The 144179-nt window shown below is 30.5% G+C and overlaps 15 protein-coding genes and 3 non-coding genes across 28 annotated transcripts in view; 8 read left to right on the top strand and 10 right to left on the bottom strand.

Annotated features, from left to right (window-relative positions):
* Positions 1-4126: 4126 nt before the first annotated feature.
* LOC130946290 (galactinol--sucrose galactosyltransferase-like) lies at positions 4127-10637 on the bottom strand. The gene is made up of 6 exons (XM_057874966.1): positions 10177-10637; positions 8915-9258; positions 7731-8329; positions 6517-6694; positions 5779-6146; positions 4127-4817 (listed from the first exon to the last, which is right to left on the bottom strand). Exons 1-6 carry the CDS (start codon positions 10500-10502, stop codon positions 4203-4205), a joined length of 2430 nt encoding a protein of 809 aa, XP_057730949.1. The 5' UTR covers positions 10503-10637; the 3' UTR covers positions 4127-4202.
* Positions 10638-14589: 3952 nt separating this feature from the next.
* Positions 14590-21027, bottom strand: LOC130944718 (pentatricopeptide repeat-containing protein At4g21065-like). Of its 6 annotated transcripts, XM_057873200.1 has the most exons (5): positions 19111-21027; positions 18147-18351; positions 17463-17717; positions 15989-16532; positions 14590-15007 (listed from the first exon to the last, which is right to left on the bottom strand). In XM_057873200.1, the coding sequence occupies exon 1, from the start codon at positions 20961-20963 to the stop codon at positions 19236-19238; it is 1728 nt and encodes a 575-aa protein (XP_057729183.1). In that variant the 5' UTR covers positions 20964-21027; the 3' UTR covers positions 14590-15007; positions 15989-16532; positions 17463-17717; positions 18147-18351; positions 19111-19235. The 6 variants fall into 6 exon arrangements, with proteins under 6 accessions (XP_057729183.1, XP_057729180.1, XP_057729178.1 ...); XM_057873197.1 differs by having other exon boundaries at positions 14590-16285; XM_057873195.1 differs by having other exon boundaries at positions 14590-16532.
* Positions 21028-43955: 22928 nt separating this feature from the next.
* Positions 43956-47842, top strand: LOC130944732 (uncharacterized). The gene is made up of 10 exons (XM_057873224.1): positions 43956-44156; positions 44632-44737; positions 44843-44996; positions 45290-45350; positions 45437-45543; positions 45650-45826; positions 46217-46489; positions 46699-46919; positions 47009-47230; positions 47611-47842. Exons 1-10 carry the CDS (start codon positions 44074-44076, stop codon positions 47710-47712), a joined length of 1506 nt encoding a protein of 501 aa, XP_057729207.1. The 5' UTR covers positions 43956-44073; the 3' UTR covers positions 47713-47842.
* Positions 47843-47847: 5 nt separating this feature from the next.
* LOC130944733 (FKBP12-interacting protein of 37 kDa-like) lies at positions 47848-52866 on the bottom strand. The gene is made up of 14 exons (XM_057873226.1): positions 52677-52866; positions 52556-52595; positions 52382-52449; positions 51695-51762; positions 51544-51580; positions 51147-51234; positions 50936-51000; positions 50756-50833; positions 50056-50103; positions 49734-49787; positions 49034-49195; positions 48770-48839; positions 48393-48448; positions 47848-48121 (listed from the first exon to the last, which is right to left on the bottom strand). Exons 1-14 carry the CDS (start codon positions 52701-52703, stop codon positions 47957-47959), a joined length of 1026 nt encoding a protein of 341 aa, XP_057729209.1. The 5' UTR covers positions 52704-52866; the 3' UTR covers positions 47848-47956.
* Positions 52867-54435: 1569 nt separating this feature from the next.
* Positions 54436-54519, bottom strand: LOC130947153 (small nucleolar RNA snoR77Y). The gene has a single exon (XR_009072562.1). It is a non-coding gene; the product is annotated as a small nucleolar RNA snoR77Y (small nucleolar RNA).
* Positions 54520-54573: 54 nt separating this feature from the next.
* LOC130947155 (small nucleolar RNA snoR2/U65) lies at positions 54574-54725 on the bottom strand. Its single transcript, XR_009072563.1, has one exon. It is a non-coding gene; the product is annotated as a small nucleolar RNA snoR2/U65 (small nucleolar RNA).
* Positions 54726-54777: 52 nt separating this feature from the next.
* LOC130947149 (small nucleolar RNA Z112) lies at positions 54778-55008 on the bottom strand. Its single transcript, XR_009072558.1, has one exon. It is a non-coding gene; the product is annotated as a small nucleolar RNA Z112 (small nucleolar RNA).
* A 2098-nt stretch (positions 55009-57106) lies between these two features.
* On the top strand, positions 57107-64002 carry LOC130946336 (protein POLLEN DEFECTIVE IN GUIDANCE 1-like). 3 transcript variants are annotated; one of them, XM_057875033.1, is made up of 11 exons: positions 57107-58015; positions 58640-58791; positions 59052-59155; positions 59672-59760; positions 59876-59949; positions 60545-60649; positions 60896-61034; positions 61870-61967; positions 62076-62198; positions 62936-63004; positions 63090-63995. In XM_057875033.1, the coding sequence occupies exons 1-11, from the start codon at positions 57385-57387 to the stop codon at positions 63288-63290; spliced, it is 1785 nt and encodes a 594-aa protein (XP_057731016.1). In that variant the 5' UTR covers positions 57107-57384; the 3' UTR covers positions 63291-63995. The 3 variants fall into 3 exon arrangements, with proteins under 3 accessions (XP_057731016.1, XP_057731014.1, XP_057731015.1); XM_057875031.1 differs by having other exon boundaries at positions 60545-60695; positions 60867-61034; positions 63090-63994; XM_057875032.1 differs by lacking the exon at positions 62936-63004 and having other exon boundaries at positions 60545-60695; positions 60867-61034; positions 63090-64002.
* Positions 64003-65149: 1147 nt separating this feature from the next.
* On the top strand, positions 65150-68561 carry LOC130943336 (uncharacterized). Its single transcript, XM_057871179.1, has 9 exons — positions 65150-65361; positions 65457-65578; positions 65852-65903; positions 66420-66690; positions 66775-66836; positions 67052-67250; positions 67344-67440; positions 67676-67758; positions 67980-68561. Exons 3-9 carry the CDS (start codon positions 65856-65858, stop codon positions 67985-67987), a joined length of 768 nt encoding a protein of 255 aa, XP_057727162.1. The 5' UTR covers positions 65150-65361; positions 65457-65578; positions 65852-65855; the 3' UTR covers positions 67988-68561.
* A 3380-nt stretch (positions 68562-71941) lies between these two features.
* Positions 71942-76042, top strand: LOC130943335 (short-chain dehydrogenase TIC 32 B, chloroplastic-like). 2 transcript variants are annotated; one of them, XM_057871176.1, is made up of 8 exons: positions 71942-72119; positions 73024-73255; positions 73901-73983; positions 74205-74361; positions 74494-74572; positions 75252-75339; positions 75443-75489; positions 75750-76042. In XM_057871176.1, the coding sequence occupies exons 1-8, from the start codon at positions 71981-71983 to the stop codon at positions 75915-75917; spliced, it is 993 nt and encodes a 330-aa protein (XP_057727159.1). In that variant the 5' UTR covers positions 71942-71980; the 3' UTR covers positions 75918-76042. The 2 variants fall into 2 exon arrangements, with proteins under 2 accessions (XP_057727159.1, XP_057727160.1); XM_057871177.1 differs by having other exon boundaries at positions 73904-73983.
* A 269-nt stretch (positions 76043-76311) lies between these two features.
* LOC130944966 (cell division cycle protein 48 homolog) lies at positions 76312-81247 on the bottom strand. The gene is made up of 9 exons (XM_057873584.1): positions 81064-81247; positions 80612-80777; positions 80300-80528; positions 79364-80130; positions 78971-79192; positions 78599-78670; positions 78202-78483; positions 77485-77841; positions 76312-77070 (listed from the first exon to the last, which is right to left on the bottom strand). Exons 1-9 carry the CDS (start codon positions 81093-81095, stop codon positions 76765-76767), a joined length of 2433 nt encoding a protein of 810 aa, XP_057729567.1. The 5' UTR covers positions 81096-81247; the 3' UTR covers positions 76312-76764.
* A 3193-nt stretch (positions 81248-84440) lies between these two features.
* LOC130946238 (uncharacterized) lies at positions 84441-84821 on the bottom strand. Its single transcript, XM_057874910.1, has one exon. It carries the CDS (start codon positions 84819-84821, stop codon positions 84441-84443), a length of 381 nt encoding a protein of 126 aa, XP_057730893.1.
* A 2050-nt stretch (positions 84822-86871) lies between these two features.
* On the bottom strand, positions 86872-88892 carry LOC130946822 (F-box/kelch-repeat protein At3g23880-like). The gene is made up of 2 exons (XM_057875680.1): positions 88759-88892; positions 86872-88688 (listed from the first exon to the last, which is right to left on the bottom strand). The coding sequence occupies exon 2, from the start codon at positions 88683-88685 to the stop codon at positions 87357-87359; it is 1329 nt and encodes a 442-aa protein (XP_057731663.1). The 5' UTR covers positions 88686-88688; positions 88759-88892; the 3' UTR covers positions 86872-87356.
* Positions 88893-95664: 6772 nt separating this feature from the next.
* LOC130945198 (arginine-specific demethylase JMJ20) lies at positions 95665-99853 on the top strand. Of its 2 annotated transcripts, none has more exons than XM_057873916.1 (9): positions 95665-95954; positions 96501-96659; positions 97363-97525; positions 97613-97730; positions 97886-97955; positions 98044-98124; positions 98615-98671; positions 98772-98883; positions 99023-99853. In XM_057873916.1, exons 1-9 carry the CDS (start codon positions 95742-95744, stop codon positions 99487-99489), a joined length of 1440 nt encoding a protein of 479 aa, XP_057729899.1. In that variant the 5' UTR covers positions 95665-95741; the 3' UTR covers positions 99490-99853. The 2 variants fall into 2 exon arrangements, with proteins under 2 accessions (XP_057729899.1, XP_057729900.1); XM_057873917.1 differs by having other exon boundaries at positions 95715-95954; positions 96496-96659.
* A 3045-nt stretch (positions 99854-102898) lies between these two features.
* On the bottom strand, positions 102899-109279 carry LOC130945199 (uncharacterized). The gene is made up of 7 exons (XM_057873918.1): positions 108730-109279; positions 108539-108625; positions 107961-108173; positions 106851-107015; positions 106169-106222; positions 105896-106042; positions 102899-103630 (listed from the first exon to the last, which is right to left on the bottom strand). The coding sequence occupies exons 1-7, from the start codon at positions 109033-109035 to the stop codon at positions 103253-103255; spliced, it is 1350 nt and encodes a 449-aa protein (XP_057729901.1). The 5' UTR covers positions 109036-109279; the 3' UTR covers positions 102899-103252.
* Positions 109280-119724: 10445 nt separating this feature from the next.
* On the top strand, positions 119725-124010 carry LOC130943687 (uncharacterized). 2 transcript variants are annotated; one of them, XM_057871680.1, is made up of 6 exons: positions 119725-120104; positions 121039-121105; positions 121585-121989; positions 122588-122931; positions 123271-123488; positions 123774-124010. In XM_057871680.1, the coding sequence occupies exons 1-5, from the start codon at positions 120003-120005 to the stop codon at positions 123484-123486; spliced, it is 1134 nt and encodes a 377-aa protein (XP_057727663.1). In that variant the 5' UTR covers positions 119725-120002; the 3' UTR covers positions 123487-123488; positions 123774-124010. The 2 variants fall into 2 exon arrangements, with proteins under 2 accessions (XP_057727663.1, XP_057727662.1); XM_057871679.1 differs by having other exon boundaries at positions 123271-123989.
* Positions 124011-128082: 4072 nt separating this feature from the next.
* LOC130946453 (LRR receptor-like serine/threonine-protein kinase GSO1) lies at positions 128083-132108 on the top strand. The gene is made up of 2 exons (XM_057875210.1): positions 128083-130446; positions 131496-132108. The coding sequence occupies exons 1-2, from the start codon at positions 128136-128138 to the stop codon at positions 132083-132085; spliced, it is 2901 nt and encodes a 966-aa protein (XP_057731193.1). The 5' UTR covers positions 128083-128135; the 3' UTR covers positions 132086-132108.
* A 5715-nt stretch (positions 132109-137823) lies between these two features.
* Positions 137824-144179, top strand: part of LOC130946280 (F-box/kelch-repeat protein At3g23880-like) — a gene marked incomplete at its 5' end in the record, with an annotated part of 6499 nt that continues 143 nt past the window's right edge. Inside the window, 2 exons of the mRNA XM_057874957.1 lie at positions 137824-137851; positions 143060-144179. The exon at positions 143060-144179 is cut by the window's right edge and continues 143 nt beyond it. Of these exons, the coding sequence (XP_057730940.1) occupies positions 137824-137851; positions 143060-144179 (1148 nt within the window). The remainder of the gene's footprint in view (positions 137852-143059) is intronic.

Here is a 144179-nt window from a genome sequence, read left to right on the forward strand (position 1 = left end):
TCACCCGTTATTATCTTCTTATCGAATTAAGGTTTTTTTTAAGTTGAATATAATTATTAAGACAATTATAAAGTCTTATTAAATATTTACAAATTAAAAAAAAAAACAAAAAATACATTCACTACTTTAAAAAATTACTTTTTATGGTTATTTATTTTATTTTTAATGACAATAAAAATACACGTTACTATATTTACCAATAATTAGACATTAGTCGTCTTATATTTTGTCGTTAAAAGGTTTTAGTGACAATAATTATACAATTGTCAATAAATACATTTTCAATAATTGTAAAAAGTGTATAATTGTCATTATAATATATAATAATAACGATAAATATACAACTTCCGTAAAAATATAAGTTAAATAAGACATATAATGATTATATGTTATTGCCACTAAAAATAATGTTTGTTGTATATTTTTATTATTTACAATATTTTAAAAATATCAACCAATATTTTAAAAATTACTTTTTATTAAATATTAGCTAGCATTGCAAAAAAAAATTTTATCTTAAATTCTAAATCGTAATTTTACAATAAAAATTAATCAACTAATATTTACTAATTTAAAAATCGATTCATATATTTATTCTTTTGAATTATGCAAGTCCCTAAGAAACTAACAAACATATAAGATCAAAAGGGAAGGGTCATAAGCTAAGTTGATGAAAATGAAAGAATAGATATAGAGTTGAACAAGCGGTTGACATTTCATCACAAAAACAGTACAAAGAAGCAATCATATGGTTCCAATGGCCATAGTTGGGTGTATTATTGTGGTGCTTAATTCAATTGCTAAACCTCACGTGTCATGGATATAGCATTACGAATTTAGCATAACCATTTTTAAACTAAGTTAGATTAGTTGAGTAATTAGTTCATTCGTCTACTTAAATATTTATTAAAATTTAAATTTTATTTTATGTATATAGTAATAACTATTAGTAATGACAGATCTGATATGAGACAATTTAATTTTTAACTGATTCAAATTAAAAAATACCGTAAAAAATGTTCATATTTAGTTTTTATAATGAAATCCATTTCTAAAGTTAAAAAATAAACATGCTTGAGCAAACGTATTTCGTATAAGACACACAAAAAAAATTATTTTGTATTTTTTTATTCTTTTGAAAAAATGGAGAATACTTAAATAAAAAAAATCTTAAACATTGTATGCGTTCACAAGTTGAACACTTTAAGCATATTTATATATTAAGGTAGATTTTTAATTTTTCTATTTTCCTTTAATATAAATAAATGCAAATAGTGTTTGTAGTAATGATTAGAATGTGTATGGAGGTTAAAATAAATGTTTGCCTAATTAATGGGGACACACGGTATGATGAGTTTGAGATCCCAGCACTTAGGAATATGATTATAAATTGATAGACCATATTATATATACTCTAATTCTCCAGAACATGCTCAAATGATAGTTGTTTAATTTGTTGAATGCAAGAGAAATTAAATGTTAGTGTTTTATGATATTATTCCTCTTCATGAGTAAAGAAAAGAAATAAACCATTAAGCTATTAATTAGTTTAATTTGTATTCACTTAATAATTATTATGTTGGTAATGCTCTTGAAATGAAAGCAAAGAAATTAAAGAAAGTAGGTCCAATTATTTCTTTATTTGATATTTTGATTGCAATACTGCGATCAGTGTTGGTAGCTTTTGTAACGAGAATATAGAATTGAACAAGAAATTTTGATACAGATTTTGAAATACAAATATTAGTAGTTTGCTTTGTATTTTTATTTATAATGTTTTTAGCTTTTAAAATCTTATTAAAAAAATTAAAAATAGCGAGAATAAGTTTTTATTTTTATTTGTTCAATTCATAGAATCTTAAATAAAAATATTAAAAATAAAAATATAAATTAAAACGATTTTAATATTTTTTAAATATTCACAAATCCTATAATTACTTCAATATAACTAAACATATTTATATTTCTGCATATTAAAAATATAATTATTCATTATGTCTCATTATTTTATTCATCTAAATTTTAGAAATAACTAAACATAATCTTTTGTCACGGTTTAGCATAGAAAATCTCTTTGAGAAGAATAGAATTGGATGAAGAATGAAGATCTTATTAAATTTAAATAAACATGTATATTACACATGCATAATAATTTTTGTAATAAAAAATATAATCTTCACTTTTTACTAAAATTTGATGAGATAATATTCAATTTGTTTTCTAAATTTATATGTGAACCTTAATTTAGTTTCTATAATTTTAATTGCTTTTATTTAGTCTCTAAATTTTGCGAAGATAACTGATGTTAGTCTTTAAAACAATTTTTAATATACAGAATTATAGACGTTAACGGAATGTTATCCTACGTAGATAGCCAAATGGCATATTAGAATTCTGTAAAATGATGTCGTTTTAATTTTGACATTTAAATAACTCAAAAATAATATTATAAGTGATATTTATTAAAACTTTACCTAACAAGTGATACAACTTTGTTTGTAGACTATTTACTATTTAAATGCCAAAACTAAAACTGTATTATTTTACAAATTTTAGCATGACATCTAATTATCCATATAAACATTCCATTAACGTTTTTATACTAAAAAAAGTAAAAATCTTTCCAGGGACTAATATATGTGAGTCACGTTTACAAAATTTAAGGATACAATTGAAATTTTAAAAACTACATTAAAACTCGCGTACAAATTTAAAGACTAAATTAAATACGGAATCAAATTTTATTCTTCATTGTAGCATTATTCTATGAATATGTCTCATGTCTACCTTTTATGGCGGTTTGACATATATACATAAACATGTCTCGTGTCTCAACACGAAGCAAACCGGTCGAACACCTGTTGGAAGCAAGAACGAACACCTGTCGGAAGTAAGAACGTATATAGAATAGTCAAAGTCATTTCGGTGACTACGACATTCCATGTGATGATCAACTCCAAACTAAGGTTTTTAATTTGGTCAAAGTTTTTCGTATTGAAAACTTCAATTTCTTGATTTCATAATGCTTATTTATTTCCCATCACTCCTCCTATCCTTTTAAATTGTAAGTGAGATGTGTTAAATTTTGTAATATTGGCATGTGATATAAGATTTACCAAAATATTAAGATTTGTTAGTGAATTCGTTATTAAGAAGTAGTTCCTTAGAAAAGAAAAATCGTTAGTAACGAATTTCAGTTAACTACTTCACCCTTCAAAGAGATTGTTAATAGTAATTTAACCCAATACTAATGTATTACACTATTTTCCCATGTTAAAATTAATTTGTGGGGTATGTTTAGTATAATTTAAATCAATTTTTAGATCACTTAATACTATTTATAAAAATAAAATTGAGTGTACAATAGAATTATAATATACTTCTGTTATTATGTCAATATTATTAGAATATCATAATTAGAAAATAAAATCAGACAAATATCAAAGAAAATTAGAAAAAAAATCAATATAATTTATTAAGATATTATTCTATAACGAGCGTACTATTAGTGTACTCTTAGTCTATATAAGAACCTTATAATCACAAATAAAAAAATATGAATAATAAAATAATACTTTTCTAAATAATTATTCATTTATTTCCTAAACTCTTTGTACTATGATAACAAATATACTACGATAATATTAAGGGAATTGATATTACACTCTTGGTATAAAAACTATTTCAAATAGATTTCATGTTATATTTGATAATAAAGAAGATTGAATTGAAGTGCAAGAGTTTTGTGAAGACAATTAATTATGCATTATTACATTAATACAAATAATTAATTTTAAAACTTATTATTTAAAAAAGCCATTCACATAAATCCAAATTAATCGTAACTATAATCTAAATGAATGACTATATAAATTAACAACCATCACATATTAAAAACAAAAACCCCATGTAAAATAAATCTTTTGGTATTAATATTTAAAATAAAATAATACAAAGAAAATTATCTCTTTTTTTTCATTTGATAAAGAGAATAAAAGATAAACAAACTTTTATTTATTTAAACTTCAGCGTTACTTGATACTGAAAATTCTGGTGCAGTTAACTTACGTGAAGTTGATAACTAAGAGCCATTAGATGAAAATTTAATCAAATTATTTAACGACTCTCAACTATCAACGACTGCACCTGAATTTTCACCTTAATTAATACATCAAAGGATCCCCAATTGAATCTTATAAGGATCAAAACAAATACTCAAGCATTGACAATTTTGGTTCATGAGGAGGCCATGGAACATGAACCCTAACCATGTTATCCTCATAATCAAATTCCACATCCACCCCATTAATCTTACAAACAATAGGTTGCTTTGATGCAAACACTCTCATTTCCCCACAACCCTTTATTCCAATTTTGACCCTGCTTTGTTTATCATCAAACACAAGTGACTCAATTGCACCACCGGAGTTAAGCATGTTCACTAACCCAATTGGTGCAAATTGAATTAACCTCTCATTATTATCATTATAATTATAAGATGATAACACCCTAACTGGTGAAACTGTCATTAGTTCAAAGCTGAATGGTTCAAGTGAAACTTGTAATTTGTCTGAATTCTTCATTAGCTTCAATTTGTTTTCCTTGAAGAGATAAACTGCAAAAATTTCCACACCATTGATGGAAATTGGTTTTTTATTATTAGCATTAGAATTATTATTACCATTGTTCCATTCAATGTCTTTGGGGCTTGCAAAGCATGTCACTGTGTTTGAGAATTCACAGGCACTCTTGTTTCTTCTTGTCACAGGGCACCAACCTCCTCCTTGGCAATTGAATAGTCCCAACACTCCAGTGTACTACAATTAAACAAATTAAAACCAAAGTTATGTCATATAATTGATATTAGAAATTAAATGGGTGCGAGTCACTATAACAATTAGCTTAAGAAATAGGTTTAATTATTCTGTCAATCCCTATAATTTTACTGAATTTTTAATAAAATTTCTATATTTTTTTCAATTGAGTCCCTATATCATATCAGATTTTATAACTAAGTCCTTATCGTGACAAAAACGTTGAAATTAATCGTATTTTGTTAAACTATACAAATATTTAGTCAAGTGTTAGGCATATTTGTTTTGTTTAATAGAATATTTTGTTAATTCCAACATTTTTATCATGGTAAGAATTTAGTTACAAAACCTAATATGTTACAAGGATCTAATTGAAAAAATAAGAGAAAAATTAGACACCTAATTAAAAATTCAGTAAAATTATAGGAATCGAAAGAATGATTAAACGTAAGAAATAAGAATTGCTTTCATTTTTAAATAATATATGACTTTATATAGTCATGACGCTTAGGACTACACAATGACTTAAAGCATGAATCTTGACGACAATTTAGACTTGTGTGTAGTAAGAGGGCGAGCCGATAATAATTTTTAAAGTTTACCCATCTTGTGTGATTAGGACACATGTTAAAATTACAAAATTAAAAAAGTTTTTAATGTATTTATTTTGTATTTATTAAATAAAAATATTTAAAACGTCACACTAATAATAAGCTTATCATATATCCTAAGAGCACATGTTAACTAAACTCTAATTTTTAACCTAGTTCATTAAATAGACCTAATTCAGTCCGAAAGTTAACTTGAGAAGCAAGATTTGTCTAACACTCTTTTATAGTTATTATGAATAGACCTAATTTTTAACCTAAGTACAAATATTATTTCTCTTTTATAGTTATTATAAATCGACTCGACCAGATTAAGTAACACAGTAGATAATTAAAGCAGATGATTTTGTGATCACCTTGTTGAGGTTCCAAATCTTGAGCATTGTTTTGCCATCATGCAATGGATCCATAAACAAGCAATCTCTAGTAGGAAGTGCATAATGTTGGCACCTCAAGATAGAGCCGTTAGGCAAAACAAGAGTCTTAAGCAACTTGAAGTTATGGTTGGAAACACAATCACTAACATAAATTGGTCCACCAGAGATGGCTCTTGAGGCAGCATGGAACTCAGCACAAGGGTGAGTGGATTGGAACATGTCCCAATCTGGCTGAATGAAATTCCCCATCCATAAGCTGTTGTAGGCACAGTGTACCATGTGACAACCTTGTAGCCAGTATGTGCCGTTCGGGTCGCCCGTCGGATCCGTACACCAAAAATCATCACCTAAACAAATTATGACAAAAACAAGTATAGTAAACGAATTTTTAATTAGACAAAATTAATTCTTCATTATGGAATGGTAGAAATTCAGGTACAGTCGACTTCATGTGAAGTTGATAATTGAAAATCATTAGATGATTTGACTAATTTGACTAAATTTTCATCTAACGGTTCTCATCTATCATCTTTACGTGAATTCGACTGCAGCTGAATTTTCACCTTATGAAATATTTAAGATATATGGTTAGAATTTAGAATTTATGATAAAAAAAAAATAATTGAGTGATTGACTTCTTAGCTAAACTCTTATAATAAGAATGACGATAACGATAAATTCGACAAAATTTTATGTTGATTATAGAAAGTTGCTTACCGACTCGGCCTAGCGAAATGGCTTGGGTGCCCAAAAGGAAGAAGTCATTGCAATGCTCCATGCTAGCAATGACTCCATTGCCTTTGAAATGCTTCTTCACAGAATCTGTAAGTGCTTTGTAATAAGCTTTTGCAAGATCCACACGACCACCGTATTCCTCGCATAGCATCTCAAGCAACTGCATTCAAATAAACACAATAAAACATCATCCTCTATCATGCCTCAAATCTAATTAACTAATTTCTCTTTCTATTTTTCCAACAATTTTTAAAAAATAATTTTTTTTTTGGGATGGTAAGAACACTCTTTTTATGTGGCTCAAATTTTGGAGGCCCAATTCAGACTATGAATATTTCTTAGTATAATTTGTGGACTTCATCATCATTTTTTTTATCCAAATACCTTCTGAAATTTAGCACTTTTCATACCATAATTTGAAAAAATGTATTATTTTATCAATAAGATTCCATTTTTATTTAGTATATACAGATAAAAATACGAATGAATATAATATTATTGTAGATTTAATATGGAAAAAGTCTAAGGAGCCAACAACTTTTGTGTTTTTTGGCCCGCACTTAACTATCAAAACAAAAGTAAATAATCTCCTACCATTAGATGTAATCTCACACCATTAAAAACATTATTGATGGCCAATTGATGGTTACAAAACACTAAAATTGCTGACCCCTAGCATTCCTCTTTAATATGTACACGCAACATTCTTTAATTCGACAAGTTCCTCGTATACTCACCAGCCGGATGCTATATTAGGAAGGAGACACACACATTTAAACAACCCAATTAGTACTTGAGTTGAGAAAATAGTGGCTCCCGTCAATTTTCAACCCTGCAATTAAAAGTTTACAACCACCGTAATTGGCTATGGTTCTTCCTAATTACACTAATTAATGCATGATTGCCAAGAGAATAATACTATTATGCTTATTTCCCCTAACAAGCTATTATTAATTTCATATGCAACTATAATAATAACATATCCTAACTAACCATCTAATATTTTTCACAAGACACAATATACTATGATCATTGAATCTTATATTAGAATCTTAAAGATTTTTATAAGGTGTCTATTATCCTTATAATGTGCGTGGTTAATTAAAAACAACATTTAAATTAAAGCATGGATGATATATAATAAAACAAAGAAAGATCACCAAAAAAAAAAAGAAAGAATATTGGAGAACACTTACATGTATAACATCAACCTTAACCCCATCAATCCCCACAGATTCCAAATGAGAGTGAAGTCCCTCATACAATTGATGCACCAAATGAGGTGGTACCAACCCAACACCATTATTCACAATTTTATCCACAGCAAGATCCTCCATTGTCATTTGCAAACTTTGTGACATCTTAGGACCAACAACCTTAGACATAGGCATTCCCTTCACATTGGGCCTTATCCCACCCCAATACCCACAAAGCGCATGCCACACGTAAACATGTTCCACGCTCTTGAATTCTTCCTTTAGGTCCCTAACAAACGCACCCATCCCTTTCTGGTCGGGGTCTACAATTCCTTTGTAGTCCCTGAATTTAGAATTCTCTACGAATTTAATCAGCCGACATGGCATTTGTTCGCCGGCCGATGTTCGGTTCATGCCTTCTTGTTCGTCTGTGATTGGATCGTCGTCGTGACAAATTGATTGCCATCCGTCGTCGATTAAGACCATACCCGGAGGGCACCCTCCCTCTACAAGGCCTTTCACACCTTCCCATACCCCTTTAGGGTGTACCTTCAAGTAGAAGGCATCCCATGTACACCAACCAAACTTGTCCACAATACCTTAAATATGTAACCATTTAAAAGTATAATGTCAGAAATTCAGTTATGTATTATTGTAAAAAGGTTTAACTTCGTGTAGCAAATATGCCAAAAGTTGTTGTAAAGAGAAATATACAATTAATTTGTGTAATACAATGTTATACCATAAACTAGTAGAATTTTAAAGACTACAGACAATAATCATGTTAGCTAGGTACATATTCAAAATTAATTATTAAATAAATTATTTATATAAAATAATATGTATTAAAATATAAAATAAATATTAAAAATAAATAAATAATATATGTTTTTTATATACTTTTTATAATTGATTTGATTTTTTATGTGCAGATCACATTTATTTAGAAAATTACATTATGTTTTGATTACATATTTAGGCATGATTTGATAATATTTTAAAAATTTGATTAGTTGGCATTTTAATTTATAGAATCATTAGTTTCCAATAGATTGTGACTTTGGTGAAAAAGAATTTAATAATCCCAAGCTAAGCAACTCAATTTGAAAGACATTTAAATTAAATTAAAACCCAAATGAAAAATTGAAAGAAAAAAAAAGTTAGTTAAATTTACAGAAAAGTACCTGGTGGAGTTTTTTCTTTAAGGAGCTTGAAAGTTCCCCAGTGAAGGCGTATGATCTTGATGGCTTCTTTGACCAAACGGAAAGGGTCATGAGAAGCATGAATATACAAACACCTTCTGAAGGTGGATCCACTGACACGTGTCGATCCACTCTCAACGCACATGTCCACGTAATCATCCAAACCCGGTTGAAGTGAGGCTCGGAAGGAACCTTCTAGAATGGGGAGCAGGAGAACATAGGGTCTACCATAGTGGTCATTCTTGTCCAACATTAACAACTGAGTTTCATGCTCCACTTCGTGTCCATTGCTTCCAACCCAATGTGTTGTCCACCATACCTTAAACCTGGCCGGGTTTGCGCACATGAATCAGTACATATTTTTCAGATTTTGCACACATAATTTTAAATCAGCATTTTGACCACAATAATTTATATCCACATTTACATGAAAAAATATATAATTTACATTCATATTTATTAAAATTTACATACATAAATTAATATAATTTGTATTTATATTTTTTAAAATTTACACGATAACAATTTAGTATTTATAATGACTAAATAATAGCTAAAATCATTAAAAAAAATATGAGCTCCTAGAGTTTCTCTTTAAATATTTAGGTTACACATTTTATATGTAAATAATCTAAAAGGTGATAGTTTATTAAAATAAAACTCATGTATATGCAAGATCACTTTGAAACATAAACTTAATTAATTGTCATTAAAAACTAATTTACCCTCGTGGTTGCTCGTGATAAGGTAACGACTAGCGAGAGTTCGAGATGAAATTTTAAAAATTTTAAAGAGAGAAAATAAAAAAGTTTAGGTTTCATATTTAATATCAATATATGTATTTTAACTTTATTTAAGACACTGATACACATGTATCGAGTTAGCGTGTCGTGTTTCTAAAATTTATATCTCACGCACTATGCAAACAATAGACATATGTCACTGTATCGACCAAAAATGATTACATTTTTAATACTTTTCTTATATAAGAGGTCTTTTATAAATTTGTGTGAATTTTTTCATAATTTTTTTTAAAAATATTTTATGTGAAACTTATTTTTAGCGAACACAATTTTTATGAATATACAAGAGGTCTTTTTTAGTTTTTGTTTTTTTGCTGAAATTATTTTTTTAAATAATAAATTTTAAACTTTTAGATTCTGAAAATTAAACAAAAAAAAGATTATATTTATACCAAAATTCATGTAAATATAATAAAATTAAAATATAAAATAAGTAATGACCTGAATATGCTCATGAACCTAATGTCTTTGAGCTTGCCAAGTGGAGCCACGTGGCGGCACCTGGATTCGGTGGCATCAAAGCCCACGAAGCAACCAACGACGTTGTTGTTGTTTGCATCCGACGATGAATATGGCGACCGTGTTGCTACTATGTTGGATGGAACCTCCCTCAGAAAAGGTTCTCCATTTGCAACAAAGTTTGATCCTTCTAACTTTACACACAAAGCTTCTTTTTCATTCTTACTACTATCACTTCCACCACCATCCACAACCTCTCCTATTTCTTCTAATGCACCATTATTTTTGGTTAAGTATGGTGGAGCCATGTTCAATAGAGTTATTGAAGAGGGTAATTATGTAATTTAGGTAAAGGGTTAAGGTGATAATGAAATGTTTAAGCTAATAAGGTTTGGACTTGTGAAGAATTTGAGAGGATCAAGAGTGATGAAGTATAATTGTTATGAGACTTGCGATTGATAGTAATGGATAGATAGTGTGGGAAGATTTATATAGAGAAACCATGGTTTTTATTTTTTAATAAATTAGATCAAACCAGACAATTCAACTGGATTAATTAAAAATTAATTTTTAAATTGATATAATTTAAATAAAAAATTAATTAATAATAAATCAATTAAAAAACTGAAAAATCAATTAATTGATTCAATTTATATATATAAATATATTATTTTATATATCTATTTTAATTTCAGTTGAATTTTTGTTAAACTCCAAAATTTTTTAATTTTTTTATTATTCAACTTTTAGAAGCTCGAAAAAAGTGTTTTCTACTTTACATATAGTGGGTGGAACTGTGGAAGACAATCATATTAAAACGATATCATCATCTAATACGCTTTCCTCTTCATTTTTTTAGATGTCTATCACTAAAGATAATAATTAATTAATTTTATATATTCAAATAATTTATTATGTATATTTCTTAATTATTATATTTATACTGTAAGAAAAAAAATTAAATATTTTTAAAATATTAATATTTTAATAATTTTATTAATTAATTTTAATTATAAAATATATATGATATATTAATTAAAATCATTAAAATATTAATATTTTAAAATTAAAATTACTGAAATACTAAAATTTTAAGCATATATACAAATTTTCCCCATACTATATAAATCGTGAACTCTAGTTGATGGTGGCAGTAATAACATTAACATGCGCTCGAAAAATTGAGAACAAAATATTGAAGACAAAAAATAATGGACACTTCTGGAACGATCTGAGGGTTAGTAATAAGGTGGGTTCTACAAGAGGGTCTACCTGCATTGGATAAAATATTTAAAGTACTATTGGTTAAATCTTTTATACTTAATTAATTAATTCAGGTTACCAATTCTAGCTCGTTCCATCAAGAACTCTCGTTTCTTTTCTAGATGTTTCTATATTTAGCTTCATTAGTGTTAGTATAATAAGTATAATTATGATATTAATATTTTTAAGGAATTTTTCATTTATTTAATTTATTGGGCATGAACGTGAGTCTCCTTGTCCGCGAATCATCAAGCTTCAGATTCTTCATCATCTTCATTCGTTGTTTTATTCATTTTTGTAATGTATATTTATTATTTGATTAATTAGTTAGTTAACTTTTATAAATTGCTAATTACTTGGCATGTGAAATTTCGGATCCAACTTTCCCCGTGAAATGTACTATTGGTTCATACTGCTAATTGCGGCGTCTCATGGGAAACTAGAAATTTCCAGTGAAATCTAATTTGCCGAGAAAAAAAAAACCGGTATAATAATATAAAAATATTATTTCTATATAAAAATTAAGTATTAAAATTAATTATTATGTATTTATATATAAATTATATAATTTAACTTATTTTTAATATATATTTTATATTAGTAATTAATTTTAATAGATGATAATAATAATAATAATAATAATAATTTACATTTAATTAATTAAATAACTATTACAAATTTATATATAAATTATTATTAAAAAATATTTTAGTCAAATAAACTAAAATATATATTATTTAACTTTTGTATAAAAAAAAGTATATTAGAAATAAAAGGGAGAGTATCATTAAAAGAAATGTTATTTTTTATTATTATTATTATTATTATTATTATTATTATTATTATTATTATTATTATTATTATTATTATTATTATTATTATTATTATTATTATTATGGAATAGTTTAAGAAATAAAGTAGACTAAAATATCTTAAGATATACATACTTATTTATCATAGTTATAGAAGTAATTAATTGTATGCAAATTGGTTCTTTAAGTATATTACATTTTGACATATATAATTAAGCATGGATATTTAACTAAGTTGGGTTGGTCTAATGATTAACTTGCTAGTCCGCTTAAGTAGGTGTTTGGGATTTGAATTTCGCCTTGTACATGCAACAATGTATTGGCTAGTAGCAAACCCTTAAATAAAGTTTAATACCACAGTAGATTAATCTTTAACCTGTCGAATTAGAAAATACTGTGAGAACTAAAAAAAATTAAGCATGGACATTTACAAGGGTATGCAGGTAAAAGAAATACCTCATACATACTTGATAAGATCGTGGGTATAATTCCTTAATCTCTTATTCAATGTAGTTATTGTTACAACTTACAAATACCAAGTTAATTAAGTAGTAAACAAATGCAATTTGCCAAAAGGAAACACTATTTACATGAACAAAAAGTAATCATATTCTTTTGTAAAGTTATTAAGATAGATATGAAGGATAGTACATATAAAATGTTGATCATTCGGTTGGGTTGAGGCTTGGCTGAAAAGGATCCCATGATCAGTGTACTATTTTGTGTGTTGTGTCACTTGCAACATGGAACATCTATTAGGTTATATTATGGGATACAAGGGGTTACTGCCGAGTGCCACATTACGTTACACCTGCACTTCATAAGAATCTTTCTGAACTACGTGCATGTGAGTTTTGTGTTTGTTTAGTTTAACTTGTTTTTGGGACAAGTAAGGTTTGGTTAGTACACATATACAGATGCACGCAAAGTCTTGGTGATTATTTGTCTTACAATAGCATTTAGGTTCGAAATTTGACTGAGACTAAGGTAGTGAATAAAACTCTTAAAGCATTACACGTGTGAGTGTCGTGTAGGTGAATTTTTAATGTTTAAAGTTACGAGCTATCCCATCCATTTGAAAAAAAAAAAATAATTGGGTTGCCTACGATATCTTTCAGCATGACAAGTTAATCACTAATCCATTATAGATCTAACTCTATTTTAAAATCTACCCTTAGCTAATAAGTTGCTGCTACATACAAAAGACGAAAACCAGTTCCAAACTCTGTTATTTGTTTCATATATATATATATTTTTGGGTAAAATGTTTCATATTGTTATTTGTTCCAAACTCAGCATGAAGATCAACCGGTTCTACTAGTCCTTTTTTTTTGACAGGGAACCAGTTCTACTAGTCTGAATGAACCCATTCTGTTTAAAAATGGGCCTGTAATATTTGGGCTAGGCCCAAGAACCGTGATGAGCCTAGAGCTTACAACTTAAAAAGGCCCAATAACTTCGACCAAATGACTCCCATACTAAACTATGCAGCAGACAGCGGAAGCCTAGACCAAGTGGCAATATGATTGATTGCCTTTTAAACAAGCTGCACCAAGTTCGAACCCCAGCTGAGACTGGAATGAGGTTTGATAAAACCTCAATGTGTGGGTGCGTGTGTTGTGATATCTAGAATTGAGAGTTGTCTAATCCACTTGACAAAAAAAAAAAAAACTATGCAGCAAGATAGGTCAACAAATTTACCATCAAGTCCAAAAAAAAAAGAAAAAGTTTTACCATGCTTTGGTTGATTATTGGGTCTACAAAGCGTGGAATATGCTCACTAAAAAACACTGCAATTGACAGCGTTTTTATGAAGTAAAATTCCTGATCACTGGCCAACAGAATTGAATAATAATGCAGGAATTAAACCTCAAATTAAGTAAGTTGTTTCAACTATCTCAAAATGTACATAAAACAACAACTGTATTTTTAATGTGCAACAAATCCTACAAACTACATCTTCCTTTGGAATATCAGTTGTAGCATATCGAAGAAGAAAAGTGAGCATGCATTAGCAAGAGATTAAAACATGAAACGAAGCTAAAATTAAATACTTATCTTTTTTTTTTTATCATCATCAAAACAAATACTCATTAAAATTGAATTATATGCTTCATCAGTTCAATTGGTAAATAGTGCCTCAATATAAAAGCAGCATTCCATGTGAGATCCATGTCTATCTATCAAATTTCTTCGCTTTAAAATTCATAATTTGATAAATACTCAAAATTTAAATAATTGTGTGCAGGCTTATGTGCTTTTTTGAATTTCATAAATTCATCTAGTGAAAGTAAGGTCTTATCTCAAAATCAATGGGAGAATATTAACTCAAACATGATGCCCAAAGTTTCAGACCTTGAGTCTTGTATTGATTCAAGAATACTAAAAATTAGAATCTAATTCACAGCTAAAAGATTTGCTATCTTAGTTACAGAAATCACAATACATTTGCATAGCAGCATTGCAAGTGGAAAGCATCAAAAGTTTGCAAAATGCTATCAACCATAGGTCCTAGCTCATAGCTATACATGGAATGCAAGAATGGTCATAATTAACAGATGTAACTAAATGTCAACAATTGGCATTTTAATCAAAAGGAATAAATTAGATTTAAAAGAAACCCAAAACCCACGAAAAGCCTCAGTAAGCATACCATGCATCAGTCCCAAAGCCTCAACTTCATCACCAAATTTTATGATTCCTTACTCAACATGGCCAGTGGCAACTGTTCCTCGCCCCTTGAACAAAAACAAGTTATAAGGAAGTTGAGGTAACATTCTGGAAAATATACCTTAAATCAATAGGTGACCTTACAATATTCAAGAGCAATCCAGAACAGATTTTCATGAGCACTAAACAAAGTTGATAAAAAATATATAAGTAAATTTTGCAGCTGATTGATAAAGGAGGGGAAAAAGCAAGAGTGACTATCGTCGTGCAATAATTTTATAATAAATAACGAGTCACTAATAATTCAGCTCAATAGTATGCTTAAGGAGCGAGCAGGATCAGTTGAGACCACCGTAGTGGGGTGCCCATGATTTACAAATCTCACTGAAAGGGCGGCAACACAACTTGTTTTAACCACAATCCTTTCTGACTAAGCATGTCATACTTCCTCTCCTTCCCTGCCGCCATCTCCTATTTTAATAGAGGGCTTTCTTGCTTCTAAGGTCTACCCAATTAAGGCTACATATGATCGGCATAAAGGGATCTCTCTATCCTCTTTCATATGTATAATAACTTTCTTTTCGTATTATTAATATTTCCTCTTATAAAAAAATTCCTTCATTACTGCAGTTATTAGAAACTTAACCACTCCTTAAGAGTTCTTAGTGATTTTCTACATAAAATCTCATCAAAATTTCAAATTAACAGCAATAAAGAATAAAGCAGTTATTTCCTAAATCGATTGAGGTCAAACAAATTAGTTGATTGACAAAAAGAGATGCAAGAATGCTACCTTTAAAAGTGTTATGCATAACAAAAGTGATTAAATACTCACATTCAGCATCAGCATTAGTTTTTAAAAAATAAATCAACCAAATCAGTAGAAAATTATCTATCCAATTAGTGGAAATGGAAGTTATTGGAACCAGTTATTGGCAATTGATATTCATCACAAGATGCAACATGACCAATTTGCCTATGAATAAAGCATTTCGGCATCATCAAGATAACAACCACAATCAGTCAATATCAAGAAATTATGGACAAACCTGGATGATGTTGGTCCACTGGAAAATAAGGAATCAAAATTATTTTCTCCACCAGATAAATTGACTTCACGAAGAGGTGGGTTTATAACATCACAGGGGGAAAAATAACAAAGATTTGCATAACTTTGAAATAAATCAAAGTAACTATAATGAAACTAAGATGAATGATTCGATTCACAACCAAAACAATAATTAGAGCTAACATTTAATCACTAAGTATGCTGTCCAGAGAGCCCCAATGTAAAGCATATAGTCCCTTACATGCCCCCTACTTGAACCCAATGCCTCGTTCACTACCTGAACACACTCACAAAGAAACAAAGTCACAAACACTTTGTGAGCAAAATGCAAAAAGATAAAAGTTGCCAATTTTGCGGATAACCAACACCATAAAAAGGAGAACCGGAACCAAATTAATACAAATTAGAAAGAAATGAAGGATCGGGCATTGATAAAATATGGTTGTACTGATTGCTTGAGTTGGAGAGCTTAAGCTTGAAGTTTGGTGATGACAAAATAATACAATCACTGAAACTTTAGATACCTAGATAATAAATTCAAAAGTTTATATAAAACAAAAAGGCAATCTTATATTATAATAATATAATTAAAAGACAACAATAATTTATTTCAATTTTAGCTATTGAAGTTTAGTGGTTTAAGTTATAAGATTTCGATATTTGAACAAATAATAAAAAAAATGGAAACCTTGAACAAATAATCCTAAATATGAAAACCTAACTATAACATAATCTTTGCATGATTAATTGTAAAAAAGAAACATCAAATATATCAAGTTTGGTGCAATAGGAAAGAAAAAATTTACCAAAAATGTATGCAAAATGACAATTCCATCAATTTAATCATGCCAAACATACACAAAGCTTCAGCTATCATCAATTCACAAAATGAGAGAACTTCAACCTCCATCAGCCATCCACATCCCCAAAAAATTACATCTTGCATTAGAAAAGTGGAAAGTTTCTATAGAAACAGCATTTATTAGTTATTACAGTTGTAATTATTTTAAAATGATAATACCGATGACATAACAATGGCCACAATGTGAAAAAGATTAAAAACAAAAGCCAGAGTGCAAAAAGCTCCATGAAGAAAATAAAAGTAAGCCACATAGCCACAAATTCTATTATACCACAAAGCCAGCCAGCTAGTGAAACTTGAAAGGCAAAAGCACATGAATGATGAATCAAAGAAAAATATCCCCCAACCATAAAAATTGTAAACTCTTGAACAAAACCAAGTTATTTTGAAACTTAATGCAAAAAAAAAAAAATCTGTTGCGGCAGAATCTGAAAAATTTTAAATGAGCTGCATAATTTGTTACAGTAAAGATGGGAAGACAGTTGGATAAAAATCGAAAAGCATCAGATCCAAATCAAACACCAAAGACAAGAAGCAATAAGAACAAAATGGCAAAAAAATAGAAGCAAACAATGGATGAATCATGAATTACCCCTATACTCGTCACTGAATCAATTTGGAAGGCATTACGGATGGCCTCAGTGGAAGCTGTGTGGCCACCACCAGTGTCACGCATGAGGATCAAGACGTTTTGGTCTTTTCAGCTCAAATCTCTATGAATAACATTCCACCATCAGCTCCATGATCATCGTGACGGGACGAAGAAATCTCATAGTTCAAACTCTTATTGCTTCCGAACACCTTATCAGCCAATGTCTTCTTCGCAGCAACCATCCACAACCTCCATCTGAGAAAGAACAACACAAACCAAAGAGGGGAAAAAACCCATCATAAAATAGGGAAGGAATAACTCAACTACTTCCAACAATCCAGACAGAAATCAAGACAAAAATTTTCACATGTCAACCAAGAAAGCAAAAAAAAGAGGGAAAAGAACGAATGATTCACATCAACTGAAAACACAGCATAACACAACACCCAAATCATTTTATATATATAATGTGTGAATTCTCCCTAGTTGAAAAAAACATCACAACAAATTGCAACAATTCAGGAGGCTAATCGAATACCAAGTTTTCACACACCAACCAAGAAACAAAATACGATCAAAAAGACATAAAAGTTCACAAAAGATACCAGTTTACCTGGAATCCGACCTCAATGTTGAAGATAAAAAATAATACAATAAGAAATTCAAAGATGTAGAAAAACCAACCTGGTTGGACGTCATAGCTAACACGAGGAAGACCGGACACGAACTCGAGATGGTACAGATTCGAATATCGACAACGCCTTCTCCGGTGGAACCACCAGCGTGACAACAATGAGAAATCGATCCCCCAAAGCGAGGAATATGAGGGGAAAAAAAATCAGGACGCATGCAAGAACCAATGGATGGAATGATTCAAATGATTTGTTCCCTTGTACCCCATTCATATACAGAACCAATATAAAAAGGCAGTTAGCGATTGAAAACTCAGAAGATAATCAAAAGAATGAGAAACGAACAAAAAAAAAATTCAAATACCAATGCAATGGAAACCAAACAAAACAAATTAAAATAATTGATGGAAACCATGGGAAGCATATCTGTAAAACAATCATCCAAGAGTTGCTTCAATCATGAAAATTTTGGAGTTTTAAAAAAAACTGGAATCGCAACTGAATATCCCAAACAAAGATCAACAAACATATATCTCAATAACATATCTTAATGGAACCAAAAAGCAATCCAAACAAAGATCAAGGATAAGGCAGCAACACCCACACAGAGTTTTTGGATTTGGAGGGAAAAGCTATCTGAACAAAAAAGTGGAGAGATTCGTAATCTGATTTTTTTTTGGCACTGAACTAACACCTCTGGCATTGATTCATTAAATTCAATAAAGGAAAATAGCGATCAACAACACATGTATTGACTAATAAGCACAGATCAGAATTCAAGTCAAGGTATCATTACTATGTACAATAAACACATGTATTGACTAATAAGCACAGATCAGAATTCAACAACACATGACTGTACTGTACCAAGTACAATAAATAATCGAGTGAACAAATACCTCAAAAAATAAACGTGGTCCCCCCCCCCCCCCCCTTTCATATCCCTTTACTCAAACCGTTAACTTCATACAACCAATCTATTTATCCATGACCAATATAATCAGTTTACTTCATACATTCATGTATCTGATCAGAACGGTGCCATAGCTGATTAATGAGTTTCACTCATGATCTTCAATCATGTCCACATCGTCACTGAACATTAATTCGAATGTTTCCATGGCCAAAGCAGATACCATAGCTACCAGTGATCCTTGCAAGAGCAGTCACCATTTTTGAAATGATGGAAACGTATCCTGTCCCTTACTATGATCTCTCTTTGGTATATCTTAGACACTAGTTTCATAAACTCATGACAGTCCTCACAAGACCTTAGATTCTTCACAATCCGGATTTTGGAACCCTGCCTATTCCTGATTAGTCCATAAGCAAGAGCTAGCTTCTCACTATGATGAAGTAACTGAATGGCCTTATCCTCATCATCCATCTCAAGCAATACCTCTGATACTCTCGGATTATACCCTTCCTTTCTAATTTCATCTACAATCTGATCCAATTTGTCATATATTTTCTCTGCTTCAGGGTGATTATAATCTCCCATAGAAAATTCACATACAGTGCCATCAACTTCAGTCCTACTACACCCTGGAGGCTTAGTTAATCCCCTTCTGTTCATCAACTCTCTCACCTCTGCTTTGTTACACCACTTCCCTGCAGACGCATAAACATTGCTAGCGAGTATGTAACTCCCACTATCATCATCAGCAGTTCTCCTTCGCAGTTTGAGGTGTTTCACGAGACGCCCTGCTCTGTCGGTATCCCCATGAAGTTTGCAGGCCCATATCAGGGTCCTCCAAAGAACTGCATCAGGCTTGATAGGCATTGTATTAATGAAATCCTCGGCTTCCTTCAAACGCCCTGCTCTCGCGAGGAGGTCCACCAGACAGCCAAAATGCTGAATTGTAGGCTCTATACCATAACGTTTTGGCACATCATTCAAAAACACATAAGCTTCATTAACCAAGCCTGAATTCCTACACGCTGAGAGAACCGCTGTCATTGTCCTCTCATCAGGTTCTATCCTACAGGTTTCCATCTCAGCAAACATCCCAATAGCTTCCTGGCACATTCCATGGCTAGCAAGGGCAGAGATCATTGCGGTCCAAACAAAAACATCCTTGTCCACAACATTGTCAAACACGTTCCGTGCACTCTCCAAGCACCCGCTTTTAGCATACATATCAACAAGGGCAGTGCCAACATTCGCCTTAGAATCAATCCTCTTCTCCTTCACAATCATGTGCACCTTCTTCCCCACACTCAAAGCTCCGGTTTCAGCACAGGCCCTCAAAACAGACATCACCGTGGCATCATTGACCTCTATCCCAGCCTTCAGCGTGCTATCAAACAAGGCCAAGGCGTCGACGTGGCGGTCAGCGTTGACAAGGCCATCAATCATTGAAGTCCAAGAAACCACATCCCTAAGAGGCATTCTATCAAACACCTCGCGAGCAAACCCCAACTCGCCAAATTCAGAATACATATGGATCAAGGCGTTCTGGATATACTGATCCGACCCAAAACCCGTCTTAGTGATGAGAGCATGGATCTGTTTACCTTGTGGGGTGAGTTTCAAGCGGGCGAGACACTTGAGGAGGAAGGGGTAAGTGAAGTTATCGGGTTGGGGTGGTTGGTGGTGGAGCATGGAGAGGAAGAGAGAGAGGGCGTGGAAGTGGTGGGTGGGGTCGGGGCTGCGGGAATAGGCGCGGATGATCGTGTTGTAGTAATAGGAGTTGGGGCGGGGGATGGAGCGGAGGAGGAGGCGAGCATAGGAGAGGTCGCCGCCGGGAGAGAGGGCGGCGAAAGTGAAGAGCTTGGAGACGTTGCGCGCTGCGTCGTCGTTTTGGGTGCCCCCTTTCAGGAGTTGCGCGTGGAATTGGAGCGCGTCGGACATGCTTCTCAGCTCCATCACAACACCACCCACTCATGGTCACTAGGCACCCACTCATGAGTCGGACATCTCTTCGTTTGGAATTACCAAGGTTCTCCAAGTACTGATTTACTGATTTATTACTTTAATCGGTTAAATTGTACTTAAACTGAAAAAATTATTTTATAATAAAATAATAAATAAATTATAAATAAACATCTCAAATATAATTATAGTCAAATATAAATTTTAAAATATTTTTTAAATTTAAAATATTATATCAATTAAAATTTAATATAATTTTTAATTTTATTAATTATTATTTATTATTTATTAATTATTATATTATTATTGAACTCATTAAGATAGTAAAAAAACAAAAAAAAATATTAAATTAATCAAACCAATAACAAATATTTTTTTATCTATTTATTTAGTTAATTCAATTAATTTAATTCATTTATTTCTTTATTAAAAATAAATATGATAAATTTATTTTTTTTTCTAATAAAACACTAATCATAATGAATAAATAAAAACTCTACCAAATTTTTAACAAAATTTTTAACACAATTTTAATAAAAATTAACAAGATTTTCAGCGAATCACAATTTTAGCAAAATTTTAGCATAATTTTAATAAAAATTAATAATTTTTTTTCAAAAATCAATAAAAAAAATATAATATGGTTATAGAACTGCATATTGAAAGTTTAGGCTTAAGAAATTCAATTGAGCACTGAGCACCAATCTTTATCCACCGAGCATACTCACACATATTATATGGGTATATACTATAAATTTTTAAATAATATTCAACTTTAATTAGGACTTAAATTCGGATACAGTTTGCAAGAGGCATATAAATATATTATCTGAGATAGGCTTTCTGTCACGGTTATAGACACACTCTAACGTTATCGTATCGATATTCGAACTTACTCAATCTCTTGAGTTAATACTAAATCAGCCTAATCTTCAATAGTTAACAAGAAAGCTAGGAATAAGAGAAAAGAAGTTTTGGTGAAAGAACACTTTATTACTGAAGAGAAAATAGTACATTTATTTTGGCTGAAAAATAGATTTATGAAAAATCTACAATTCACTACTATTAGTTGAAAGAAAACCCAATTTTAATATATTAAGTAGATATAAGTATAACAAAAATCAAGAAAAAGTGAATAGCAATAAATAAGGTTAGTACAAGTTAATTTAGTCACAACTCATAGGATAAATATTCTGTAGTTACTGCTACTACTAAAAAAAAATTGCAGCTAATAATCTTAATTTGCTAATGAATCCAACCGTAATAATTTCATTTTAAATGAGAAGTTAGGAGAAAATTTTTTATTTTGTAGCTAATATATAACGTATTTTTTTTATTTTTGTGTGAGCATTTTCCGTGCGATTCCAGTACGATCCCCATACATCGCACAGGTCATTCATTAGTGTTCACACTAGAGTAGATATTATATTATTTCACATTATAGGGATATCAAGCATAGGATAAATAAATATTTCTTTGATCAAAAGTCATTTTTTGGATCGAATTCTATAGTCAAAGTTCATATCCCCACACAAAAAATTACTATTTATTATAAGTAATTATTTTATTTATTATTTTAAAATTTGATTTATTGCTTAAATAATTTATGATAAATATTTATTACTTCATATTTTGAACATAAAATATTTATTAAATAATAATAATAATATATGAATAATATAAAAATATATAACAAATTGAATATGTTATAAGTATAATTATAAATATAATAACAAAATAATAATATTATAGCACATTGTGCGGTTTAGATTGGATTTGATAGGTTATGAAAACTAGATCCGAAATTCGATCCAATCCAACGGTTTGTAGAAAATAGAATTCAATCAAATCTAAATTAGTGCGATTTTAATCGGTTTTTAGTTTTGATTAGATTAGATAAGCGGTTTAATTTGGATCGGTTTAGATTTGAACACTCCTATACATACGTACATCTTTTTATCTAATTCAGTTATTCTAAATTTTTTTTAAGGGTGATTCTGGAATCACTTATTATAGTATTTAAAATATAATTTAATTCGATTATGAAATTATGTTGTTTATATATAATGTATTTATTTTATTTTCGTGTGAGCACTCTCGTGCGATCTCAGTATGATCCCGTGCATCGCACGAGTCATTCACTAGTGTTCACACTATAGTAGAGTACCTGAATTTGGAAGAAACTAAATTTTGGGGGATTTTTTAGCGAGTTGGTTGAGGCAATTTAAAAATCTAGAGTCTCTCAATTTGATATCAGATTCATTCTCGGCTCCCATTCTTTTTTCTGTTGAGAATTTAACAAATTTGACAGAATTAAATATTGGAGGTAACATTTTCAATGATTCAATATCCCACAGTCTTACAAAACTTATGGATCTACAGAGTCTGTCATTTTTCCTCTAATTATTTTGGTAGTGTTATTCCTCAAAGTCTTGGTCAACTTAAAAATCTGGAATAGCTTTTTCTTTCTTCTAAATTCTAACTACTTACAAGACACAATAAATGGATTAACAAATTAGTGGTCCTAGCTCATGAGCCTTGTTAGAATATAATTAGGATCAATTAGGATCAATTAGCATATTTGGATATTTATTATAGGATATTATGTCTTTATTATTACGATTCTCATAGCACCTATAAATACCCTTCTATATTGTATTGTTCTATACAACTTGAACACACTCAATAATACACATATCCTTCCTCCAGTTCAGTCTCTTGTTTCTAACATGGTATCAGAGCCATGGTATCCTCCTTGAAGAGGATAAGTTATTTTCCTTGCGGTGAAATCACCGAGTTTTTTTTCCATCGTTCTCTCGTGGCAGTTCTGTCTGCATTCTCTCGTGGCAGTTCCGTCTGCCTTCTCTCGTGGCAGTTCCGTCTGCGTTCTCTCGTGGCAGTTTCGTCAGTGTTTTCTCGTGGCAGTTCCGTCTGCCTTCTCTCGTGGCAGTTTCGTCTGTGTTTTCTTGTGGCAGTTTCGTCTGTGTTTCTTTCCGGCAGTTTCGTCTGCGTTTTCCTCAGATAGCGGCAGTTTCATCTGCGCTTCCTTCAGACAAGCGGCAGTTCCATCTGCGCTTCCTTCAGACTAGCGACAGTTCCGTCTGCGCTTCCTTCAGACAAGCGGCAGTTCCATCTGCGCTTTCTTCCGGCAGTTCGTCTGCACCCGTTTTCTCAATTTATGCAGTTTGTTTCTCTTTATTTCGTTATTTTAAATAAGTTTCAAACTCAAGTTGTCACTTGAGTTTGAGGGGGGATGTTAGAATATAATTAGGATCAATTAGGATCAATTAGCATATTTGGATATTTATTATAGGATATTATGTCTTTATTATTACGATTCTCATAGCACCTATAAATACCCTTCTATATTGTATTGTTCTATACAACTTGAACACACTCAATAATACACATATCCTTCCTCCAGTTCAGTCTCTTGTTTCTAACAAGCCTCGTATACTTGGATCTCTCGCTTTATCAAATAAATGGATCATTGCCAAGTTCACTGGGCAAACTTGAATTCTTGGCAAAATTTCAAGTACAATTTGAATCTTTCATCATTGATGTGGCTACATTTGAATAATAACAGATTTCAAGGAAAACTTTCTTCGTCCTTGTCAAACATGAAAAACTTGACATTATTAGATGTTGGGAAGAATCAACAATCAGGTTTCATACCTTCTTATGTTGAGTTTGGAAAACTTTAAATGTAATGATGATCAAATATTATTAATTAAAAAATAGTTAATTTAATTTTAGCTTCCAATTGTTTGTTTAATGATTTTGTTTAGTGTGCAGATTTTGTTAGTGGGCCAAAAGTCACAGAAGCGCAATGTGATGAGAAAGTATTCAGTTCTTGTGCAAAAATAATTTCAAACTATATGGCTGAATCATTTAAATGGACATCAAAGCTATTTGGGTCAAGTATCATGAGAATAACCCAAATTAATTTCTTGTTGAGAGACCAACAAGCCTTGGTCCGAAATCGAAAGAAGAAAGAAAGTAGTAGAGCATGCTTTCCTCCGTTGCCTACCTTAATGGGTTATGGAATTCAAACTTTGATTAAATTAAATTAATGCCTTGGTAACTGAAAAGGAAAATTAAAAGTGATTTGATTGTATTAAATGACTCCACACATTTCTTTATGCATAGGGGAACGGAAATAGAAATTAATTTGTTTTAATATCATTTATTGCTTCCTTTGAAAGTTTTCCTCTCTCTTCTCTCTCCTCTCTCTTTCTCTCTCTTTCTCTCTCTTTGGGTTATGTCAAACAGGAAAGAAGAAGATAGAAGTCAGAAAAGCAATGAGGCTATGAAGAAGCAAAAGGCTAGGTTGATGATAGCCTTTGCAAAAGAAAGATATAAAGCATGGTGTGGCTAAGATTTTTGCCACTAAAGATAAGATGTGAAAAAGAAGCTTCAAAATCTTCATACCAAGAATAGAAGCAATCGGCCTTGGTCAGAGAAGAAGATCTCAGTGGCAAAGTTCTTTTCCATTTTTGTTCATTCAAGATAGAATGTAGCTACTGGAGCTACGTGGAGGAAGAATCAAATATGGAAAGAAAGGAGCTTTCAAGGATCAAGGATTCATCAAGGGTCAGAATTCATTCTTGGGGCCAAAGTCAAGATGAAAAGCTCAGATTGATGAAGCTTGATGAGAAGGGATAAGAGAGAGGTACATGCATGTTGATTTGCTTTCGGTTCTCCCTCTCTCTTCTCTGTCTGAACCGGTTATGTATTGGAGAAGAAAATGGTGGCTTGGTTGAACCGGTTTCAACCTTGGAAGTTTTCCCTTCTATAATAAGAGTGAACGGCCAAGGGTTGAAACAAAGAGAGAAAGCACTGAGTTCTCATAGCTACCCTAAGCTAACAGAATTTTTCTCCTTCAATGGGTTTTATTTTGTATTCTTTTCTTTAGTTGTGTCTGTCTGAGTCTCATGGTAAAAGACAAATAGAGTGAGGCTTGTAAGAAAAAGCCAATGAGAGGAAAAAGGCAGAGAGAGCAAAATTAAAGAAAAAGCCATAGTTGTCTAAGAGTTCCTTTGTACATCTGTGTTGTGTTTCATGATCTTGTGAGAATTCCCTTGCAAGTTGGGTTAGTACTTTGCAGTTGAAAGATTGGTAGGTGACCAAGTCAAGTTCAGTTTTGGGGATAGAATTTGGACTTGTCCCAAATAGAAATGGGTAGTTCCTAGGGAAGAATTGGTGTATGTAATCAGTTGATTACAATGAAATTCCGTCACTGTTGTGATGGAGACTGGATGTAGGCTGCATTGCACTTAGCAGCTAAACCAAGATACTTCTGGGTGTGATTCTCTCTTTCTCTCTTGCTCTATTTCTGTTTCTGTTGCGTAGGAGACAAAACTAAAAATATCTCCTAACTGGTTATGAGACAAGGAAAATGTCTCTTGACTTGTTATGAGACAAAAAGGAGAAATATCTCCTGAAACTATATTAAAAAGCAGGAAGTAATACTCAACAAAAAAATGGCTAAGATTCAACCCCATTCTCTTAGCCACTGATTACCATCATCTTAGAATGGCAGTGAACTTCCATACTTTCAAATTCTTAGGACGAGAAGAAATTGGTTATATGGTGGCATTTCTTCAAGTCTCTGTCAATTTGATGCATTGCTAATCTTGGGTCTTGTTAAAAATAAATTAGTAGGCCCAATTCCTCATTCCATTGCCAATATTATAGGAATAACTGCAGCATATAATCCATCATCTTCAGCGGAATGATATTTTGAAGATGTGAATCAAGTCATCAAAGAAAGAGAACTTGATTACATTAGTAATTTAATATATGTAGGCCAACTTTTTATAGAATTTACAAGAAGAAAACCACATAAGGGTTTCAAGTAATTCCATACATAACAGCACTCTTCAGTTCAACACTTTGGATTTATTATGCAATATTTGTGAAGGATGCAACATTTGTCATCACCATAAACACCTTTGAAATTGTTATTGAATCAATATACCTTGCTATATTCCTAATCTATTCCCCCAAGAAAGCCAGAATATTCATATAACTGACTCTTGTCTCCCATATTTCTAAATTATTATAAAGTTGATAATTAATTTTATTTTTAATGTGAAAGCTTTTTACAATCAAGATTATTCTGTTGTTGAATGTGTTTGAATTTGGAGCTATAGTTCTATCAACCTTATACCTTACAAAAGGAGACAAACGTGTTACAGTTATAGGATGGTTTAACCTCATTTTAAACATTTGTGTATTTGCTTCCCCTCTTGGCAGCTTGGTAAGAATTAATTAATTAATTAATACTTATATAATTAAAAAATATTTTTTATATTTCAAAAAGAATTAGTAGTATATTTGCTTTGGATATGTGGAGAAGGTTGCTGATAGGATCTATGTTTCTTGAAAATAATCAAATTGAAGAAAATGATGCAAAGGAAGTAGTCATGTTTGTAAGCTTGAAGATTGATTTCCACATCCTCATCCATGTAGCAATTTTTAATGTTAAATAAGATTGTTGTGCTTCTAAATCATTAGAGTTGTGTTTTCATTGAGATATGTTTAAATAATTTTTTTTTTTTTTGTATCAATTACTACTCGCATTTATGTTAAAATTGCAAGTTGCTTTTATGTTTTTAGTGCTAAAATATTTAAAGAAGTTGATCCATATTATAAATGCATAATATGAAAGTGAGGTAAATTTAAAAAATAACAACAATTTACTATGATTAGTATCATGAGGAGGATTTTAACTTAACTAAGAAATACACTATATATATAAGTATAACAAGAATCAAGAGAAAGTGAACGACAATAGATAAAGTTAGTACAAGTTAATTTAGTCCCAACTCATAGGATAAACATTCTATTATTATTGTTATTACTAAAATAAAAATAAAAATTGTAGCTAATAATCTTAATTTGCTAATGAATCCAACCGTCATAATTTTATTTTAAATAAAAAGTTGTGAGAAAATTTTTTTAATTTTGCATCTGATATATAACGTATTTTTTTAATTTTCGTATGAACATTCTCCGTGTGATCCCAGTATGACTCTCGTACATCACACGGGTCATTCATGTCAACACGGTTTGTCTAATATAGTCTTCATTACATAAAGTATATATGTTGTTGGTTATTATTTATTAGTAGTTATTACATACCATGATGAAGAGAGGCGCAGCGAAAACACTAATGTTGAAAACGAGTCAAATCCATCCAATGATAGCAAGACGCCTGGAGCATAAAATAAGAAAATAAGAAGGTACGCCATTTCTGCAACAACTCCAAAGGTGCTAGTGATGATTATTAGAAGAGCACAATTTTTCTTCAGCAATGCATAGTAAATCCAAAGCATTGCATTAAAGAGTGTAACCACATATGGATTGATTAAAATCCCTGACTGGTTTTGTTTTTACAGATTTGGTAAAAAGTTGGTCTGCATACACATACACAAATATTAATTAATATATATATATATATATATATATATATATATATATATATACATGTTCTTGCTGAGTTTGGCCGGTGTATAGCTCGTCCGTCGATGAATGTCTTCAAGCTTCTCGTCGGGATGAGTTATACGTCGGCAAGGAGAGAACAAGGAGGTGGGTACCTGCAAAAGACACTCCGACGCTCAAGTCAGTAAGTGTTTAAGAGGTATATAATAATTCTATGAATATAGAATGTAAGACATGAAATGAAAGTTATCATGTGTTATGTTGTGTTTATAATAATTCTATGAATATAGAATGTATTATTGAGATTAGATATAGAAGGTTCTTTTTTATAGGCATAAAATTGATGAATAGAAATGATGTTATAACCGTTTGGTCATTAAGATAGAAATGATGGTCATTAAGTCGGTAATGAAGGTGTTAGTTACAAGCAAAAGAATGAATGATAGTTAACGCCGAGTTATAACTCATAATGCATAATAAAGACTGAGTTATTATGTCGGCACTTATTCAAAAAATAATTGAGTGATAAGAGTCGTTCAATCAAGATAGTTGTGTGGGGGATACTTTTCCGCTTAAGAACAATTTTAGCATTTGATTGTATATGAACTGAAAAGTTCAGAGATAGATATCCATTGACGGAATCGATTGTATGATCCGAGGATATAATGGTTAATTGTCTTGGAAATTTTTCTAGCCCACAACAACTTATTGATAAATTTCTCGCTCAAAGCAATTAGTTATTGAATATTTACAATTTATAGTAAAGGTTTGACATGAATAAGATAAATTGAGAAAATGAATAGGTATAAAGTCGCAACATATATTGAATAATATATATTGTAAAAGTAAAATAGTTTAAAGTAAAAAAATATATATATACCTTGAAAGTTGATAATTGTAGAGAAGAAGACGACATATATGAATGTCATACATGCCAAATGTGAATATCTGAATTTTGTTTTGTAGGACATGCTTTAATTTGATAATAAAGCAGTAAGATAACAGTTATTGATGAATTATACATTTAGTATAATGTTTCTAGCAGTTACAGTATGACGAGGGATATTCCTCGTGTAATAATAGTAAATTGCCTGTTTAATTTTCTACATTAAACAAATAGTAACATAAATTTAATAGCATAAAGTGAATAGTGTAACAGTTATATACAATTGATATATAATTAATTTTTTGATAGAATCCAATTTTAAGATTTAAACTCATCATTATTGTCATTTAATTGTATAAATGAAATTATTAAGCAATAGAATATAATACATAATGAAATAAAAATGCAATTGACATGGTTGTTATATGTCATTATTGTATAGAACATATATTGAGGTTTGAATATAACTAATAAATCAATAAGTATTAGTTACTCAAAATATAAATGTAAAAGTATGTTGAATAAAATATATAATTTTACTTGTGTAAATAGAGAACTTTGAAAAAAATAAGCAAATTTGATAAGTGAATTTGTGCTCGGATTGATTGAAAACCAAGTTTTTTTCGAATTGATTGAAAGCTGAGTTTATTCTCGGATTGGTTCATTAATCGATTATGAGATGTGGAATATTATGATACGTAAAAATGAAGCAATTTGAATGTATAAAGTATATACTTTATAAAAAGTTACGATAGATTAAAATTTGATAAGAGGTATTAAAATCTTAAATAAGATTGTTGAGATTGGTTCAAAAATTTGAATGTAAATCAAGTTTTATGAACCTAAGGGGAGTGGGAATGATTTTACTCGTCCCCACAGACGGCGCCAATTGTTCTTGCTGAGTTTGGCCGGTGTATAGCTCGTCCGTCGATGAATGTCTTCAAGCTTCTCGTCGGGATGAGTTATACGTCGGCAAGGAGAGAACAAGGAGGTGGGTACCTGCAAAAGACACTCCGACGCTCAAGTCAGTAAGTGTTTAAGAGGTATATAATAATTCTATGAATATAGAATGTAAGACATGAAATGAAAGTTATCATGTGTTATGTTGTGTTTATAATAATTCTATGAATATAGAATGTATTATTGAGATTATATATAGAAGGTTCTTTTTATAGGCATAAAATTGATGAATAGAATTGATGTTATAATCGTTTGGTCATTAAGATAGAAATGATGGTCATTAAGTCGGTAATGAAGGTGTCAGTTACAAGCAAAAGAATGAATGATAGTTAACGCCAAATTATAACTCATAATGCATAATAAAGACTGAGTTATAAGGTGACGGATCAATATATATATATATATATATAATAATTCTAGAAAGAAAAAAAAGAAGGATTATCCGGAAGCCACACTACAAGGAAGTCACACTACATTTTTACATTGGAGCAAGGAACACTCCAAAGGAAGTTACACTGCCTATGATGCCAAACCAAAAAGCTCAAGATTCAGCCATCTCTGAATTAGCTTTGAATGAATTATACTGTATTTTCTTCTCTGTGAGACTCACCCTCAGCTCAAAGCTTATGTCTCTCTTTCTCTCTCTCTCAGAACGGATATGCTTCATGTCTCTCTTTCTTTCTCTCTCAAAGCTTGTGTCACTCTTTCTCTCTCTCAGAATTCCTAGTTACATTTTAAAAGAAATTAAGAGGATGTATTTAGTTTTATAGTGTAAAAATAATAAGAGCCATTGTATATGATGGCATAAGAGATAGAAGCTAGTATATTCTTCTTTTAACATGGACAAAAACAGCATCACAAAAGGGTAAGTTATATATCTAATATCTAAAACAAATCAACCGGAAACCTCATCGACCAACAAAAGATACTATCATGTCTAGCTACTTGTGGAACTGTCTAGCTACTATCATGTCTAGCGTCTTTCATGTTAAAGAAACCCAAAAAAAAAGAAAAATTAAAATGAACATGTACCCTAACCTTCTTTGGGGCATAAAACAGGAAGATAGCAAAGTAAACAGTTTCTACAACAATTTCAAAGGTGTTAACGGTGATAAGAAGAAGAGTAGCATCTTTCTTAGCCAATGCTTAGTAAATTCAAAGCATTGCGAACAGTGCAACCACATATGGAAGTGACTGAAATCCCTCGCTCGTTTTCTTCTTATATATTTGGTAAAAGGTCGGTCTGTGTGCACATAGCCACATACACAAGTATTAATTAATATATATAGTGCTTGTTTGGGTGTCATTATTTTGATAAAAAAATATTTTTTTATTGAAAAAAGATCTTTTTTTATTTTTTTAGCGTGTTTAACAAATTTTTAGTAGTAAAAGTAAAAGCACAAAAAAAATAAAAAAAAAAACATCTTTTTTGAGAGGCTGTAATTTACATCTTTTTTTAAAAGATCTTTTTTCCTTTAAAAAAAGATATTTTTCATATAATAAATAAACAAAAAAGTACTTTTATATTGTTATGCCCAAACATAATTGATAGATAAAAGGATCTTTTTGGATGAGATACCCAAACATAAAATTACTTTTACTTTTACATAAGATCTTTTAAAAAAAGATAACTCAAAAAAATATTTTTTCTTAAAAGCTCACCCAAACAAACCCATCTTGCTTGTAAATTAAAAGAAAGAAAGAAAGAAGGATTATCATTGCTTGTAAATAGATGAATTCACCAAACCGTGTTGACATGAATGATCTGTGCGATGCACGAAAATCGTACTGGGATCGCACAGAGAATGCTCACACAAAAATTAAAAAAATACGTTATAATTAGATGCAAAATTAAAAAAATTTTCTCACAACTTTTTATTTAAAATAAAATTATGACGGTTGGATTCATTAGCAAATTAAGATTATTAGCTACAATTTTTATTTTTATTTTAGTAGTAGCAATAACAACAGAATGTTTATCCTATGAGTTTGGGCTAAATTAACTTGTACTAACTTTATCTTATATATTGCCATTCACTTTCTCTTGATTCTTGTTATATTTATATCTATCTACTTAATATACTAAAACTAAGTTTTTTCCCAACTAATAGAAAGGAGGTGCCGATTCCTCATGAATCCATTTTTCCGTCAAAATAAATGCATTATTTTCTCTTCTAAGTTCATTTTCTAAAAATATCTTTATTATACTTATATTATAATTAGAATTTAAGTAATAATGCATAATTATATTAATTTAAAAAAATATCTTTATTATAGTTATATAAAATTAATATTTAATGCATTATTAAATTACTTATCAATTATCAATTAAAAATATTTTTAATCATTTTAATAATAATAATAATAATAATAATAATAATAATAATAATAATAATAATAATAATAATATAATATGATAATTATATGATAAAGATATCTGTTATTAATAACCAATTTATATTTCTTTAAATAAATTTATTTTAAAAAATATCTTTATTATAATTATATTACAATATTACAATTAATACTTCTGTAAATGAATTCCACACTTTTTGTCTTTACCACACATCTTTGCATGCATCAATTCGAATATTTAATTAGTTCCTTTGGATTAAAAATAATAATTAACCTGTGAAATAAACGAACTATGGAAAAAAATTATTTTATATTAATAACAAAATCTAATTATAAGTATATATAAAAAATATGTTTCTAAACATTATAAAAGTTAATTGTATGTTTTTTATTACACTAGTTTGTACAAAAAATATTTTTTAATTATATAAGTATTAATTAATTAATTAATTCTTACCAAGTTGTCAAGAGAGGAAGTAAATATACAAATGTTTAAGATGAGGTTAAACCATTCTATAAGTGTAACACGTTTGTCTCCTTTTGTAAGGTATAAAGTTGATAGAACTATAGCTTCAAATCCAAACACATTCAACAACAGAATAATCTTGATTGTAGAAAGCTGTCACATTAAAAATAAAATTAATTATTAACTTTATAATAATTTAAAAATAATAATAATAATAATAATAAATATGGGAGACATACAATAGTTAGTTATATGAATATTCATACCATGGCTTTCTTGGGGGAATAGATTAGGAATATGACAATATATATTGATTCAATAACAATTCCAAAGGTATTTATGGTGATGAGAAATGTTGCATCCTTCACAAATATTTCATAATAAATCCAATGTGTTAAACCGAAGAGTGCTGTTATGTATGGAATTGCTTGAAACCCTTCCGTGGTTTTCTTCTTGTAAATTCTATAAAAAGTTGACCTGCATCAAAAGATAATATAATATTATTTAATTAATTAATATTTTTAATAATTAATTAATTGTTAGAAAATATTTGTTATTAAAGCAAAAAATATAGTATATCAATATAATATAGAAACAAAAATCATACTTCCAATCAGTACTAGTAGTAAATCTGTGCACTTGCACGGCTTTAAAACGAATCTTTTTTTTCAATTTAAAGAATAACTATAGTATTATTGTAATCAATTTATACTTTGTATGTAACAAATCTAATTAATGTGCAAATAGCATTATTCCAATTCACTTTTTTTTTTTTTATAAAAATTAGTTAAATCAAATTAGAGGTATTTAACCGTTGCAATTTAAGGAGGAGGAGGAATTCATCTTTTGCATATATATTATTATATTTGAGTAAAATATTTCTCACATAATAAAAACAACAATATAATTAAACTTATTTAAACTATTGTACTTTTTTAAGATAACTTTAATCCTTTTTATTATTTCAAAGTATTTAAAGAGATTAAAAAAAACATAGAAGTTTTGAAACGGGAGAATAAATTTCTTAATATTTTTACACAATAATTTGATTGTTTCTAAAAACATACATAATTGTTTACAGTGAAGACTATGATGAGACATTCGCACCGGTAGAAAAGATTAATACCTTTCGAATACTGCTCCCCCTAGCTGTGAATTGAAGCTGGCCTCTAATGCAGCCAGATGTTCTGAATGCTTTTCTCAACGGAGACCTGGAGAAGGAAGTGTATATGGATCTGCCACCTGGAGCTGGATATGAATCCATGAGTGGAAATCTAGTTTGTAAGCTGCGAAAGTCATTGTACGGGCTGAAGCAATCTCTACGTGTCTGGTTTGGCAAGCTGACAGCAACAATGAAGCTGTTTGGTTATAAACAATTCCAACGGCGGTGATTGTTCATAAAAAGAAGAAATGAATAAGAATCCACCAAGGGAGAGAGAAAGTTAGTGAGAGAAGCTCTCGAGTGCCTCTGAAACCAACGACCACTCCTATGAAAGAACAGAGTACGGTGAATGAGGAGAATACAAGTGAGAACAGTCAAGAGAAAACTCAGGCAGCAGAACATAAAGCCCTATGAGAAGGGTAAGCCAACGCAAATCTCATATCGTGCTTCACTTCTGGGGCATGAACCAATGGAAGTTGACAAAGACTTCAACTGGTTGGAAGAAGAGAAGGCTATGGCTCCAGTATATACAGAGAAACAAAAGAAAAGAATAGAGAAGCAGCCCAGAATTGATATTCCAGATGAAAGATGGAAGCAAATATGCCTAGGATGCCATTGTCATTAAACCACTAGGTAGACGATTCTATCTTTATGAGCTGAAAGATAGACGATTATGGCTTTGGGGTGCACCAGATTTCGAGCTTATGGATCTTCCTTTAAACTACTATGTTATTATGTTATTAGAACAGAGGAAAAACAACTGCGTCAAAAGATACTTAACGATGGTCCATGGGTTGTTGCTGGGCACTGTATTGCTACTCAGAGATGGAGTCCAAATTGGAATCCCTACAATAACAAGCTCACGAAGATTGCCCTTGGGATTAGAGTACCCATACTTCCAATGCATTGCTACACTACACCACACCGTAGATTTTCTGATGGAAGTGGGTAACTTGATAGGTTTCTGTCTCACTCTTAGTACTCATTCAGTACTTCATATAAGGTTTATTGTTCGGTAACTGTCTTATCTCATTCTGTATCCTTGCTTGTTCACTGCACTCTCCTAAGGGTTTAATTAAGACAGTTTTATCCTTCCGTTCGTGCGCCCTCCCTGTCTGAATGAGCTCACTTCACTCTAAAAAAAAATAAAATGTATAATGTAAGCAGGTCTGCAACTTTCTTTTCTTTTTTGCCGGAAATAGAAATGGGTCGAACCCTCATTGCTGTACCATCTTGTCTAGTGAGAAGCAATTTCGAGCGCCTACATAACCTACCACTCCAACTCAACAAGAAGATAGGTATCAGACCATATGTAGTTCATCCGGACATTTTTACCCAAGTTAATCAAGAAAGAGCGCACCGACTGCCCACCACTGGAACTTGGATTAAGAAGTTCAAGAGGCATCCTCCATTCATATCGATTTATGGAAAACCATATCATTCATCAAGAAAGAAAGATTTTTCCAAGAGGGTCCCCTATGAGATAGGGGTCTTGATTCCCATTAGTCGGGTCCTCACTCCTCCTCTAAAGCCCTGCCCCCTCCCTTAAGGAACCCCCCCAAAAAAAATATTCTATTTGAAAGGAAATCTGTGGATGTTGGTGTTATAAAGGCTTCCCAATCCTCTCAGAATTGTAGAAAGATAGGGGATGGGGGTTCCATAGGAAGAAAGTGTGGGAGTAGGCTTTGGTAGGCATATCTTTAACTATTACACATTGTAAGTTGTTTTTTACTAAATTAAATTATAATTATTGTCTTTCATATACTTTAAACATTTTTAAACATGATACGGTCAATAAAAGTTAGATATTAAGCACTACATTTATCCATATGCTCATCCAAAATACTATTCAAATATTTCCTAAAAGCAAGTTGTAACTCCCGTCTAATTGTCAATGGGCTAATATGTTATGCAACAGGCGTAAGCTATATGAACACTTGATATTCTTATAAACAACATCCTGCATAACGTGAAAAAAAAATTATGTATTCAATACAATGAAACTAACATCCACACAATGGATCTAAGCAAGATTCTAAATATAAATTAATATAATATCTTTTATTGATTACACAATTTTATATGGATTACGTTGAACTCTGAATCTTTCATACATGTAGTATGAATTCTTGAACTACTAATAGAATCCTGTACTTTTTTCAAGAAAAAAAAATTAAATAACATTAATATAGTTACACAATATAAATAATACACATTAAAAGAATTCAAAATCTCAAACCATACAAACAACAAATATATTAAGATTTTTATATAAAAAAGCAAAATAGGAAAGCTTTATTTTAATTAATATACCCAATGATTTGATCTGAAAATAGACTGAAAAACATTCAACTTGTTAAAATTCACATAAAATAATTAAAAGTAAAACAAACTCACTTGCATTAATGAAAGTTTTTCAAATAACAGCAGATTCACCAATAATCATGCCAGTCCCATGATCTAACAAAATTCTCTCTCCAATTTTTGCAGCAAATAAATGTGTAAATGTAAGTTTAAGAATCAAAGAGCTTACACTATCCTAAATGGAAGGCAAACATCCTTTAAGATAAAAACTCAAGAATTTTTTTGCTAAAAGCAAAAAGTGAGGATATCAATTTTGTATATGGTTCCAAGAATTAAAGAATAATATCCATCTGTCTAAAAGCCTCTCCACTTACGGACCAAACAGATCTCTTCACTTTAAGAAATTCAAGATAAAGTTAACCCCATTCTTTCGACATTCTTGTTCAACATACTTATTTTTCTCGTAAGATAGTAACTTGGAAACAAAATAATAAGATTGATGGAATATAAAATTATAGGAATATAATTACACACACAAATAAAATACCGAAACATCCCTAATATCATATCTCACAAATTATGTCTCTTTTTTCATTGCACTAATACTGGATGCACTTTTTGTGTTTACACTGCACAAAATCAAATAACAACAGATTAATTTTTTTTACAGGATGAACTACAATTTTCTTTTGCACTATGATAGTTATGTTCCGATTCAAAATAGCTTGTAAGTAAAATTGAGTATTAAAAGGGATGAAAATGTATCATACATATGTTTTTATTTTTTTCATTTTATTTTTCATCTATTTTCCTTATTTGAGGCACTCAACATTTGGACAAACTAACTTGATAATGTCAATGAATTTGAACGAATATTTAATTGTTTACAATGAAATTATTAGAAATTTCTCATTGCAATTTGCATGGAAAAATTAAAATAAGACGTGAAGCATTGGCCAAACTCATAAGAATGGTATTTTTTCATTTTACAACATAATGACGATATGATTATATCGTACTACTCTATAGCAATCTAATATATGATGCAATGAATACAGAATTTAGAACTTCATCTGTTACAACATCAAGGCTTCGAAGTTAGAGACTTAATCTTTCAAGAATCATCCTCTCTCATGGGATCTCCCAGCTTCCAAGAAAAATTTAATGGATTCTAATATATTTCAGCCCTTAGTATCTGCGTGTTTTTCTTTTTGGGATGACTTTTTTTATATAATTAAAATCATCAAGTTCTCAAACAGCATACAATCTCATGTTCTGCATCATAGTATAATCTCTAACCACTTTTTAAAACAAAACTATCCAAATCAAAACAAACAAAAACAACAACATACATAACAATAAAATCAATAACAAATAAGCTATATTATAGGATTCCATCTATCTCTTCCACCCCATTTGCTCGGATTTCTCTTTCCTTTTCTCATGTATCTCGCTAATATAACACCTCATTCTTCATCTCATCAAAGTTTAAAGTCTTATTTTGAAAAATAATGCTATTTCTTGTTCTTGATATAGTCCATATTGTTACAAAAATAGAGACTCTCATACATTTTTCACTCTTTGCTATACCCGCCACTGGCCAAGCTTCAAAGCATTGTTTAGTTGTTCCTGGCCATATTCAAATTTGTCTCTAAGCTCCAATAATGCAGTCCATAAATTCCACGCTAACCTGCAAGAAAAGAAAAAGCGATGCATGTTCTCTATCTCTCCCCTTGGATCATTTGAATCCCTCTCTACTCTCTTTTTCACTAAGTATCTATCCTCAAGTCATTGCATCCTTATTTCGTGTCTACCTCTCCTTTTCCCATAATTGGCTCCACTGTTTTATTTCTCATATCAGCTCCTCAAATTTTATATTTTTTCCCCTAAATATCATGTTATTGTTGTTGTTAAGAGACAACCTCCTATGAAATAATTGATATTACCCACAAGCAATAAAAGTATAGAACCTTTCAAATTTCAACCATCAAGTGTTAGAAAAGAGTCCGTACATCCTTTAGGGGTGAGCTATGTATGGATTCAAGATTTTTGTGCACATAGATCTAGATAATTTTTCTCTCCATTTTAACTACATACCAAACTCATCCTAAAGATAGCAATAAGATTAATGGTACCACATATAGAATGAAAGTTATACCAAAGAGTCTTTGATTGTCTCCACAAGTAAAGCTTGAAAAGAAGTGATTGCATCCTTTCTTTAAATTTTCACCTGTACCCTTTCCATTTCCAGCTCCTTTCTTTCCTTCCTTTTCCGAAGCTCCCGTTCTCTCTCCCTCAATATTTTGAATATAATTAACATGTCAAAAAAGCTATTCAAAATAAACTGCTGAGTGAACGCCAGGATATGACTAAAGCAATAAATCAACACAAATAATAAATGCAGAGAATGAACTACGTTATAAAAAAAAGTCATCTCTGAGATGTATCACAAAAGTGCTATACCAGCCGCTCCTCCCTTTTGGTTTTGTTCTCTCATTCTGCAGCATGTTCAGCAGCTTTTAATTCAGATATATACTTATTGAACAAAATCTTCCTATCCTTGTGTCTCACATATTTATATCTTGGGTCATCCCTTAAACAACAGATTTTTCTTTCAGACTAAAAATGCTGTAATCACCGCTGCACTACAACAAAACCTAGGGTTCCTATTTCCTAATCCTCAAAATGGGTTATGATTTCGTTTTCAGTTAGGTTCTGGCTTAAACTGCTTCCTTGGAGGTGAACTTGTGATTCCAGTAATTTTGCATATTCCTTGAGCAATTTTACACAAACGAACAACACTCCTCAAAAGGAAGGCAAAAGTGGATGAACATAATGTGCGCATTCAATAGTTCAAAAGGTTTACACTTGATATACTGAGACCTAATATTCTTATTTTTCAGCTTGATATATTGATTAAAAAGATCAAAAGTAGAAGAAAACTTTTTTAATTTAATAGGAACACATAACCTAAGCTCCATCACTATCAATATCACTATGGTTCTTCTACCATTACTATCATCACCATTCACCAATTTTACTGTGATGTCTTTTACTGTCACCTTTTCTTAATCATATAATCTCAATGTTAAAATTTAAAACTATATTATAATAACAATGATATTTATCACTATTAGATTAACAAAAATAAATTTTGATTGTATTAAGGACATAAGGCTCTATATTCTAAATCAATTATAAAAATAAGAATGAACACTATAAGATAAGTCATATGAACAACTAATTTGAATCACCATAATCATTAATTTGAGTATAGAACCATCCAAATAAGAGCAGATTTATTACTGCTATCATGCAGATTTAAATATTCATCAAACAAGAATAGAAATACCAAAGTGTGTAAAAGTGAAAAAGTTTATAAACAAACATGAGCATAGAACCATAATAGGAAGGTATAAGTGAAAAATGTAGAGTGTATATCCTTTTGCTATATAAAATAATTCTCACACTAAATGAAATGAAGCAAGAGATGACGACATCAACAACAACATAAAGACAAAAGAACAAAACTTGCATTACACGTTTTGCATAAAGTGTAGTCTTTTTCCTTTTTTTCTTTTTAATTCGTGTCATAGTTGTCGACTTGGTCACTATTTAAAACATGGTATTTTGAGCTTTGACCTGAATCTATGGTTTTGAATGTATAGAAGTAGGAAATTACTGATTTGACATCTATCTATTGACAGTTGATTTTTATGTATCTTGTCTAAATCTAACTTCATTTTCTTATACTTGTTTATTAAGGTTGCCAATAACTTAGTAACTATTGATAACTATTTTTGGTATAGAGAAGAGTGAAAAAGAAAGTGAAAGAGAAAGTGGAGTAAGCCACAAGTAAAATAAGTTCATCACCTAGTTCGTTGACTCATATGCACTCATTGACTCACTTATTCTCCTTGACTAAAATTTCTTGATATTTTCTCACACCAATGACGTAAACAATAATAAAATTCAGCAAACAGTGTACCTAACCAATGACATCAAGTTAACAATTTTCAAGTTTAACTTCTATTAGAATCAATGTCGCATCTATAAGAAATAACTAACTATGTCAGCTTTAGGCAGAATAACAATGATGCACAATATCCAACACAAGTTAAGCATAAGATGGTGATGAAAAGCTTACAAAATTAAAGTAACATTAATAATTGGGTGAAGCGAAAAAGATTGACCCATTAGAAGATGACATTGTTTCCCACTAATCTACAAATATACTCAGCTGCTGACTTGTCAAAGTCATCTTCCAAAGCCATATTGCATAAAAAAAATGTCTAAGTAAAATACATTTACACTCACCTACATTAGAATTGTCCCACCAAATGGAAATGATTTTGTAAATCAAACAGTACAGGATATTTTAAATCATACTGATACATATACATCTTTTTTTTTCTCTTTTCTTGTAATATTTTAAGTTCCTGATAAGCATATTAATTTCAACAACAAACAATGCCCAGATATAAAGCACAATCACAAAAACTATAAAAATTCAAAGGTTATCTTCTTCTACTTACAAATTACAATGGATTAACAAAAACTCTTAGTTGCTAGAAACTTTGCCATGACTTCCATTCTTATTGTTCAAAAGGAATGAAAAAATATATAAAAATGCCACAAATCTGAACTAACTCAAAAAAAAAAGAACATAAAAGAGATTGTTGTAATAAATAAATTTCTATTTTACAACCCTCTAAAATTGCAAAGATATTTTATACCATTTTCATGGGCTAGCATCAATGTCCACACTCAAATTATAATAAAATTTACCATTACTTTCTTAAAATTCACCCGCAATAAATTTTATTGATTTAGGACATACAACTAATCTAGTCAAGTGAACCCAAGAGCACAAAAGTCCCTTGAAAGTGCACATTATGAAAATTAAAAGTTTCCACCACAAAAACAATGATATAGTGAAGAAGAAACATAAAAGAAAAAAGAGCACCACATATGTTAATTCTTAACTCAGTATCTAACCAAAACTAACTAAAAAAATATTAAATTCCATCAAACTTAGGCAACCCAAATCGCTTTGCCTTGTAAATTGTAATTGTACTTTTTGTATCATGCTCCCTTTTTCAGCTAGTAAAATTATGAAAGCAACATATTTTTTCACAAAAAACACACCGAAAACCATGAATTAGCAAAAATATCATACCTTTTAACAATAAGTTGAAACTCTTGATTCTGGCCTAGTTATTGAAACCCCTCACAAGTATCACCAACACTTTTAACAAATATTGATAATTGGAAAATCTAATCACTGAAGTTAACCTTTGCCATAGTTGGAGGGGCACAATGAAAAAAATAAACAAAATAACAAAATTTTGAAGAAAATCAAGGATCATAGAAGTAAGAAATCAACTCAAAGTTGAATAACGTATGAAATTGGCGGTATCATAAGCAAGGCCAAGATGGGTTCAATTCCTCTACCTTCACGCCGCGCCAAGATGGGTTCGATTCCTCACTACAATTGCGTCCCGCCCAAGATGGTTCGACTCCTCTCTCCTATTGCGTTGCCCAGATGGGTTCCTTTCTCTTTTGTTTAGTGCTGCCAAAGTTAGAAAAGTGAATTGGAGTTGGTTGCGATGAAATTTGATGGAGGCAAAAGAAAATGTTAAAGAAGCAGGAGATGCTGTTATAGCTGACTTGTGCAGATTCTTCCGCTGATGAACATATTCATCATTTGAATGGATTGATTCCTCTTGCAGAAACTCAAAATCCGAGGAAGGGCATTTGAGTTTTTCAATAAAAATAGAAGAAGAAAGAAAGGGTAAGAAAGTAACAGAAATAGAAAAAGGAGTAAAGTAGAGAGCAAGTTTTTACCAACTCCTTTTGACTATTCTCACCAAATTACTTACCTTTTGAATTTTTAAAGTAAAATTCATTTAAAAAAATTCAAAATGCTAAGAAAATGACATGTCAGCACTAACTCTTCTAAGTTTACTAGTATAAAAGATATCAATATTACTAAAAGAATATAGTAATTAATAATCTGCCAATACGCGTGTGCACCAAATTAATATATAAACAAAAATCATATTTCCAATCAGTATATCAATATTAATATAAATAAAAGAATATAGTAATTAATAACCTGTCAATACGCGTGTGCACCAAATTAATATAGAAACAAAATCATACTGCACACACTTCTCACACTAACTCTCACCTCCTATTTATAGTCATCCACTTCCTTAATGGATGGTTAGGATTAAATCTAATCAACGGTCCAGATTAATTATCTAAAACCTTCATTACAAATATCTATCCCACTACAACTTTCTAAATACTTCTAGATTCTTTCACACTACTCTTCATACTCCTATATACATCCACACTTTTTTAGAATACTCTATGACTTTCTAGAGTCTTCTAGAACCTTCTAGAGTATTCTGGGACCTTCTAGGACATTCTAGAACATTCCGGAACCATCTAGAGCATTTTTAAATACTTCAGAAAATTATACAAATATTGTTAAATCTAACATTCTAAAATTTACCGTGACACTCCGCTAAGATGAATTCTGTTTAAGAATATAGAAGCTGTAATATTTGGAATTAGATGCCAAAAGTAGGGGTATACATGGCCCGGCCCGACCCGAAGACCTGGCCCGATCCCGAACACTTTAGGGAGCTAATTTAGTATGATTTCATTAGGTCTAGGGTCGGGTAAGGGTCTCAAAAATAGAACTTGTCACTATTCCAGGTTGGGTTCGGACCTAGCTCGGGTCACCTGAACTCAGCCTGATGGCCCGGTCATCATACACAATTAATATTTTGTGTAATTAGTGATGGATGATGGCTATTCTTATGTGGAATTTAAATATTGTAAACCTTAATATTTTGTGTTATTAGTCATTATAAGATTATAAGTTAATATTTTATGTTTAAAATGTATAAGACTTTAGACTAATGCATAATATTGTGTTATTTGTATTGATTTAAATATTTGGTGTTATTAGACAATATTAGTATTGATTATGGTTATGCTTCAATTTTAAAGAATGGTTGATTCTTGTTATATTTTTTTAAGTGAATTTTACTATGTGAATTGTGAAATAGTGGTTGGAGATTAGGTGATTTTTACATGCTAAAGACTCGGTTTTCACCTGATTTTTACTCGGTTTTCACCCGGCCTGAAGGTGCGTAGGTTTCATCGGATTTAGAATTGAGTTAGGGTCTAAAAATTAAGTCCGGTCTATATTTTGAGTCGAGTCTGGATTAAGCCAAACCCGATGTAGCCGGCCCATGTACACCCCTAGCCGAAAGAACCAATTCTGTTTAAGAATGGACCTGTAATATTTGGGCTAGGCCCAATAAGCGTGATGAGCCTGGAACTTAACTTAAAACAGCCCAATAACAACCAAAAACAGAGCCCAACAATAATCAATCAATCGAGAGAGAGAGAGAGAGAGAGAGAGAGAGAGAGAGAGCAAAACCCGACAAATTCAGGAGCCGCAGAAGAAGAAGAAGAAGAAGAAGAATAAGAAGAAAGAGGAGTTATGGATTGGGACCCTCAAAATTCGGAAAAAAGCGATTCTGTTTTTGTTTGGGATGAAAATTCACAGCTATACTTTCATGCAAGGTTTCCTTTCTTATTATTCTCTAAATTTCAAACAATTCATGTGATTAGTGGTTACTCCATACGTTCTTAATCCTACTTTTTTCTTCCATCATGATCACACGTTCATATCTTAATTACACAGATTGCGTTGCAGTTGATTTTCTGCATGTGGAATGATTTGCATTTTCCTTTCGTCAAATCGTAATTTTTATCTTTTTTTTTCGTCAGAATGAGGATTCGTTCACTAATTTAGATGATGATGAGCTTAATGTGTTTACAATATGTTGTGATAAACGCTTGGTACAGCAGAAATTTAGGGTTTAGATAGGAGGTACCTAAAATCCTAATTTAACTTCCTGTAACAGATTGAAATGGTTGTTAAAAGGCTTAAAGCTCATAGTATATTGAATTATTATTGCTGAGGCTAAGCTAGTTAGAATCTACAGACTCGTATCAAGTTCTGGTTCTTACTCTAATGTAGATTAATTTCTTGCAGTAGTGGATTTTACCATGACCCCAGTGCTGGTTGGTACTATAGTAGCAGAGATGGTCATTATTATAAATTTGAGGATGGGAATTATGTGCTTTTAGATTCCAATAAGGTAACAGGTTCTCGATTAATCTACATTTGGTTTCTTAAGAACTAAACCCTTTGATCATTGTCGTGTCAAGTTGACGATTTACATTCCTTTTGCATGTTGTCTCAGGATGATGGTGAAGAAACATATCCGTGTGAGGAAGCTGCTCCAGAAAGCACAGAACAAGTATATGGTAACAACAATGAGGAATACCCTTCCTTCCTCGAAAGTGAATTCAAAGCTTACCAGCAGACAGAAACCTTGTCTAATGATCCAGACTATGGTATGTAGTGTCAGCTTAAGTGTCAAATTTGATTAATTCTTGATAATCATAGTATCTGAGCTGAGGTATGCTCTGGAAACAATATTACAGTATGATGATGGTCGAAAGCAGGTTCTGCAGTAGCCAACAACAAGGGGTTACTGCCGTGTGCCACATTACATTTGCACTTCAGTTATTTTAACCAATTGACAATTGATTTCTAGTACTCTTTGAGCATCGACGTTACGTGTTTCAAGCATGTAGTGGTAATGAATGAGTGACGACAGTTAACTAAGTAGATGTATTTGTAATAGATCTCTTGAATTCTGTGAGCACTCCGACTATTGAAAACCCTCCTCCGCCACCATCAGAATGGTATGTACCTTCAAGAAACTTATTCCATTGAAATGATTATATATTCAAAATTATCCCTTGGACTTATTCATCTTGCTAATGTACAGGTTAGAGGACACGCTTATTGATCTTTACTTGTCTGGCTACAAGACAGGGAATAGCACAGCTGATACAATGACAGTGCCTTTGGAAACAGATGATGGATCTGCTGATGGTTTGTCATATACCCCTTGACGTTTTTATCTTAGAAAAATGTAGAACTACCCTGCTTCTAAATGATCTGTTTCCTGAATGTATGGTTAATGACAATACTTGTGAAGTGGGTGACAAGTGGATCCCAGGGCCAGTAGATGCAAATGGCATAGTTGATAAAACTACTGTTGATGAAGGTATAGCTTACAGCGATACTTATGAACTGGAAGAGGGTGAGTGGATCCCAGATGCCGAGGACTTAAATCAGTTAAATGGCACAGCTGATGCAAGTACCACAGATGAAGGTATGTTACAGATGTGTGCTTGTAAGCTTAATATTAGATTGACAGAGTTCAACAACATATATCGTATTTTATGATATAGCAATTTACTAGGTTTGATATTTCATCTATTCTCTTTACCCCTAGAAGTAATTTGTAGAAAGATCATTATGTTGTGCACTGAGTATACTGTAAGTCAGTAACTATCAATTGCTTATTTCCGTGAAAAATCAAATAACCTAACATTAGCTTGTTCCCTTGTTTTGTTTTCAGCAAATCTAGTTTGCTTTGAGTGTTCTATCAAGTGTTTTTCATTCTCTGCATGAATTCATAGTTGAATTTTTATCACGTGGTTGGAACTTGGAATTACTTGCCTCTTTTTGTTCATATGCCTCATGCTGAATGCTGTTATAGGTATCCTATCAGACGAAGAGAAATGGCGAGCTCAATATGGTCAAGTCATTGAATCAGAAACAGATCTGGCTTCGGAGTTTCCAGTTGTGGACATGTGGGATTGGGAAATGGTTAAAGGATCCAAAAAGGATGGAAAAGATAAGGCGGCTAGGTTGGTTGGAAGAATTGTAAAGCATTCTGCAAAGAGGCATCCATCTATCCCTTCTGGGGGAGGGAAATTTCGATCTGCCCCTATCAATGAAGTACATCTCGATCTGGTACGAGTCAAAACAGGTTTGCATTTTTCACTTTTATTTGTTATTACTTAGCTTTCTGCATATCATGAAGACATGAACTATTATGAAAATACACGAGATGTAATGTTATCATATATTTCATTTGGACTTGACATATAAATTTCACTTTAATGGAGCAATTTCAGTAAAATGATAGTGCCATATGTAATTGTTACAACTGAATATGGCTGCTTGTTCTTTTAACAGGACAAGTGTACAGATTGCGAAATCCTAGTGCCAGATATGTGGCTTCTCTATCAACTTATGACTCTACTAATCCAACAGAAGATTGGGATTTTCCTAAATTATCATCTAAGAGAAAGATCTGCCGTCCTTCAAAGTCTGGGGAAGGAATTGCTTCGGCTTCAGGTGAAATTCTCATAGAGAAGGATTTGTCGATGTTGCCAAGTTCTGTCCCTGCATCCGAGGTTTGTAGTCTGATTTTGAAATCTAACAATTAGTTCTTGTGATATTGATGGCTAAGGGTATTAATGTCTATCTATAAAAACTATGGCAGCAAATGAAATGTAAATACAGAGATAGGGCTGCTGAAAGAAGAAACTTGCATGGCGGTTTTGGTGTGGGCTATGGACAGAAGAATTCCAAGGGCAGTTATATTGATACGCCATCGTCACCCGGTGCTAGCTGTACACAAGAAGCTGCATCAGAGGCCTTGGAGATGTCATTTGGATCTGGAAGTTATGCCAGAAAACTACTAAAAAACATGGGTTGGAAGGAGGTATGTTCTTACCGTCTACAAATGTTTTTAACTTGCTGAAACATTCGAGAATTTCTATTTCATTGATAATTGTTTTGTTCTGCGGTTTGAAACTACCAATGTTGCAAAGCTTCTACATCAATAGTTCAATACCACTAGACGGCATTTATTTGTTATGGCTTAAGCCATTCACGATTTATCTAACATGCGCAACATTATTTCATTTGTTATACTTACATTAAACAAGTTAGTTTTGTGTTTGCAAGACTAATCAGTATCACATTTTAAAAAAATAGTGGTGTGGGTTATCATATAATCTCTTTAGAATTAAGGGTTTGAGATTTGTCTTTTATATTAACTGAAGTAACGTTATATGGTTACTACATCTAATAATGATGCAGGGGGAAGGGCTGGGCAGTTCGACCAAGGGACTTCTGGAACCTATTCAACCAGTTGGAAACATTGGAAGTGCAGGCTTAGGATGGCCTCGGCGAAACCGATAAAGATATTGCTCACTTGCACCATCATTCTACTTATCATTCCATAGCTAATTTTTGTAGTTTTTTATTTTGTTTAAGTTAGATCTGCGCTCCCTCCCTCCCGTGTAACTAGCAACTATTGTATATCGCAAAGAGTAATAAATAAATAGAAATGTTATAATGCGTCATATAAAATTTACAATCATCAGCAAAACTTAATAGCGGGAAAAAAAAATGAACGTCTGCTGTAAAATTGGTGATAGATATACTAGTTGGCAGCTTCCTTAGGTACTTCCGGCTTATCACTCTCGATAAAATTTTCTGCTGCATCCGATCTTCCATCTTCCATCATCAAGTTCTTTTGTTGGAGCTTTTGTTTCAGTTTTTGGATCTCCTGATCCTTATCTTGTAATTTTTCCTGCAATATTACAACCTGAGCAAAACAAATCCACTTAGTCTCCGACTAAAATATCCTGGAACTAGTAATTTAAAACAATCAACCATGGAAGAAACTTGTGTCTATCTCTCGACATAACATGAATACACGATCATGTTCAAAACAAAAATCAGAACCTCCAAGACCCTCATGAACAATAATTTTCACCAATTTTGACAAATAAGATGAAACATTAAGCATTTTATAACTGAGCATGCATAGCAATCTTAAAAAATAACAACAAAAAAGGAGGGAGGGAGAAGTTAACCGTTTGATTGGATCTTTCCACGTCATTTGTCAGTCCTTGCATATGTTTCTGCAACCCTGTAGTCAGTGTGAAGGATTAACGCTACGTTAATTTCCAGTGTGAGATTATATATATAAGTAATCGAATACATAAATATTTTTCTCTCAGAAGATCCATTTTTTTAGACGAGGAACGTAAGGCAACATCTTCCATCCGCAACATATTTCTAGCATAGATATATTTTATATGATTAATTCTGCCGTCACACATATCATTGTTGATTCCATATCTCGATATGTTAAGGAAACTAAGATTACCAATGTACCTAGAAAAGCTAATACATGAGTCAAAGGATCCAAAAGCCAAAATATAATGAAATGAAATATCATTCAACAAACCTTCAAACTGGCTTCTGATTTGTGCATTCTGGGACTTCTGCAATGCAACTTTCATGGCTAATTCATGAATCTGCACAAGAAGAAAACAGAAGGGGAAAAGATGATAACATGACCATCAATTCATCAAAACAAAGAATACCGTTTACCAAGTTTTATATTTATGTGAATACATGCAAGTGTAACATTAGTTCTAGTGCTAACACAGTACATCTATGGAGAGAAAATGGTGACAACAATTTGCATAAAGCGGTGAGAGAGCAGCACCTTTCCCTCAGAAGCATGATTCCCAACCTCCTCATTTTCTTCCTGCAGAGTTCTACATTTAGCCATCAGCATCTTCCCCATCTTGCTTTGAGTAGTAAAGCTTACTGCATTTATGTTATCTTGCAACTCCTTCACTTTTTTCTCCTTTTCCTCTACTAAATTCTATCATCAGATGAGAACAGTTGAGAACATGTTAGGTAAAAAAAAAAAAAAAATATGTAACCACTAATTGACATTATTACAAGAAGATATACATATAATTGGAATTGAGGACATGTGACGACTATGAATACACTAAAAAATATTAGAAGACTCTTGCCTATTCTAATATGCCACCTTAAAATCTTATTTTTATACTTTAAATCCATCCTCAACAAAAGACTATTCACATACCCAAAATACAACACCTGTCTATATTCTTCCATCTCAATTTTTCAAAAGTCTCTTAATAAGTTCTCTAGTGAAAAAGGGACGCAATATCTGCTAACCATTAACACTGTTAATCATGGAGATAATATGTTTTTTTCACTAAATCCTCTTGGCGCAACACAAGGTGTGACATACATTTTGACCACCTCCATGTGCAAGTCTCCAACAAAGTAAATGATAGACCAAAGTTTATTCAATACAAGTCAGCATCGAGCTGCATATAGCCAAACTTCATTATACAGTAGTCAATATCTAATTAAAAATAACAAACCTTTAAACGCGTGAACTCTTCATGAATAGCTGGATCTAGTAACAACCTCCTTGCCTGAAAATTATATTCACAAGATATCAAGGCACAAAGGACAAGCTTGCACAGGTTTAGTTTAGTGAAGTAATATCCTAAAATCTTAACCTAGGCAAGTCATTGAGTTAAGGCCAAGGTACATGTCACTATTCAAGTAAATGAATCAAAGAAAAGCTGAAAAACAGCACACTAGTGTATTCCAGTTTTTTTAAGGAGCAACACTGCTTGTTTGCACAGGAAAAAGTGTATATCTAGAGTGTCACACTTAACATCCATGTTATAACCATACCTGCATTGAAGGTGGCTTGAGTTGTGCTTTTAGATCCCGCACAGCAGACTGAGTTTATAAACAGCAATAAAATAGTTAATTTGATCATGATAACAATAAGAGGAATAAATAAATAATAATAGAATAAAAAGCGGCTTTTTTATCACAAGGTGTTGTAAGATTATACGATTCACAGGGCATCGTGATATTTTCATCTTCATATCAATAACAATTATTAATCAAGTGAATGGCACTTTCTTAAAAACTACTAAATGAAAACCCCACACTAAAGATAATTTATTGGGTGTACCCTATCTAGTACTTAACTAATGAAGAGAATAAAATGGAAAGTTCCAATAGGAAAATCCAATGTTAAGGATAAATTATACCACCCTACCTTGTGGTTAAAATATACTAGCCACAATATCTAAAAGAATACACTAACTTCTCTGAAATTAGGTAATTTGACAATTCACATCCCTATATTTTGTAAAATGCCACTCTTTCAAACTACTTTCATATTTAGCATTTGTAAAATAGCTAACCATACTCACATTAAAAGAAATACAACTTGACTAGCATTGAAGAGTGAGTAAATTTGTTAGTATTCTTAAAAAGGGTGGAAATAAATTTTACCAAGTGGTCAAAGTTGATTTCAGAAAGAAATGTAATTGCACATATACAGCCATGCTATAGAAAAAACTTATTTTGAGCATGATACCTTCAACTCTGCTATCTCTTGTTCTCGTTTTGCAAATGTTACAATGAACGCAGCTTCCTTTTTCTTTGCCTTTTCAAGCTGATAATAATAGATATATGTCAATGGTCAATGATAATTGATAATTAATGAATGGATAGTGAACTACATCAACAGAAAAAAAGGGCAGATTTGATTCTAAACCTGCTCTCTTAAAGACTCTTCTGAGGATTTCAGGGCCTGAAGATAATCAAGCAACATTTTGGGCTCTGGAAAGAACAAAGGTTAACTAATAGTTCATGGATAAATTTATAACAAAAAAATAAAGCAATTGTGTACAAAGAACTAAGACTTGAACAATTAAAATACAGGTGTATATCACAATTAACATGCCAAAGACAAGGAGCAAACTAACCAGGAGTGGCACCAGCAGGTACACAAGGCTCATTTTGAATTGAAGAATGCCAACTTTGAATCTCGGATTTAGCAGCCTCAAGTTCATTCTGGAAAATTCACTGATCAAGTCAATGATTTTTTTTAAATAATTAACTATGAAGAGTAGGCTGCAACAATACTTTGTCCACATGGTTACAATACAATAGTTATAAATGCAGCCTTGCCATTTAGAACCAATCATGACTTCATCTCTTAAATTACATGAATTGTAAATAAAGTCCACTTTTAACATGATGACAGATAGTAAACAGATAAATAGTAAAAAAACAGAATAATAAATATTTAGACAATAATGTGTGCACAAGAAAGATAATGGTACCAGAAGGGACAAATTCCAATAATGGAAGAAAACGTACTTGGCACGTTGCAAGTGTATCCTTACAGTTCTGAAGGCTGTCAAGAACAAGAGTCGAAAGAATGAAAGGAAAAAGAAGGGTTAGGCACAAATAATTTACTGCAATCCTAGCAGTGTACAATGTCTAACACAAGCTGTATACTATGAGCTACCTCTCACGAAGTGACAAGATCATTCCTGTTGTTACACCAGAAGCAACCTCATCGGTTTTTGATTTGGTCTGCATTACAATTTGCAGTTAGAATTTGTGTTTTAGTATTTTTCATTTGCAAGTAAGCATATAACTAGTGAGCCATCTTAAACACATCAACACACTTTACCTATGTTAACTTCCCTTACCAATCAATACAATAGCAAATAAAAATCACAATCATCCCCATAACACTATACTACCCCGATTTTCATTGCGAAAAAACACAGCAATGCTTCTCAAAGCTACCTCATTCCTCAAAGCCAACACTTATTCCACAACTATAATTCAGCGCTGCAAAAGAGAAAAACAACAACCAGTCCTACCCCCGTTAGCTGGGGTCATACTTCATGAACCAAGCAATACCATTGTATAGAGTCATGGACTACATATATCTCACACAAGCCCTAAAAATCTAAGCTCCTTCTCAATAGTTTTATTCATCCATAAATTTCCTACGTCTTCCTCTATTACTATGGCCTATTAGCATACCCTCATTTCGATTCCATAAGCTTAATTAATTCTAATAAACTATAAGGAAATAACACTGCACCATAGCTATCTATCACCTCTAGCTTTTAGCCTAGTGGTAAATGCTTGCATTGCAAAACAAATTCAATTCATGGATACAGTGTGAAAGTTAGAGTACCTTCTTAGGCGCAAAAGGATCATTATCATAATCTTCATCGTCGTAATCCGGCGAAGGCCTCTTATTACCTATATTACACAAACGACGATAAAAATCCACCAAACGCATCTCAAAATTTCGATAACGAACAGCGTTAACTAAACCGAAAACAAAACTAAACAAACAAAAAGAAACCTGAATGCCTTGCAGGGAATCCGCCTCCGAAATCAAAATCCTGTGGAATTCGGAAGAATTGAGAGCGATTGAAAGGAAAACGCAACAGAGAGAGAGAGAGAGAGAGAGAGAGAAGACTCACATCGTCAAAATGCGCAGGAGAAGCCATAACTGCAGAAACAAAACCCTATAAATTACGATTCTGAGAGAAATTGATGCTCCAGCTGAGCTGAAAGGAGCTGAATTTAGTTATACTGAGTGTTTTCACTTTTACTACCGAGTACGGAGTACCGATCACCTCCGATTCGAGTATGCGATTTTCTGGTGTAGCATCTTTCTCTTCCTCTTCGATTCTTCGCTTTTTTTTTTGTTTCCGGAATTCTATTTTGGGCCTATTGGGCCATACCATATACACAATGGTAAATCATCTCGCATTGGTGTAAGCCCAAATTAGTTACTAAGTTATAATTATTTTTTGCTTAAACAATTTTTTAACTGAAGGCTTAGGCCTAACGTATTTTTAACCATTAAAATATTTCAACACCACTCAACCAAAAACAATATATATTTCAAGACAAAAAGAAAAATTAAAATATATATATTTTTTGGTTTTAGTTCCTACCAAAAACATGTTTTGATCTAGCAAACATTAAATTGCAGCTAACTGTTTTTGTTAATCAACTAGATAGTAAATCCACTAAACTATTAGTCTATTACATCAGAGTTTATTTGATCTTCGTGGTCATCAATAGTGTGATGTAGTATTGTAATGTAGTATAAAGCTCTCAAAAGCCGTGTTAGATTTTGTTAATCAGAAGTGTAAGTTTAGTTTAAATTTAGTATCCTTGATAAAGTAAATATTCAAACTCAAGATCAATCATATTTTATTTTATAATGTCACTCAAATTGATATTGTGTTGGTTTTATTGCCTTAAGCTAGTTTTAACTTAGGAAAATAGAAATGATTAATATTGATGTTGTAATAGGGCTCAATATTTGTTGTAGTATTTGATTTATAAAAATATCTATTTTACAAACTTAATATAAATAGACACTTGATTAGAGTATTCAACTAGAAAATGATCAAGATAACAATTTGATGTGCACCAAAAACATTAATGCATTACATTAATTTTCCATTTTTTTCCTTTTCCTTTTCTCCTAAGTGACCAATTCCAATTTTCTTCATGTTGTCAAAAAACAATCCAAGTTCAGATTGATCCATTTCTGCGTGTTCTTTGCTCAGCAGTCTCTCTTCAAAAGCACAACCTTCTTCCCCCTTAAGCCTGTAAATCATTAGAGAAGCTTGGATGCGATAACAGTTTTCAAATTTGTCAGGTCACTTATTAAAAATTAATTTAAATAATTGGGTAAACAATGATAAATGTTTGATCTTAACGAGCATTAGTAAGACTTAATTCTAAGGCAGCCAAACTTTATTTGAGTGAAAAAACAAGTGTTGCTTTTAATTTTGGGTTTGTCAGCAAATCCCTATGATAAAAATTAAAAACATTAATCCGTCTTGTTATGTCAATTTTAATAAAAAAAAAATTGATTAAAATATAAAACCAATGAATTTATCCAGAAATTTGTATCTTGAAACAAAGGATTATAATTTCAAGGATCTTCATCTGGTGATTTGATTTTGGCTCTAAGCGGCAGTCAAGTAACTATGAAATAAGCCCCTGCTGTTGACTCTATTATAGAGCCTTTATCCCTTTTAATCAATAATTATATATATTTTAAATCTAATTCAAGATATTAATTCATGTCAAGATATTGTTACTATAACTCCCAATTGATGTTTATACTTTGCCAGGTTTCCATTCTACACACTAATCAAATTCTTTAGTTTAATAACCCCACTTAATCTGATTAGAACTTTGTAAATCACCAATGAACGGAAGCCTCAGTAAGCCAGAATTTGACATCAAGATAATAATTTTCAGCCGGTAATTCCAATTCAAGTTAGTCCTCATTGGCTTCCATTCAAATACACAAAATACTTCAAAGATTGATAAATTGTATATAAAAAGAGAGAATGTAATCGCAGAAAACGGCTCCACAGATCATAGAATATTGAAATCCGCAGGTTCCTATCAAGATGCGAAACAAGTGAAACTCTTGTTATTGGTCCAATCATAGCATCGCTGGTCAAAGCAAATAGCTATCAGCGACGTGGCATTGAACCTAAACCCTAAATTAAAAGAAAATTAAAATTGATTTACACTTTTTAAGTATTAAACCCTCAGAGACCCGTTTCAAATCACACACACAGCGTGGGACAAACCAACCTGCGCCGCAAAAGCAGTGAATTTTTCTCGACCAACGGCAGAATTAGGGTTTTGCCATCGGTGGATGAGAAAAAAGCGTTGCTTTCGTGACATTGCTGGTTGGTAATGAACACGACGCTGCTGTTTGGAGTGTCATACGGCACTTCCTATCAATTTTTGGGAGATCTTCCTCACAGGGAAAAATTGGATAAGATAAAACCTAGATAGTAGAAATTGAACCAAGCTACACATAGCAGAATGAAAAGTTGAAGATTTATAGAAACTAATAATAGAAGAACAACATGACTTACACCTTAGCTATTAGCTAAAAGCTGTGCTGAGAAGGGGATGGGTGAAATGAAAAAAGAGAATGAGGAATTAGGGTTTTGGAGAGTGCACATTTATAGGACACATGTTGGGCCGTTACATCAGGCTAACAAATTAGCTAGGGTTATGGAATTAGTCAACAAACCTCAATCTGTGTATTTGGGTAGAAGAACTATGAGATTTTTGTTTTTGGTAAAAAGAAATATGAGCTTTTTGTTGCAAAAGAACTATGCGTTTTTTATATGAATTTTTTTTTTACAAAAAATATGTATGGGCTTATTATGACCATATAAAAAATAGAACAAAAGTGGGTCAAACCCACAAACTTATAGAAGTTCTAATTCAATTATACAACCCATATGAATCCAAATACATCTAAGATAAGTGTCAGCTATACCAAAAAGAGAACATAAGGTGTAATTATGGTTATTCTAAACCTTGCATTAAAATTCTTTATTTATTGGGCTCTTGTCCCGTTTAGTACACCAACAAAAAAAATTTCAGGTATTGATTAACTTTTTGATGATATTTCCATGCAATATTTTTAGCATTAATGATGCGCTACCAAATCAAGTCAAAGAATTATCTTTTTCTTGGTTTTTTTTTTCAAAATTTTAAATTGTTGGGATTTTAAATTATTATTCTTTAGTTCTTGATATTTTAACCATGTGTTACTAAGAAAGAGATATACATATGTCTAAAGTTGGCAATAGATGGGATATAATAGGATAAGTTAAGGTTTCAATCCAACTTTAATCCTATTTGTGGATTAAATTTGTTACTAAAACTCAATTCTATTTTACTTGCGAGTTGAGAACGATCCAACTTTAACTCTACTTGCAGTTAATCTGCAAGTATCCGACTCTACTCACGAATTTTTACAAATATAATTGATAATAATATCCGATCGGATTTGGTAGAGTTGAATATCCGTATCTTTTTTTATAAAATTATTAAATTTTTAACTTTTTAGATTATGTCCCAAAAATAAAGGTTATAAATTACTTTAAATTTAGTTGAATTGAAGTTGGGTTTGGGTTTAGTATTCATGATTTTTTTAAACTGCATAGTCAAATTTTTTAAACAAATCTATTTACAGTGATAAAAATGGTTTGAACGAACATGGAAAATTTTTTTAAATAGTTCTATTGATGAATAATTTGGATAAGAGATATTAATTAGATGTGCTAGTTTATCATATATGAATTTAGAATAATGTTTGATAATAAGAAAAAAATAGTCAAAAACAGTTAGAATGTATCTTATTTAATATTTATTAATTGTTATAATAATTAATAAATATTAAATAAAATAAATTTTGACCCTTTTTTTTTTCTAGCATCACTAATGTATTCATATCGTGAATTAAAAGTGTCACCATTGTAAGGGCCATGTACCTTTATTCCTTCATAGAAGTAGTATAATCAAGATAGGATGAAAGGCACAATGTTGAGTATTGATTTATTCTGCCACCAGACCTGTAGCATATTTTGGTCAAGCATGTAATATGGACAGATAATGCCTCTAAACAATTGATTAAGGAAAAAAAAACAGTTGATTAAGCAACTGCATAAATCTAAATGTTGTTCAAGTAGAAGCAACCATATATTATTATAACGAAGCATTATTTACTTATTTCAGTTGTAATGAAAATTGATCGTGAAAATTGTATGATTAAACTCATTTTATTCGTTTTGTGCATCGTACCGGTTTATTCAGTAGCATAACTAGATGATCTAGCTTGCATTATAAGTAGATCAAAATAATTTATAATATTAATTCAACAATAAGAGTAAATCAAAATTAATCAATAAACTATAATTTAAATGGTATAATTTTTTTATGCTCATCTAAAAGATTGTAGGTTCGAATTTCACTCTTAATTTTAAAAAAAAAAAGAAAAAGAAAAAGAGTAAACCAATCAACTAGAGAGTAAAGAACTTTGGTGAGGACCAAAAAACGCACACACACAATTAGCAGCAGAGGAATGAGGAAGCGCGAATGAAACGAGTCCTGCTGGACTCTGCTTTGGAAGAAAGGAACAAAACAGGTGAACAAACGAAAAACAGAGCGTCTCTGTTTCCTTCACACCAATCAAATCATCATATCATAATTCATAAACTATCACACACGCTTCCAACGCGATTCTTCTTCCCAAACCACATGCAAATTACAAAATTCAATTCACATGCAAATTACAAAATTCCTAATTTACCCCCATTCATTCACCAACGCTCGTCGTAGATTCCGATGGCGTTGAGAACCGCTGGCAGAAAACTCTCCTTCGATGTTCTCCGCCACCGTGACGGCGACCACGACGCTGCTGTTCCGATCAACAGAGCAGAATCAGACCCGACGCAAACGGCGACGATGCGCAAGAGCCGCAAGCAGAGAAGGAATAAGAAGAAGAAGGACCAGAAGCTTCTAGAATCTTCTTCTGTAACGGGAGCTGATCCGTGTTCCTCCGTTGAGGATTCCAGAGCTCTTAATTCAGATTCCGTTACATCCGATCCGCATTTTCCGCTTCAGAATGGAAGCGCTTGCAACGGATTCGAGCTCGGGGCTCGGAAGTTTTACTCCACCGGTAGCGTAACGTTGGTGGAGGAAGAGGAGAGTGCGGCGAGCGTTTGTACTGGTCCGGCGACCGGGTTTAATTTTGGTGAGCTGAGGCAGAGAGCTGTGAACAGTGGTAGCTCTGAGGATTTGGCGAATTCAGCTGCTGTGGCGGTTGACGGCGGAGGGAAGGATGATGGCGGTGCGAAGGCGAGTCCGATTGAGAATCCAAAGCTGACGAATGAGAATGATGGGAACGGTGGTGTTGCGAAGTTGGAGACTGTGGAATCGTTGGATTGGAGGCGTGTCATGGCAGAAGATCCGAATTGTGAGTGAGATTGTTGCTTGATCTTCTGCATGCATTGTCGCATCTGTTATATTTCATGATATGGATTGAATTTTCAATTGGAAGGAAGTGAGGACGATGAAACTGTATTTTCAATGAAACAGGGTTTAAAAAACTTTTGCATGCATGATTATAATATGAGGTGTTAACCAGATGAAAAATCGAAAATGCTAGATGACAAATTTCATGCAGCTTCAATTATGGTGGAGCTCAAACTGTATCCAAACCAATGTATAATATTACATGTCTGAATCAATTTCATTTGTGATTTTTGTTACAATACAACTACACTTTGCATTGGCTTCCAAAGGGTATATATAGTTGATCAATGGAATCGCTAATGCAGTGCAGCCATTTGAGCGTTGACTGATATCTGTGTATGAGAGTGAATTATTTTGACATTCATGAATATTTTTATGCCTGTTCTATTGTTATACTTTAGCTGGTTATTTGTGTATTGAAACTAGTCTGGCAGTTTGTCTGATACTTCTTAATGTGAAGCAATATCTGCTTGCCTTTGCTGAATACTGTCTGTCTTCTCTTTGGCTTAATTAATTGACATGTGGTGATATTTTGTTTTTAAAATTTTTAATTTTGTTATGTCAGATGTATTTTTGGTGGATAAATCTCCTCTAGCATACTTCTTGGAAGAAATGCACAATGGAAATTCTTTACGGAGTACAACAACACTTGGAAATGAAAAAGAACGAGAGAGAGTCTATGACACTATCTTTCGCTTGCCATGGAGATGTGAATTGGTACACTTCCTTTTCTTGATTGAAAATGGGAAGATAATTTGAAATTTGAAATGACTCTAGTTATAGTTTTGTGTTGTCGTTTATGGATATATGTTCCTGGTTTAGCTGCCTATATTACCTTCAAATATTTGGAATAAACTCAGAAGTTTCAGGGAAAAATGAAAAACATTAAACCTTCCCTTACCCTTGCTAACATATAGTAGCATATTCTACTAGTGCATTTTCTGCTGTGGCAACTCAAACACAGAATGTAATTGCAGCTTATTGATGTTGGCTGCTTTGTCTGCTTCGATTCATTTCTTTCATTATTAACTATCATGCCAACAAGAATCATGATGACCATTTGGAAGCTTCTAAAGACAAGGTTTGTCACCTTTACTAAATTTTCTTCCCTCGAAATAAAATGTTAGTTGGGCATGCATGTGGGATTTTAAGTTATAGAAAATTCAAAATTCTGCAGCATTTTTTTCTTCAATTTGAGTTAGTGATTTAGGCAGTGTCCATCTGTTGCAATCATCTTTTTTTGGATAGAGTCAATCTATTACAATCTTACTAATGCCTTATAAATATCTGTAGATCTTTGAATGATGAGTACGAAATGAATGTGTGAACCATGTCATCCTAGATTAAGCAGTTGGTCCAAATCCAGTTAGACATTGGATATGGTATTGGCCCTGAATTTTTGAACTTTATCTAGACTGTATTAGTCGCTGACTCTTTCAGCTGAATATAAGACCAATCTCTGTTACTACAAAATCAACTTGTTCTTGTACTTTGATTAGTATCCTCTTGTTCATCCCAATTCTTGTGTTCAGTTTTAAAACTTGTTGTAGTCCATCAATTTTAGTATTATAATTTGACCTTATCATGCTTGTGGCAGGCAGTTCAAGAGGTTGTCTGCTATGGAATTATCAGATTTTGGCTGCTTTCTTATTATGAGTTGTGGAGTCATTCTTCTGCAGCAGACAGGTCTTCTGATTCTCTGCTCCTATGATCATATTTATATCATTAATTTTTGTGTTGATCAGCTATAATGCTATATACTGAATTTGTTTTATTCATCCTTAAAATCATGCTGCCTCAGATATCAGCTTAATATATCATATGATCCGTGGTCAAGGAACAATCAAATTATATGTGGTCTACAATGTTTTAGAGGTGAGCATTTTCGTAATACATAAATCTCAGTTATAGGGAATAAGTAGTTCTCCATATGTCGATCCGTATTGTCAATTTTCAATCAAGATGAATGTTCATGTGAGAAAGATCTTGGCTTGACAATGGAAGGGAACTAATTCAAGTCAGAAATCAGTGTCAATATGCTATGCTATCTCCATGTTTTTATTTTTCATAGACACAAATTTGAGTGGCAGTATCCCTGCTCTTCCAAAGAAGTACATACACCATTGTTTTGTAGCAAACCTGAATTAGTGACAATTGGCAGGAAACTCAGAATTTATATGCAAGAAGGGATGTGGAAAAATAATAGTGTTGCCTCAACTTAGGTCCAATTTGGGCTATGCCAATTGAAAATGTAACTGAAAAGAGCAGGATGTATGTTCAATGATGGAATACACAAGTAATAGTTATAACATGGATTGGTGGCCTTTGGTCATTTAACCATCCAGTCAAAAGCTACTGAAATTATAATCAAATCTGCTACTGCTTTTTCTTTATGTTGATTGATTAAATGCTGTAAATCAATGTGATTCACTCTGAAACTTATACTGGAAGTTTGTGACTGATCTTGCAGATTTTTGATAAATTATGTCAAAGTTTTAATGGGGATGTACTGCAAACATTCTTTCATTCAGCTGAAGGACTTGCAAGTTGTCCACCAGAAAGTACGAGATTCTGGGTATGGAGATTTATTGCCGATGAATCTTTAGCTATTGCTGCTTCAAATATCCTTCCTCTTTGGAATTACTTTTATGTTTTCTTAGATTTTTTGGTTCCCCCCCCCCCCCCCCCCAAAAAAAAAAAAAAGGGGGGGGGGGGGGGGGGGATGTTAACTATCTTATTCTTTGTAAGCAAAAGTAAGAAACAGAGGTTGTTGGTTCCTTGACTAGTCTTACTTGTTCATTCTTTTATCTTATTAGCTCAGGCAATCACTCTATCAACCTGTATAGTTGCTCACAACAATGCATTGTTCGCTTTGCTGGTGTCAAATAATTTTGCTGAGATAAAAAGCAATGTGTTTAAGCGATACAGCAGGGACAATGTACACAGTTTGGTTTACTTTGGTAAGTTATTGTGCCTACTAGAGTTTCTTTTCCTTTGATTTCTGCTTATTTGGTATATTGATGATTAGTTCCTATGCTACATAGAAATTATGCAAACCGTTTTACAATATGATGAATAAAACTCACTTTTTAAGCAAAATGAAAGTTAGTTCTGGTGTTGAAGTCCATGATTAGTGCATCCCTTTGATTTAAATTCTAATTTTGTTAGGACTTAATGGGTTGCATACTTGCATTGGTCAAACACTAATAAATATTTTATGTATGGGTTTTGATCTTTTAATGAAATATGATATGAATATGATAAGGGTATTATGGGGAATTAGGAGGTAATTAGTTAGTGAGTGAAAATTGTGGGAATATGAGTATAAATAAGGGACTATCAATATTTTAACAATAGAAATCTAGAAATGGTGTATGGTGTATTGTGTTGATTGTCAGAATCTGAAATTCCTTATCCTTCCAGTCCTAGGAGATAGACTCCACAATAAACCAGGTTCACTCAATTCTATTTTTCACTTGTGTATTACAATAGTGATAGTCCCTTATTTATTCCCATAGTCCAATAACTCCCACTCACTAAATAACTACCTCCTAATTCCCCATAATACCCTTATGACATTTGTAGCAAAATAATTTTTGCAAGAATGGCAATAACATGAACTTATTGTGTATAGTAAATTAGTAATAGACTGAAATCATTTCAAATATTAACTGTTTATATTTGACTAGGATTTGTTCTGGATTTGACATTCATACTACGACCATTTTTTCTCTTTAGATTTTATATTTATTTTTCTGATCTTCTCTTTTCCCTTTTACTTGTGGTGATGAGCAGATTCTATAGAGAGATTCCATATTTCAGCATTTATCTTATTTGTTTTGGCTCAAAATATTCTGGAGGCAGAGGGTCCTTGGTTTGAGAGTTTTCTTAGTGTAAGCTTTCAAAGTATTTTAGCTCATGATATTTATTAAGTTCGTCATATGGGAATCAGTTTTCTTTCTTGACCGAGACTTGCTCCTAACACATTTTGGATGGTGCAGAATGTTCTATTGGTTTATGTATGCGAAATGATAATTGATATCATCAAGCATTCATTCATTGCTAAATTCAATGACATCAAACCCATTACATACTCTGAGTTCCTTGAAGACCTCTGTAAACAGGTATTTTCATCTGATTTTATGTCCATATCATCCATGCACTATTAGTGGTTGTTTATTCTGATTAAAAAGGCATTAAACAGCTGGCTGTGCATGGTTAATTTGCATATGTTTCAAATCCCTCACGGGGTGGAGAATTTGAGTGGCTTTATGAGCAATAATACATTGAAAGTACCACAGCCTTCCATAATTCAATTTCCAAATTCCTTTTGTGATTATCTGTTGTAAACTTGTAATATGTTTTCCTTTACTGCGATATTGAATCCAATATGGTTTTATATGCCTTTTGTATTCCTTTCTAGCAATATGGTTCAATCTCTCTAAATAACCTGGTCATTTTTCTTCTCACTTGATTTTGTCCCTTTGATTTCTTTTATTATTGTTTCTTTGATTTATAGTTTAATTCCAGTGAGTTCAGTTTATAAGTGAACACTTTTACCATATTTCACCAAAAGTAATAAAAGAAAAAGAGAATGAGAATACTTTTACCATATGGAAGGGTTTTTTTTTTTTAATATAAATAGGCATTTGCACATGGTGTTTCCTGTTGGAAAGCAAGAATATGCTATTTAGTTGACACTTGAGAAAGCCAACTATTACTGCATAAAGAATGATGTATAATTCTGTAACTTTAAGTTGGTTTATACTTTTTTTGATAATTATATTGCTTTAGCTGACTCTATGATGGAAAATTACCTAAGAATACAAGCCTGACACTGGACTCTTTTTCGTATCTGTAGACTTTAAATATGCAAACTGAGGGTGTGAAGAAAAACCTTACTTTTGTCCCCCTTGCTCCAGCATCTGTGGTAATCATATAAATGTTTTAAATGCTGCATTTCCTATATGCTAATTTGCTATTTGTTGCTAATTTAATGTATTACTTGTTCTCAGGTTATTCGAGTGCTGACTCCAGTTTTTGCCGTAAACATCCCTCCCAATCCCCTTCGCTGGAGGCTTTTCTGGATTCTGCTTTTTACAGCAATGACCTATGTTATGCTTACAAGCCTTAAGGTCCTTGTTGGCTTGGGACTACAGAAACACGCCACTTGGTATGTTAACCGGAGGAGGAAGCACCATCTTCATGCAGATTAGGTTAAAAGGGAAAAAGTTTCTGTCTCAAGTCAAGGTGCTTCGCCATGAAGGCCTCCATGCATGTGCCGGCAGATCATCAACAAGATGACCACAGGCAGATGATTTGAGCAGTCGATTCTCAAATCATCATTGATAACTAGCACATACCGGAGAAAATTCTTGTTCAATCTCTTGGTTTTTTGAACTTAAGATGAGCCTATAAATGGTTTCACCTTGCAGCAATTTTGATACCAGGATGAGGCATAGTTTGATGACTACAGAATAACGATACAAGGTTGTATAGGCTGCATGAATCCCATACCTTTAACTTGCAGCAGAGTTTCTAACTTTCTATAGTTCTATACCCCTCCAATTCATACATCGCCATATTGGACCATACCAATTGCATTAAAAGAAAAGTTAGTTTCACACCCCTTATTTTGGCCTCTTTCCATATGCTAGATATACAAAGAAGCAACATACATGCAGTGCTATTTGTTCTTATAAAATGTAAAAATTTCTACTTTCATTATGCTTATTATAGGCGCAATTAAAATCCCCAGGTGGGTTCATAAGAAGCCTTGAATTTTTGTGCTTCGTGCATCTAGTGTGGTTGTGATAGTAATGTTTACCAATTACCATGGAAGTTGGCCTTGAAGAAGATGCATTTAACTGATAGTGATCATGGTGTCCTTTTAGTTTTTGAAAGTCAAAGTACTGAATTTCGTTAAACAAATACATGGACACAAATACACAAAGAGATATTTACAAAGATACATAATTTTTTATTGTATTTGGTGATACTGGACAAGATACACAAGTATAAATTAAATATCAATTTTTTCCCTATATTATCACCAATGGAATAAGGATAAGAGTAAATTACTAAGGATAAAAGAGTAAATATTTGTATCTTATTCAATGTGTCGCAGTGTCTTATCTTTTTTGAAGAATACCGAATACATGTATTTTATGTACATTTGTGTGTCATCGTGTCCTTCAAAAAATTTGTGTCTCAACAAACAAACAGTAAATATGTATGTCTCAACAAACAAACAGTAAATGTGTATCACTGTATTTACGTATTAGTGTCCGTGTCTCATTAAACAAATGCAGCATAAGGTACAAGGAGGCAATAGGATAACCATAGTGGAAAAAATAAGTTTATTACATGCAAATTTGAAAGTTAGGAAGGTTATCAGGTGTACCGGGAATATCGGTGTTCTAGTTGTTTTAACCGTTGATCTAAATTATAAAAAATATATATAATATATATTAATTAAAATCAACGGTTAAAATAACTGGAACACCGATGTTCCTAGATACACCTGATAACTTTCCTGAAAGTTATCACAAATAAGGGAGAAACCAAGAATCTTACACATCAAATAATCCTAAATGGGAGAAATTGGAAATCTTGTCCTTTGAAATCAAGTAGGTTGTTTCCAAATCACTCACGAAGAAATTCTTCAAGATTTTCCATAACTCGGGTCCCTTTGAATTCCTCGTACATTAAAAAATGGTAATTTTTTTTCAATTTTATCTAATCTAAAATAACATATAACTTGTCTTCTATAATGTGTCCATTTTTAATTAAATATTATCTTAATCTGATAACTAATTATATTTGCGACTTTGAGTATTTCAATTTAATTAGAGTTCATTTCTAAAAATCCAAACTTCTTTTAACAAAAATATTATTTGCACATTAAAATTAGCCATTAAAATTAACTAATATATATTTGTATATAAATATATGTATAATTTAATTCTATTATACTTTAATAACTGATTTTGGTGTAAACAAGTTTAAAAATATTTAGGGCAAATTAAAGTATAATAATATATAAATAGTTAAGAAAGTGGAAGATTTGGAGATTTATTTGAAAGAAAAGGCGAAGGAAGCTGTTGTTAGCATACTCATACAAACGGCCAAGGCTGGAGAAGACAAGAAGAGCGACTTCAGCATCACAAAGCACAGACAGTTCATACGCTTTCTTCAGCAATCCGTTCCGCCTCTTACAGAACGTCACCTGCCGATTCGTCGTGTTCTCGAATCATTCACGTTCACGTTTCCTGTTTATCCTTCTTGGTTTGGATTCTCCATTCTTATTTAGTTATTTCTTTTCCCTTTCTTTTCTCTCTTCATTGTTCATTGCACGTTGCTGATGGTTACCGATTCAACAGGTTAAAATAGTGTGACAATAAGAAGTGCTCGTTGCTCATGGTTCCCGGTGTAACCGGTTAGAATAATGTAACAATTATAAGCGCCATTTTCGCGTTTATTGCATCGCATACAGCGTGACAAGGTAATGCTACTTTCTCACCCACCTTTTTCTGTTTTTCCTCTTTTAATTATCTTCTTTGATTTCAATTTCAATCCTCTTTCTTCCCCTTCGTATTCGTTTCATTACTCTTCATCTTCCTTTCTCAGATTCATCAAACCCGCACCTGAATTCGTCTCTATTGACCTTCCTAATTTCGATTCAAAATACTCATATTATTGTTTAGTGTTACTGCTGAGTGAATGCCATAATATGTTCTTTGGAATTTGATGGACTTTATGTTTTGCATACTGTTAGGATCATGGATTTGAAATATCCAGCTCGCAAGTTGTCTCGTTCCGTTCTCACTGTGAGTGTTCAATTTTCATGATTTATTACAAATTAGAGTAAAAAGACAAGGGGGAAATGTGTATAATACATGTTTGGAACTGGCAATAATATAGTTACTGATTAAGTAAATGATGTAGCTAAAAAATTTCCCGGGGAACTTGTTAAGAAGATAATAATGGAAATTTTTGAGGTTTTTGACTTATTCAATGCACTGAAAGTATCAAAAACTTATCTTTCAATTAAACTTTTACTTTTACGGTGTTTTTAGTTTAGGAAGATCAATGGGTCATGACGATGCCATATTTCATAGAAATCATGCAATATTCCAATCTAAATGCATCATACTATTCCCTCTTTGATTTGTCCTATTATTTTTTAACTGGATTTTTTGTCCAGTTTATTGCTGAACATAATAGCATTTGGCATAAGTTTAAGTGGTTACTTGGTCTAGGCACAGCAACTGAGCGCATGCTTTTCCATTCAAATCGAAAATGGTAAAAAAGTGTATTCATTGTGGGTTTTAAGGCTTTTACAGATGGGCAATGTTGGGCTTCAACTCCTTTGGTACTTCCTACACATACTTCTCAGCATTTGGCATTCCATACTAGCAATCCGTTGTTTCATTGAAAGTTGTTTCATCACTTGTGGAGTATTGGAGAAATACAAGTCTCTTAATATAGCAAAGCTTCGGTACCTTGCCATTGTCATAGAAAGTGAAGATGCTCACCAAACATCAAAAGTTGTCAAGCTCTTGCAGTGGCTGGATTCTATTGGGGTAAAGAATGTTTGCCTCTATGACATGAATGGTATGAAGCTTGGAGAAGCAGTAATGATAAACATTTTGTGATTCAGGCCATATATAAATAGTTTCCTTGAATTCTGCATTTTAGGAGTGCTGAAGAAGTCTAAAGAAGCCATATTTGGAAAATTGAAGAATGCAAAACCAATAGAGGTACTATATGCATTTTTTGGTTAGTTAGTATGCTTCTTTCATAACATGTTAATGAACTTATGATATTTGCAAAAAACAAGAAATATATCTTATATGTTGCCCATGGTAATCATTATCGAGATTGAAACCATGTGCTGGTGGGAAAGTATGGATTGGATAGATATTCAATGGAAATCACTGTCAATGAGTTCTGATCTAGCATTAACTCAGTGCAGGAAGTTAATGAAGCTGTTACACTCCACGTTCCAGAGCACATGACTTTGGAATTTGTTTCTTACGCAGATGGAAAGGAGGCCATGGTAAAAGCAGCCAATTTTATTTTTGTAGAGAATTTGAAACGACAAAACTTTGGTGGAGAAATTGATGGTCAAGTGATATCAGAACCTCTCCTGAATGAGGCACTGAAAGTTGTTGGTTTGTTTGCTTTCTGAACCTACTAGTCATTTACATAGTTAATTTTCTTGTTCAGGACATATTCAGTTAATAATCATCTGGTTTCACTGTCAGGTTGCAAGGGTCCTGAACCTGACCTTTTACTTGTTTATGGGCCAGTGAGAAGCCACCTTGGTTTTCCTGCATGGAGGATTCGGTATACTGAGATTGTGTAAGCATTCTCTCTTTTGCTTTCCCTCTGTATTGGTGTTGCAGAGCTACTTCTCTTCTCAATTCCATTGCTGGATCATTAAACCCTAAATTTAATCTCCTTCCATTTGTATGTGTTTTGTAAATAGTAAAAGTTTCATTTTTTTTTGTGTGTGTATATATATATATATATATATATATATATATATATATATATATATATATATTGAATAGATTCTGACAGATGTTTATTACAGACATATGGGATCATTGAACTTCTTGAGATATGGCTCCTTAATAAAAGCCATTTACGACTTCACAAAAGTGCACCAGAATTATGGTAAGTATTTTACAATGATTTTTTTTTTTTTTTAATTGGATTATGTTTGTATTGTTGTATTAGTTGCTTGAATGCAAGTATATAGCAAATCATATTGATAGACTACTCTCAACAATTATAATATATGGTTCTGTCTTCGGATGCTAGGCATAGTTAGTATCTATTGAAATCAATATTCTATAGGTAACTCAAACATATTATCTTTTGGTTTGTGCTAACAGGTACGTAGTGAAGGAATTTGAGGATAACTGACTTGGCATTTGCAAGCCACATAGGAGTGAATAATAGAAAAATACTTAACTACATATATTTGAGTGGCAGACCTTTCGGTAGATGAGAAATATAATTGCAAATCATAATATAGTTCTAATGTAAGTTTTTTGGGGGAAGGAAAAAAGAAAGAAAAAAGTTATATATATTACTCTCTTTACTCATATGTAGTTTTTGTCTTATAACTTTCGTGTATTTTTATTCAAATTGCACCATAAGAGACTGAGAAAGAGGATGCAGTTGTTGATATACAAAGAAAGATGGTCGTATATTTCCAATTTCCACTCTTTCGTTTCTCTCACCAGGTTGTGAGATCTCTCTATAGTTTAAAAGAAAAAGAAAAGTAACGTGTAGTTGTCATTGCAAAGCAATGTTGTGTACTAATAACAGGACAGATTGTATTGTGGAAGGGAAAAGAAAAGAACAGGGTACCTGATAATTACATTTTAGCTCCCTTTCACTTTAAAATCTCATTAGTTAAGCATCAGATATAGAGGTTAAATAAATAACAAAGACTTTTAAGAATTTTTTTAGTTTTAGTTTTATTTAAGAAAATTTTCCAAATGTAAACATGAAACATGATTGATTGTTTTTTCTTTTCTTTTCTTTTCTTTTTTCCCTTGTCTTTCTTTGTTGGTGAAAGTTGTATATTTGAACTGAAGTGGGTAATGAGTTTGCATATACCTTTTTCTTTTCTTATTTGTGAAGAGATATATTGCCGTTTGGTGCCAACAGCAACAAGGTGAATGAATGAATAATGATGATGATTACTTGTTCATTCTATGACCACAATTCCATTTACTACATTATATACAGCATTTTCACCATATGAATAAAGCAAGTTTGATGATCATATTCTCTGCATTTCACTACTATACTATTTCAGCTGCATTCCTTTGTTGTCACTTGTAAGCGATTCAATTCTCTTTACTAACTTATTGGTTTGTTGGATTTTTCTCCCGGATTAATGGTCCCCTCCAACCTTATAGAAAATTAATTCTGGACAACACAAGAAAAAATCCAATGCTCAAAACAAAAGAATTTTTTAAAGAAACTGTATCTGTTTTCGTAATTCTAATAGAAGTTTAAGTAGTTCTCATACAAATAAATAATTCAAAATTTGTTTATTTAAATACTATGAAGATAGTTAAAAAATGAGGTAGGATTCTTGGTTACTTTCCAATCTATGATATCATGGAAAGGTGTACTTTGAATTTATACAAATCACTAATTAACTTTTCTTAATCACATCTAGTAGTACGTACACATTTACTTTCTACTGAGCTAGCTTCAGACCAGTTTAACCAGCTACTAATACCTTAGTTTAATTTGGTTACACCAACCTAGCAACCTACATTTAGTTTTACTTTGAAATTTTAAAAGCCAGTTAAATCAGAATAAAAATAACAAAGAAAAGAGGAAGGATAATATGCCTGAGATATGTGCCATGTGAGTCCATAATAGGATCATTTTATAATTAAGTTATTATTTGAAATGGATAATTATATAATTTTTAAAATATTAATAATTAAATCCTATTTTCTCTAAATCATTCTTTTCAAAACATAGAAGAAAAAATTGAAAAACTTCTTTTTTCGGACCAGGTACCCTAATTTTCTCTATAATAACTTTTCACTTTTTCCCATTCCTTCATTGTGGTCGCGCCTCCCAAAATCGTTCACCCCATCAAGTAATTAACTTGAACATATTTTGGCAAAGTGAACCCATAAAATCCTCATTCCTATCCAATTTTCTATTATCTTCTTTGACAATGATATATCATTCTTTATATCAGTTTCATCTAGTAAGATTAAAACTTTAGCATGAATAGTTAGATTCATTTAAAAATTTGAAAGTTCATGGAGTTTATAATTTGATAAAAATATCTTTAAAAAATAAAAAAGAAATAAAATAAAATGATATCCAAAGCATTCAACTATTATCACGGTAGGTAGTGAGTGGTTACATTGAAGAGTGCTAATGTGCAGAAGTGGTTTTTTTAGAAAGATTGATTTTGAAAAAAAATTGGTTATTAATATTTAAGAAATTAGATAATCACCTATTTGAAATAATAATTTAATTACAAAATAATTCTACCATAGTTAAGATATTAATTCTAATTAAATTAAAATAACTCAAATTATAAATATAATTAATTATTAGATTAAAATAATATCCAATTAAAAATTAATATATCAAAATGAATAAATTACATATTATTTTAGAAAGCATTCCATATAATTAAAATATCCTTGTTTTTGGAGGAATATCATACCCTTGGATCCGTGGATGTAATCTAAGACTTTCTTTGATCACACAATGCAAATAGTTCATCTGATTCACATCATTTTCTTCCACTTTTGATTTGCTCCCCACAACTCTTCTTACTTCTTCTTGGGCTTTCCTCATGACATTTGGGTTCTTGAGGAGCTCAGCAAAAGTCCATTCTAGAGTTGTTGAAGTAGTATCACTTCCTCCAACAAACATGTCCTGGAATCATAAAAATGGGTTAATAATAACAAGCATTTGGTTAAGAATATAAAAATGAATATTTGTGAATTATTTATTTTTTAACAAATGTCTTAATGCAAAACCTAGTATAATATGCTCTACCATTAATCATGCAAGAAAAATTATTAGAAATCTTAACTCATCTATAAATTTTTATTGGAAAAATGATTAGACTTTGTTAAGCATTCCCCCACAAATATTTATTTTGAGAGATATTTAAATAGCATGACTCTTTTGTGTTCAAATTAATTTTTCATTTTGAAAATTCAATTCGGAAAACTAAACAATGTTGATTAATTTTTTTTCCTACTAGTAACCTTATTAATAAAAGAGATAAATGATAAAGAGAATAAGTATAAGAATAAAATGTTTAAATAAGAATAATTTTATGTACGCATTTAAATGTATCTAAATTCTAAACTTAAGCTACTATTAATTATATTTTTAGTTTATATACATAATTATAACTTTACCAAAATTATTTATCAAACTAAATGATTGGATCAAACGCTTCTAAAATAAAAAAATTACTAAAGTGAAAAAATAGGATTTAGGCCTACTCAAATCAATTTAGTAAAATTCACATATAACAAAAATATAAAGTTAATTGCGATTAAAGTTTTATTTTTATTTTATTAATCTCTTCCTTCTAAAATATTCCCCCCCCCCCCCCCCCCACAAAAAAAATATTTAAAATATGTCATTAAATGCTTTATGATGTTACTTCTAGCTCTCATTTCTATATGAAATTATGAACACGTGTATATTATCTTAGACCTTATCAATTTCCGAATATGACAAGGAAAATGCAAGCCACTTAATAAGGACACAAGCAATAATTATAAGAAACAAAGACAAAAAGAAGTTTTAAAAAATTCAATTAATATAGTAATATTGCAAATTAAATATTAGTTTCCATTCCAAATTATCTTATATTTTATCAGTATATATATAGTTTGTGGACCACCCAACTAAGATATATAGGTGTATAACTGTATATATCAACAGTACATAATTAATTAATGGGTAAAATATATTTTTTATTTTTAAAATTTTTTAAAATTTATTTTGTTTTAATTTTATTCTAAAATAAATATATCCTTAATAATTAAATTTTAAAAAATTTAAAATTAATTCAATAATAATACATGACAATTATTTTTTATAGTTATTCTTATAAAATAATTTTTACGAAATTAATTCTAATTTTTTTTTAAAAAATTAATCATAAAAAATATATTTAATGTAAACAAAAAATTTAAAAAAAATTATTATTTTCTCAAGTTTTTTCATGAAAGTCAAACTGCCACATGTCATATTATTACAGGTCCATCACTCTAAGCCACCATAGCCATGACTTTTCCCAAGCCATCACAAAGGACACCTATATATTAAGGTATATTGTAATTAAAGCAAGGAAGAAAAGCATAGGCATAAATCCATGAAAGGAACACTAAGATACTTAGCTGGAATTGCAGGGCCAAGTGGTTTTGGTTCAAATTCAACTGCTGAACAAGTCATTCATCAACAACATTCTTCTTCTTCTTCTTCTTCTTCCAATCTAACCGCTATTATAACTGGTAAGTCTTACATATTCATCCTTAATTAGTTACAATATTTATATTATAGAGTTTAACTAGGGAGTAGTCATTTTTTTCCAGTTAATATCAATTAAATTTTTTTATTTTAAATTTTAGACTCTAACCTTTAAATCTTAGCCTTGTATGTAAAGTGATAATATTATTAGGAGTTTGTTAATTAGCTCTATTAGTATATGTATAGTATATGTTAGTATATGTAGTTTGTTAATTACCACTTTTAATTGTGATCACCATTAGTTAGTATAAATCCTCTTATATAATAGTGTATGTAGATTTAGAAATGTTCAATTCTAACTTATAATCTTATATTACATTGTTTCATTATATCGTTCTTTCTCAAAGGATAGTTGAACTTGAATCTTTATTTATGTGTATGAAAGTTTTTTAATGAAGAATTATATTGGCCAAACTAAATTTAATGTTAATTCACCACCTAATTGATTGATGGATTTCCTTACAAGAAATTTCTATGTATAGTTGGATTATTTTTTGGGCATTGATAAAGTTGAAGACAATAGTATTGCACGTGAGGGGTACCACTTAAGGTGGTCGTTTCTTTTTGGTCGCAACAAGATATGATTTTGTCTCTTTTGTGATCTTCATCTTCTAAATTTAATTTCATTTGTTCACACTACACCTACTAGATCTCCCTATCTATGTTATTTAAATTTAATTTTATTTTAATCCAATTTTAGATATACAAGTAACACAACTCTATCTAAGAACAAAATAATAATAATCATGTGTGAGGGATTTCCCCCTAGTATTTTATTTTTCTTAATTCCCATAATGAATAAGATCAATAACTTAATATATAATAAACAAGATTTTATTACTTGTTAAATAGGTATATTGATTATGTTTTAAAATCGAATTATTAAAGGGGCAAGTTCTGGAATTGGAGCTGAAACAGCAAGAGTGTTAGCAAAGAGAGGAGTGAGAGTTGTAATTGGCGCAAGGGATACAAAGAAGGCTAAACAAGTCAAAGAGAAGATACAAAAAGAGATTCCAAATGCTAAGGTTGTGATTTTGGAAATTAATCTTAGCTCCTTTGCTTCTATACACTCATTTTGCTCCCACTTTATAGCTTTGGACCTTCCCCTTAATATTCTCATGTAAGTCTTTAATTTAATTTAGAGTTTAATTTAATTTATTGTAAAGTGATAAATAAAGTTTCTCAAAATTTATATTTCGGACAGATTAGTCTTTTAAAAAAAAATATTAATAAAGTCTTTTAGAATAATAGATGTGGATACACTATCTTAAAATAAAAAAGAAGGTTTAATTACTCTACAAATCTCTATAGTTTCACCAAATTTTTAATTAGATCTCCATATTTTTTTTTTATAATTAGGTTTCTGTACATTTTTTTTTCAATTTAATCCCTGTTAATATTAAACGTCAAAAAAATGTTAGTAATTTGTGAAATTACTTGTATACCTTTAAGGACCCAATTAAAAAGAAGAAAGTATAGAGACCTAATTAAAAATTTAGTAAAATTATAAATATTCAACGAAAGATATTCCTATAATCCCTATAATCACAATAAGTAAGGTAAAAAGTCTTAATTTAAACTAATTTGTATACATGTGTTATCCTAAAAACTTTTTTTGATATTTTTCTTCTTTAATAACTAATCTGTTAGAAATATAAATTATTAAAATTTTATTTATTATTTTACTTTTTAATTTAATGTATATATAAAATATTGTGAAAGAAAATGGAGATGAAATCATCATTGTTATAATGAATTAATTTAGCAGAAATAATGCTGGAGTATTCTCTCAAAATCTTGAATTCTCTCAAGAGAATATTGAAATGACATTTGCCACAAATTACATAGGTACCTTTATTTATTTATTTATTTAGTTAACCCATTCCCTTTTTCAAAAATCACTCTTAAATCTATGTAAACATTTGTCTGGTAATATTTTTCATCATATGTAGCTTTAATTTAATAGTTCTTAATTGGCTTTAAATATGTATTTTTCATATTTTTAGTAGTAATTAATTATATTTAATTATGTTACTAAAATTGAAGATCTATTTTGTTTAATTTTTCAGGACATTTTTTGTTGACCGAAATTCTATTAGAGAAAATTATAGAAACAGCAGAGAAGAGTGGCATTGAAGGAAGAATCATAAACGTTTCTTCTGTGATTCATAGCTGGGTGAAGAATAGAGATGCCTTTCATTTCAATGACATAATCAAAGGAACAAAGTACATACAAAAACCACTTAATTAATTATTAATTAAATTAATTCTCTCCAACAACTATAATAAAATAAAAATTTAATTTTGTTTAATTTTTATACTTATCATTTTAATTTCTTTTTGGTTATATAAATGCAGCTATAATGGCACAATGGCATATGCTCGGTCAAAATTGGCCAATATTCTACATGCAAAGGAAATAGCTAGGCAACTCAAGGTTAATTATTTAGAATGCAAAATAGCCCAAAACTTTATTATATAAAATAATGCTCTAATCTTATATATGTATATAATATAATTATTACATTAGTTCTTATAATTCTATCAAATTTTTAGTAAAGATTTTTATATATTTTTTGTTCTTTTTAATTAAGTTTTTATATTTCTTTTAATTTTATAATTAGATTCTTTTTAGTGTAAAAATTATTAGAGTTAACTAAATATTTTTCTGTAAATTAAAGGTATCTACAATTAAGAATTTAACTAGATCTTTAATCACATATTTTTTTTAGAAAAATATTCTATTAATTTTAATGTTTTTGACATAAAAAAAAACTTAATTACAAAATTAAAAACAATATAAGGACCCAATTGAAAAGAAAAAAATATAATGATCTAATTAAAAATTTGATAAAATTATAAAGATTAATAAAGTAATTAAACCTATAATATAATAATTAACTATACTACGTATGTATCAAAAATCAACTATCAAATTAATCCTTCATATAAAATATATGTTAAAATATAAAATACAAATTAAAAATGTATAAAATAACATATATATTTATAGTTTTATATATAAAGACATAATAACTGATTTAGTAGTTAATTTTTTATATATACCTATATTTTTTAACAATAAAAATTTAAGGGAAATTGTAATATACTTTCAGGCAAGGAATGCAAGAGTAACTATCAATGCAGTGCATCCAGGTATAGTTAAGACAGGAATTATTAGAGGTCATCAAGGCTTATTAACGGGTGAGTCCAAAGTCTCATTAGATTAATAGTTAATTAACTTTCTTTTATTAGTTAAAGGCTGAAATAATTACTAATTAAGAGTATGTTCAACTTTCATATGCAGATTCAATATTTTTCATTGCATCAAAGTTACTTAAATCCACATCACAGGTTTGTATTTGTAATAAGCAAAACATCTTGTTCTTAACAATTCTTATGTTTAAATAATAAACATGATGTTTATTTTTTATTTTTTTTTTATTTTCATCTTCCATGAAATAGCAAGCACAATAAACAATATAACTATTTTTGAGAAAATATTAAGTAAAAATCCAAATGCATTCAATGTCATCATAAGAATATATAGAGCATTATTTTCTAATATAATTTTTTTTTTATTTTATACTTATTTTGAATGGTTTTATGGGCAGGGTGCATCAACAACTTGTTATATTGCTCTGAGCCAAAATACAGAAGGTATAAGTGGAAAATACTTTGCAGATTGCAATGAAAGCAAGTGCTCAAGACTTGCAAATGATGAATTAGAAGCTCAAAAACTATGGAACCAAACCCATGCCTTGTTACATAATTATTTTTGAATTATTATTATTATTACACATTAATTAATTATTATTCCTGCACATAGTAATGTATTCTATGTATATTAGACTATTATTCACTTGTGTTAAATAAATAAATGAGGTCTAAAAAAGATTACCAGAAAGGACTTTAATTTGATTAAGCCATTTTCCATGTAGCTCTACTTTAATTTATTGTATGTTATCAAATAAGAGAGAATATATAACCGATTTAGGATGATTGAGTAATCAGGTCATTTATCCGCTTAAGTAAATGTCGATAACTCGAATTTTTTTCCCGTGTATGATGAACCAATCTATTAGTTAATAACAAATCCTTAAATAGAACTCAGATGTGCAAAAAAAAATAGTTCTTTTCCTGTTGAATTAAGGGCATAGAGAAACAAAAAGAGAATAAAATAAGAGAATATATACAAAGCTAGAATATCCAATTCTCCATTACATATAATGTATATGAAACTGAATACTGCTTCGGACTCTACTGAACATGAACATGAACATGAACTTGATCTTCAATACACTGAACTTCAATTTATCCTATGTGGGAGGAGAAATTATAGTAAATATAAAATCCCGTTATATGCTTATGTCTCTATGATACTCATTCCCCATTCTCCATAAAAAATCCAATACTGAGGATCTATTCTTATTCTCTAATAATGTGATAAGATCATACAAGTCACCTATTTGTTGATATATTCAAGATTATATATATACATACATACATAGATATATCATTTGGTATTTGACTATGTTATTAATCTTAGCTCCATCTCCTTCAACATTAAACAGAAAAGTTGGCCCTCTCAACAAAACAAAAAACTATATGAAATAGTATATATAGCATTTAACCATATAGATCATCATCTCCTTCAGCTGTAGCAGATGAGAAAGGGTCAGAGGCACCAGCAGCAGAAGTGGTATCAGTAGTCCTATCTGCGAACCGGAACTCCGATCCGAACCCGCGAGACTGTTGCAATGTCTGAGCAAACAGTTGGTATTTTCTGATGTCGGCGTCGCTGACACTCCTCCGAGCAAACTTCATGGACTCTTCAAAGTGTGATGGTTTTATCTCAGCCACTACATCAGTGTCTTCATTATCTTCTTCCATGGCTTCAGGGTTCTCTATTTTTCTTCTCTCCATCTCAATGTCCTATTGATTTCATCAACCATTCAAATAAATGATCAATCTTTGGAGCTTCTACCAAGGGCTAAAGAGTAACAAACAAGAGATAACTGTCACTTTTTTTTCACCCGCAAAAGATCTCTTTGGTTGCAACATAGTACGTTGCATATTCATAATTATTCCATAGTATTTAAAAGGGTGGAAACTCATATACAGTTGTCTTCGTGTGAAACAGATAATTGAGAACAATTAGATGATAATTTAATCAAACAAGTTAAATCATCTAACAATTTTCAACTATCAACTTCACATAGACGTCCCCATCATTTAAAAGATTTGTTTCACTAGATATATGACTTGGACTTCAGAAAACTTATTGACATATCAAAGATCAAGAGCTTAGAACTTAGTATTTAAAAAAAGCATCTAAATTAGTCATACCTTCTCAATATCTTCTCTAATGGCATACTTACAAGCTCTTTGACAAATCTCAGTAATGTCTGCACCACTAAACCCATGAGTATAACGAGCAAGAGCCGAAAGATCGACGTCCTTCGAGATTGGTGACTTCCTCAAGCACGCCTTGAAGATCTGGAGACGTGAACTGTCATCCGGTAAAGGAATGTATATCAATTGGTCAAGACGTCCTGGCCGAAGCAATGCAGGGTCTATAATGTCAGGTCTGTTTGTTGCTCCAATGATGAACACTGTTTTCTTAACAGACATTCCATCCATCTCTGTTAGTAGTTGGTTCAACACTCTATCAGCACCGCCGGAATCCCCACTTGAACTTCCTCGCTGCAGATCCGAAATGTCAAAGCCTTAGAAAAATAATTAGTGACAATTTGTGTTTAATTTAAGAGTATATTCCCAATCTCGTTCCACCAAAACCGGTAATCCCTCAGTATTCGAAAGTAACAAATTCGTTCCTTTCCTTAGTAGACAAGTTTGTTCCTACCCTTAAAAAAGGACATATTAATCCTTGTCCATACATGTACTAGAGGACTCATACATCACAATCTTTTGAATGGAAAGGGACGAATTTGTCATTCTTGAATCACACGGGACAATGTAATCCTCTGGTGTTTTTGGTCAGGTGTGAGACTGTGGGTTTACTCTCAATTTGATTTATCAATTGATGTGTAGAATCTTTAGAACCTGGGTTGCAATAGAGTCGAGTTCATCAAAGAAAAGCACACATGGTGCAGACTGCCGGGCCTTGTCGAATATCTCGCGAACGTTTGCCTCACTTTCACCGAACCACATAGTAAGCAACTCAGGTCCCTTGACACTTATGAAGTTGGCCTGGCATTCATTTGCAATAGCTTTTGCAAGCAGGGTTTTGCCGCAGCCCGGAGGGCCATAGAAAAGAACACCTTTGGAAGGCGACATGCCGAATTTCTCAAACTTCTCAGGATGTTCCACCGGGTATTGAACCGTCTACAAGCAGCAAAAGAAATCTCTTATATCAATAAATTGTTGAAAAAATACCTAATATACAACACATTTAAGATTTAGAATATGAAATCAAGTTTCAAGTCTCAAGTTTTTGCACCTCTTGAAGCTCCCTTTTAACATTCTCTAGACCTCCAATGTCATCCCAGGAAACATTTGGAACCTCCACAACCTACCACATAACAACAATTCATGTCATGGTTCATGTAAATAATTGCCACATTAAAGGTTAACATAATAATAACACAACATTTTCATTCAAATTTGCAACTGAAATAATCACAGAACTTCCTCAATACAAGGAATTGCAAGGAATAAAACATTAATATGCTAAATGTATTGAAGTATATATTTGCAAGAGTAGTGTTCTTCCTTTTCCAAAGTTTATGCAACCAAGAAAGATAAATCATGCTTAGAAGTTAGAATCATTCCTGTTAAGAATTCAGCGCGGGGGGTGGGGGGGGGGACTCACTGTTTCACGCAACGCAGACGGGTTCGAAGAAGTCAAAGCAGTTTGGAAGTGCTCATTGGTGACAGCCATGGAATTCAGAATCTCAGCATCTATTGATTCATCTTCCAAGTCAATCACATCCATCTTCTCTCTTATACACTGCAGCGCAGACTCTGTGCATAGAGCAGCAAGATCTGCTCCTACATAACCATGAGTGTCCCTTGCAACTCTTTCAAGATCAACCTGAAAAAACAAAATAATTTAGAATTGTGAAGCATAACATATACCAGAGAAATTCTTGCATGCTCTGGATCATATTTAACATGATCTAGAAACAAACACAACCACTAATTTTTAATTGTAATGTTTGAAAGTCATATGGGAAAATAAAGAATTATTGGTTGTGAATCTCACATTATCAGAAAGCTTCATGTTCTTAGTATGAATTCTAAGAACCTCCAACCTTCCAACTTCATCTGGTACACCGATATCAATTTCGCGATCAAACCTTCCAAACCTTCTCAAAGCAGGATCAATACTGTTGGGCCTATTTGTTGCTCCGACGACAATAACATGCGAACGGGTCTTGAGGCCATCCATTAGAGTCAAAAGTTGCGATACTATACGCCTCTCTACCTCACCATGTGTCTTTTCTCTTTTTGGAGCAATTGAATCCAATTCATCAATGAAAATGATAGAAGGGGAATTCTTTTCGGCTTCTTCAAATGCCTTCCTCAGATTGCTTTCACTTTCACCAGCCAGCTTCGACATGATTTCCGGTCCATTGATCAAAAAGAAGAATGCACCGGTCTCATTAGCAACTGCTTTTGCAATCAGAGTCTTCCCGGAACCTGGTGGTCCATAAAGCAAGATTCCTTTCGGGGGCTTAACACCGATCGATTTGAAGAGTTGCGGATGCCTGAGTGGAAGTTCTACGAGCTCACGAATTTGAGCCATTTGCTTCCTAACACCCCCAACATCATCATAGCCAACTTCATTTAGTCTCTCTTCATCCTCGCGTTTAATCGGCTCTCCCTCGCAGAAGATTTCAGTATCCGGTGCCACGACACAATATTCACCAGGATCAGTTTCTATCACCTTGAATTCAACACTTCGCATTCCGCCTCTAACAAGAAACAAGTCCCCTTTCCTCACAGGTCGGTACGACTCCATAAAATATGCTACGGAGTACAGAAACACAATATAAGTCAATTCATTCGAAATTCATTATAAGTGAAAAAAATTTTGCATCCACACAAATCTAACCTATCTTGTAGTACAAACCCTAACACACATGTTTCTAGGTTCCCCCAATTTCATGAAATCGACGGTTTCAATCATTGGACTTACGCTTTAGATATGCATCAAACAAGTTGCCGGTGACACCCTCGATAGTATCATCGATGGGAAGGATGTGAACTCGCTTCCCATACTTCACATCAGAACATTGATGAACAGAGACAACATCTCCAAGCCTAACCCTAAGATTAGACCTTACAACTTTGTTCATCCGAATTCTGGGCTCTTCGCACTGATCATCAGCAAGAACAATGCAAACAGTGTCCTTTCTCTTCTTCCCCTAAATATATTTCATCAAAACACATTCTTAGCAGCTAACTTCCTTCCATTACCATAACCTAAAAATGCCAGGTTCCTACGTACCTTAACCAGAACAGTATCCCCTCGGAAAAAATTGAGCTTTTCCATGGTATCAGGATGCAAAGTAACAACAGAATTATCATCATTGATTGATTCATCCACAACAAGCCGATTCGGAGACTTCTTTCGTTCTAATATCGCAGTTGAATAATCCTTCTTTTCACTTTTCCTGCACCAAACAACTACAAATCTGAACAATAGTTTACAAGTTCAAGTTCCTCACTTCAAATCGTAACTGTAACATCTATATATTATGCATGTCAATTTTCCCCTTTATTATCTTAATTTCTAGTATCCTATTATCAACGCCACAATATTTCAGACCTAGATCAAAGAATTAAGTTCATTTTGCTATTCTATAAAATAAAGCTAGCAATAGAAACATAACTAAACCTGATTATCACATTGAATTAATAATAACAGTAGTATAGAAAGAGAGAGAGAGATAAACTCACTGATCAGAAGAAGAGGATTGACCCTTAGCCATGAGGTTTATGAGAGATTATTCTTGGTATTTCAAAATCATACTCCAAGCTTACACTGTTTAGCAGCTTAGCTGTATGCATATCTTTGTGCTGCGTGTTAATAGTTAATTCATAATTAATAGTTTAATACATAATCTTCTTATCAGAGAGTTTGATAAACAATTATTTAAGTAAAGTTGATAGAGGAATATTATATAACCAGTAAATGGCCAAATTTCTTTCCTGAAAATTCACTCATTCTTCTTCCGTCAGTGTTGAAAGAATATTTTTAATTAAATTCGTCTTTAAATATTTTTAAATTAGTCAAGTTAATTTTTTTTATTTTTTTTATTATTAACAATATCAAAATTTATTAATATGATATATTAAGGTAATAAAAAAAGCTCTGCATACAAGTCATTAGAACTTCTATACTTTACAAGTTAATTAACGAATAAATCTCAAAAACACGATACAAGGTATACGTTCTTCTTCTTCTTCTTCCTCTTCTTCTTCTTTTCTTTCGTTTCTTACCTTCTCTTTCTCCTTCTTCTTCTTCTTGCTGCACGTTTGTCTTCCTCTTCCTCTTCTTCTTTTCTTTCGTTTCTTACTTTCTCTTTCTCGTTCTTCTTCTTCTTGCACGTTCTTCTTCCTCTTCCTCTTCTTCTTTTCTTTCATTTCTTGCCTTCTCTTTCTCCTTCTTCTTCTTCTTTCTCTTTCTGTTCTTCTTTTTCATTTACGTGTTTTTTTCTCTATTTTCTTTCTTCGTTATTCTCGATTTCCATTTTTTTTACATCAAGTTCCAAAATCGTTTTTGAAGAAGAAGAAGCAGCAGAGGAGGAGAAAGAGAAAGAGTTCTGAAATATCCATAATGTGTACTTCAACGAATTTTTGGTGTATTTTATGGTTTAGGGTTTAGGGTTTAGAGTTTAGGGTTTAGGGTTTAGCGCGCTTTGGAAACAGAAAGTTGTTGGATAACGTGCGTTTTATTTACTCTTAAATGTGGAAGTGTGTAATGCGTTAATTAAGTGTAATGCACGTGTTTTATTAGACTTGTAAAACTTGTAAACTAAAAAGACTTGTATGTGTAACAGGCCTCTTAAGTAATATCATATTAGTTAAATTAGATTACAATATATATTTAATAATCTTAGTCAATGAATAACATAATAAGTAATTAAATTAAATTAATTTTAAATTAAAAAATTAAAATATTAAAATTTTTTAATTTAAAATTAATTTAATATAATTTTATTAATTAATTATATTAATAATTAATTAAAACTATCAAATATTTGACGTTCTAAGCAATAAAAGTAACGGACGAATTAATGAGATAAACTTAAAACCTTTAAAAAATAAATTTAATTTAAAAAATCTTTCAAAAAATAATTTAAAGAATAGATAATCATTCAAAAATAAATTTAATTATTTACTCATCGTACAAGCTATTGAAATTTATTCATTTTTTAATATTTCATTAATAAAAATATTTTTATGTTAATTTTAAATTTCAATAATATAAAAATAAAATATTAATATAAAATATTAATTAATATTAATAAAAAATATTAGTCGCTTAATATTTTATTTTAGAGATTTTTTAAAATTATTTAATATAATACATATTAATATTTTAATAATTATATTTATATAAAAATATTTTATGTGAGTAGTCTTATTTTGTTAACTCAAATTTCATATAAGACAATATAAATTAAATTTGAGTCACACTACACACAATTTTGTTGAGTGGCAAGTGTCCCATTAGAATAATTGAGAGCATGCACACGTAGAAAGAGAAGCTTTACTCATATTCACATTGTTTATGCTTCGTGTAACACTTTGGTAGTGAACAGCACACAACACATTCTAGTTTCTCTCAAAATGACTCACACTGTTAAATGCTATTTGCTTAATGTGGGAAATTTGTCACTCTTCTTTTGAAAAAAAAAATGAAATAGAATAATTTTAAAGTTCAAGTACACTATGAGAATTATATTGCTCATACTAATTATAGTCACTGAATTTTAATATATTTTAAATATTACAATTTCTTCTTTAAAAAAATCAGAAGTCTTTAACGAAAAATATTGAATATCTTTGACATTAAGGATTTACCAAATTTTCTCCCATTTTTTTCTTGTTTTTGATTTATGTTTTTATTTTTTGAATTTTTTTGATAAATATAATCGTCTGTGATTTTTTCCTAGATGACAAGTGAAGATGTTATTGAAGATGTGCTCGGACTAGGGGCTGGTGCTCCAATTTTGTGTTCCATTTGATATGAGGGGACACATGATAGACAAAAAAATTTAATGTCTTGATAACATTGTTATTTTTTTTGTGAAGGATAACATTTTTTTTTAATGCCTTGATAACACTGTTATTAGAAAAGTTAAATGATTGATAGTTTGATTTGTTAATTAATTCTTGTATTATGAACTTTTTTCTTTTTAACTGCAAATTGAATCAGGAGTTGAGTATTGGATCCAATGATAATGTCAATTAGTTAATTGAGTATTATTATTATTATTATTTGTGTTAAGAATTCTTACTATAAGTTAGTAATGATGACTATAATAATTTGTAAAATTTTTTGTTCTTCAAGCTTATATTATAGGTCATAAAATCTTATAATGAATATAAATGACGAGGGTCGCAATTCAATATAAGCGTCCTGGTTTTCTAATTGATTAAGGTCGAGATTAACTTTTTTGTGGTACACACATTTTTTGTAGCCCAATACCAGTAATATCCTTAAATTTATTTTAAAAATATTTTTGTTTAATGCAATGGGCTTGTATTCAAAGAATCAAAGTGAATGGGTATTGACTAACATATAATGAGTTAATAGTCAAAATCGTCCTTGAAAATATCTCGATTTCATTTCCGTCTTCAAAAGATAAAATTAATCAAATTCATCCTAAAAAATATTCTACTTAGTCACGTTTATTCTTCCATCATATCCATAGCTGAGTTAACAAACGTTCGCTGACATAGGCCGTTAACTGCCAAGATGGCAAATGCTAAGTTGTATGTTGTTGCTGACCAGATAAATCTTATTTTAGGTGTCAAATTAGTCTTTGAAGTGGATAAACCCTAATCCCAAATACAACGATAAAGATCAGAGCTCAGATTGGTTCCGAATCTTTCATGGCTGATATGATGAAAAAACCAGGGTTATCCAGAACAAAATCTGAAGGAAATTTCAACTTTCAGCGTTTCATATATAGCCTTCAGTTAAAGTAGGTTTCTTCTCTTCTTCTTCACAGTTTTTCTTCTTATTCTTCTTTGCATCATCTTCAATTCCCAAGCCTTGCAATTCATCAATGCAAGGTTCTTCTTCACCTTTCCCACAATTTAGTTCATTCTCCAACCACAATTTCGTTCACAACCTCCTTCGCTTCGCAGCTGCTACCACCAGAGACCTTCACCTCATCGCCACCTTCTTCGCATCCTTTTTCGACGGCACATGCTCCGGGCAACTCGTTCTCCGACTCGATCCCAATCACAGCATCGGAGGTTCCCTCGGCTGCGGCTAGCCACGGGTCGTTGACGCAATTTCCGGCGGTCTCGTCGTCGTCATCGGAAAAAATCGCGGCGGCGGACTTCGCGGCAGCGGCTGCTTTAAGGAATGCTTGGTGGATGGATTCAGGCGGAAGAGCACAATCTTCGAGGCCTGTATCTTCAAGGCGCGAGGGTAGGATCTGGTGCAGTAATCCGTGTTGTTCTTTGGTTGACTCCATTGGAAAGTCAGGTTCCAATTTCCAATTAGATTTTTTGTGATTTTTAAATTTTGTGAAATGAAACCCTATTTGCTAAATCTCAGGGAGGAAGCTGTGCTATATTAGGCTCCGGAATGTGGTGGTGACTTGAACCTCACTGTCTTTGGTCTAATAGCAGAAACTATTGCCTGGGAAGATTCAATTTGGGGTGATGAGCCATTAACGGCACCTGCAAGAAGCTCAGAGAAAGATCTAAAAGTAGAACAATTAGACCTTGAAGCAACTGGTTTTGCCACAACTACTCTCTCAATTTCATCAATATCCATTTTCAGTCAGTATTTTTTACAAATAGATGGTCTGCAACTTCCACTCTTCCTCATAAATAGCAGGAATTCTTTTTGATGATGGCTTCAACTCATATTAAGATGAGGATCACCAACCTGAAACACCTAACATTATGCCAAGTTTTAATATTAGTTCCTAATACAGAAAGAAATTTCACTATCATGATTATGAGTCTCACTCATGTTACTGTGCCTGGTAAAGATGGCCAATGTAAACAAAAGACAAGACAAAACGGGGGTAAGGTTTGCAACGTTTAAATCTCTCTTCTAAAGACAAAACGGTGACGTTTCAAGGCTAGGAGAGCCTTCTACCAAAACGACGTCGTTTTTGTTGTCTGTCATGTTGGCAGTTAATGGTCCACGTCAGTGATCATTTGCCAACTCAGTTACGGAGATGACGGAAGGACGAACGTGACCAAGTAAGATATTTTTGGGAGACAAATTTAATTAATTTTATCTTTCAATGACAAAAATAGAGATCAAAATATCATTCGAAGACGGTTTTGATCATTAACCCAATATATAATAAAAGCTCTCCTTGAAATATAGAAAGCAACCTAAGCAATGGGATATTAACATTATCGTACAATAATAATTTAGTATAATGATGCTAGGTTTAAACCATATATAATACTATAATATAAATAATATTATACATCTAAATTTTTTTATAAACTAATTTAACTAAGTCAAACAATAAAATTTAAAATAATATTATTTATAATAAAAAAAGACTTAAGTTACATTACAATTGTAAATTTTAGTTAACACTACTTCATAATCATGACTTCTCAACTTATTAACTATTTTTCGGACCCTGTTAATTTGACTTCATTAGTTCATTAACATAATACTCTCCGCGCAACTTTCCTCCTCTTTTACCATAATGCCCTCGTTCCATGTGGATCCAATTTTTCATTTTTATTTTTTTATTCATATAAGTATAATTCATACCTAATGCCCTTTTCTTATACTATCTCATTCTACTATATAAAACACAATCTTCTTTAATTATTATTTTTTTTTGTTGCGCACGGTAGTATATTCTAATTCGATAGGTGAAGAATTAATTTATCGCAAATCTAAATTCCATTTAAGAGTCTGTTATTGATTAATGGATTGTTGTATACACAAGATGAAATTCGAACCCCGACACTTGGAACTCAGCAAACCATTAGTTTTATGAGAGACTCTTTGGGTCCTTGAAAAGAACCTATTTCAAAATTGGTTAGTTGGGAGCCACCAAAAGCGGGTTTTGAGGCCGGAAACAAAAGAATGCTAATTCTCAATCAAACTCTTGGTAGTTGGTAGCCTTTTTGCTTATATCTATTTTTTAGTGTTATCCCACATCTTTATTCCAAATCAATTCATTCTTTATAGTGAAATAATGATGGGCCAAAAGTTTTGGATCCTTTTATACGGAAGAATATATCATATTCCTTTTGTGGGTCATTTTCAGTTGTCAAAACTTTCAACTTTCTACACTTTGAAAGAACGCCTGATGTGGCCGAGGCATTGCTCCAATGGCCAATATGTTGGCCTCACAGAAGCCACATCTCAGGTTTAAATCCCAGCTATAGCTGGGTAGTGATAGAACCTTTAGTGTGTGTGAGTGGGTATATGTGTTGTGTAACCTATGATTGGGGTTATCCAATTCATCGACAAAAAAAAAAAAACGCCTGATTACTCAAATTTCATATTGTGAAGGTTATCTAACTAAAAAAAAAAGTTTTACTTAAAAGGTTTAGTTTAAGTACATCCAAAAAATAAAAAAGTGATTGTTAGGTATACTATAATCAAAGCAAAGTGTATGGGATAGAACTTTTAAAACAGCCAAACAGAGCAGACAACATACTCAAGCAGCAACAGCATCACTAAGAAGAGGCCTCCTTTATGAAATGGTCTAAAAGCTAATGTGGTTGCCTCCTTTTAGAATCAGAATTGCTGCTATACCAACCACAAGAGATTAGAACAATCCTGCAAAGGGAGGCATTCTGGCAGCAAAGGAGGCAACGAATCAACCAACACAGTGCGAGACTGAGAACAGCTGGGGACTTATCTATTCTGTGTGGTGTTAATTACTACTTAACAACATATTCTAACTAAATCGAAGCCAGAGTCTATCAGTCTATAAAAAAAAAAAATACAAAAAAAAAGGAACCACATTAATGATAATAAAGTTATGGATTCAAGAGACAGGGTAGGAAATTCTTCACCAAATGAATAGGCCTGGCTTAAATAATGGCATTTGAGATGAGCAAGTTGGAAGACCAAAGTGCGAGGGTGAAACTAAGCTTTCATGATAGATGTGAAAGGCCCTTCCGCCTGCACCCCGAGACAAAGGAGGGAGATGGGTCATGCCATCATCGGAGCTGTCAATATTAGGAAAATCTATGCTGCCATCATTTAAGTTACATAAAACAAACTTGCCATTAGGAGAATTCACCAGTAGAACGTCATTTTTCAACATGTACATAGGCTCTAATGCACAATTTAAAGGAGGATTAAGGAGTAGTGGGTGGTGGGGGATTATGGCCAATTTAGTCCAGGATTGAGGAACTCCATACTCCTTCATGATCCAGAGAGTCCAATGAGTTTTCTTAGTCTCATAACAAACAGCAAGACAACCCCTCAAGATACCCAGTCGGGGTAACACGCTGAGAGCATCATCTGAATCCCTACTGGGAAGCGAAAACTGACTATAAGTCTCTGTCACCAAGTCAAGGGAAAGAACTGCGACAAAACTAGTAAGACCGCTGCAAAGAAGCCAATTAAGGGTGCCGGTGCCACTTACAAAAAGCCCTACCAAATTCGACAGAATAGCCTTCTTACTGGGGTCATATAGTCTATGTGGGAAATCCTGAATTGTTCTCCAGGTACATTTTGGGCCGAATGTGAAAATTCTGGTGACAGGTCCACCTGATTTCTTTTCCTCGTTTTCCTCAATGAGGAAATTGATGAAAAGCTTATACTTGTCGTTCACATGATCATAACCGAATCCACAGACGTAGAAGATACCACCAATTTCAAGCGGCTGAGATGTGAATCCGGTGCTGGGGTTCCACAGCATGGCACGCTCTCTATCGTGCAAGCACAGCAATCCATTACAAGAGCCAATGATGCGAAGGTGGCGTCGTCCCACATAGGCAACTACTTTGGTGGGTTCACGGGGACGGTTCTCGAACACAGATCGGATGGAGAAAACTCCGATTGTGGGGTATGGGTGCCTGAAGCTATAATAGGATATACGCGGGTGGGTCAAGGCTGGATCCACCGCCATTGAACGTCGAAGGTGGTCCTTGGCAAATTGGGAGCTGGAAATTAGGGTTCTGAATGAACTGCAGACGCTGTTCCTTAATCGAACAAGAGACCTTGCCGGAATCCTGAGCAGGATTTCCGCTATGAGCTCGTCCAGAAGGATAGGCGGTGGTTTTGTGGTGGTACAGCAGAGCAGTTCCGGCCACCCCTCGGTGGTTGTGACAGCCTTGTCCTTCCTCGCAACACTATCACCATCATCATCAGGAATGGGACCCCTCTCCATTCTCTACAACAGCAGGAATAAGAAATCAAAAACAATATAATTCTAACAATTCTGCTCTCAACATAAAACATACATTGAGATGAGATAGAGGAGGAGGAAGACGGCGGTCAGCAGGGAGCACGGGGCTGCCGCAACTTCTTCGATGAAATTTTGGATCTCCCGAATCCGGATCTATCCAATGTTATTTAACTAGTAACCAGTTATCTGATCTCCTTCTAATATATATATATATATATATATATATATATATAAATTGAAAATTTTTTTTTCTTCTTTTCAAAAAAAATTTAAATATTTTTTTTTAACCAAAATTAGGAAGAATCGAAACCGCCATAACCGCCATCTCTTCGACGAATATGAGAAAATTTTATAACTCATTGCCTAAATAATTTATTTCTTAATTAGTTAATTTTCATAATATCTTATTACAATTATATTCGTTATTCCGATCTGATTTTACTATGATCAAGTGACCATCAAAGATTTTATTTTTGAATTAAAGATAGACAATATTAACTTGATCAAATTGTTAAAGTCTATAAAAAAAACATTTTCTAAATAAAAAAAGATTTGTTTTTCATTTATTTAGTGTATTTATTAACTTTTAATAATAAAAATAAGGGCAAATCACAATAATAAGTTAAGGGGAGTAAAATTTTACACGAATCAACCAAAACGAAAACTGCTTCATGAATCCACCAATGCACGTTTATATGTAGTTCGAACCAGCTAAATTCGAACTCCATTTCTATATAATTCGAACCAGGTGGGTTCGAATTATACACAAATACACGCACACACTAATTCGAACCACGTGGGTTTGAATTACACACCGTAATTCCTATGCTATTAAAAAATTAATAATTTATTAAAAAAATTTATTAAAAAATTTATTAAAAAAATTAATAATTTAAAAATTAAAAAATATATATTTTATTTCATACATTAAAAAAAGCTAACAAAATATTTAATTACGAGACTTCTTTAAAATATTTGTGATTTATCAATTCGAATTTCATACAATACTCTTTTGTCCATTTTTAATAGTTCATGAATATTTTTTAATAAATTTTTTAATAAATTATTTAAATTATACTACAAAAAATATTTTATCCTATGCAAAATAATTTTTAAAAAAATGGCTTAAAAAATGTTAGAAATACTATAAAAAATTTGTAATGTTCTAATCACTTAGGTAAATACATGCACGTACTCAAATTTTAAATAAAATACTCTACATAGTCAATAATAATTTAGAAATGAAAGAAAATATTTTATTCCATATAAAACAATTAAAAAATATATTTTATTCTAATACAAAATAATTTTTAAAATATGGCTTAAAAGATATTATGAGTACTATAAAGTTTGTAATATTCTAGTGATTTAGATAAATACATGATAAAAATATTTTTTCTTTAAGATCTAAATTATTATTGATTATGTAGAGTATTTCTTTAATATTCTAAGTCATTAGAATATTACAAATTTTTATAGTATTCCTAAATTATATGGAGTTTGAATTTGTAATATATGGTGATTCGAATCACAAAATATAACATCTGATTTTACTATGGCCATCAATGATTTTATCTTTGAACTAAATATAGACGGTATCAACTTGATGAAATTGTTAAAAGTATATAAAGGAAAATAATATCTTGCACAAGGTGAATCTGCTACTAAATACTTACATTATTGGTTTCTTGCACAGAATCTTCTAGTGAGAAAATTCAGGTGTCACACAAAAGTGGCAGCAATAATAGTTGCCATTGTTTTCACTTCAACATTGATATGCTTAGTGATGTCATATTTAATGTTGAGAATCTGGTGCAATGGGAGAAAAGTAGCTATTGTTTCAAGTGAAGAAGTTGATGAGAATCATAAGAGGGAAGGGGCATTAGATTCTGCTTTTCTGATCTTAACACACAGAATGGAGAGTATTTCAATATGAACTCCATTGATGCTACCTCTCTTTCATTTTACTCTATGTTTGGTTGAAAAGAAGGAAATAGAGAGGAAGAAAATAGAAAGGAAAGGAAGGAAAGAAAAAAAATTGAGTGAATTTTATTTTTTTTAGATGTGTTTGGATGAAAGGAAAATAAGAAGGAAAGAAATATTATAAAAAGATAATTTTATTCTTATATTATAAATGATATAGAAAAAAGTAAAGGGGTAATTTTGAAAATAGAAAGATTTAATTTTCTCTCCATTTTCTCTCAATTGTTGGAAGGAAAAAAATTGGTGGGTCCCACCAATATTTTTCCATCTATTTTCCTTCCTCTCCTATTTCTCTCTTCAACCAAATAAGGGAAAATAACTATTTTCCTTCCTATTTCTTTCCTTCATTTTTTCTTCCTTCCATTTTCACTTCAAACAAACACACCAGTGTCTCAAAAAATAGAGATTTAATTTAATTAGTTCATCCTTTTTGTTTCTTTGTTTTTAGTTATGTTTATGTAAATTTGGCGAAAACTAGTGCACTCCAGGCAAAGTAGGGAATGCAACACTCTTTAAAAGTTAACCTACTATCAAAAGTTATCAGGTAAATTTAATTTATTTATTATTGTTATTATTTTTTTTTGTCATGGGGCTGAACAAACAAACAAACCGGCACTAACAAAAATACTAATTCCCTCATTTAACACACGGACGACCTTTGCACCACAAAAATACTCAGTAAAATTTGATTGAATTCCTGGTTACTCTGTTATTGTCGATGTGATGTCTTCAAGCATTTTCATTGTTTTATTTGTTGGCAGGTGCTTCCATTATCGTTCTGACTAGTCACAGATTTTAACGCTCTTGAACCCACCACATTCCACCTCTACCATAAATGACCTTCAAAGTCCGAAAAATTGCTTCCATAGAAAAAAAAAAAGACGCATGTCTGCTGTTGCTGGTTGGCTAACTCCAAACGCAAAATCGATTCTGTAGAAGAATCACGGTCTCCATGAAGGCGCCATCAGATGACGACATAGTCAAAGCACAAAATAGATGACAGTTACCACATGTTCATTATCTTTTATTTCAAATTATCCTCAAATTGTATATAATAAAATAACAAATTAAAATATAATTATATTTAAACAATTATTTGTATTATTTTTTTATTAATTTATTCAAAAAATAATTAAATTTTAAAGTTAATTGGTATAAAATATTACAGATATAAAATTAAGAAAAATTTTTATTTGTATAAGAATGAGCCTAATAAATAATTATTCTATTTAATATATAATTAAGAATATTTATTTCTTTATCAACGAGTTATAGTTCAAATGACATAATTTTCATCTAAGAGTTGGTAAAAAAAGAATACTTCTTTCTTTTATTAACTTTTTTTAAACATTAATTATTTATTTTACATGCAATATAGAAATAAATGAATATAATATTATTGAATAGACGCAGTTACGTAAAAATTTTTTATTGTCATAGTGTTTGAACCAAATAAAAGAAAATATTATTTTAAGAAAAACTAATAATATATTTTTAATAATATTCTTAATATAAAATAATAAATTTTAAATATTTTTTTAAATAATATATATTAAGTAAAATAATATAATTATCCAAAATAATATATTATAAATATAATAAAATAACATATTTCAATAAAAAAATTGTTAATAAAAAATTATATAAATATTTTTTATATAAATTTTTGTTTCGCACAAAATAAAATTATTATATGTTTGTTTGCTTTTTATGTTGTATTTATGTTCTTTTTAATTAAATTTATATAATACAAAATTTTTTATCTTTTTATTTATATTTAATGTTTTAATTTTGTTTCACACAAAATAAAATATATATATATATATAACACAAAATTTTTTATCATTGTCTTTATATTTAATATTATAATTTTATTTCACATAAAATAAAATTTATTTAAATTTTAATATTATATATATATAACACAAAAAATTTTATCATTGTGTTTATATTTAATATTATAGTTTTATTTCACACAAAATAAAATTTATTTAAATTTTAATATTATATACATAATATATATTTAATATTTTTTTAAGATTCTAATATATCTTTTTTTTCTGGATTTAGTACATGAATTTTTAACTTATTTTTTATGTATTATTTATTTTAATTCTAAAGTCCAATAACTTTTTTTTTTGTACAGACATGTTGTTTTTAATATTTATGTACTATTTTTTTATTTTGAACTTCAGCCCAATATCTGAAATTTATAAAAAAAATCTAAAACTTGTAAAAAAATGATTAACAGGTTGTCTTTTTAAATCTAGACCATTCAAATAAAATATAATAAATAAAGAGTTCAGATTTAATGAACTCACAAGGTGTGCAGCACTCCATACTTAGTAAGGAGCGTTTAAGGATGAGCCTGTAAATTTTGGTCATTCTAAATAGTCCAAAATATATTTATATAAATATAAAAAAACAAATATTTTAGGTTTGTAGACATTTTCTTTTGATTTTGTATAATAATATCTATTAGTTGATAAATTCAAAAATTTTAAGGATATAATGTGATAGCAGTTTCTATCCTGCCTATTTAATTGTAATCTGTTAATGTTAATTTTGTTTTAAAAAAATTAAATTAATAAAAAAATATATTAATAATTATATTTTTAATATTTTAATTCTTCTAAGGCTTGGTTTATTAACACTTTTCGAAGAGGTGCTTGTACTTTTTAAAAACTTAAACTCCTCATTTTGTGTTTGGTAAATAAAAAAGACCATATGTTTGTGCTTATAGCTTTTAAACACTAAAATAAAACTTTTTAAAATTGGCTTGAGCTTTCGAATTTTAGGATTACGAAAATAGACGGCATAGGAAAGACAACTCATGCTACTGCCTTATATGATAGAATCTCTTATCAATTTGATGCTTCTTGTTTTGTTGAGAACGTGTGCAAAATTTACAATGATGGTGGTGCTATGGCCATACAAAAACAAATTCTTCGTCAAGCTCTGGACGAAAAAAATTTAGATACTTACAATCCTTCCGAAATATCTGGGATTATAACAAATAGGCTACACAGTATAAAGGTCCTTGTTGTGTTGGACAATGTTGATCAACTAAAGCAATTAGAAGGATTGGCTATCAAACCTAAATTACTTTGTGAAGGGAGTAGAATAATCATAACCACCAGGGATGAGCATATTTTAAAAGTGTATGGAGCCGATGAAGTTCACAATGTTCCCCTGTTGGCTGTTGAGTGATAAAGAAGCCCGAGAGTTGTTGAGTAGAAAAGCCTTCAAGAGAGAGGGTCCAAGCAACAATTTTACATCAAAATTTATTAATATAGCATATTAAGTGACACCATATTAATTTAGGTCACAATAAATATTTAGCGATTTTAGTTGACGAATAGCATGATAAATTTATGTCATTAGATCAAATCAACTCTAAATTAAAATTTTTTTAAGGTATTAAAATTCTTCAATTTAAAATTAATTTAATGTAATTTTATAAATTTATTATATTAGTAGTCAATTAAAACAGTCAAGTGTTTGACGCCATAAACAATAAAAATGATGAAATGATTAATATGACTAAAATATTTAAAAAATAAATTTAATTAAAAAAATTTTCAAAAATCAATCTAAAAAATAAATAATTATTCAGAAACGAATTTGATTATTTACTTGTCATATAAACTAATGAAATTTATTCATTTTTAATATTTCATTAATAAAAATATTTTTATATTAAATTATAAATTTCAATAATATAAAAATAAAATATTAATATAAAATATTAATTAATATTAGTAAAGAATATTAATCACTTAATATTTTATTTTAGTTTTTTTAAATTATTTAACATAATACACGTTAATATTTTAATAATTATATTTATATAAAATATTTTATGTGAGTAGTCTTATTTTGTTAACTCAAATTTCATATAAGACAATATAAATTAAATTTAAGTAATTTTGCAAATAATATATAACAATTTTGTTGAGGTGAAGTGTCCCATTAGAATAATTGAGAGCATGCACACGTAGAATGAGAAGCTTTATTAATATTCCTATTGTTTATTTATGCTTCGTGTAACACTTTGGTAGTGAACAGCACACAACACATTCTAGTTTCTCTGAAAATGACAACAAACTGTTAAATGCTATTTGCTTATTGGAGTTGGCAAAAGACTTCGATAGATTTATTTATTTTGAATGTAAAATGTGGAAAATTTGTCACTCTTCATTTGAAAAAAAAAAAAAAATTTTAAAGTTCAAGTACACTATGAGAATTATATTGCTTATACTAAGTGCTTCTTCGACGTCACTAAATCAATAAAAAATATATTATTTTAATATTATTTTATTATTTTTTTAGTATATTTAGTAAATTTTTAATAATAAAAATAAAAGTATTAAAAAATTAAAAAAACATTTTTTTGAGAAGTTACACTTTATATTTTTTTTAAAAGATTTTTTTAAAAAAAATATTTTTCACATAATAAATAAACAAAAAAATACTTTTATCTTATTTTATCTAAACATAATTAATAGATAAAAAATTTTTTTTACATAAAATATCCAAACATAAAATCACTTTAACTTTTGTAAAAGATCTTTTAAAAAAATATATTTTTGGAGAATAACGCCCAAACAAAATCTAATTATATATATTCACTGAATTTTAATATATTTTAAATATTACAATTTCTTCTTTATAAAAATCAGAAGTCTTTAACAAAAAATATTGAATATCTTTGACATTAAGGATTTAAAAATTTTCTTTCTAAATTAACTTATAACTTATTTTTCTCTATTAAAATTAACTTTACATAAAATATAATATAATTTTCCATAAGATCTCATTACTTTTGATTTTTACCAAGAAAAAAAACTCTTAATGTTCTTATCAGGCTAGGCCTGTTTTTAAATTTTCATGGCCCAATTTTTTGAAACCAGACTAAAAAAAAAAACAAATCATCTTCTTCTCCAAAAATTGACCTAAAAATAAAAATAAAAATAAAATTTAGTTTACCAGCTGAAAGCAGCAGGTTGTGAAATTGATATTTGATTGTGTGAATTGAATTGTTTGATAGGGAAGATGAACATAAAAAAGGGTGAGATTGAGAAGGTGAATTGGAAGAATTTGAGTTACAGTGAATTTGTGGAGAGATTCATGCAAAAAAACCAACCTTTGTTGCTCAATGGATTCTCGGAACATCACAATTGGAGAGCTTCAGTTGATTGGGTCACCCCTCTTGGCCACCCCAATTTTCAATTTTTCTCCACAAATTTTGGGGATTCCAAAGTTCAGGTACATTATTCATTGCTTCTCTTGTTCAGTGCAATGTTATCAAATTCAAACCCTTGAGCTAATATTAGGTGCCCAATTTTATTTATTTTTTACTTTAAAGTTGATTCAAGTTTTATCTAAGTTTGTGGAGTTTAGGTGAACTCTTGAATTTGATTACCTTGATTATTAAATGATTAGTTGATTGTAATTGGGTAGCAAGAGGAGTTTGTGTTGGTACTTGGGAATATGTATTGTTGTGCTTTCTTTTTTGTGTTTTTTGGGAATTTTAGTTTTTGTTGGATGTAATATAGTAAGGACAAAGGATGATTGTAATAAAAATGGAATGAATTTGATTCCTAAAAGTAAAAATGGTGAATGGCTATAATCTTTTGTGCTTTGTTTTGTTGTTTGAGATTTGGTTTCTTAGATATGGTTGATTATTGATTAGTTATTATGGATGATTATAATCAAATGGTCTGAATTGGATTCCTTAAAGTGGAAAAAAAAGGGTTGGTGAATACTGAATAGCAATAATGAGTCAATTTGTTTGTGCTTGTCAAAGGGAAGGTTGCAGATTGTGACACAAGAGAGTTCACCGATCAGAAAAGGGAGGAGATGCTGGTTTCGGAGTTTATAGGACGTTGCCTTCAAGATGTTGAAGGTTCTGCAGTCCAATGTAGCAATAGTCACTCTGTACCGTATTTGAAGGATTGGCATTTTGTAAAGGTATGCCCTATGGAGCTGGAGCCTAGTCTATGTTTCTGATATGCATGTCATCATTGAAGTTCCACCGTGTGGGTTTTGGTCCCTGCTAAAAAATTTAGAGATAAACTTTGTGTAATAACCTGAATTGAAATTCGGAAATACATGCTTGAGTCTTTTTATCTCGCCCTATTTTTGAGGGGACACCAAACTCTCCAGAAAAGTTAGTATTTTATGTTGTCTCATTCTCAAACATGGCATCATTCATATATCAATATGAGACTCTGATTAGTGAATGAAATAAGGAAGCCTTTCAGCAGGGTTCGTCATGCATTTTGTATGACAAAAATTAAGTGTTTATCATTCTCGTTCACTTTGTATCTTTTCATTAAGGCTCTGGTGCAATTAAATAGGACTGTCACCGTTGCTTTCCTTGACTTGTAGTCAATAAAGTTTTTGGCTGTTTGTTTTACTATTTATTTATAGTGCAACCTTCCTATATATCAAGTTGTGAATCTGTGTTCTGTGACCTAGTAGCTTCTTTATATAATAAACACACAGCATTAGCAAGAACAAACAGAAGTTAACAGGTGACTATTTGTCTTATTGGCATGGAGAATCCTCTCCTTACATCAGATTCAGAGGCTCAGAGCTTTTAGGTGTTATATATTCTTGCTTTTGCAGATGACATTTTCCTCACTGGTTTCGTCTTTTCTTTCTCTGGCAGGAGTATCCAGAATATGTAGCTTATAAAACTCCAATGTTCTTTTGTGATGATTGGCTTAACCTGTATCTTGACAACTACAGAATGCATACTGATTCTGACACATACCAAGAAAATAACGAAATATGTTGCTCTGACTATCGTTTTGTATACATGGGAGTTAAAGGTTCGATTGGTCTAGTAGCAACTAATGTCAGATGATTATGTACTAATCTTACCACTATTAACCTCTAGCTTTTTATTCTTCTCGCAGGATCTTGGACTCCTCTTCATGCCGATGTTTTCCGGTCATATAGCTGGTCGGCAAATGTTTGCGGAAAAAAGAGATGGCTTTTTCTAGATCCTTCCCAACATCATCTTGTATTTGACAGGTATGAATGCATTTCTTTTGTCAAATACAAACTAATGATGTTGTTTCAGAAGACATTGATCCCAATGAGACAACACTTGGTTGTTGTTTCAAAATACTTTATGAATTGTTTTGTACATAGTTGTCAGAGCTAAGTTGCTTTCAACTTTTATTTAGGAATATGAAAAATTGTGTATATAATATCTTTGATGAAGTATCTGACTCAAAATTTCCTGGTTTCAAAAAGGTAAATTTTAGCTCTTCATCTTGTCGTAAATCCTATTTATTCCGAGAAACTTCTGCATTAGCCTTTAGCAATTTGCCCATGTATGCAGGCTATCTGGTTAGAATGCTTGCAAGAAGCAGGTGAAACTATATTTGTTCCCAGTGGATGGTACCATCAAGTTCATAATTTGGTATGCCCTAGCTTCTTATGTTTATTGATGTTATACACTTATACCCTCTTGCTTTTGAAATCGTTTCCTACAATCCCTTTAAAGTTGGAATTTTTTATGGACCAAATAAAGTAATGCTTCTGTTGGGATCACTTAGCTCACATTGTTTACTCCCCTGTTTAAAAAGATGTCGATTGCATTAGATGGTAGAGGCAGCAATATAGCTAGCTTCTGAAAGATGGAGTTTTGAAGCATATTCACGGATCAATATGGTTTCTTTTTAGCTTTTTTTTTTTTTTCCAGTTTTTTCAATTTTCAAAGTTTGTGAAGAAAAATGCAAAAAGAATATAATCATGTTTTCTTAACAAAATCCTAATACCAAAATCACTGAACATGAAAGCAGAAACAGAATATGCCTTAGATTTTTTATTCTAAACAAGAATCATCAGATGAACCTATCAAGGATATTTTAGATGATGTGATCATTAAATGGTATTTCTTAACATTTCAGGAGGATACAATATCTATAAACCACAACTGGTTCAATGCGTATAACCTTTCATGGGTGGTAAGTTGAACAATGTGATTAACTACATGTGTGGGAGTCAAATTTAAAGAGAAATATATAATTAACTAAATTTGCATCATAATTTTCTGTACTATTATAGTGGAATTTACTTTTGAGGGACTACAACGAGGCCAACGAATACATAGAAGACATCAAGGATGTATGTGAGGATTTCGAAGGTCTTTGCCAGCGCAATCTTGCTGCTAACACGGGTATTAATGGCATAATCAGTTATCATTCAAAGATTTATTTATTTCATTGAAAAAGAAATTTCTGATAATTCAATTACGGATAAAGGGACACATATTTTCTGATTAATAGTAGTGGTGTTGTTATTATTATTTGAAACAGGGATGAACTTTTATGACTTCTTTACTTTCATATCACGCTTCACCTTGGCCAACATTGTCTTGCTTTGTTATATAAATGGAAGACATGGAAATATCACTCAAATCTCATCAACAATAGCTCAGCATTTATTGATGAATCTTGGATCCACAAGGAAGGTTGCATTGGAGATGAAAGACAGGCATGCTCTAAAAGGAAATCAGGATCGCGCTGTGGACATTATAGAAACACTTGAAGATCCTAGGTTTTGCAAATTGTGCATGGATATAGGAAGAACATATGCAATGATACATGAAGAGTCTCATTTGTCCTTTGATTTCGAGAGCGCTTCGGCTGGTGAAATAGCGGATCTCACTGTTTTGAAAGCATACACTTCATCTGAGTTCTACACACCTGAAGATCTTGTTGAATTTATAGACAATGCTGTTGCAGAACATGGTGACTGTTACATCAACTCATCTGTAATATAACCATGATGGCATGATCAATGCGTTCCAAAGTTCATATTTGATAAGTAATACCATGTTCGATTTTCCGTTTAGAAAGCTGCAAACCATGGTTGGGCAAAAGCTACACTCTTCTCGGAGTCCTCACTACTGTTGCGAGGACTCCTTTGATCAACGATCTATAAGAACTTCTGTAAGCACTCGATGAGCCTATCGGCATCACTAGCCTCTTTCTACATGCCATGGTTTTGAAGTTCTAAACGAAAAACGATGTTACGGTTGCACATGAAGTAGGATCCAGCAACTGCATTCTTACAATTTTTAACTGACCCTTTTGGAACTTGTCCATGTTTGAGTAATCTATACTCATTACTGTGTTTAACTGATCCATCTTGCTTATTCCGCATTTCATGCTACATTTAAATTCTTAATAGTTTTTGTTTGTCTTTCATGAGTTACCCTGCTTTCTTATGTGGTCCATGTTTCAGAAACCAATGCTTCCTTGATGTCAAGCTCTCAATGTTTCTGTAATGAGAGAGAGAAAAAGAGTTGTTTGGTGAAGTCCTAGAAAACTAGGGAGTTGAAGCCTATTATGTGTTTCCTGAAGTAGTGTGATTTTGAAGGAAGGTTAGTAAGATTCTCACCCAAGATCTCATAGGGATACCTACACATTTGGTGTTTTGTTATTAATTATTAAAATATTTGCACGGTAGCATCAAAGATACGAATTTAATTTTGATGCACTGTCAGTGTAAAGTAGTTTTACATGTGCATCCAATTACATAATGTCACATCAGTAAAAAATAACTACCTTTCACATTAATCGCGCGAATGGTCATACAAAAGAACGGATGTAATTGTACGACTGTGTAAAATGCTTTACATTGTCTATACATTAAAATTAAACTCTAAAGATATACACATAAAATTTGCTTGAATTAGTAATTTTCTGTTATTGAGATTCGAGAGGAACAACTTTTAGGGTTAAAAGCTGAAACATTTGAATTGAACTGAAGTAGACTAGCACTTTTTATTTTATATATGCACTTGTCTTTTTGAAAATGAGGGCATGGTAGGGGACCTTCATGTGTCACTCACACATGAAACATAGAAGTGTCAATTCTTAGCTCTTGGGTAAATAAACCCTAGTCAATTTCTTTCTTTTTTGTCTGGTGTGAATCATCTAAGAATAGTAAATAAAATGATGCATTGCTGACATTGACTCTCACCTTTTGTTGTGTGTTACTACTAGTCTACTACTACTGGTTTAGATTGAGAATGATGCTTCTTTAGTTAATATTTAAAAAATATTGTTAAAATTAAAGTTAATTTTTTCAAAATTTTAGTAACACTTAATTATTTTATTTTTCAAAATAAAAAATAATATTAAATAATAAAAAATGTTCTTTTGTTTTAGCAACACTTTAAAAAATGTTGTTAAAACTTTATAGTTAGGATAGTCACTATATCTATAGGCACTATATATGTGTCTCTAAGGTAGCGTTTGTTTGTAGAGACATGACAGAACAGGACACTGAGACAAAGACAATAGGACAGAGACATTAAAAATTATGTTTTGTGTATCGTGTTTGGATACAATGGATAGGACACTAATGTAATGTCCAGTATTATGTTTGGATACACATGGACAAGACTAAAATATTATATAAAATGACTAAAATAGCCATGTGATTCCAAATTTTTTAGTATAAACTAATTTAATAAATAATGAGAGTACGTAGGAGTACAGACAGTGGGAACTTGAAAAAAATATTTGAAGCAGTACAAAATTTTAATAAAAAATTATATAATAGTATTTATATTAAAATAAAATTTATAAATATAATTATTTTTTTTAAATTTATTATTAATATGTAGGAATACATATGGTTAATATTAACAAAAAAAATATGAGTTTGATTAATAAAAAATTTCATTTAGGTTAATAAGCCAAATTAATTTTAAATACAAAATCAGTTTTAAAAAAAGAATCTATTTTTAAATGGAAAAAAATTAATTTTTGCACATAAAAATCTATTTTTATTTAAAAAATTAATTTTTTTATCTAAAATTTTATTTTTCTTTTCAAAAAATTAATTTTTCTTTAAATTATATAAAATCAATTACAATTTATAAATTATTTTTTAGCATTTTAAAATATCAATTTTACTTTTATAATATTTATCTTTTAAAAGTCTTCAGACTAATTATTTTTGTTATTATTTTTATTACAAATCAAATAATATAATATAAGGTTAAAATGATGTTGAAGTAAGAATGATAAGAAAAAAGAAATTATCCAGTCCAATAAAAATTTTTATAAAAAGGAGAGAGTACCTGAGAAAAAAGAGAAAGAAAAAGAACGTAGAGATAGAAAAAGAACATGGAGTAAAAAAAGTACTTTCTGAGAACAACACAAAATAGGAAAAATAAGAAGGGGTAACAGTGGAATAATAAAAAATAGCACCATGGACAAAAAAGAAAAAAAATTCATAAAAATAGTCTGTGTCTCTCTTCCAAATCTCGTGTCCATCATTGTCCTTCGTAAAAGAGTGGACACAAAAGTATAAAAAACTGTGCCAGAGACAATATATTCAGTGTCCATGTCTTTGCTTCCAAACGCTTTTTAAGAATGTGTTGTTCATGTCTCTGTGTCCTGTCTCCGAAAACAAACGCTACCTAATGGACTTGACATTGTTATAATATGTTAAACACGTTCTTAAAATTATCATCAAGCCAAAGTTCAGAACAAGACAAAATTATTATTATTATGAAATGTTTTTTCCCAATATCCTAATACATAGCATGATGCCTTCATATTTGTTCATTGGAAAGCACAATATCGGATTGAAAACAATTGTTGCAATTAATTGGTCTTGGTTCACTGACCTAAAAAAATTATTTTAAATTTTCTTTCCCATTGCAACATTCGTAGTAGTAGTTTCTATGACATATTAAAATATTCTTTTCAGTTTTTCAACTCTTATAGAGGGATGCAATTTGAAAAATAATAATAGAATATAGCATAGAAGGTTGAATAGCCAAGTCTTTGATATTTCCATAATACTTGTTTGTTGATCCTCCACATGATTTTCAGCTGTTAGATACATAAAAAATTTGCATTGGTTTTTTTATGTGGAAAATTCATAATGTTAGTCAAATTCAATTTCATCATTCACTATGTTTAAGATAAGATCTCTTTAAACAAAGAAATAGTAACAGCTAGGAAGAATTGGAAAAATCAAACTTGAACTGTCACTAATTAAATTGTTAGTCAAGAATAAAAACAAAACTAATTATTCTATAGATTATCACTAAAGCATGTGAAGCATGCAATGAAAAAAGTAAAACCCTAGAAAGTGAGACAAAAAGAAAAAAAAAAGACACACACACATAGAGAAACCATCAAAAATAATTTTACACTATCAATTAATCTACAGAATTTGCAACTAACCATTATAATTTGATAGTGTAAAGTTATTTTATCATATAAACCCACGTTTAGCGACGGTCTCAAAGCAATAATACAGAAGCATTGCGAAATACACATATTTAAGAAAAGAACAAATTTTCTCTAGAAAGAAAAACTCATATACAGTTGTCTTCATGTGAGATTGATACTAAATTTTCATCTGACGATTTTCAATTATCGACTGTACATGAAGACAACTGTATATGCGTCTCCATCTTTTTCTCTATTTCTACTGTTTCAACGTCTACGTATTATGTCACAGGACAATTACCAAACGCGGTGTGAATGCATATAAATTCGACATTTGTATATGTTTCAAGGACATCGGACATTTCGTCCGGGACCTCCATAATAAAAGTAATGTCCCCAAACATTGTTGCTTCCTTGCCTAATGTCATAGCAATTAGAATGATCTGCTAATTGGTGAATGTTTGAGAGAGGTAGCAAGTTGTTGTCCCAATCAACAATTTGCAAGTTCCTAAAATATGCTGCTTTTCTAAAACCTTCACCAGCAAAGTGGCCACTCCCCATCTGAGTTCCAGTGTGGTAACCCCTTGAACGAGAGTTCACAATTTCTCCACCAAATTGAACCATGCTTGCATGGCTTCTTAAGTGGCTAAACATGGTTGCTGGCCAGTAACCAACTAATAACCCTGAACCAAATTCCAGCCACCAGTGTCCATGTCTTGGATCCTACACACACACAATAGAGGGTTATTTAATTTAAACATGTTAATTGGACACCAAAGGTCGGTCACTAATCGGTTACAGCATATAGAAATACGTATTTGGAATATCATAAATTTTAGAGGAAACGACAAATAGGTCTCTGACCTTTAATCTCAAAAGTAAATAAGTCATTTACTAATTGAAAATACAAAAACATCTCTCACTTTCTAAAACGTGAGACATCTAATCCCTCTGGAGAACCTATTTGTTTTTATATATTTTGGACAAAGAGACTTAAATGTCTCGTATTTAGAAAATAAAAAATGTTTTTGTATTTTTTAATTAGTCAGAGAATTATGTGTCTTTGAATTATAAAGTTAGGGACGTTTTTTATTATATTACTATATACAAGTTTGATTATTTAGTTGGAGAAATGTGTGAATTAATACATAAATATACTTGCTGATTTAGTGATTGGTATTTAGTATATTTTAAAAATTTGTATACTTCATTTAGCACTAATAGAAACAAAAATAGGATAATGCAAAATTATTAATTACTTTTTCTCTTCCCTTTAGCCTATTGTGATATTTTATTTAGATAGATTAATTTAATGATTTGTATTGCTTGCATTGTTTCTATACTTCATGAGTTGCCATGAATTCTATTAACAATGTTCAATTTGTTTTTCCTTTCTTGGTAAAATGTCTTACTTTAAGATGGTTGTTTGTCATTATTGATAAAACAAAACTTAATTTTGTTAAGTTATATTTATAATAATTTTCATAATTACTAAGTAAAGAAAATGCTAAATACTTATTATTAATTTATTTATTTATCATGAGTAGTAAAAAGAATATAGCTTTTTTTTCTAAAGTTAAGAGTGAGAGTTGAATCCGCGACCTCTAGGTGAATATGAAAAAATTATGTCATTTGAATTATAACTCGTTTGACAATAAAAAAAAGTAAAATTGATCCAAGATATATTAATTAAAATAATATTAATGAAACATAAGGATAGTAAAAAGTAGAAATGATGAGAAAAAGAAGAATTATTGGTCAAGTTTTATAGCTTTTTTGGGAAGCCAGTTACAGCAAAGACCATAAGAAAAGCAAAGAAAAGCATGAACTATTGCTTTAATAAAGAAAACTAAAAAAGCAAAAGACATGGATGGTCGACCCCATTAAGGTTACAAAAGGAATCTTCCATTTCAATAACATATAGAAATATGCAAAAAGTTAGGGAAAATAAAAGTAGTAAACAGATTATAAAAAATATTTAATAAAAAAATTAGTAAAAAACAGTCTAAATTTATTTTATTTAATATTTATTAATTATTAGTAGAATTAATTAATATTAAATAAAAAATTTATATTTTTTATTATGTATTTACAAGTTAGGAAAAATAAAAGTAGTAAATAGATCATCGAAAATATTTAATTAAAAAAATTAATCAAAAACAAAAACAGTCTAAATTTATTTTATTTAATATTTATTAATTATTTTTAAAATTAATAAATACTAAATAATATAAATTTATATTTTTTATTATGTATTTACAATTTTTTTTTAGTTTCTAATATATCACTGGATAATGGTGATGGTCATTGTTTAAGGTTTAAACTTTTTGTCAGAACATGGTATGTGTACTATATTATTTAAAAAATACTAACATTTTTAAAAGGGTCAATAACTCTTTTCTCCTTAATTGATGTTGGATTGAATCAAAATTCTGAATTCAAGCATATATAAAATCAATCTTCGACATGCATTAAAGTTTTGTGGGTCAAACTAAAATTAAAGTTTGTTTACTTTTAATATTTTATTATTTTACTAGTATAACATCTAGATATTAAAAATTAATTAAGTAATGTTATTACTTGAACATTTAAAAAACACAAGATCTAGTGATAGAAAATAAGGTTAATTATTCTGTTAGTTCTTATTAATTGTTTAAATTTATAATTAAATTTTTATATATTTTTTAATTAAATTTATATACTAATTTTTTTATTTTAATTTAGTCTTTAGTTACAGTAGACATAAAAAAAATTTGAATTCAATACATGTAAATATTTTTTAATGTTTGCTGTGATTAAGAATTAAATTAAAATAAAAAAATTATATAGAGATTTAATTAAAAATTTGATAAAATTATAAAGACTAACTAAATAATTAAACTTAAAAAATAATAGTCTAATATTAAAATATTCAAAATATATTTTTCAAATTAATTATTGACATATCTAAAGTAATTAAGAATAATTTAACCAAGAAATTATGCTCACCTTCCAAACCATTAGGCCAATATCAAATTGTTTGCTATTATATGTAGATCTTGGTGAGATTGCTGCACCTATTGCTATCCTATTGTTAGTTTGGATAAATCCAGAACACAGCAAATTGTAGCACCCAGTTGCTTGATATGCATCTGTCTACATTTTTATTATAATTATTATGTGAGATAATAAAGAGAAGAAAATTATTGGGGGTTTGAAAAAATTAATAAATAAATAAATAGGAAGATAAAAATAAAAAATTGGCTTAGCAATAATACTTACTGTCCAATAAGTGAAGAACCTAGGATTGCTGTCTCCATATAATTCTGGACTTACCTGAAAGTGTTATTATGGTTGTTTCAGCCACAATAATCAATAATAAATAATAATTCTAAATTTATCGTTAAATTACTCATCTCAAAAATTTAAATTAGTAGAAGAAAGCAACATGAATGGCTATATCTCTATTCGGTCTCCTCAAGCAAAAACCTCTTTTAAATTTGTTTAATTTTTACATGTTTTTTTTTTCCTTTTTTTTGCTTTATGCTATTTTTTAACTTTGGAATTTCTCAATGATCGAACTCTAGATCTTTCGAACATAGAGTTTTAATACTGTACCATGAAATCATTTATCCCAAAAGTTTAGACCAATAAGAGAAAGCAATATGAATAATTATATCTCTATTACACTTATTATTAGATTATGAAAAAGATTAATAGACATTTTTATAAATAAAAAGATATCATGTATAAAAGTATATTGAAATAGAATTTAATTTTGACACATTAATAATGTAAAATCTTTTACATAATTATCCAATAAATTACATCCGTTCTTTTAGATGATCATTTAAGCAGTCAATATAAAATTTTACTAATATGACGTTACGTGATTTGATATATATGTAAAATTATTTTATATTAATAATGTATCAAAATTAAATTTATTGAAATAAATGTGTACCTGCCAACCAGCTTCTATAGTATTAAGATCAAAACCAAAGGAGCCAGCAATAACCCAAATCTGTGACAAACTGAATTCATATTGGTCTGTAACTCTTGGTGTCCATACATTTATGTTTGCTTTTGCTCCATAATATTGATCTCCATTCACAAAAACAACTGCATGCTGCATTCAAATTAACATATTCATAAATTACAAAATTACAATTACTCTATCTTACCCCTTTTTTTATAAAAATATATAATATTTAGTATTTATGTATTTTATAAAATATGGCACTGATCACATTTATAAATATTATATTAATCTAGTCAGTTTAGACATGATAAATAAATCATAAAGAAGATTAGTGTAATTTATTTTTTTCTTGAGTTCTTGCTAAAAAAAAATTAATTTTAATATATTGACAGTGTAAAATGTTTAATCGTATTTATTTTTTTAAATAACTATTTATGCGGTCAATAAAAAATATAATTATTTTTACTAATAAAACGATATACAACTAAACGCATTATATCAGAATTAAATTCATCGAATAAATATGTAACCAATATAGATGCAAAGAGAGGATCTTCATTCTGGTGATGATTTTGATATGGCTTTAAGGTGCATATAAGAGGACAACCTTTTAATAGTGGTGTCCCTTCATTGTCTCTCATATTGATGATAAATACGGAAAAAGTAGTGCTATTCTTTTCTTGCTGGCAATGAAAATAAAATAAGCTAAAATAAATTAAATAATAATAATAATAATAATAATAATAATAATAATGAAAGAAGAATGCATAGGGTTTAAATTTGATTGACATCGCTTATTCAACTTACAAAATGATAAATAAATTAATCTCTTTCATAATAGTCTCTAATTTGAGTTTCTAGAATAAAATTAAGTGGAAATTCAGGTGCAGTCGACTTCATATGAAGTTGAAGTTGATATCTGAGAACAGTTAGATAATTTGACTGATTTGACTAAATTTTTATATAATAACTCTCAACAATTAACTTCACATAAAGTTTACTGCACCTGAATTTTCACCATAAAATTAATCTTATTGTAATTTTTCGAGATAAATTAGTCGAATTTCTGATAATAAAATTCGAATAACTAACCTCGTGGCCGTTACCGGTTGAGTCTCTCCTTACATGTTTTCTTCCAAATCTTCTAATGGAACTTGCTCTTAGAACATCTTCCTCTTTTGTTCTTCTAATTGGAATAGTTCCATTAGGGCATTCTTCACCAGAATCACTCCATAGTTGAAAGCTTTTCATTCCGATTTTTCCATTGTTCTTGTTTTTGTATCCCTTCGGTCTCTCAGGCGGATCCTAAAAAAAAAGACAAAGTCAAATCTCAAGCTGAGTTTGTCCTTAACTACATGAATTAAACAATGACATAATATATTAGTGGAAGAATTTCAAATGTTTTTAGAATATCAGTGTTTTAATAATTTTAACTATTGATCTTAATTATAAAAAATATATATATTAATTAAAATCAACAGCTAAAATTACTAAAATATATATATATATATATATAACTGATGTTCCAAGAATATTTAAAAATTTTCTTATATTATTGATGAACCTTGAATCATGAAGGGAACAGGAATAGAATTTTCCATAATCATGAGAATGTAAGAACTATAAAATCAAATCAAATCAAAGCATGGAAATCAAGATGATGACATTACCAATGGTCTCTGACCTCTAAGGTTAGGATGGTCAAAAGCTGGTTGTTGATGAGACAAAACACAATCAATCAAATCACCATCTGGACTCTACAACACAAGAAAACAAAACCAGCTTTGGTCAAAACCAAAACACAAAAAACCAAACCAAAAACATGTTATAAGAAAAAGAAAAAGAAAAAAAAGACAAGTACCTGAATTGTTTTGAGAGCAGGTTTATTGATCTTGGCCAAGTGTGCTCTAATCCTTCTCAGCTTGAGTAACTCAAGATTTGATCTTAGAGTTTGGTTATTAGACTTCAAGTTCAATAATGGTTGGTGAACATTGCACAATGCTGGAGTAACAATGATAAGAAGCAAAGAATGTAGAAGTAGTAGATTTTGTAGTCTAATGTTTTGGTATTGAGAATGAGAATGATGATTGTGTTGTCTTGTTCTTGTTCTTGTGTTGAATTGTTTCTGATGATGATGATTGTTGCAATGTGAATATACCTTCTTCATGTCTCTATTATTATTCACAAAAACAGAACAGAACAGAACAGAGAAGTGAAGTGAAGTACTAAACAGAACAGAACAGAGACAAAGGTGTTTGATATTTTTTTATGAGTCTCTTCTTCTCTTCTCACACCCTTTTTTTTTATAAATATAATTATGAAAATGAATAAAGAATAAACAAGTTCTTCTTCAACTGGTCCTCATTGCTTCCCTTCTTCAGAGAGAGAGAGAGAGAGAGAGAAGGGTTGTATTGATTTTATGCTCCCCACACACACCATGGAAGAAGATTTAGGATACTTATTATAGGTGGGGTTGCATTGCACCTTCCAAGCTTCAATTTTTTTAATTTTTTTGTTGAAGTATATTTTTTTCACTAATTAATCTAGCTTAACTGATATTAACTCTTTATCAAGGTCAACCCTTGTCGGATATAGGTTGATTGAATCACTTAGTAAACAAAATTATCTAATATACATGTATAAAAAATCATATAGAATGATAATTTATTTATTTATTTATTTTAATTTTTGTGTTTTAATGCAATCAGTAAAATTATTTATACATCAAACACTCTTGATAATTATATAAAAATACAGTTATTATTAGTTAATTATGTATTTAATTTTTTTTTAATCAACAAAAAATACATATTAGTTGTTAATAAAATACTAGTGTCAAAATAATATCTATTATAAAAAAAATTGGATTAAGTTAATAATATTTTATCAGCAAAACTCAAATAGAACAATCACTTTCTCTGTTATATTAGTATAGATAGATTATTAAACTTCAAAAGTATAATAATTGAGAAAAATAAACCGTTCTACTTACTAAAGTAAAAAGCTCAATTATATTTTTTTTTATAAATTATAGTGTACTAAACAAATAAATATAAATATATAATCATTGTAATTAAGCTTACAATTTAGCATTTACCTCTTATATATTTTATTTGAGTTTAATTTATTTATTATATTCAACTCCTATATATAATATATATTCCAAAAGTAATTTTGTCCAAAATAGTAAAGTAGACATTTATTATGAGGAAGACTTAACCAAAGATATGAGTAGTTATTTTCACTTTCATTCCACCTTGAAATATATGAATATGAGTCACATTTTGTGTTGTTGGGTACATAACATAATGATGTAGCACTCTCATCTGCATAAATCAGCTTTAACTCAAATTATTAATTGCTAGGATTTGGCCCAAGAAAAAAATGACACCAAAGGAAGATAGCACGAAATCGTTTATGGGCCATGCCTAATCATTTTTGTTCAATTATGTCATTATGAGGGAGCCTCTATATAGTTTATTAATTTTCAATCAATTTTTACATTTTTATTAAAGTTTTTTTTTTAATATTTGATAATAAAAAAATTAATCAAAATAATCAGAATTTATCTTATTTAATATTTATTAATTGTTGGTATACTTAATAAATACTAAATAAAGTAAGTTTCTGCAGTTGCGGATCCACCTTCATGGAAAAGGGGTAATGCTCCTCCCAAACTTTCAATTTTTTAGTTTAACTCTCTTTTAATTATTAATTTTTCTCTCTTTTTAACTTATATATTTTATATTCGACCCTCTCAAAAAAATTTCTAGCTCTGCTTCTGAGTTTGTGATTTTTTTATCTTTTTAATATTATTATTTTTTTCATTTTCTATCGATTTATCCTATTTTTTTATATATATTTTTTTAAGAAAAAAATAAAAAGAAAATATGAAAGTAATTATAATTAAGTTATTTTGAAAAGAATATGAATATTTATAATAAAGCGAGACTTAAATAAATTTTTTGTTGTAATAAAATATTTATTTTTTTTAGTTATTATTTATTAGTTTGTTCTGTTAAATATTGACTAACACCTTATAAAATAAGGTTTCATTAAGTAATTTTTTTGTCTTCTTGAACAATCTCTCGTTAACAATGTTAGTTTTGTTTACATCTTTTTTTTGTGATGTTAGAAAAACAAAAAATTTAAATTTATCTTATTTAGTATTTATTAATTCTAGTAATAATTAATAAATATTAAATAAAATAAATTTTAATCACAAAAAAAATAAAATAAATTTTGATTATTTTTAGCTAATTTTTTTATCAAATATTATTATTATTATTATTATTATTATTATTATTATTATTATTATTATTATTATTATTATTATTATTATTATTATTATTATTATTATTATTATTATTATTATGTGAAGAATAAGATTTATATATAGGGTAGTTGGGACCAACAACTTAGGATATAAGATATGAATATTCACTATAAATACTATGTCCAAATTTACCTAAGTGATGAGCTTCGATTAACCAATGTGAATGTGTCAAAGTCCTTTTAATATTATGCCGACAATTTGTAGATGGTGTTGTTAATGGCAACCATAACTTATCTCCCATGCTATGAAAAATGGAAGCAAAACAAGATAGAGAAATCTAGAATATCATTAGTATTTCTTTTGTGTAGCATGAGTTTTTTCTTTTTTCTTTTTTTTTAGCCACACCACCTTTTTCCCTTTTTTCTTGGGTGGTGATATTGCATTTTTTTAAGTATATTTTTTCATCATTAACATTTATGTAGTTTCAATCTTATAAACAGTAATATTTTTATATAATTATTGTTCTATTTTTTTCTTTCAGTATTTTAATTATATTTAAAAGTTTTTATTTTTAATCTGGATTCTAATATTTTAAATATATTTTAATTTTAATCCTAATATTATTTATTATGAGATCCGTTTATACCCTAGTTTAAAATACAATCAGATTCACTAAGGATAAAGACCTGTTATGAATGACTTCCTCCACTTATCCAACACAATAAAAAGGTCCAGTTTTAATTATTTAAATAAGTAACTGTCTTTTTGAATCTCTTTTACTATCTCTATTTCTCTTAAAAGATAGATCTCAACAAATTCTCGAGATAAAGGGAACGATTATCCATTAATCAAAGTAGAACTACTCAAAAAATATAGTTATCTATTCTACTATAAATACACAGACACTTCTCAGGTATATTCACATCCCAATCTACTAAAATTCTGCCTAAAATTCTTTGCTAACTTAAGTATTAAAGTCAGGTACTATCCCACATCCTCACGAAGAACTTGGACAGTAGCATCTCGACATCTGTACAAGTCAGATGCTGTCTCAGAAAGAATCTGAACTTCACGTTGAGACTTAAATCACCGTTTCAAATAATTTTAAAACAGAATTCATAATAGATTAAAAAAATAGAAGACTAATGGAATAATAAAGCGTAGATAACATTACCATTTTTTTCAGAATAGATATTAGTTCATCATAATTCTTTTTAGAAACTTATTAGTTGATACTTATATTTATTTTTAAAGACTTATAATGCATTACAAAAATTTTTTAGAAATCTAGCTTCTCTTACTTAAAAAATATTCTATAGAAAGTACGAAAATAAAATAGAATATGTTTTCTAGTTATTGACTTTTCTTAGTCAATTATAGGTTGACTCTTAGACACTTCCTTTTCAATACTAGCGATAGTTTGACATTTTTCGCAAGTGATGAACTGTACTCTTAGAAGAAAGTTGATAACCAATGCTCAAAATTTTGTTCTAAAAAATATACATTGGAATAAAATTCTAACCTAAGGATTTAATAAAAGTCATGTCTTTAAAAAGATATATATTTAATGAAAAAAAAAAGTGACATCTTTGTTTTTTCAAAAAATGATCGAACCATACAAAAGTGTTAAAAGGATAAGGTTGCATAATAAGAGGAAAGCACGTTGCCACATTAACCTTTGTACTTTACTATAATTAAACAATTTAATCACCATACTTTTAGCTCATAATCAATTCCACAAATGGATTAAGAAAGATATTCTTCCATATTTAACATGAACATAATTATATATTAAAATTCTCTTGTATATAATTAAATTGGATTGATCAAGTAGTTAGTTCATTAGTTCGTTTAAATAAGTATTGAGAATTTGAATCTCATCTTATATATACAGTAATTTATTAATTAGCGACAACTTCAATCATATCGCGACAAAATACCGTGAGAAATAAAAAAAAATTCTTGTATGTGAAACAGTACAAAATTCAAAATATGGTCCCTTGCACTAGTTATTTTTTTAGGGTTGTACCTATCAAATAATTAATATTGATTATGATGCTATACCTATTGAGTAATTAGTTTACTTTAATGTAATATTAGTATTCTTTACTATTTCTCTCTTCTTTTCACAAACACCCACTAATTCTGTCACCAATTATATAAATTAATTCGCAATATCAAACCTATATGAATATATATTATTCAATAAAGAAATTAAATTAGTTTCCTCTTCAAATCATTCCATAACTTTTAATATTACCACTCATGAACCCTAAAATTTTATATTACTACTATCAATGGATGAGTTTGTCATTTCATCTCTTTTCTTATTCAGTTCAATATTTTCAGACAAGATTATTCGACGGTTAATTATTTTTGTCAAATTTAATAATTTTTTAAGAATTGAATTATTGTTCGTTTCTTTTGAAATTATTTTTATCAGCAATAAATCTTACGACTATCATTTTACTAGTTAATTTTAAAATAAAACATCAACATCGACATAATAGTGTGTTTTGTAACTAACCTTTGTTCTATCAACGATTCAAAATTCAAGTTCAATTTTGATAAGTTGAAATTTAAGGTAATATTTATTTTGAAGTACTATGATAAAGATTGAAAGATTAATATTTCGTATCATATTTGTTGGTTCAGAAATTAGTATTAAAATTTTTGTCTCTGTCTCCAAAATTTCAGTATTTTAGTGTATCTAAAAAGTAAAAACACAGAAGATTGAATTTTTTAGAGACGGAAACTGAAACTTTAATAACATTTTATACCCAAAATATCCTCATTTCAATTAATTAATTCTAATTTTACCATTTGTACAAATTAAATTAGAACTTCATTCTTGTTTTAATTTTTATTTCTTACTTTACACCAAACAAAATACTGAAATTTATTTCAATCTCTATATATGTCTCTCCGTCTCAGTCTTTCAATTTTTGTATCTCTACCAAACACTACCAAAGACCTAGTTAAAACATGATCCAAATCTCATGGACCATTTTGAATTTCAGTGCCAAAACACACTAGTGTCTTTGGTTGGATAATAAGGAGGAGAAAAAACACCCCTACTAGTTTCTCTATATTGAATAGTATGTTTATCTAGGTTTCAAAATGACCAAAAAAATGAGAAGAATAATTAGGAAAGAGTAGGGTGAAATGTGGGGTTGAAAAATTGATGACAACGGACACTCAACTCTTTTAAAAGTAGTGACTTTAGCTTTGATTGTTCCCATTACATTTCATCTTGTTTTTCTCAAAACTGGCCCAAACATATTTATTTACATTTAATGCAATATTTATGCCTTTCATTAATAAATCATCAACCCAACCCAATTTACATAGCTTAAAATACGCGTTTCCATGTACCAATTTAGCACTCTAATAAATACTCATCTTTCACACTTTCAACTTCCACCTACTAGCACTTTTCTCTATTTTATATGTACCTATTTTGGTGATAAAAAGTAAAAACAACTACCAAGCATGAAAGGTAAATTAAATCACCATATGACTTCATTGTACCATCCTTTTGACTATGCTTTATTTTTTAAATTATTTAGCATTAATACATATTTATTATATTACATATAATCTAATATGAATATAAAAAATACTTCATATATATTAAAAATAAAAAATCAAATTAGTCAATGTATATTATATTTGTATATTTATATATATATATATATATATATATATATATATTAATTTACATATTTTTTTAACTAATTAATCAGATACCAAAATGTCAAATATGTCATGATAAAATAATTAAATGTTGTGTGATAAATAAATAACCAAACTTATTTTTAGTAGTATAATAAAAAATATAATATATCGAATACGTATTTGTATACATAATAGTTAATCGGTGACAATTTTTTTTGTATGCATGTAATAGGAAAATACTATTTATATATCAAATATTTTTTACGCCCATATATATAAAAATACAGTTATTATTAATTAATTGTGTCGTATTTAAATTTTTTTAATTAATAAAATAAAGAAACATATACATTTTATTATTAAAAAATACTGATATCAAAATGATATTTATTAAAAAAGAGGTCCATTAAATCATGCAATAAGGTGAATATTAATATATAATTATTTATTAAATCATTTATATTCATGTATAATATACGTTAAAATATAAAATATTTATTGAAATGAGTTAAATAATATATATTTAATATATAATAGCTAATTTTTAGTATGTATATAGTATTTTTGATATTTGGATAAATAAAATAAAATAGTTGAGGTAGTAAAAAAATTCAATAATATAAAAAAATATTATTTGATGAATATTAAAATCTAGTAATCACATATATATAATTGTTTATTTATATGTGTTAATATATTCTTTTAGCTAAGTAATTAACCACTAAAATAATTAATTTTTTAAATGTTTTAACCTTAATTTCAACTACCTTTAAACAATGAAAACCGCTTTTTGAACCTTTTTGTATTTGGCATTGTCACATGTACGCATTTTAAGTGAATTTTTTGTATGTTAATTTTTATCATCATATTAATTAAATGCTCTTATTATAGGTGTTTATCTATTTTGTCTATTTTCTTAAGGTTTAATTATTTTGTTAGTCTTTACAGTTTTATAAATTTTTTAATTAGGTCTTTATATTTTTTTTTCTTTTAATTGGATCTCTGCACCAATTTTTTTTTTATTTAGATCCCTCTTAACAGTAATTGACTTAATTGTATAGAGACCTAACTAAAAAAAATTAGTATAGAAATTCAAATAAATGAAAAAAAAATGTAGGGACCCAATTAAAAAAATAAATTAGTACAAAGACTCGATTAAAAGAAAAAAAATATAAAAACCTAATTAAAATTTTTGTAAAATTATAGAGACTAATAAAGTAATTAAACCTTTTATTAATCAATATCACTTAAAAAAATATATAAAGTCTACCATAAAAAAAAAGTTGTATTTATATATATATAGAAGTTCCATGTGAAAAAGTCAAATCTCATGATAAAAGAGTAATAAGTAAGAACCAACCCACCTTAAAATGTTTAAACAAACTATTTCCACTCACTGAAAATTTTACCTAAAGTGGCTAGAGCACTAGACAAAGTCTTCAAATATGCCTCCACATTTTCCAATTCACAGACATGTAATGATGGCTAGAGGCCATTTTTTTTATTAGATGTGGTCAAAGACTTAATTAGTTCAAGCGATTGAATTAGATGTCTCACAAAAAGTTACATCAAATTCAAATTTTAGAATAAACTTAACAAGTAAAATATAAAACCATATTAGTAACACTAATAGATTATTAGAGTGTGTGTATTGTTAAGACAAAAAGTATATACAACTGAAATTTTAATTGAGTGGTTAAATATATTATCTTTTAATATAGAGTAAAGTATCATTTTTGTCCCCAACGTTTGGGGTAAGTCTCAAAGTTGTCCCTAAAGTTTCAATCGTCCTATTTAAGTCCCCAACGTTTCAAAATTGACTCAATGTTGTCCTACCGTTAGGGATCCGTTAATAAAATTGACGGCGGGACAAAATTAAAACGATTTTGAAACGTTAGGGACTTAAATAGGACGAAAACGTTGGGGACAAAAATGATACATAGAAATAAATTTTAATTTTATTCTTCAATAATAATAATTTTTTACTATACATAATATTCAATTATTTTTAATCACATTTACACTTAATCACATCACTTTTATTCTAAATAATTTTTTTTTATTTTATACTTAAAGTAATATAATTTTTTTATAAATAAATAAATTTTACACTTTTATTCTAAATAAATAATGTAATATGAATAGAATGAAAGTGTAAAATTATAAAAAAAAATATAAGTAATGTGATTGAGTAATGAAAGTAAAATTACATTATTTAGAATGAAAGAGTAAAAGTATAAAAAATTAATTTATTTTGAATGAAAGTGTAAAATTATAAAAAAAAATTATAAGTAATGTGATTAAGTAATGAAAGTAAAATTACATTATTTAGAATGAAAGTATAAATTTATTTATTTATAAAAGAATTACAATACTTAAGCATAAAATTATAAAAAATTTATTTATTTAGAATGAAAGTGTAAAATTAAAAAAAAAATATAAGTAATGTGATTAAGTAATGAAAGTAAAATTATATTATTTAGAATGAAAGTGTAAAAGTTATTTATTTATAAAAAAAATTACATTACTTTAAATGTAAAATTATAAAAAAATTTATTTATTTAGAATGAAAGTGTAAAATTAAAAAAAAAATATAAGTAATGTGATTAAGTAATGAAAGTAAATTATATTATTTAGAATGAAAGTGTAAAAGTTATTTATTTATAAAAAAAAATTACATTACTTTAAATGTAAAATTATAAAAAAATTAATTTATTTAGAATGAAAGTGTAAAATTATTAAAAAAATTATAAGTAATGTGATTAAATAATGAAAGTAAAATTACATTATTTAGAATGAAAGTGTAAAATTTATTTATTTATAAAAAAATTACATTACTTTAAGAATAAAATTATAACAAAATTAATTTATTTAAAATAAAAGTAATGTGATTAACTGTAATTTAAAAAACGATTGAATATTATGTACAGTAAAAATTAATATTATTGAAGGATAAAATTAAAATTTATTTCTATGTATCGTTTTTGTCCCCAACGTTTTAAATTGTCTCAATTTTGTCCTGCCGTTAATTCTATTAACGGATCCCTAACGGCAGGACAACATTGAGTCAATTTTGAAACGTTAGGGACTTAAATAGGACGATTGAAACGTTAGGGACAACTTTGAGACTTACCCCAAACGTTGGGGACAAAAACGATACTTTACTCTTTAATATATTATATTCGAATTTAAATTTTGACGGTGTGTGTGAATGTGTCAAAAAAAAACAAAAAAACAAAAAATATCTATTTAATATTGATCACTCTATGAAAAGACATATTTTAGGGTCAACTAATGCTCAATACTTAATTACTTATACCCGCACGCTTACATTGTGCCTTCAATGAAAAAACTAGTTTAGCCTTTTGGTTTTTATTTTCATTCGTTCTTTTTAGTATTTTTTGTTTTTTTATTTTGTCAGATCTTATTAATACATATATAGTTTAAAAAAAAAGTAAAAAATAAGGTCTTTTATGTAACTCTTATAATTTACAATTTTTTTATTATTATATTGTAAGTTCAACAAAATTATTAACTCATTCGTCGTATATAGATGTTCATAAATTTGTTGAAAATGGTATGTCAAAAGTCAAAATGAGAAACACCCTGTACTTGATTAAAGAATGGATAATTGAGTTGACTATTTAACTAACTCAAATTTATTCTTTTTTTTTTCTAAACTCTTTTTGGTATACATTAGGGCCAAGGCCCTTCTCTTTTTCTATTTCTTATAAATTTACGGCTCTTGCCAATGAGCCTTAGCTCAAGTGGCACATACTCCTCTTTCTTATCAAGAGGTCTTGAGTTCAAGTCTCATCTAGTGTAAACCCTCTCAAAAAAGAGGATATCATGTGTGTGTGGGTGTGGTGTGTGTGAGTGCAAAACTTAGAATTGGGAGTTGTCCAATCCATCGAACAAAAAAAAAAATTTACGACTCTTATACTTCACATCCTTTTTATTTAGTAAAACTATAGCCCACCTAAGTTTTTGGTTATAGAAACTCAAACACTTACTTTAGTTCACTCGGCTGGAAAGGCCCCTGTTTATTTTTTTTTGGGTCATGAAAAGGCCCCTGTTGTCTTATAAGCTTTTGCCCTAATCCATGCTTTTCGTTTGGGCCATTACTATTAAAAATATTATTAAAAATAGAGAAAAATGAAATAATTTTATTACTCATATTTTTCAAATATATACTATAGAGTTCTCTTAGGACAAAAAAAAGAAAAAAAGAAAAAAAAGAAGAGTATATTGAGTGTTTTATTTTGTTTTCTTAAATTACACAGAAAGAAAATCTTAAATACTCAAGCATAGTTGCTTCCAATTTTTTTTATAACATTTTTCTAATAAAATAATTAATTACTAAAATAATATATATTTTTATAATAATTAATTAGCGACTCATTTTTTATATTTAATCAATATTTATAAATAAAAAACTTTAAATTACAAATTGAATGTAAGAAAAGAATATTGTTTAATGACATTTTGTTCCTTTTATTTCACTTTTTTTTAAGAAAATATACTTAAATACGTTTCTAACAAATTTTGCATTAAACGTTTTCGTCTCTAAAAAAATATTATATATTAAGATTTTTAAATTTTATAAAAATAAGAGATATATATTTTTTTATCACACATTTAAAAATTTATTTATCCAAATAAAAATAATACGTTTAACTAAGATAAGAATTTATATATTTTATTTTTGTAAAATTCTAAAACCTAATATAATAAATTTTTTTTAGAGACAAAAATGTCTTTTTTAAGATCTATTTGAGTATATACTTTTTGTTTTTTTTTTGTTTTAATTTCAAAGCTAAATCTGTTCCTAAAAAAACAAAAAGAAAGAATAAAAAATGTGGAATATGTTGGAGGGTTCATCATCCAAAACCAGAAAGAGAAGCCAAATCGGTTCAACACATAAACACACCACACTCTCTTCACTCTCCACTCTTGAGCTCAAATTCAAACGCCGAATATAATATAATATTATTTAATTATTATCACTAATTCACATTAATATTAATTTAATATTAATATTCCCCCAAAATCATCAAATATGGGTTGATGTTCGTTCAGGAATTGTTCTTCTCAGGTTGAGCTTAATTCGAAGCTACTACAGCTTCTACAATCACACTAACTAACATATCATTAATATAATTATTATTATTATTGTTTTTATGATTATGATTATGGGAAGCAGTAGCAGAATTGGTTCATCATTTTCTTCTTGCTTAGTGGCTCCTCTTCCTTCCCCTTTTAACCGTACAACACTTTTCCAGGTACGTTTTTATATCAATCACCCCTAATTATGACCTGTGTTAATTTGTTTTTATTAATTAATTTCATGTTTAGGGTGTAATTATTTGTATCCATTTTCGTTCCATGAAAACTTAGTGCTTGGATTGACTAGTAGTTACTTGAATAGGGTTATGTATGTATGGCTTATGCATTGGTTGATTAGGGTTATGCTTTTGCATGAGGTAGTGTGCAGCAATTTGGCCCTCATTTGGTGATAGCTATTCTTAGTGTTAGGGCTCAAAAGAAAAAATTGAAAGAGGAAAAAGCTTCTATAACTTATCTTGTGTGTTTAGCTAGCTGCTGTCTCCAATTTGATGGTTTTAGTGTTGTTATGATGACACACTCGACGGTAAGAGCGCGTTAGGAGCATCCAAGAATTTCTCCCTAGTTTTAAGCCTTGATTGATTTCAACTATATACAACTTATTGGATTTAGATAGACAGCTTTTGGTTTTAGAGGACACTTCGAATCTGTTGGATTTCGGTGTAGCTCTTGAAGTTGCAGAATGAGGATCTCCCTGTTAGTATTGGATTAAGACTGGATAGGGTTTCACTGCTGAATTTTCGTTCATCAGTAGAACTTGGACGAAAGTGGAAGATATGTAATCTAATGGTCGCAGTTCACTTGGTCAAATGGATATATGCATTCCAATAGTGACTGTATATATAGTTATTTTTCTTCAATATGGTGATGATAGGCATGGCATGTATAAATCTCAAAGATGTCTACTTAGAGCTTTCTATATATTTAAACTACTAATCAAGCAATTGTGTAACTTGCTTTGCTACTTTAGTAACTCACTCTTGCTATCTTCTAGTTAAACTTCATTTCATTATCCTGTTCTGCTTCATTATCTTCGAGTATTGCTTGATTTACTCTTCAACTTGTGTGGCTTTCTTTTCATTCTATATTCAGTCGAGATTATCTCAAGGGTTGTTTGTCAACAAGCAAACTGCTGCCCAGCTGCAAATATATGCTAAAGGTAGCTTGCTTATCTATTCGGTGATTCATGAATCTCTGCATTCTGCAGTAAGCTTCTGTCAGCTGCTTTTTCTTCATCTTTAGAGATATGAATGTTACAAGTTATTCCTTAGATAAGTCAGTTGCTGTAGATGGCTCTACACGTTTAAACTTTGGTCCATGTGCTGATTAGATCTTGGGGTTGAAAACTGAACTTCACACTTCAGTGAAAATTCCCTCCAGTAAGAACTGTTAATCATGGTATTATTGGAGGTTTTAATGCTGAAAAGGCTTTACATGTGCATATTTCATGAGAGTTCCATCAGATATTTAATTGTTTGCTTAATGGAGGGAATCCTTTGGCACAAAGTGTGAAGTTCACAAGTCTAATTTGTACCTGCATCAGCGCAAATGATGTGATCTAGGGGTTTCCTGACATGTATGAAATCTTCTGGATGTGTTCTCAGTTAACGTTCTTTTTTGTATTTCTATCATGGTTAGACAAATCATGCCAGTTCAAGTTTATATATGGAATTCCAAAGCTAAAGGGAAGGTTCCAGAAACAGCATAATGCTCTCTCTGTTGTCTCTGAGGATCAACCACAAAGCACTGAGCTTGATGAAGCTGCTTTAGTTCCAGAAAGCGAAGATGCTATTGCTGAAGACATATCTACCATTGGCAACTCATCTTTTAATTTATTGGGAAGTGATGGAAAACCAGGCTTTATATCATTCTATAACCGCCCATATGGAAAAGACAAGGAGACACTATTGTCAAAATCAGAAAAGAGTCAAAATAACATCTTGTGGTTTGTGGGTCCTGCGGTCCTTGTTGCTTCTTTCATTTTTCCTTCACTCTATTTGCGCAAAGTGCTCTCCATCATTTTCGAAGACTCTTTGTTAACAGGTAAAGTTTCGATGGAAGAAAGCCTCTCTGTTGTGTTTGTTCATTGTATGTGTTTTGGTGATTCATTGTTTTGTCTTCACTCTGCAATACTGTTCTTGCATTTGGATGTAGTTCATATTAAGCAACTTATTGAACCGATGTGGGTAATATGTGCCATCTGCCGGTGAAGAAACCTGTGGAGCAAAGGGGAACTAATTTCATTTGGGGTATTTAGTAATTGGATATTGCTAGGGCAGCATTTTGGACTTTCTGAACGTGGATATGCTGCTCATCGATTAATTTGGAATTATTGTTTCTCGATATAAAATCAATTAACAATAGTCATTGGACTGAAAAGGAGACTTAATTAAACCACAAGCATAATTCATCATATATTATGGGCTGAAGTTGATAAAACTTTTACAAATATTGAACCTGGTTTAGAAATTCAATCTTTTAGTCCGAGTAGCGGGGAAAAGCCTGACTTAGTAATTGTAGTGATTCTTGGGGTCTGCATGTATAATTGCTTGCTTGAAATCTTTTTAGTTCTCTTTCTTTCTTTCTTTCTTTATACATATTTGGCTCTCTTCTCTGAACTGACTGCTTTCTTCATCTACAGATTTCCTCATATTATTCTTCACAGAAGCAATTTTCTATTGTGGTGTTGCGGTATATCTTTATCTACTAGACCGATTAAGGAGACCCATGCAACAAGAAACCTCTACAACCAGTCGAGATACTCTGCCCTCTCAGTTGGGACATCGCGTCTCTTCTGTTGCTACCCTGGTGCTTAGTCTCGTAATTCCTATGGTCACTATGGGTTTGGTCTGGCCGTGGACTGGTCCTGCTGCATCCGCAACTCTTGCTCCATACCTGGTTGGTATAGTTGTCCAATTTGCATTTGAACAGTATGCAAGATATCGAAAATCACCTTCATGGTCTGCTATTCCATTAATCTTCCAAGTAAGTAGAATCCAATTCCATTCTGATCAAATTATGTATTTTTGTCCTCCTCATAAAGTGTAATCACAAAAAGATTAATTTATCCAGCCACCCTTTTCCTTATAGAGTTTTGCCTGCCTAATTGATGCACTAAATTAGCATTTTGATTCTCTAGGTCTTCTTAATTGGACGAATCGACTAAAAATTTCACTTGATGAGTCATGTATGAATAAGGAACTAAGGACTATGCCTAGATTCAGTGAGATAAATCTGGTGCATCTGATACTGAGATAACTCAATGATACATATCTTAATGCAAATTTACATCAACAACCTCTACTAATAGATTGTTATTGACAGGTGTATAGATTGCACCAACTAAATAGAGCAGCACAACTGGTGACTGCTTTATCATTTACAGTTAGAGGAGCTGAGATGACCTCACACAACATGGCTATAAATAACTCTCTGGGTACCCTTTTGAATGTCCTACAATTCCTTGGTGTGATTTGCATTTGGTCCCTGTCAAGCTTCCTCATGAGATTTATACCTCCTACTTCCACCGCGGCGCAGTAAAAGTAAACAATTTCCTTGTAAAGTTTGTTTACAACTTGGAATTGATCCTCTCATGTTGATTTTTCATACGAACTTCCATGTGTAATCTCTCACCTTTCATTCTGCTTGTCAAGTGTTTTGTATTGATTCCACATTTTAAATGAAAGGTAAAAGATCACATCTAACAAGGTTATGTGAAAAATCAACCTAAGAAGATCCGTTTCCCATGGATCAAGGGACCTCTTACCTTCAACAAAATGTTAAAATCTAATTGAACATTTATACACGAATCCTCTTGACTCATCCAGAATAAATTTGAGGTTGCAAGATATTGTAAATGAGGGCTCACAAGTCACAATACAGAAGAAGCAAACAGGAGGAAGAAACATTTGTAGAATTGTAGTTATACTTTTGCATATCATGTTTTATATTAAGTACTATGCCTTAGTAGATATTCATTTTGGGAATAAGATCACAATGTATTTTAATTAGGGTGCCTATTCACATGAAGATGTTTTCATATAAAGATGATAGTTAAAGATATAAATACTTATTATATTAAGTAATTTAGTCAAATATGTTAAATAAGCTAATAAATTAATAATTCACCAGTTATCATTCCCACATGAAGAAGTCTTCTTCAATTAATTCAGTTCATTATTTACTATTTTTCCTTTTTAATTAATTGTGGTTTTTCCATAAGAGTTGCATGTCATCCTATGATCCAGGGAGTTAAAGTTGTGCAAGGTGGTAATTTTTTTGTATTTTCACCTTCAAATCAATATTAACTAAATCTATGAATAATCGAAAGAAATTAATGTATTTTTGTTAGATGTGTAACAGCCATTATATGAAAATCAAAGCATCCATGTGTGCTCATTTTTGTATTTTTTTTGTAAAAAGTGCAAAGATATTCAAATGTTTATACACCCCAGCGTTTTCCAACAAAAGGTTATAATTTGTATACCAAACTTAAACGTTAATAATAAATTATAAGCTACGTAAACTAATTTGGGTTATTCGAGCAATCACTTAACTCGCTTTGTATATACTTAGATCCGCGACGAATTAATCTTTAGTTTATCGGGTCGGGGATACCGAAGGTATCAACCATCAAGAGGCTTTCGGTGGCCAGCATGGTGAAGTGATTTGTGCATACTAGCCATTAATAAAAAGCACTTTCTTAGCATGTGTTGATGTGTATATAACTATATATGAAGATCATAGTGATAATATAAGCACTCGCCATTGTATCCCAAAAATGTGGAAGCACCAAGTTCTAGTGCTTCACGTCGACATTATTTATTTGTACTTACATATCTTACAATATCGTAAATAAAAAGTTTCCATTTTGTACATCTACAACTAGAATACGTGTATACATTTTTTTTTTCATGACTAGGACTTTAGCAAACTCTACTGAATATTCATCATTATTTTTATGAGTTGCTTGTTCTTGAATCTTTAGAAATATTGAGCCAAGATGGTGATAGCACTGAAATATGAAAGATTACGTGCCTTGTTTTTATGTGATTGGTTAACATATATATAGAATCTTTATAAAAATAAAAAGTAAAAACCAATCTCATGCGGATGCAACAAAAGTCAATTAGGCAAAAGAACATCTTGCCAAACAATTTTAGGGTGCGTTTGGTTTGGTTTAGTTTGCGTTTTCATTTTCTATTTTTTAGAATAAAAAAAACAAAAAAAAAATTATTTTTTATTTTTAGCTTCTGTTTTCACTTTTTCTTTTATAAAATCTAAAAAACAAAAATATTAAAAATAAAAATAGAAAATGACAAACACACTTTTAAATTTTTAACTAACACCACATTCTCTAGTCTATTACTCTATTTCATTTCATTCAATAGTTGAATGTTAGCTGATTCAAACATATGCTATAGTAACTAACTTATTTTGGTCACGACTCAAAGACAAAGTAATCTTTTGAATCGCATTACGATTATGATTATCATTGGTATAACATACCTAATTTATAGATGGATTTTTTTTTTGTTTTAGTTCGGCTTTTCTTAATTTTAAGAGTAATTATTTAAATTAGTTTTTGAAATTTTTAATTAGATACTTTAATCTCTCGAATTTTAAAATAGACAAAATAACTCTCAACGTTTATTTCTTTCATTTGACAATATAGTTCCTAATTGCTCAACAGAATATTAACTCGCACACATAGTTGTTAATTAAGTGTGTAGGTGTATAAGATGGACAAATTAGTTTACATAATGAAATATAAAACAGTTCTCACAAAGTTTAAAAAATCTCAAAACAATTATTTCGATAATCAAAACAGTCCCTCACATACTAGAATAGCAATATTTATTTTGTTTTCTACAATGAGTTGACAAACAACTTTTTATTATTAAATCATAAAAAAGTGCAAACAATATATCTCATTTAAATTAGAGTAATTATTCAAATCAGTTCATGAGATTTTTAAAATTGAATATTTTAATCTTTTGAATTTTAAAATATACAGACAATTTTTAACGTTTATTTTTGTTAGACAATACAGATTCTCTCTAATTTAATTTGAAAAGTGAGGTACAAATAAGTTTTTAAAAATTTTTAAAATTTCAAATAGTTCTTGAAAAATTTTAAAAATTTTAAAACAGTCATTTCGATTAAATAAATCAAATTTAAAATAATTAGAACTATTTTGTGTATTTTAAAATTTATAAAACTAAATTGTCCGATATTAAAAATCTTAAAATTAATTTGGGTAATTACTCTTTAAATTAAGTGCTTGTAATTCACCAAACCTCAAATAGTTTTAAGTTTTAACACTCATTAACTTGTAACCTCAAGTTATTATTGTGTTTGTTTTCTCCTATGTTTAGTTATCATATTTAACATGGAATTAAGGAGGAAGAAAAAACACAACCACCTAGTAAGCTGCAACAAGACATGACGGCACAAAACAAATCTAATCTAAGATAAAGGATATGTTCTGAAATCTCAATCTTTAGGGACACTTAAGAATGTGATGTGCTTCACACGTGGATAAAGCAAACACAAGTTAACCAAGGAAAGCAATAAGCTAGCATAATGTAAAATTCATAATATTATGGTGATTCAACTTTCTCATATATAATGATGAATTCATACTCACTTTCTCAGATACCATTATGCACGCTTGTAATCTTAGGCTCTTATTATTGCCTTTTCTTTCTTTGTGGATATTGATAACTCTAAAAGCTTCTTTTCACACTAAGGTGACAGTAATTGGACAGGTTCATGTATGTTATACAAATATTAACATACTTGGAGTTGCAATTTCGCATCCATTAGACGACATAATCGGTATAAAAGTATTATTCGTACACCAAATATTTTTTGTATTTGTATAAAGGAACCACTTAGATATAAACGTTTAAAATATTTTTTTAAGATATTTTTTAGTAATTAAAATTTAACACATAATCAATTAAATCGTGTTATTTTTATCAAAATTTAGCCAAACAAATTAATTTGACCAAAAAAATAGTGAATAAAATTTTAAACTAATCTAAATTAATATTAATTTTTATAGAAAATGACTACAATACCTTAATTATAGAAAATGACTAAAATACTCATTATATATATTAATTTTAAAAATCTTAAATTTGAATCTTTTACCTATCTGCCGTCATAGAGTTATGATTTAGAGTTTTCAAAATTAATATATATAATAGAAGTATTTTAGTTATTTTCTATAATAAGAATATTGTAGTCACTTTCTATAAAAAAAAATATTAGTTTAGACTCTTCAAAATTTGATTCACAATTTTTTCAGTCAAATTAATTTGTCTGGCCTAATTAATTATATGTGCTAAATTTTAATTATTAAAAAATATCTTTAAAAAAAGACACTTTAAACATCTTTATCTAAGTCAGTCCCTTATATAAATATACGGTTGTTATTAATTAATAAGACGAAGAAAATCTACGTTGATTGTTAATAAGATACTGGTGTTAAAATAGTGTTTATTATAAAAAAAAAATATAAATGTAGCAAAATTGTAACCAACTTATGCATATTGGGTTGACAATTTTGAAGTAGAATTGACCATAGCACTTGCAATCCTGTTGACTTACGACAAAACTTCTTTTCAATACATTTAAGAATTTGTATTATGATTTTTTTTTCCTTAAAAAAGCAATATTAGTAGAAGGATAGAAAGTGACCTCATTATGATGTCACCTTTTTCTATTATGCATGAGTGCACCATTAATGAAAACCACCATATCCTATGCTTAACAATTTAATTACACATGCCACAAAGTAAAATATTTTATTTGTTGCCAATACTGGAAAGGATGAAAAAGTTGTTGAAACTCAAAAGGTGTAAAGGTATCTACACTTTTATCAGATAAATTGTAAGTTGAACAAGTTCATAGTCTACCATATCTGCAAAAAACTCAAAACTCTATTTTCACACTTAGCATGGCTACTCTTCCACTAGAACTAGTATTAATTTGATTATGATCTTACATCTTCTCTTATAGAATTTCATGTACAATTGTTGCTTATTGCTTCTTCCTTCATTTTCTATTCTTTTCTTGCTACTTTCCTTCTCTGCTTCTCAGAATTTGAGCCTTTGTTGATTCTTTTTTGCCTCTCAGAGCTTACCCTTTGGACCATTTTATCAGTTTCTTAAATCCTTAGCATGAAACTCAAATTGGTCCAATCCAAAATGGATTCCATTTTCATGTGCCATTGTTTTCTATTGTTTACTATATTGCAAACAGTTTTTGTTACAACTCTTGGAGATAGTGAAACAGATTCCTATTGGCTTCTGAGAATCAAATCAGAACTTGTTGATCCATTAGAAGTCATGAGAAACTGGTCTCCAAGAACAAATCCGTGTAGCTGGAATGGATTAACATGTGAAGAAGTGGATGATAATGATGATGATGAGACACATGTTGTAGGCTTGAATCTTTCTAGCTCAGGAATTTCAGGTTCTATCTCTGTTGATTTCAGCAACCTCATTCATCTTCAAGAGCTTGATTTTTCTTCGAATTCTCTCACCGGATGCATCCCTTCTGAGCTTGGAAATCTTCAAAATCTAAGAACATTGCTACTTTACTCAAACAATCTATCTTGTAAAATTCCTGCAGAGATAGGTAATTTGAACAAGTTGCAAGTTCTTAGACTTGGAGATAACATGCTGAAAGGCGAAATTCCGAATAGCATTGGAAAATTGAGTGAGTTGAAAGTGTTGGGACTGGCCAATTGCAACCTTAAAGGAAGCATACCAACTGAGATTGGTAACTTGAAGCATCTAACAACACTTGATTTGCAGGTTAACAGTCTTAGTGGCATCATACCCCAAGAGATTCAAGCTTGTGAAGAGCTCGAAAATTTCGCAGCATCGAACAACATGCTTGAAGGAGAGATACCCTTTTCTATAGGGTCACTCAAAACATTGAAGATTCTGAATTTGGCTAATAACAGTTTATCTGGTTCAATCCCTTCATCATTGAGTAGTCTTTCAAACTTGACATACCTGAATTTGCTTGGAAACAAATTGAATGGCGAAATTCCTTCAGAACTCAATGGTTTGAGCCGGCTGCAGAAGCTTGACTTGTCCAGAAATAACCTCTCTGGATCACTGACACTCCTTAACAGCAAACTACAGAATCTTGTAACTATGGTTCTGTCGGATAATGCTTTAACAGGTAGTATCCCAAGTGGCTTCTGCTTCAGAGGTTCAAAACTTGAGCAGTTGTTCGTGGCAAGGAACGAGCTATCTGGGAAGTTTCCATTGGAGATACTCAACTGCTCCTCGATTCAACAGTTAGATCTTTCGGATAATCGCTTCAACAGAGAACTTCCCTCCGATTTGGACAAACTACAGAACCTCACAGATCTTGTGTTGAATAACAACAGTTTCACCGGTTCTCTGCCTCGAGAAATCGGAAATATTAGCACCTTACAAGGTCTTTTCTTGTTTGGCAACTTCTTCTCAGGAAGAATTCCAGATGAGATTGGAAGACTACAGAGATTGAACGCCATTTACCTTTATGATAATCAGATGAATGGACCTATACCAAAAGAGTTAACAAACTGCACAAGCCTAAGGGAAATAGACTTCTTTGGAAACCAATTTTCTGGGAACATACCAGAGAATATTGGTAAGCTTAAGGACTTGGTTGTTCTCCATTTAAGGCAGAATGAGTTTTCAGGTCCAATTCCTTCAAGCATGGGACACTGTAAGATGCTACAGTTGTTGGCATTAGCAGATAACAGGTTTTCAGGTTCAATACCTTCCACATTCAGTTACCTTTCAGAACTTAGTACCATTACCCTTTACAATAACTCATTTGAAGGACCTCTTCCTAATTCACTCTTTCTTCTCAAGAACCTAAAGATCATTAATTTCTCACACAACAAGTTCAGTGGAAGTTTGTTTCCTCTCACTGGCTCAAATTCTCTCACTGTTTTGGACTTAACCAACAACAGCTTCTCGGGTCCAATCCCTTCTAGTCTAGCAGAGTCGTCGAACCTCGTTCGTATCCGGCTCGCGCAGAATTGCCTTACAGGAAGCATTCCTTCTGAATTAGGCAAGCTTTCAGCTCTCAACTTTCTTGATCTGTCATTCAACAATTTAACAGGGGATGTGCCACCACAACTCTCACTGTGTCATAATATCGAACACCTTCTGCTCAATAATAACAGATTCACTGGTCAAATATCTTCATGGTTGGGAAGACTGAAAGAGCTTGGTGAATTAGACCTCTCATTCAATGACTTCCATGGCAAGGTACCTAATGAGATTGGTGAATGCTCAAATCTACTTAAGCTTTCTCTCCATCACAACAATCTCTCAGGTGAAATCCCTCATGAAATTGGAAACCTCACTTCTCTCAATGTCTTGAACTTGCAAAGTAATAGCCTCTCTGGCCTCATTCCATCAACAATTCAACATTGCACAAAGCTTTATGAGCTAAGGCTCTCACACAACTTCTTAACTGGTAAGTTATACTAAGATTTTTCTTCTATCCATTTTTCATTTTCAATAACATATTATATACTCTTATGCTTAACATAAAATATTTAGTAATAACTCAAATCCGCTCCTAACAAAGTTTTAGCCAAACACTTTAGTCTTCCACAAATTAGTCTTTATGTCAGATTGTTCGTCTATATAAAGGAATTGATTTGAGAATTTTAAAATTTTTTAAAAATTATCATATCTTTCGATTGTTAATATAATATATAAGAACCACTCCTACGAAGAGTACTACATCTTTGATATTTGATTTGTCTAACTTTTTAGGCAAAATTTAACGTGAGAATTAATGTCTTAAAAGATTAAAAACTGATTTGTTAATTAAAATTCGTTGAAGATTAAATTGTTCGACTAAAAACTCTTTGAGAATGAATTTAGGATACTATATATTCTAAAATTATACCTTTTATCGTATGGTATCTAATATTTATACATGTGTCGATGTGACATATTAGATAATTTTACAAAGAAATTATGTCAAATATAAATTTTTTCTTCGACTATCTTTTAATTGTGAATATATAAAAACCACTATTACAAAGAATAATATCTTATTTATCTAATATTTTAGACAAAATTTAATATGAAAATTAATACGTCCAACAAAATAAAAAATAAAAAACTGATTTATTAATTAAAATTCGTTGAGAGTTAAATTGTCAAACTAAAAACTCTTTGAAAACGAATTTAGGACATTATTCTGCTCGAATTTCGCTAGGGAGCCAATGAAATATTTGTACAATGTGTATAATGGGTTATTTATTTGGTTTAATATGAGTTAAAAAAATGAACATTTAAGATAAAATACTACTAATTTCTCAAACACAATACACTCATACTATCCAGAATAACCATTCAGGGATAATAAATATCTGATATCCTATTGAATGAAACATTCCTAAATTTTCATTGTACACATTGTATAGATACTCCATTGGCTCCTTATACTTCTTCTGCTCTAAAATGATATATTGTAAGGAATTGTATGAGTATTGTTGATATGCATATTAGGTAATATACCATTTGAGCTAGGAGGGGTAACTGAGCTGCAAGTAATATTGGACCTAAGCAGAAACCAATTTTCTGGGGTGATTCCATCATCCATTGGAAACCTAATGAAGCTTGAAAGACTTGATCTTTCTTTCAATGAACTTGAAGGTGAAGTTCCTCCTTCACTTGGCAAACTCACAAGCCTCCATGTTTTGAACCTCTCAAACAACCACCTTCATGGCAAGATTCCTTCAACATTTTCACAGTTTCCAATGAGTTCATTCCTCAACAATGATGCCAACTTGTGTGGACCACCATTATTGGTTTCTTGCAAAGAATCTTCTAGTGAGAAAATTCAGATGTCAAACACAGAAGTGGCAGCAATAATAGTTGCCATTGTTTTCACTTCAACATTGATATGCTTAGTGATGTTATATTTAATGTTGAGAATCTGGTGCAATTGGAGAAAAGTAGCTATTGTTTCAAGTGAAGAAGTTGATGAGAATCATAAGAAGGAAGAGAGCATTAGATTCTGCTTTTCTGATCATAACACAAAGAATGGAGAGTATTTGAATATGAACTCCAATGATGCTACCTCTTTTTCATTTTAGTCTCTGAAAAAATAGTATTTTTAAGTTCCTTTAATTAGTTCATCTTTTTTTATTTCTTTGTTTTTAGTTCTGTTTTTGTAAATTTTGATTTTTCTAAATAGTCCAAAATATATTTATATAAATATCAAAAAACTTTAATTTTGCAGACATTTTTTTTTATATATAATATCAATTAGTTGATAAATTCAAAAATTTTTAAAATATAATATGATAACGATTTCTATCTTGCCTATTTAATTTGGCAAAAAGAGTGAGTCTTGTGAGATATTAATATTACACATAATATTTATTCATATATACTTAGAGATATTTTGAATCTAGAGTGTACATTCCTATTATTTAATTGGAGTAAGGCAATTTTTTGTTTTTCTCTATGGTCTTTAATATGTGTATAAATATTTATTGACTTAAACCAACGTAAAAATGAATGGAATAAATTTTATGAAATATGAAAATAAAATTTTTTTAATATATTATTTTTTTATATAAAGATAATTTTGTGAATATAAGTATATAACTAAATTTTATATTTAATTATTCTCTTTATTTTTATAATTTCATTAAATTTATATTAGATTTTATATTTTTGTTAATTGAGTTTATACATTACTTTTAGTTTTGTAATTATATTTTTTTATTAAAAGTATTAAAACTAAAGAAATATTATTTCTAAAAAATATGTCAAAGATTTAATTAGGTTTTGATTGTGAATATTTTTAATTTGTAAAAAAATATTCTATTAATTTTAATATTTTTTATACTACAATGACTTAATTATAAAATTAAAAATAGTATAAAAATTTAATTAAAAAATTTAATTAAAAAATTTAATTACAAATTTGATAAAAATTTAAACCTAAAATATATTATCAATATAATATAATTCAGCGATAATTTGATGGAATAGTAATTATTAAAGGATAAATTAAAAAAAAGAATAGCTAAATATTAATTGTCTAAAAATTAATAATAAGAATAGAATTGAAATATAAGACTAAATCAAGTTTCATTAAATGTTAAAAATAACTTTAAGAAAATTAGGAATAAAATGAGTACTTTTGTTTTCATACTTACTACTGTTTTTCGATGATATGTAATATTAAAATATTACAAAATCGTCTTGCATATTTAGAAGTATATAAATATGAAACGAGAATATTTATATTTTTTATTTTTTACTTATTAAAAATCCGAATTGAATTAGTTATGCTAATACCCTAAAACAATCCTTGATTTACGCAGTATAATCCTTGAATAACATAATAAACCAAGCCAAAACATTTAACAATTCGTTTTGAATGTTTACTGTTTAGATTGATTTTTTTAAAATTTTTTTTCTCTAATTAAAAATCATTTTTATATAATATAATTACATAGGTGTACGAGGGTTCTAACTTGTAAAATTTATTGGCTTAGTTTTTTTTAGTTTTTTTTAGTGTAAGAATGGCGCCACCTAAAGAAGTTGAATGCAGTGAACCACTGATTACCCATTTTCTCCATACATGTGAATTACATGCAATTCTACAACACAAATCCTAAACCATAAAATATAGTCCAATACACATGATAAATTCATAATCATATTATGTATTATATATATTTAATTTGATACGAAATAATAATAATAATAATAATAATAATAATAATAATAATAATAATAATAATAATAATAATAGAAATTAAAATTGATAATCAAGTAATATATATAACTTCAAGAATACTACGTGCGTAAAAAAATAACTACTAAATTAATTATTTGTATATAATACATAAAATTTTATCGAATAATTATTAATTGATTTTTTAATATACTCATTTTGAAAAATAATATTTTTTATTTTAATAATATTATTTTATTTATAATTTTTTATTATATAAATTTATAAAAGATAGTAATATTATCGAAATAAAAATACATTTTCGCATTATGATATATTTTTGGTGATTCAATGTGAATGATCTAAAATAATAAAATAATTTATTCCAACATATATTATTTTTGATATAAAACTATATCAAATATTTTTTATATTAAAAAATATAATTTATGATCCTAATAAATTATAATACATAATTTTTTATCTTAAGAATAGATATATATGAGAGTACTCTTTGAATACGATATTTATATTTAATTATAAAAATATTATTGATATAATATTTCTACGTATATCTAAATTATCTATTAATAACTTCTTAATTAAAATGAGAAATAGATTGTTGGATGTTAGTAATTCCCTCAGTTGAAAGCAGGAGTTTAAATTGTTTCTTCTAACTTTTTTAGTGACGATTATCTTCTTCTTCCCTTACCAGAAATTTCAAATGAATCCCTTGTTTCTATTTTTTTAGTTTTCGAAAGCACCAATTTCGAGCATATCTTTAAGAATATATTCACTTGTGATCTCTTGAAAAGGAGAAAAATACAAATAATCAAATCATCCAAAAATTTCTTAAACAAAAACAAATTTTATAAAAAAAATTTAAATAATAATTTATTCCACTTTATATATTATGCACTCTTTATGTATTCTTACTGAAAATTATAACAAATAAATTTACATCTATTATTAATAAAAAAATAATTTAAGTAACAATTCATTTTCATTTTGTGTTACTTTTATGATTCTAATATATTGTTCGTATGCTTTTATTTCAATTTCTCGAATGGTCAGAAGATTTTAGGGATTGGAATAGAGAAATGTATATTAAATGCACCTATAATGGTGTTCAATTATCCGAAACAGAATTTCTAAAAAAGTGGCTATTAGACGTATTCAGATACAAATTAGATTTCCTTTTCATCTGAAACCTTGGCACAGATCTAAGCTAGATCCACTAAAAAGGATCCAATAAAAAAAAAAGAGGGACTTTAGCTTTTTAACAATTTTGGGAGTGTGGGAGCAAGGAGTGGTTAATGGAAGGATCATAAAATATATATATAAACATTAAGAGCCTGACCACCGAAGCATTTTCATTACTTTCCAGAGAAGAGAGCATCAACAAAGTTCAATACACAAACAAAAACGACTAGTGGTATGTAAGTCTCTAGTGAGCTTGCGCTGCCGTTCCACTCTATTTAGGTAAACACCATATCCCTCTATTCGGCTTAGGCGTTTCGGGAGTGACCGAAAGCAATTCCGCCAAAAGGGGAAGTGAGGCGTTCTGAACCTATTCTAGGAGAGGAACCGACCCCCGGAAAACCTGACTATAATTATTCTTTTCATGTTAATTAATTCTTATCGGTTATATTATCTTAACATAAACCTCCATTTGCCTATATAAGGAGAGAGGTCATAGTGGCATGTGTTTGTGTTTGGTTTGTGTTTTTCTCTTAATATTTTCTGAACAGCATGTGCTTGTGTTTTTTTGGTGTTTTCTTCTCTCGGTCTCATCTCCTATTTTTCTTGAACTTTATTGTGTTTATGTTTTGATTTCTGTTTGGGTTTTGATTTAGCTTCTCTATATCTTATTTCTAATTTTTTTCTTGTTTTTTATTTGTTTTTGTTTTTCTTGATTTTCTCTCCTCTAGATCTCATCTTCTATTTTTTTTTAACTTTATTTTGTAACGTATTTTGTTTTCTTTTTTTTTGTTTTTTCTTCTCTCTGATCTCATCTCTCATTTTTCTTGAATTTTATTTTTTGTGTGTTTTAATTTCTGTTTGTATTCCTCTGTTTTTTTCTCTGAATTTTATCTCCAATTTTTTATCTTGTTTTTTATTTGTGTTTTTGTTTTTCTAGTTTTCTCTTTTCTGGATCTCGACTCTAAATTTTCTTCGATTTTTTTTAGATTTTTTTTTTTACTTTTTAGTTTAATTCAAAGTGGCCAAATCTAAAAATTTTTTTAAAGAACAAAAACTTAATTTTGATGTGGATCGATCTTGTATCTCACAACAATTATTATTGATTAATAGTTGATAATATAAGATTGAGGGAATGAACAATTCTTAAAAGTATATGTTAAATGATGGGATAAGTACTTTTTTCATCCCCAAGGTCTGGGGTCAAAATCAAAATCGTCCCCGACCTTTTTTTTTTATTAAAATCATTCTAACGTTTAAAAACGCTTTAAAATCGTTCTTTTTTATTTTTTTGGACCAAATTACCCTCATCATCATCATTCTCCTCTTCACCTTCACCACCACCACCACCACCACCACCACCACCACCACAAACACCACTCCCTCACCGCCTCCCCCTCACCCACTCCCTCACCTCCTCACCGTAACCCCCCCTCACCCACTCCCTCATCCCCCACCCCTCACTGCCTCCCCCTCACCCCCTTACCTCACCCCCCATCCCTCACCGTAACCCCCCCTCACCTCACCCCCCACCCTCACCGTAACCCCCCCCCCCCTCACCTCTTGGGATATGGAATGATTTCGAAGGTTGTCGTAAGGCCAGAGATGGAAAGTGTGAGTGTGTGGTTTAGGTTATTGTGGGATTGACTCCGATTAAGGAATTGAATAATTGATCAGTATTTGAAATAGTTGAGAAGAATTAGAGATTAACTTGAATTAGATGGAACTCTAGAAGAGTAAGAAAGTTTGCAGTCATCGAGAAAGAGTTAGACAAAACTAAGAATGAAATACACGGGTTTAGCTTAGGCTTGAATTTGATTAAGATTATGATGTTGTACCTAAGACTAGAGAATGTGAATTTGTGTTTGAATTTAGGTTGGAAGAATAGCAAAATGAATGATAAGAGGTCGGTTGGATATTGATAAACCTCATTTGTAGGGTTTATCTTATGCTTCATTTAAGGAATTTTATGACCTTTTACCCACATTTATTCAATGAAATAGCATGGTTTTATAACTTCTCCCTTAATTGTGCTTAAGAGTGAAAACATGATTTTTAGGACTTAAAATAGCTAAATCTAATTCTCCTTGATTCCATTAGATGCCTTGATATGTTTGTTAAGTGATTTAAGGTTTAGGAGGCAAAGATTGGATCAAGGGAATGAAGAAAGAAGCATGAAAAGTTGGAGAACTCATGAAGAAATGAAAGAACCGGAAAGCTGTCAAGCCGACCTCTTCGCACTTAAACGACCATAACTTGAGCTACAGAGGTCCAAATGATGCGGTTTCAGTTGGGTTAGAAAGCTAACATCCGGGGCTTCGAAACGATATAAGATTTGCCATAGTTGCTACACGTATGGTGGCGCGCACGCGCCGTTGCTGCCACCTGGTTCACTTAAAGTAAAACGTGGCCAGCGAATTCTAAAGTCTTGTGGCCCAATCCAACTCATTTCTGATGCTATTTAAGCCAAGGATTGAAGAGAAATCAACTAACTTTTAACCATTAGTTTAGTTTAGTAGTGAGAGTTAGTTTCTAGAGAGAGAAGCTCTCTCTTCTCTCTAGAATTAGGATTAGGATTAGGTTTAGTTCTTAGATCTAGATTTAGATTCATCTTCTTCCACTTCTATCTTCTCAATTCCTTGTAGTTACATTCATTCTTCTCCTATTCTTTTGGTATAATCTCTTTTATGTTGTTCTTATATTTTGTTGTAGATCTAGTATTGTTCCTTCTACTTTCTTTCAATTCAATTCAATGTAATTCATAATAATTGTGTCTCTTTTGATTGTTGTTGTTAATTTCTTTCAATAATTGTTGTTAGATTCTCTTCTTGTTGTCAATTTGCTTTGCTTTTTTTTTGTGCCTTCCAAGTGTTTGATGAAATGCTTGGTTGAATTTTAGTGTAGGTTTTGTTCCTCTTGGCCTAGGTAGAGTAATTAGTGACTCTTGAGTTATCTAATTCTTTTGTTGGTTGATAATTAGAAGTTGCTAATTGATTTAAATGCCTCTAAAGCTAGTCTTTCCTTTAGGAGTTGATTAGGACTTGAGGAATCAAATTGATTCACCCACTTGACTTTCCTCCATGGTTAGAGGTTAACTAAGTGGGAGCAATACACAATTCTCATCACAATTGAGAAGGATAACTAGGATAGGACTTCTAGTTCTCATATCTTGCCAAGAGCTTTGTTAGTTGTTAGTTTATTTTCTTTGCCATTTATAATTCTTGTCTATAATCTCAAAAACCCCAAAATAACTCACAACCAATAACAAGACACTTTATTGTAAATCCTAGGGAGAACAACCCGAGGTTTAAATACTTCGGTTTATAGATTTTAGGGATTTGTACTTGTGACAAACAAATTTTTGCATGAAAGGATTATTGTTGGTTTAGAGACTATACTTCAACGAGATTTCATTAGTGAAATTCTAAACCGTCAAAAATCCAATCATCAGATATAAGAGAGCATATATGAAGATTTGAGAGTGAATTTTCGAAGGCAAAAATTTCTGTTAGGAGGGTAGAATGTAAACCCCGAGTAATTAGTGAATAATTAGCTAATAAATTAATTATTAATCAAATAAATTAGAAAATGAAATTTTATGATTTAGTGAGGTAGAACTAATTAAAATAAAAATTTTGACACTAATTTTAAAGAATTTGGCCAAAGATTGGGTCAAACTGGCCGAATCGGGCGAACCGGATTCGTATTGGGCTCAAGGCCCAGCACAACCCAATAATATAAAAGAGCTTCAACTCTTCCTCTCTCCTCCAAATGAAACCCACGCTGAAAGCTTGCACGAGGGAGGAGGAAGAAGACCAAACCCTCACTCAATAATTAAACCTCACATAACTTTTAATCCGAAGTTCCGATTGACGAGCCGTTAGCGGCCACGCATTCATCTTGGAATCCTCTATGAAACCCACCCCATAATTTGGTAAGAAATTCATCTTTTCTATCCAAATCTTCCCTTATCAGTTTTGAATTCGAAGGGTGTTGAAATTGAGAATTTATATGATTTTGGTGTCTTAAGTTCGAATTAGCTTCGTGGACTTGCTGGGTCTTGTCCTAATTTCGCATTGGTAAGGTGAGAAATGTTTAATCATTTTCAAGTTATCTAATCAGTAAACTCTTTGGTAATTTTAGTGTTATTTGGTGAAATTAGTTTGGATTGTGTACTTTGGAAACAAATTGGTGGTATTGGAGACTTGGTATTGGACTCTTGGGAGTCAGAGACCCGTTTGGTGAGACTTTGGAAATTTGGGTATCATGGAACGGTAACAAATTGCGCCGTTCTGGGTTTTACAAGAAATCGGCCAAGGTATGGTTTTGGTTTCTCGTATATAATATGTAATGTGTCGTGAAAACTTAGGCTAGTTGACTCATACGATATTATTGTTTTTCAGATGCAAGTCAAGATTCGCCTCGCTAGGCGTCTGATGTTCTATTGCAGCGAAGATGGGAGTTTGGACTTTTATATTTTGCTATGTATTTATATGCATGCTTAGTCTTCTCCTTTTATGTGTTTTACCTTGGTGCCTCTTAGAGGCTTTTGTTGGAGAACTAGGGTTTATTATGAGAACTTTAGATATGGGATTATAAGTATGTATGTATGTAAATATTCTCTGGTCAGTCTTAGCTTCGCAGGCTGAGCTTGGAGCTTGACTACTTTGTATCTATGATCCTCTATTCTTATGTATATATATAAGTATCTATTTGCGCTTAAGTTTTTGTTTGTTACGTTGTCGCTTCGTGAGTGTTACGACTTTTGTTTTAAATTTTCTTTCAAAGGCTCCTAGATATAAAACTTTTTCAACTATATTATATATATTTTTTTATTTTTAGAGGTCGTAATATCTCACCACCTCAGTTTTATGACTTAAGCATAAGACTCTGTGTGGTATGGTGTTACAAACTTGATTATTAGGATGTGGGTGTGCTAAGGAACTTTAATGAGGTTCTGATGCAGAATGATGTTAGAGAGGGGCCTTCAGTAATGCTAGAGCAACGCTATTTGCAGATACTTTGGCAGATTGTCAACTGTTTGATATAGGAACTATTGGGAGAAGTTTCACGTGGTACAGGTGTGGCGGCTTTTGTTCCTTGAGACTTATAATGAGGTTTTTGGTAGTCTCCATTCTGATCACCGTCCCTTACTCATTAGATGCTCAAAGGTTGGGGTTCCTAAGAAGGGTCTGCACCTGTTCCGAGTTCAAGCTACCTAGATGACTCATCCGCTTTTTCGGAACGTTGTTCATATAGCTTGGAATAATAGATCTCTGGATGTTGTCCGAAGTTTGCTGGAAGTTCAAAAAGATGCAATTACTTTTAATAGAGAAATTTTTTGAAATGCGTTTGTTAAAAAGAGGGAGTTGGAGAGGCATCTGAATGTTATTCAGAGCTCTTTGGAGCATAGGAAAGATTCGGGATTGAAGATTTAAGAACAAGATATTAATGAGGAGCTAAATATTATCCTTCTTCAAGAAGAGCTTATGTGGTACAAAAAATCCAAAGAACAGTGAATTCAATTTGGAGACAGATATACTAAATTTTTTCACCTGCAAACAGTGGTGAGACGAAACAGCAATAAGATAAAAGGGTTGTTCATAGATGATGAAACTTGGGTTACGGAGTCGCAGGTGTTTTGTATTGAAAACGAAAACAAATTCTTTTTTTCAAAAAGTTTTTTCTATATGGAAGGATATTGAGTGGAAGACACGTAGCAAAAAAGAATGGTTATAAAACCGAAAGTTAAGATATTAAATAAGGTAAAAATATTTGATAATAAAAAATTTAACTAAAATAAATTATAATTTTTTATTTAATATTTATTAATTATTATAAAAATTAATAAATATTAAATAAAATAAGTTTTCTGAGTTGTTTTTAATTTATCTGACATTCCGATAAATAAGGATGTTAAAACTATTGAAGAAATTTCCTAATAATAGAACGGCATATACTTCATCTACAATCTACTAGTAGAAAAGATTATCATAAGTAAGGATTTTGAAATTGTTGGGAAGTTCTCCTACTAGTAGTACCGCATGTATTTCGTCTTGGTTTGGTAAATTTTTTTAAATAGATATTTGTATTTTTTAAAAATTTAAACTTCTTATTTTGTATTTGGTAAGTTTTTTAAATGGGAAAAGTATATTTTGGTGCTTTATAGATCAAGATTCCTTATATAATTTGAAAATTTGAATTGATGGCTAGGATTTAATACATTTTAAAATTATATAATAATCAATATTGATATTTAAATATTTCAAAAACAGTTGCATTGTGAAATTTCATTTTTGTCCTCCTCTCTTTCTTTTTTTCTTTTTTCCTTTTCATACAACCACTACCACCACCATTAAAATACCTTCCTTATTCATTAACATTCTTCACTATATCACTGTTGCCAATCACCAACAACTCATTATATATGAGGAATGCTTGATGAACCACGCTGTCGCTAACTCACTATCAACGGCGACGCTCTCAACGGTTGCGGGGAGATCATGCCAACACCCATCACTAATGCCAGCGACCATGCACCCATCAAACGTCGCCTGTTGTTACCACTACAACTTCCACCGAAGCGCCAGAGAACCCGCTCATCTCTTCTGCCTTCGAGTTTTATTCTCAAAATTGACCACCCTCCTCCACGCTGAACCAGAGCCATAACTTGGCGTCTCCGGTGGCGGTCTCTCCTGCTTGCTATCACCACCCTCAGCAGCATCTCGCATGCTTCTTGACCTCTCCGACTTGGCATTGCGACGCTGCTGGGAAACATCGCGACACCAATTTCTACCACCGCAGCTTAAGATTCTCCAAGAAGTAGTTTTATAGTGAGGTTGGTGTTGATCATGGTATTCTCAAAATTTGGATACATAACAACAAGAAAGCAATGGTAGTGATGGTGCTGCCATTAATAATGGTATTTTTGATGTAGTGGTTGTAGAAGTATTATCATAGAAGAAAGGATAGAAAAAAAAAAGGATAAAAAAGATTTTTTTATATAAGATTATTTTTTTATAAAAGATTTTTTTATATAAGATTATTTTTTATTTGTTAAGATCTGATATTCTATTTGGTGCATCTAAGACATTTCCATTAAAAAGATCATATGTTTGTGGTTTCATCTTTTAAAAGATTTGAGTACTTTTAAAAGCACCCAAGTGAGTTTCATATGATAATTAATTTTAAAATTTAATACTTACATTTATATTTATTATTATAATAGTTTTAAATCTTAAAAATTATTTTACCAAATACAATTATTGTTGCTTGTATTTATTGAAAGTTATTTTTAGTTTGATTTACTAAACATAAATGCTATAATTTTTAAAAAATTATCTTTTAACTTCCTTTATTTATAATCTATTGGTAGAAAAGATGATTTTTTTAATTATTTTATTAATATTTTATTTTTACTATTAAAATTTAACAAATACACTAAATAAATGAAAAACAAATCTTTCTTTGTTGAGAAAATATTTTTTTATAGACTTAAACAATTTGATCAAGTTAATATTGTCTATGTTTAATTCGAAGATAAAATCTTTGATGGTCACTTGAGCATAGTAAATCAGAACGGAATAACGAATATAATTGTAATAAGATATTATGGAAATTAAATAATTAAGAAATAAATTATTTAAAATTCTTTTTTGAAAGGGTAGTGCTAGGGAGCCAATGGCTTAAGTGTACAATATGTACAATGGGCTAAACCATCCGATACCAAGGATAACCATCCGGATACCAACATCTCAATAAAAAATTAAACTGATTTTGGGGTTCACCAAGAATCAAACTCTTGACCTTTCGAATCTAGCACTCTAATACCATATCTGAAACCACTCATCCCAAAAGCATAACCTGACAGGACAATGTAACACTGTGCGCTTAGACCATTGGCTCCCTAGACTTTTTCTTTTTGAAAAGAAAAAAGATAAATATGTTGAATATATTAGAAGGAGAGATAAGTGGTTAACTAGTTAAATAACATTGGATTTTGTTTTTGATTTCTTATTCCTGCTGTTGTAGAGAATGACGAGGGGTCCCATTCCTGATGATGGTGATGATAGTGTTGCGAGGAAGGGCAAGGTTGTCACAACCACCGAGGGGTGGCCGGAACTGCTCCGATGTACCACCACAAAACCACCGCCTATCCTTCTGGACGAGCTCATAGAGGAAATCCTGCTGAGGATTCCGGCAAGGTCTCTTGTTCGATTAAGGAACAGCGTCTGCAGTTCATGGAGAACCCTAATTTCCAGTTCCCAATTTGCCAAGGACCACCTTCGACGTTCAATGGCGGTGGATCCAGCCTTGACCCACCCACGTATTGCCTATTATACCTCCAGGTACTCATACCCCACAATCGGAGTTTTCTCCGTCCGATCTGTGTTCGAGAACCGCCCCCATGAACCCACCAAAGTAGTTGTCTATGAGGGACGACGCCACCTTCGCATGATTGGCTCTTGTAATGGATTGCTGTGCTTGCAGGATAAAGAGCGTGCCATGCTGTGGAACCCCTGCACCGGATTCATGTCTCAACCGCTTGAAATTGGTGGTATCTTCTTCGTCTGTGGATTCGGTTATGATCATGTGAACGACAAGTATAAGCTTTTCGCCATTGTGGAAAAGAAATCAGGTGGATTTGTCTCCAGAATTTTCACATTCGGCCCAAAATCTACCTGGAGAACAATTCAGGATTTCCCACATAAACTATATAACCACAATAAGAAGACTATTCTGTCGAATTTGGTAGGGCTTTTTGTAAGTGGCACTGGCACCCTTAATTGGCTTCTTTGCAGCAGTCATACTAGTTTTGTCGCAGTTCTTTCCCTTGACTTGGTGACAGAGACTTATAGTCAGATTTCCCTTCCCAGTAGGGATTCAGATGATGATCTCAGAGTGTTTCCCGAACTGGCTACCTTGAGGGGTTGTCTTGCTGTTTGTTATGAGACTAAGAAAACTCATTGGACTCTCTGGATGATGAAGGAGTATGGACTTCCTCATTCTTGGACTAAATTGGCCATAATCCCTCACCACCCACTACTCCTTAATCCTCATTCAAATTGTGCATTAAAGCCTATGTACATGTTGAAAAATGATGTTCTACTGGTGATTTCTCCTAGTGGCAAGTTTGTTTTGTGTAACTTAAATGATGGCAGCATAGATTTTCCTAATATTGACAGCTCCGGTGATGGCATGACCCAACTCCCTCCTTTGTCTCGGGCTGCAGCCGGAAGGATCTTTCACATCTATCATGAAAGCTTAGTTTCACCCTCGCACTTTGGTCTTCCAAC

The sequence above is a fragment of the Arachis stenosperma genome, chromosome 8 (assembly GCF_014773155.1).
Source record: "Arachis stenosperma cultivar V10309 chromosome 8, arast.V10309.gnm1.PFL2, whole genome shotgun sequence".
Lineage (NCBI taxonomy): Eukaryota > Viridiplantae > Streptophyta > Magnoliopsida > Fabales > Fabaceae > Arachis > Arachis stenosperma.

Coding starts and splice junctions, on each gene's coding strand:
- LOC130946290 (XM_057874966.1), bottom strand. CDS start 10,502: ATGGCTCCACCATACTTAACCAAAAATAATGGTGCATTAGAAGAAATA. Junction 6,695..7,730: donor TTAAGGTTGATGTTATACAT/GTAAGTGTTCTC, acceptor ATTTGAATGCAG/TTGCTTGAGATGCTATGCGA. Junction 6,147..6,516: donor CATTTCGCTAGGCCGAGTCG/GTAAGCAACTTT, acceptor TAATTTGTTTAG/GTGATGATTTTTGGTGTACG.
- LOC130944718 (XM_057873197.1), bottom strand. CDS start 20,963: ATGGAGCTGAGAAGCATGTCCGACGCGCTCCAATTCCACGCGCAACTC.
- LOC130944732 (XM_057873224.1), top strand. CDS start 44,074: ATGGATTGGGACCCTCAAAATTCGGAAAAAAGCGATTCTGTTTTTGTT. Junction 45,351..45,436: donor CCTCCGCCACCATCAGAATG/GTATGTACCTTC, acceptor GCTAATGTACAG/GTTAGAGGACACGCTTATTG. Junction 47,231..47,610: donor AAAACATGGGTTGGAAGGAG/GTATGTTCTTAC, acceptor ATAATGATGCAG/GGGGAAGGGCTGGGCAGTTC.
- LOC130944733 (XM_057873226.1), bottom strand. CDS start 52,703: ATGGCTTCTCCTGCGCATTTTGACGAT. Junction 48,840..49,033: donor ATCATGCTTCTGAGGGAAAG/GTGCTGCTCTCT, acceptor CTTCTTGTGCAG/ATTCATGAATTAGCCATGAA. Junction 48,449..48,769: donor AATCAGAAGCCAGTTTGAAG/GTTTGTTGAATG, acceptor CACTGACTACAG/GGTTGCAGAAACATATGCAA.
- LOC130946336 (XM_057875031.1), top strand. CDS start 57,385: ATGGCGTTGAGAACCGCTGGCAGAAAACTCTCCTTCGATGTTCTCCGC. Junction 58,792..59,051: donor TGCCATGGAGATGTGAATTG/GTACACTTCCTT, acceptor ATGTAATTGCAG/CTTATTGATGTTGGCTGCTT. Junction 63,005..63,089: donor CCCTTGCTCCAGCATCTGTG/GTAATCATATAA, acceptor ACTTGTTCTCAG/GTTATTCGAGTGCTGACTCC.
- LOC130943336 (XM_057871179.1), top strand. CDS start 65,856: ATGGATTTGAAATATCCAGCTCGCAAGTTGTCTCGTTCCGTTCTCACT. Junction 65,904..66,419: donor TGTCTCGTTCCGTTCTCACT/GTGAGTGTTCAA, acceptor AGGCTTTTACAG/ATGGGCAATGTTGGGCTTCA. Junction 66,837..67,051: donor AGAATGCAAAACCAATAGAG/GTACTATATGCA, acceptor AACTCAGTGCAG/GAAGTTAATGAAGCTGTTAC.
- LOC130943335 (XM_057871176.1), top strand. CDS start 71,981: ATGAAAGGAACACTAAGATACTTAGCTGGAATTGCAGGGCCAAGTGGT. Junction 73,984..74,204: donor ATTTGCCACAAATTACATAG/GTACCTTTATTT, acceptor TTAATTTTTCAG/GACATTTTTTGTTGACCGAA. Junction 75,490..75,749: donor TACTTAAATCCACATCACAG/GTTTGTATTTGT, acceptor TTTTATGGGCAG/GGTGCATCAACAACTTGTTA.
- LOC130944966 (XM_057873584.1), bottom strand. CDS start 81,095: ATGGCTAAGGGTCAATCCTCTTCTTCTGATCA. Junction 78,484..78,598: donor TTAAAAGGGAGCTTCAAGAG/GTGCAAAAACTT, acceptor TGCTGCTTGTAG/ACGGTTCAATACCCGGTGGA. Junction 77,071..77,484: donor TTAGAGAAGATATTGAGAAG/GTATGACTAATT, acceptor TGAAATCAATAG/GACATTGAGATGGAGAGAAG.
- LOC130946238 (XM_057874910.1), bottom strand. CDS start 84,821: ATGGAGTCAACCAAAGAACAACACGGATTACTGCACCAGATCCTACCC.
- LOC130946822 (XM_057875680.1), bottom strand. CDS start 88,685: ATGGAGAGGGGTCCCATTCCTGATGATGATGGTGATAGTGTTGCGAGG.
- LOC130945198 (XM_057873916.1), top strand. CDS start 95,742: ATGAACATAAAAAAGGGTGAGATTGAGAAGGTGAATTGGAAGAATTTG. Junction 96,660..97,362: donor AGGATTGGCATTTTGTAAAG/GTATGCCCTATG, acceptor TTTCTCTGGCAG/GAGTATCCAGAATATGTAGC. Junction 98,884..99,022: donor CAATCTTGCTGCTAACACGG/GTATTAATGGCA, acceptor TATTTGAAACAG/GGATGAACTTTTATGACTTC.
- LOC130945199 (XM_057873918.1), bottom strand. CDS start 109,035: ATGAAGAAGGTATATTCACATTGCAACAATCATCATCATCAGAAACAA. Junction 106,043..106,168: donor GGTTCTTCACTTATTGGACA/GTAAGTATTATT, acceptor ATAAAAATGTAG/ACAGATGCATATCAAGCAAC. Junction 103,631..105,895: donor TTGGCCTAATGGTTTGGAAG/GTGAGCATAATT, acceptor GTGTGTGTGTAG/GATCCAAGACATGGACACTG.
- LOC130943687 (XM_057871680.1), top strand. CDS start 120,003: ATGATTATGATTATGGGAAGCAGTAGCAGAATTGGTTCATCATTTTCT. Junction 120,105..121,038: donor ACCGTACAACACTTTTCCAG/GTACGTTTTTAT, acceptor TTCTATATTCAG/TCGAGATTATCTCAAGGGTT. Junction 121,990..122,587: donor CGAAGACTCTTTGTTAACAG/GTAAAGTTTCGA, acceptor CTTCATCTACAG/ATTTCCTCATATTATTCTTC.
- LOC130946453 (XM_057875210.1), top strand. CDS start 128,136: ATGAAACTCAAATTGGTCCAATCCAAAATGGATTCCATTTTCATGTGC. Junction 130,447..131,495: donor CTCACACAACTTCTTAACTG/GTAAGTTATACT, acceptor TATGCATATTAG/GTAATATACCATTTGAGCTA.